This window comes from Carcharodon carcharias, chromosome 13 (assembly GCF_017639515.1).
Source record: "Carcharodon carcharias isolate sCarCar2 chromosome 13, sCarCar2.pri, whole genome shotgun sequence".
NCBI lineage: Eukaryota > Metazoa > Chordata > Chondrichthyes > Lamniformes > Lamnidae > Carcharodon > Carcharodon carcharias.
Genome location: NC_054479.1, coordinates 142,133,742 through 142,277,920, shown reverse-complemented (window position 1 = coordinate 142,277,920; position 144,179 = coordinate 142,133,742). Strand labels below are relative to the sequence as shown.

Below are 144,179 nucleotides of genomic sequence, written 5' to 3'. Positions count from 1 at the left end.
CTCTTTGGCCAGAATTTTCCAGCTGACGTGCGGCTGGCGTAGCTCCCACATCAGTGTGTAAAGCGACGCACGCTGACATCGCGCGAGCGTGCCGACGTTAGCGAGCACCATCGCAATATTTAGGTGGGCAGGCGCGCTCAGTTCGCCCGCGCCATTAATTGAAGGGCTTGTTAAGCCCCTGAACTTGCCGATTGTGTCCGATTTGGAGGGGCCCGTGTGAAATTCGGGTCAGCGCACGGACCCAACGGGCAGGCGGGTAGGAGATTATTTAAGAAAACTTTTGCAATGTCGGGATATGTGGACTCAGAGGGATTGTTCATGTTTTAGATGAAGTTATAATTGATGAAAGTGTTTAAAACATACCTGTGTGATTATTAGCAGTTCTCATCGATTTCCAAGAGCTTCTTGTGTACTTTGAAACCAGTCTGCAGACAGGAATCTTTATCAGGCCTGCAGCTTTCCGGAGGCCTCCTTTTAACCTGGGGTTATGGGTTCTGACATCTCCACTGGAGGCAGCTCCTCTGAGGATGAAGGGAGGGATAGAATAAGGAGGAGGCCAGGAGTGGACAATCAGCCTCCAGGGGAGCCACCTTTGGGAGGCCAGGCGCAGGCACAAGGGGTGCAGGGCCAAGAGGTTGTCCAAGGTGGAAGGGGCCACAGAAGACGCCACTATCCTGCTGCCAGGGTTTACAGGCGGCGAAGCAGCTACCTCAATATGTCTGAGGTGCAGTGCCGAAGGAGGGTCCGCCTCTCAAGGGCGACAGTCAACTCTATCTGTCAGATGATTGGGCCTGAGATCTCCACTAACTGTGTGGATGGACACCCCATGCCAGTGGCTGTACAGGTCACAGTTGCCCTCAACTTCTAGGCCGCTGGCTCAATCCAGGGCTCAGTGGGTGATCTTTGCGGTGTCTCCCAATCAGCTGTCCACACTTGTGTCAAGCAGGTTACAGACACTCTGTTCAGATGGACATTGACCTTCATCCACTTCCGCTGGGACCAGGCAAGTCAGACACAGCGAGCCAGAGGCTTCACGGCCATTGCTGAATTCCCCCGTGTCCAGGGGGTGCTATAGACTGTACACATGTGGCCATCAAGGCGCCAGCAGGTGAGCCCGGTGCCTTCGTCAACAGGAAGGGCTTCCACTCCATGAACGTGCAGATAGTGTGTGATCACAGGATGCTGATTCTACAAGTCTGTGCAAGGTACCCAGGCAGCTCCCACGACGCCTACATCCTCAGACACTCCCAGGTGCCGGGGTTATTCAGTGCTCCAGCCCGGCTGGATGGATGGCTGCTGGGTGACAAGGGCTATCCCCTCAGAAGGTGGCTCATGACGCCTCTCCCCCATCCAAGAACAGAAGCTGAGCAGCGGTACAATAGGAGCCAGGGCTCCACAAGGGCTGTGGTAGAGACAACCATCGGTCTTCTCTAGATGCACTTCTGATGCCTGGACTGCTCAGGGGGCGCACTCCAGTACCCCCCAGGTCGTGTCTCTGTGATAGTGGTAGCATGCTGCACTCTCCACAATCTTGCGCTGGAAAGGGGGGATGCAGTTGATGATGAAGACCTTGACGCACTGGATGAGGCTGCACATGATGAATCCAGCAGTGACTCAGAGGATGAGGAAGCACAGGGTGATGATGAGGAGCAGAACGATGACCCGCTACTACACCAAGGAGGCAGGGACACCCGTGACAATTTAATCCAAAGAACCTTCAGCTAGATCTACACACATGGATCAGCAGGAGCAGCATTACCTGGAACTTCCACACTTGGGACTTGGTGCTACATCTTCCACCTCATCAGCTGCAACTAAGGGCTTCGTACAGAAACATCAGTGTCCACTCAAACACTCTTGGTAATTATGTGACAAAGAAAAATGCATCACAAACAAAAGACCCTCAGCCATGGTTACAAAGGTGGACTTTATTTTGTCCAAAACAAAAACACATACCACATGTTAGCGATCACAAAGATATGGGTCCCTATTCTAAGGCCAACACAAAATCACCAGTGGAGTGCCTAAGGTGCCTTATGCTTACGTTTCCGAGTGTTATATCTTGGTGCTGCCCCATCGCTCGGAGTTGCTTGTGAGCCAGCCTGCTGACTCTGCTGTCCTGTTGGCCTTGGCGGGCGTCCTCTGGCCCGTGGAGCCTGTGCTGGGCCCGCCTGGGACCTCGCCAGTTGTCGCAGCCTCAACGGAAGAAACGTTGACTGGCAGAGGGGGGGGAGGAGCTGCTGCCCCCATCCGGAGCACCCTGAGAGGAGCTCACAGTGATGACAGGCAGCTGCTGCGCCAATGTGAGGTCACATTGGACCTCCCTGCTCACCGCAGATGCATGAGCATCGAGTGCTGGCACTTGGTGTCCGCAACATCTCCCAAAATGGAAAACACCACCTGTGGCCAGAACCGCTGTGAGGGTCAGCAGGTCAGAGCGTAACCCAATCATATTTTGATCCATTTGGTGGAAGCCCCTCTCTCTGAGAGTCACCAATCTCTCATTGAAGGAATCCTGATGCTCTGCCCTGAGGGTGGATTCTTCGTGTGCCCTCTGCCTAGACTCCTCCATTGCAGGGAGCAACTGAACCATTCCCTGATGCAACCCTGCCAGATGCAAACGCACTTCCTGCTGCCCTGCAGCTGCTGCAACGGGGACAACTCCAGAGGCATGTCATCACTGCCAGACTCAGCATGTGCCTGGTCCCCTGCAGCCCTCCAGCTGCTGGTGCCATCGGCACTCTCTGCCCCTACCATCTCCTCCAGTGATCGTGATGTGCCCTCTCCTCTGTGACCTGGGACACTAGCCGATAGTAAAGTCCCCACCGAGGTGTGCGTGTCTGCGCTGGTGCCTGGCTGGCTGAAATGATGTGCCACAAGTTGCACTTGTTGCTCCTCAGGTGTGGAGGGGGTGCTGTGGGGTTGAGGTGCGGGTCACTCTGGTGGTGATGCTGAAATTAACAACAAGGACAGTGCATCAGTTAGCGTTCATTCACTTCAACCTTTCACCCCTTTCACCCCCAGTCTCATAAGTCACTCACCCTTCACGACCCTAAGGAGAAGAACATTGGTGGGGTGAAAAAGAGTCAAGAGGAGCCCCAAACGTGAAACGCACATGCAGACAGGCTGGTCAGGTGGCCTCAGGAATGCCAAAGGGCATGTTATGAACCATTGGAGTGGGGAGAGCGCAGAGGTGCCTGACCTGGATGCACTGTGGCCTGGATAGTTGTGGGGCTGAGGAAACATCACCAACAGTCGCGACATTTGCCGTCAAACTCAGGAGATTGAGAGGTCACATTATTGGCCTTCATTCCGTAAGGAGGGGCATAGACCAGGTGGGCAGAAGGCAACATTTCCCCTTGGCGCAGGGATGAGTAACGTGGTGGCATTCATCTAAGTTGAGTGCCATGAGGTTCACAGGTGAGGTGTTGAGGACCTTTTGGACAGAGTAATGTGGGACACACTGGCTGAAAGGGTGCTGGAGGTCCCAAACCCCCTCAGATACAATAAGTCTTTGGCTGTGCAGCATCGATCCAATGGCATGTTAGACCATGGAGATCGTGGTCACAAATGGGCTAAGGTGACTTTGGAAGGTGGTGGAGAGGCGATTCCTCAAGGGTTCGAGGGTCCCTCCTGTATGACCCACACGTCAGGGTGTCTCAGTCTGTGAATGAGCCGTGTTTCAGCATTAACGATTGCAGCTACCATCAATGGTTTGGATGGTGGGCGGACAGAGTGGATGGGACTGTGGACCTCAAATACCTGCCCGCTGGACCCCAGCCTCCCCGCCCCCGGCCGCCCTGGCCTCCTGCCTCCTGCCCAGCTCCATGGCCTGCTCCTCGAATGGGGTGAGGTGCTGGAAGAGGGCACATGCACCTCCAGTCCTCTGGTGCTCCCGGGCATTGTGGTGAGTTTTTGCCTGCAACAGAGAAGAGGATTTACTGGGGCTGATCGCTCATGTACTCTGCACGCGCACACCGCACCCCAACCACAGTGGCCCATCTGAGGCCTCCAGCTGCTCCAGTCCACACTACTGCTGATCAGTCCCCAGAAGATAGCACGGCTGGTCCCAACCCCCTCCCCCAGTGGCCACCTTGGACACATTCGGCGTCTGTCACTTTGAATAGCGCGTGGGTCTTAGCGCCCAGAGCAAGGAGGCACAACTAGGTGGGGTGCCAATGCCAGCAGATGGCATTTGCCCAAAACATCTTGAGACTCCCCTTCCACCATCTGATCATCATCAATATGACATGTGTTGGAGTTCTGAGTATGTGTCTAGCGGACTCCCCTACAGGTTGCCCCCAGACTACTCAAATGCCACAAAGACCAACATATCCTGTGTGGAGAACCCTTCTTTTCCTCAACCACTAAGGCTGGTGTAAGCATGGTCAGTATCCATTTGCCCACCCAGCGTGTGACAGATGCCCTATGCAATAATGGCAGCCATACATGGTGGGGGGTGGGGGGGGGGTGGAATCGTAGGCTAAGGCTGCCTTCTGGGTCAAATGGCCAAGACAGACATGGTACCCACCCATCCAGAGAGCAGCAAATCATTGAATCTTTTTCTGCATTGGGTGCCAGTGCGCCACACATCATCATGGGCACTGACAGCATCACCCACCTCCTCCCACGCCTGGCTGGTGACATGGAGGGGCCCTCCTCCTCCCATCCTCTGGATACAGCAGGTGCCGACAGATGCCCACCTCTTGCAGGGGGACAGCAAGGCAGGCCTCTGAAAACCGGGGGCTCAGTGGTGCCCCCCCCCACCCCCCAACCCCCCCAGCCCCCCACCCCCCAACCCCGCTGGTCTCTCCTGCAGCCTGCCCCTCTCCTCCTGCTCAAGCTGCTGTCCAGTTGGACCTCCCTCCCTCTCTCCACGAGTGGCCATGGTGCACTGCCTCAAGCAGGCTGCCCGGCCACTCTTTATACAGGCCGCAGTTCCCCATTGGAACCGGCGGTCTCAGACCGCCCGCCCCTGCCACTATTTTCCCGTTCTCCACGGGAGTCGCTAACCCCGCGGGGTGGGCCTTAATTGGCCGTCCACGGAAAATGGCAGCGCGGCTCGTTTCTCCAGCGGCAATCGGCTGCCCACCCGCCACCAAGTCAGTTGGGCCCAAGACCTCCGGCAAACAGAAAATTCTGGCCTTTAGCTCTGAAGGAGAGTCATACGGACTCGAAACGTTTAAATGTTTCTCTCTCCAGCTGCCAGACCTGCTGAGTTTCCAGCATTTTCTGTTTTAATTTCAAAATGGTTAGCCTCAGAGACAGGTTTGTGGTCTGAGCATAATTAAGAGTTTTATGCTATTACACAGAAGGAATTGCACTATCGGGGCTCTGGCCTCTCTACATCAATGAAAGGAAAACAATCTCTGTCAGGGTTTCTCCTGAAGCTCCATTCTAACTTTGGAGGGAGAGCAGCAGAAACACTGGGAAATGGAGTTAGTGGTGTTTAGGCCATTGGGTTTTAACAAAGTTACTGCAGACAAGGGCCCCCTAGGAAAATTCACCCTTCAAAATCGACCCTAAAACAGCTTGCTATCATAAACTCAACAAAAGAGGAGGGAAGGAAATTCTTCACTGGAAAGGAAGTTACTATCGTTGTTATTTATGCGTTCTCGTGCAGATTAATAGGCGGTTTATTCCTGTGTTCAGTTATCAACAGTGGACTGAGGAATCTTATTTCGGAAATCCACAATTCTGTGGGTCTGAAATGGATAGCTCTCCCACCCAACCCATATTCCCCTGACATGAGGCAAGCTTCATTTGGCTTAGTTGCTACATCAGTATCTCCGATTGGGGTCACTGTTGTTAATTTAAGCAATGTTAAGCAGTTTATTGGATTGCTGTTAGCAACACAATGCCAATTGTAATGCATTTCCCACTCTGCAGAGCTGGCAAAATTGTGCAAATCTCAAATACAACCTATAAACAGCTACTGAATGTAGATAATGGTAAGACAACTGAGTTTTCAATAAGTAAGCATAGGCATACACTTCTAGAAATGCCACGTGTTGTGTTGAGAGTGCAATATATCTTCATGATGTAGTAACCCCTGCACTACACTAGGCTGCCAGTGACTGTAACCTGCGCCATTTAAACTGTCTTATCTATCCTAAGCTGCCAATGTTTAATTTCCTGCAACACCAGGATTGGGCTACCCTAGAGTGTGTACCATATACACTGTATTTCCCAAGGCTGTCAGGACCGTGGAGCTTGTCTCTGTTTCTATTGTATCTCCATAGACATCCTGTCCTCTATTCTGTACCCATTTACACTGCAGCACAGATACCACATCACCAAAGCAACAGCCACATGACCTACACACGAGCAGTTGTCTGAAAGTTGCAAGAATTTTCTGGCTGGGTAAACACTCACCTTCCCTGCAGATAGAAACGTGAACCTGTTTTTGAAAGAACCATCTGTTCCTTTCACTGCTATCTCTGGTGAAAGAGTCTTCTTCAGGTCAATCTCAGTATCTTCAGAGACAACACTGGTGACCTTGGGGTATTGCTGCCACTGGTAACATTAATATAATACTAACAACCCTCAAAGACTGAGGAACATAACGATTTTAGGTGACATGAGGAAAACTTTTTTTTAGGGTCTTAAATGCACTGACTGAAAGTGTGGTGGAGGCAGATTCAACCATGGCTTTCAAAAAGGTATTGCATAATTATCGGAAGAGAAAAAAATTGCAGGGCTACAGGGAAAGGGTGGGGCAGTGGGAATCCAAGAATTGGTCTTGCTGAGAGCTGACATGGGCATGATAGACCAAATAGCCTCCTTCTGTGCTGTAACCATCCCATGTTATAGTGTAGTCCAGGAGGAATGGGAAAAGCCTTTGGTTGATCCATTTACCCCCATGGTTTAGACTGCATAAGTCACTAAGTCCATTTAGAATGGCTTGATTTCTGTTTTTGAATATTTCATTTGAGTCAGTATAACCTGCACCATAACGTAATCTCCCCAAGGTTAATGGTCAATTCCTAACTCAGCTCTGTATTTTCCCAGCTTGAAATAACCTGATAGTTATTAAGAGTAGTTTCTATAATTGAGAATTATTTCAAATTTTAACAAAAGCCTATCATCAGTGTTCTATTCCCCTAGCAAACAACTAACAGTGTCAATGGGCCTGCCCCAGATATCTCTAGTGGCCAATGAGAAATGGCTGTGGGGATTGGGCATGGAGGTCAAATTTGAGAATTCAGGTCTGTCACCTTGAGGCTGGCTGAAAGAAATCTGACTGATACAGGGCTGTACCATTTTTCAAGCCTCTCGTACAGCTTCTAAAACAGATGCAGATGTTAATGAGATGCCGAATATCTTCGTTCAACCCCTCAAGAAAAATGGGCTGCCCTGAGCAGAGATTTGTGTTGGGGGCATGATTGGGGGGAACAGGGTCCTGCTCCTCTCACATTTTTCAGAGGCAGCTATGGTCATCAGGAGAAAGATGAGTCCCTGCTTTTGAGTGTGACCATCCCTGCTCTTCCATCTTCTACAGCATTCCTAGGAGCTGCAATCGGCCTGTGATCAGCCTGCTCTGAGCTGCCAAATGGAGGCCCACTAAGTATTGGCAGCTCCCCCAAATAATGAAGCCTAAGACACAATTTCAGGCCAGTCTCGTGTCTCCAGTTGAGCTAAGGAGTTTCCAACCCCCATGTGACAAGTTAGGATATAATGTCTTCGGAGAGGTTGCTGCATATGTTTACTAGACTGATACCTGGACTCCAAAGGTTAACTTACGAACAGAGACTACGCCAGCTAGATCTGTAATCCCTGCAGTTTAGAAGGTTAAGGGGGTATTTGGTTGAATTTTTCAAGATATTAAGGGAACAGGAATCACGTTTCTCTTGATTTACCCCATTTCCTTCAGTTAGGGATATGTCTAGGACTAGGGGGCACAGTCTAAAAATTTGAATCAGACCTTTCAGGTGTGAAATTAGGTAATATTTCTTCATGCAAAGGTAGGGAGTAGTTGGGAACTCTCTTCCACAAACAGTAATTGATGCTAGCTCAATCTGGGGAGGTGATGATATAGTGGCATTGTCACTGGACTAGTAATCCAGAGACCTGGGGTAATGCTCTGGGGACCTGGGTTTGAATCCCATCATGGCAGATGCTGAAATTTGAATTCAATAAATTGTGACCATGAAACCATTGTCGATTGTTGTAAAAACCCATCTGGTTTACCAAAGCCCTTGAGGGAAAAAAAATCTGCTCTCCTTACCTGATCTGGCCTACATGTGACTCCAGACCCCCAGCAATGTGGTTGACTCTGAAAGGCCTAGTAAGTCATTCTTTTCTCAAGGGCAATTAGGGATGGGCAATAAATGCTGGCCCCCATCCCATGAATGAATGTTAAAAAATTGTTAATTTTAAATCTGAGACTGATAGACTTTGTTAACCAAAGGTATTAAGGGATATGGGGCAAAGGCAGTTGTATGGAGTTAGGTCATAGATCAATTATAATCTCAGTGGAACAGACTTGAGGAGCTAAATGGCCTCCTCCTGTTCCTTTCTGTGCTATTTTAAATTTGCATGCATAATATAGAGCAAAACTCCTTGTAAATTAAACCAAGAGCTTATTTGCAAATCTATAATTGAACACTCTAGGTGAACGGTAAACCCTTTTGTTGTCACCAAATAAGGTTGAGGAATTTTATTATGTCTGACATGACTACAGAGGAAATATAACACCTGACATTCTAGACAGTTTCCATGACAAGGGTAAACTATTAAATAGGCCTTTTCACACGCGGTGTTATTTAATGTAATAAGTTGTAAAGACAAAATTTTTGGGAAGATTCAAGTTTAACCGCACTTCATAACTATCAGGGGATAGGTTAGAGGCTGGATCACCACAGCGGTAAGATATGGAGGAACAAACGCAAACAAGCAAAAAGCAACTTAAGCCAAAAAATTCATCCTCATGGAAAGAATTCCAGCTGGGAGCCGAAAACCTTGGAATCATTCAAGAAGCAGTTGGTTGCTATAATGGGCGGGTGTAGCTTTTATTCTGGATGTTTGAGTGAGAATGATTTGCATAGCCTTCTCCATCTATCCTGTGGTGTTGTGATATCGCAGAGTCAGAAAGGATTCTCATGAAACTCTTGGCAACTGGTTATATAAAGGATAGACAGGAAAGAAACTTCCCAGCCAAGTCTCTCATGCTGAGAGAGACAAGGCAGGGAGGCACAAGTGAAACTGGGGCCTAATTAAAAAAAAACATGTGGATCTAAACAGCAATGAAATCTTCATCGGACACATTACTTCCTCATTCAGAAAGTGCTGGAGGGGTCAGTCAGTATCTGGTGGGGAAAGACAAATTTCGATATAAACTATAAACCTGCTTGTTGGGCCATTAATCAGAACAGCCCTGGTGACTTTTTCTCATTGTAAACATTTAGCATGCTTTCCCCTTACAGATGGTGACTAACATCTGTGTATTTACAGCAGTTTTTAATAGTGTTGTTGAAACAAGTGACATGATGTTGAGGTTTTACATTTTCCACTTCTCAGGATAGATGCAAGAATGCAAAATATTAAAGGGAGCAATAATTTATAGTGCATGAGAAAAGAGTGCTGGTTGGCTGGCAAGTTGACTGTGATTAATCAAGGTGGCGCCATGGAGATTGCACCATGGAACGATTGTTCCCCACACTTCTGTTGAACTCAAAAACTAATAGATTTTCTGATAGGGACATAGGAACAGGGGGAGGCCATTCAGCCCCTCAAGCCTGTTCTGCCATTCAATGATCTGCGATTAAATTCCATGTACACACCTTTGCCCCATATTCCTTAATACTTTTGGATAACAACAATCTACTAATCTCAGATTTAACGTTTGATGTAGCATCATTTGCCATTTGCGGAAAAGAGTTCCAAATTTGTCTCATCCTTCACGTAAATACGTGATTCCAAATTTCACCCCTGAAAGCTCTGGCTCCAATTTTTAGACTAATCCCTATGCCTGGACTCCCCACCCAGAAGAAACAGTTTGTCTGCATCTACCCTGTCCATTGCCCTTAATATCTTGAAATCCTCAAACAAATCATCATTAAACTTCTAAATGTGGGGGCTACAACCCTAGTTTGCATAATCTCTTCTCTGTAATTTAACCCTCGGAGTCCAGGTATCATTCTGCTGAATCTATGCTGCACTCTCTCTGAGGCTAATATCTCCTTCCTAAGATGTGGGGCCTAGAACTGTTGACAATACTGTAGGTGTGGCCTAACCAGGGCTTCGTATAGCTGAAGCAGATTTCCACCAGATCTCTAATCTTCTTAGTATTTCTTCTCATCACATATTTAATTTTATCAAAAAATATGATAAGAATTCTGGAAAAAAAGATCAAAAGCAACAGTATCATAGACATAATATAAAAAAAGCTAAGATTAAAAGATACCCAATTAATCTTTCAAATGTATTCATGTTTAACATTTATCATCCCAAGTACATGTAGCATCATGGTTGCAGGAGGCAGTTTGCACCTCAAAGACTTGGTGCATTCATATGGTAGAGAGGAGGTGAGTGAAAGATCTTCAGAGTGATTCTTTCTCTAGTTTAACCTCCTTCCCTCACTGTCAGGAAGTATTGGCCCATTGCTCTGTGCTTCCCCATTGAAATGTGACAAAGGGCCAATGTGGAAACTCTCAGGCCTGTGTGTGTGCGTGTGTGTGTCTGTGTCTGTGTGTGTCTGTGTCTGTGTGTGTGTGTGTGTGTCTGTGTGTGTGTGTGTGTGTGTGTGTGTGTGTGTTTGTGTGTGTGTTTGTGTGTGTGTGTGCGTGTCTGTGTGTGCGCGCCTTCAATGTGATTGTTAGCAGACAATTCCTATCCTGTTATCATCTATGTTTCTTCCGGTTAAATATTTTCTTCAGTTTCTCCAGAAATTTCACATTCTCGCTGCCAGTTCCACCCTCTCCCTCAGTTATTTTACCAAGCCAACCCATGCTGTTTGCAAACTAAGCATCCTGTCTGACCTCAGACTAAGGTTGCAACCCATATTCTTTACATAGCAAAGATTGCCTACTTCCAGCTCTGTTCCTCTACACCTACAAAGCTAACTTCCCTGTGTCCTGGTAACCTCTGGGCTGGACCTGCAGGCCAGCAGGACACCCTTCATCCTATAGAAAACTTCAGTTTTTCTAAAACTCTGCTGCCCTTATCCTTCTCCAGACCAGGTTTTACACAGTCACCACCCTCTGCTCATTCACCAAAAACAGCTTCCAGTTTCCCAATGTCTGAAGCAAGAATGTAAATTGTATTGAAACCTGTTACTTATGTCGCCACAATGTAAATGATGTAACTTTATTCTATCTCCGTTAATTAAGTCTGTCACTTTTAAAGTGGGAAATCTGACACCCAAACTTCTTTGCCCCATCCAATTGTTTCTGCTTTTATCCACTGTCCCCTTGAAGTTCTTGGCTCATCTTGGCATTCCCTTGTCAGTAGCTTCGGGGGAGGGTATAGGAAAGTGGAGTTGAAGCAGAAGATCAGCCATGATCGTATTGAATAGCGAAGCAGCCTTGAGGGAGCCGGGTGGTCTACTCTGCTCCTATTTCTTACATTCTGCTGCCCTTCCCAGCTTCCTCCGCAGATGGAAATTCACAGTCAGATGGAAAGGAGCTCCTCTGGGTGTCTCAGCAATCTTATCCATTGGGTGGTTGAGGCATGCAGGACAATAATGTAGCAAATTTGACCCCCAGTCCTTGCTGATCTCTGTGAAGTTTGATGATCCTACAATTGGCTTCAGGAGCCCTGGGTTAGCGTCTTATGGGCTATCGAGTGACCCTGGCTGGAAATGTACATTTACTGAAGTCAAGCGCCTGCAGGACCTGCAATGGATGTAATGGCCCCCAATAACCTGTCAACAATCTGTCTCACCTCATGACCACTAGGGCAAGCTTCCGGACAATGCATGGCTCCAAGGGCCTAAACTCCAGGATGGATGTTTAAGATAGAGGGATATTGCTGAATACTGGGGAGAAAGAAAAGCAGATCCAGAATTACCCAAGCCCATTTCAGATTCCTGCTGTTACAGACAGGAGGTGAAGTTAATTAAATTAATTTTTTTATTATAGGTATCACTGGCTAGGCCAGCATTTACTGCCCATCCCTAATTCCCCTTGTTCAGAGGCCATTTTAGAGACAACTATCTTGTTGTGGGTCTGGAGTCACATGTAGGCCAGACCAGGTAAGGACAGCAGATTTCCTTCCCTCAAGGATATTAGTGAACCAGATGGGTTTTTACGACAATCAGTAATGGTTTTATGGTCATCATCAGACTTTTAATTCCAGATTTTTATTGAATTCAAATTTCACCATCTGCCATGGTGGGATTCAAACCCAGGTCCCCAGGGTTTCAGGAATACTGGTCCAGTGATAATACCATATGCTCTCACCACCCTTCTGTAAATAGAAGGATGTTTTGATTTGTTTCCCTCTTTATAAGTGGTGGCATATTCCCCACTCCTTGGTTTTTGTGTGGTCCAAGGTTCTATGAATAACCCCACTGTAAACTTGAAATAGGATTAACTCAAAGGGTTAGTTTATTTGCACACATACAAAACATGGGCAGGAGGGTTCACAACAGCACTTCCACATTCAAACAGTAAAGAGAGAGATAAAGAAAAGAAGACATTACAGCCAAGAGACCACAGAGAACAGAAATGTTGGCTCATATGGGTTCCAGAGTCCAGAATCATAATACAATGAGGTATTCCTTCATGGAGGTTGGCAGGCTGAAAATCAATGTTGTAGAATATACTTTTCCGGTGGTGTTGACTTCACAAGATGAGTTAGGCATGCAGAAATGAATCAGTCCTGTAGGTGATGGGACAGAACTTCCAACAGAAGCAGTGTAGATGGGGCAGATGTTCAACCTGGGAAGAGCTCCTTCCTGTGCGGCTGCTGGTCAGATGTTAAAGAGCAGACTGAGCTATACAGTTCAACAAGGCAATATTACTTGGTCCACAAGGCAGAGGCCTAGATCTCATGACCTCCACCTCTCCATCAGGTTCTCTACAAAGGATGTGTATCCATCGGTTGGAATTTGGCTGGGTTTCAAAGACTGCTAAATGTCCCAGCCATTATGAGTTGAAAGGAATGTTTGCGGGGCCTTTGCCTTAGCAGACCCTCTGTCTCCTGTGGGCCAGCTAGGTTATAAGATGCAAATGGTCTTTGTAAAGCTCTCTTTAAAGTTGAGCTGTGCCGTCAACAAATGATCGTTAGTGGCTCCTCAGAGAAAACGAGGTTTGAGTTTGCTGAAACTGCAAAGTGGCTTCTTTTAGTAGATAGTATAAGGTCATAGCCCATCACAGTGCCATCCTAGAGTGGCATTAGTGGAGGTCCAGGAGCATGCCATCTGCCAACATTCTCAGCTTGGAATAGTGCAGAGAGACCCAAAGGGAAAAACCATTTTAAAAAATAGTAACGCATTCAATAAAGTAATATTACCCCAGTGAGAATACATTCCAAGGTTTTTCTGTGACTAACTGTTGCCAGTAGTAACATGCAATTCTGCTTTTCTTACTTTTACATGCATTAACTGATATATCACCCTTTTCATCTATCGATGTCCTGACATGAATTAGAATGGAAATACTCTGATATGACTTTAAACCTGCCAGATCATAATTCATTAAATGGGCTTGTGCATGAGTAGTCTTGGCAGTGCATCACTTCACTACATGACATGTTGAGTCATTGAGTTTCAAAAGGGCACAGTCTCCTGCAGGATGAGCTCCTGATCTTATCCAGGGATTGTGAGGGGTGATGTTTGCCAGATGTAAAGACTTTCTCCACCAGCTCAGTCAGAACATGCTGCTGGGGTATGTCTCTGAGCAGCTGCTTTCAGTGGGGGGAGGGGATCTGTTCAGCCCTTGGTAAGGAAGGTCACTGATGTTTTGGTTTATCTGTTTGCCGGTGCCCCTGCAAAACATAAATTTAAAAAATGCAAACAATAATATTAAAAACAATAACAAACTAACATTTGTGTTCACCTTTCAACACAATTATTGCTACTTTGGTTAAAATATTTAAAGCAGATTATCAGGCTTGCTTCGTCAAAAGCTGCAGCTTACAGATTCCAGAAATACAAACCATAAATTAATCATAAGGGAAGGAGTTCAGAACGCAACATTTCAAACATTCATCATGAACGTATCCCCTTCATTATTAGGGACATCTCAAAGGAGATTGGTCAATTGAGAGCAATGGATGTTAAAAGGAATGAACTGTAATTTGTGAGGGGATTGTATAATAAGGCTACACAGAACAAAAGAATAAAGGATTATTAAAGGGAAATTAATAGAAACAAGATGGAATGATACCTAATTCTGTCTGAAATTGTAAAGTGGGGGTAGGCAAAGAGAAGAGAGAACACTCGATGTGGAACATTCTCTGCCCCCTATTCAGCTTTAACACAGAATGTATGCTGTGGAAGGGAAAATCACATTCCATTTCAATCAAAAGCAGCATCTCACCTTTAATTTCTCATTTTATAGTCCTGGTCACCATATTGTAAAAAGAATATAGAGACACTGGAGAGAAGGCAGAAAAGATTTGCAAGAATGATATCGAAACTGCGAGATTGTATGTATCAGGAAAGGATGGAGCTGGGGTTCCTTTCTCCTGAACAGAGAAGGATGAGGAGCGACACAATAGAGATCTTTAAAGTTATAAAACATTTTGATAGATTCAGAGAAGTGGATTTTTGTGAAGAAGAGAGCCACTCCGTCATTACACAAATGGCTGCAGAGGCCTGAATCCAGAAGTCCCCAACCCCGAACTTGGTACCTATCATTTTCACAGGGGTAGGAACGGGAACGGATTTTATGTTGCATATTCATGGTTCACAAAGACAACTGCACATGTTAAAGCACAGCTGCCCTAGGCTAATCCGATTTCACTAGTGAGAGTCTAAAACGCGATTTGTGCACTTTAGACCTGGTAGGAGAAGGTCTAAAGCTGCCGGAGTTCCTTGAAGAGGCAGGGTACCCTTTTGGAGAGTCAGAGAGGTCTACAGCACAGAGAAAGGCCCTTCGGCCCATCGAGTCTGTGCCGGTCAAACAAGTACCTAACCATTCTGCTCCCATTTTCCAGCACTAGGCACATGGCCTTGTATGCCATGGCATCACAAGTGCACATCCAAATACTTCTTCAATGTTATGAGGATTCCTGCCTTTACCACCTTTTCAGGCAGTGAGTTCCAGATTCCCACCACCCTTTGGCAGAAAAAATTCTTCCTCACATCCCCTCTAAACCTCCTGCCCCTTACCTTAAATCAATGCCCCCTGGTTATTGATCCCTTCACCAAGGGGAAAAGTTCCTTCCTATCTACCCTATCTATGCCCCCCATAATTTTATACACCTCAATCATGTCCCCCCTCAATCTCCTCTGCTCCAGGGAAAATAACCCCAGTCTATCCAATCTCTCCTCATAACTAAAGCTCTCCAGCCCAGGCAACATCCTGGTAAATCTCCTCTGCACTCTCTCTAGTACAATCACATCCTTCCTATAATGCGGATTCCAGAAATGCACGCAATACTCTAGCTGTGGCCTAACCAGTGTTTTATACAGTTCCAGCATAACCTCCCTGCTCATATATTCTATGCTTCAGCTAATAAAGGCAAATATCCCATATGCCTTCTTAACCACCTTATCTACCTGTCCCGCTACCTTAAGGGACCAGTGGACATGCACACCAAGGTCCCTCTGATCCTCGGTACTTCCCAGGATTCTACCATTCATTGTCTATTCCTGTGCCTTGTTTGTCCTGCCCGAGTGCATCACCTCACACTTATCTGGATTAAATTCCATTTGCCACTGATTAGGCCATCTAACCAGCCCATCTATATCCTCCTGTAATCGAAGACGATCCTCCTCACTATTTACCACCCCACCACCACAGAGGTACCATTTTGGATATGGTCCTGGCACACCTTTGAAGGAGGCCAGCTGCCCTTTAGGAGAGGGAAGGTGCCCTTTGGAATTGTTAAAAATAGATATGAATGTGCGTAAAAAGTGCATTAACTCATTGGAACTGTCAAGTTCATTGGAACTGTCAAAAGGAGCTGTCAAAGGGATCTGTCAAGGCATTTAAAACTCCTGCCTTTAAATATTTGAAAAACTCTCTGCAGTGTTAAAAAAATCAGCAAGTACTTGCTATTTCACTCTGTCTGCTGACATAAACCTGAGGGTTATCATTACAGCATTAAGGCTGCATGGCTGATTTCACAACCTTTCATTATCATAGTGGGGTGCCTGTCAGTTCACATTTTGATTGACAGCTCCAAGTGATTCTAATCCCTTTGAAATGGGACTATGAATTCCAATGCTTCTTTTTATGAGGGATTAAAGGAAATTAAAGGTAGTGAATTAGTGTTTTTATTTTGAAATAGTGAGTTCATCAATAGACATTTAAGAATTTAATTTAATCTCAGGTCTTCTTGTGGTGTATACTGGGTGAGTTAGCTTGATAGGTGTAAGGGCAGGGGGTAGTGGATGGAGAGCATGTGTTGCCATGAGTTGGCACTAATTTGGCATAGGTGCTATAAAGGGCAATGGAGATGTGTGTGTACAGGGCCATAAATTGGCATGGAGGGCATGAGGTGACATGGGTTAGCAAGGAAGGGGCATAGGGAGTATGTGAGGGGGTGAGGGGGTGTGAGGGGTGGGGCTGTTTTTTGTTTTATCTCTTCGACAAAATGTTGGTGCATTGAGGCAGATCTTCTGACCACCCACCAGCCTCCATGCTGTTTCCAGGGTTGCCCCAATTTTCACCTGCCCCACCTCCCCACCTCTCCCACCCCTGCACGCCGCACCACCCCCCCCCCAACCCCACCACAGAGTGAAAATCCGAAGCTCCAGAACACATTCCCTTGTTGTTGTGGCGGGAATTGTTCCTACTCTGTGCTCCCAACCCAGGAGTGAAAATTCAAGCCAGAGGAAGTGGGGAAGAGCAAAGCGTCAATATAAGCTAGTCACCAAGGAATGAAGTAGAGAATTCAGGGGAAACCTCTTTACTGGGAGTGGTGAGAATGTGGAGCACACCACCACATGGAATGGTTGAGGTGAATAGCGCAACTGCATTTAAAATAGACTAGCTACTCCAATGGGGGTTGGTTAGCTCCGTTTGCTAGATAGCTTGCACCAACAGTGCAAATTTGATTCCTGTTCTGGCTGAGGCAGACTTGGGACTTGCCTCCTTGCCCTTCCCCTGAGAGTGGAAAGGCAATGACAAACCACCACTGACAAAAATTGCCAAGGACAAGAAATGGCTCAGGGTGATGCAGCAACAGACAAAGAGCCAAGGACCGACCACACGGGAAAGAAGAGCAGCATACTGAGGAGAAGTGAATAGAGGGTTAAGCTGATAGAGTTAGATGAGGAAGGGTGAGGGGAACTTCAAGTGAAGCGTTTAAGCATTGGCATTGAATGGCCTGTGTCTGTGTATATTTGATGTAATTCTGTTTAAATTCTATGTATCATTTTGACACGTTGAGTAAATTCTCGTCAAGGTCAATTAGCTGTAAAATTTTGTTAGCTTGGGGGCATCAGTCCAGTTGTGTGGCTTTATTTATAGTTTACACAATAGTTCATTTCTACTCCAAAACAACAAGACTCCAGGATTGCAATAAAATATCAACAAGTTCATAGTTGAGCTTCAGTCTGTACCTGAGTTGGACGATTCCTGTTGAGTCTGCAGTAGGGAAACTACAAAATACATCTGAGCCAGAGATCCAGCCAGTGATCCCACTCCTTGAATTTAATCAGATCATGGCTGATAATCTACCTCAATGCCACTTTCCACTCAATCTCCTTAATTATCCAAAAATCTATTGACCTCTATCTTGAAAAACATTCAATGACAAAGCATCCATAGTTCTTTGGGGTAGGGAATTCCAGAGTTTCACAATGCTTTGATTGAGGGACGTTCTCCTCATCTCAGACCGAAATAGCTGACCCTTTATTCTGAAACTTATCCCTAGTTCTAGACTCTCCAGCCAGGGGGAAACATCTTCCCAGAATTGACCCAGTCAAGCCGTTTAAGAACGTTATGAGTTTCAATCAGGTCACCTCTCAATCTTCTAACGTCTATAGAATAGGCTCAGTCTACGCAATCTCTCCACGTAGGACAAGCCGCTCTTCCCAACTTTTAGTCAAGTGAACCTTTTTTGCACCATTGCTAAGACAAGCATATCCTTCCTTAGGTTTTGAGACCAGTCTGTACACTGTACTGCATGTAGAAGCAAAATACTGCAGATGCTGGAAATCTGAAACAAAAAGGCAAAATGCTGGAAAAACTCAACAGGTCTGGCAGCATCTGTGGAGAGAGAAAAAGAGTTAACGTTTCGAGTCTGTGTGGCTCTTCTTCAAAGTCTCTGAAGAAGGGTCATATGGACTCGAAATATTAACTCTGTTTCTTTGAACATTGTGTAATTCTTGCACCTAGCACGTGACCATCGTGGTTTAGGTGTCATAATTCAAAGTTTCAACGATATTCAAAGAAGAGAAGGGAGAACAGTTACTTGCTGCTGTTATTTTCTGATGAGTTTAGGAGGGTAAGGATTTACAATTAACTGTCAACCTGTAGAAATGACTCTGTGTAATGAGACTCTAATTGACTGTTGGACAGGTCTATTTACAGCACTTTCCCATAGGGAGTGTAGGAGCTGTGGACTTGATGGAACAGACCAAGATAAGCACAGCTTCATCTTAGCAGTTAAATATCAGCAACTGTGTTCCAGACTCCAGTCTGAACCATGAGCAATGCCACGTGAGAACAGCTAGTACTCAAATGAAATGTAAGAAAACCATGTAATATGTATACAATTGTTGCTGTAATTGGACAGAGCAAATCTATGTGCCTTCAGTCTGAAAGATTCAAATTAAATCGATAATAAGAGTGATTCTCTTTTTCTGTTCAGAAATATCAGTAAGGTGTACAAGTTGAGAGAGGTCTGAATTTTGTCCTATTTCTTTCACAATGTGAACTTTGTGCCTATTTGTGTAACCTAAGAAGTTGTTTTATTTGATACTGTGATGACAATTTGATACTACTGCTTGTTGATTGTTGCCATTGTAAAGTGCATAGCGTATTAAAGAACATGTGCCTGCTCTGTCTATTTGTCACCTTATAGTCTATTTTTTGACTTAAACTTTAGTAACCCCTTGTTTACTCACTTCTTGTTGAAAACAGATGATCCTGGTATTAACCACCATTGAGGACACATTCAGTGAATTAAAAAAGGAATGCAGATATTTTGCTGCTTAGAGACCCTTCTATTTATTGATTAAAGACAGTGGTGTAAATGAGCAATTAAAGAATGTAATCAGGATATTAACTGAAATCCAATATTTCCTCTGTGTGCTAGTTTTAATGAAATTAGGAATGCATTGTAATAAATTAATTTATGGATTTGTTAAAATTAATTTAAGGGATGTAAAAATATCAAGGAACATTTTTGGCTAATTGTAACTCCCACCCATCATCTCTCCTGATGTTCTCTGATTATTGGCTTCAATACATCTGTGTGCATCTGCTTCTGCTTCTGTCAGCATCACAGGCTAACATCCAAATTCCACCAACATGTTCCGCTTTAAATACAACAAAAAAAATGCAATCATTTATCAATCAAAGCTATTTGAATTTTCAGAATAAACGGGATTCTTGTGGGAAGACACTGGACTCAAAATAAAAAGCTAAACAACACCTTTAAAAAAAAAATCAGAATATTTTCTCAGCTGTTTTCATTCTTTTCTTTGTCCTTTGCTTTGCTACAGCTTCCCACCCAGCCACTTGTGTCTTTTTAGCAGTAGCCAGTTTGAGCAGCCAGTTTACTGGGCTGGTTAATTGTTGTAGTGGCTTTCCAAATAGACTAGCACCTTTTGAGTTTTCTTTATACAACTGTCTGAACATTTCAGATTCCGGAATCATGCTCAGAAGATCACTGTGTTCAGAGCTCTCATTGCTATCTGAGCTGAGATCTGTCATCCTGTCTCGTCCATTGGTTGAGTGCCTTTGGTGTATTGGCTTATACTGCTCAGTAATTTGTTGCTTAACTTTCTGTGTTGAGCAGCTTTGAGCTTTCCTCTCCTGTATTAAGTGACCATGTGATCCTTTATTCTTTGTTCTTCTTCCTTTAACATTTTTCACCTACAATATCTGAAGTGTTAATTTTCCTGTTCGTTTACACCATCTATAGTTCATTCAGCATGTCCTTTGCAGCTTATGTAAATTGTTTCGCTGTGATCTGCTGTCAGCGTGTTCACCTTCTTGCACCCTGGGGCTGGCATTCCTCAGAACAGACTGAAACAGGAGAAACGTTTGTTTCATGATCACTGTAAAGAAACACCAACACAACCAGGCGTCCACACGTCATTCCAACAGTCTGCACTTTCATTGGCAAAGAAAGCATCCTTTTTGGAACAACATTGAACATTTTAATTTTAAGCTTAATTTTTTTATTACTGTACCTTTTTGTTTCAATTATTTTTAAACCATCATATTCAATTTGAAAGTTGTACAATTGCTAAATGAAAATGTTACGAAACTCTACCATGCAACCAAAGGCACCCATAATATCCAATGTTTTTAATACATTCACATGATGTGTGCGAGGCTAGTATTCATTGTCCATCCCTAATTTTCCTTGAGGAGGTGGTGATGAGCCACTTTCTGGAACACAACTGAGCAGCTTGCTAGATCATTTCAGAGGACAACTAAAAATCAATCACAATGCTGTGGGTTTGGAGTCACATATCAGCCAAATGGGAAGGACAGTAGCTCTCCTTCCCTAAAGGCGATTAGTGAACAGGATGTTCTTATACAATAGTTTGGTGGCTTTGTGGCTATCATTACTGATACCAACTTTTTATTCCAGATTTATTAATTGAATTTCAATTCTCCAGCTGCCAGGGTGAAATATGAACTCATGCCACTGGGTTATGGAGCCAGGCCTCTGGATTATGAACCCAGTAATCCAGTACTTTGCTATCTGAAAAGAAAGAATGCGAAAGGTTACGGGGATAAGGCAGGGGAGTGGAATTAGGTGGAATGTTGTTTCAGCGAGCCAGTGTAGAGTCGATGGGCTGAATGGCCCCTCTTCCTGCACTGTAATGATTCTGTGATTCTGTGCCCTCAATATTGTGACTGCATAGTCATGGACCATTAAAAACATTTGATCTGTCCATCAGTAATGCTATTTATTGGTTTGGGTGTCATCAGACTGTTCAATGCCTCAAACACGAAAGATTTGCATTTACATAAGCGCCTTTCGTGATCTCAACCTGTTCCAAAATGCTTTGCAGCTAACAAACTCTGGCCACTGCTGCAACGTATGAGAATGCAGACACGGGCCAGAAGTTCACGCTGGTGGGATTTTCAGGTCCCGCTGAAGCCAATGGACTTTTGAACGCTCGCTGCACTTTAAGGCCCCACCCCCCCCCATCCCAACGGTTCTGTAAAATTCCACCCTGGATACCTAAAGCCCACTTGTTGCCACTGCAGATTTTCAAAGCTTTTTATGAGTATAAAGACTCTGAGCTTTTTAGTGTATGGTCACTTTAATTTTGCCTGGCTGTGAAAGATCGGGATGAAACAAGATGATACACGACATTATGACAGGTTTAGATAAGATAAAGACAGCTGATGGTACAAGGGCTGGGGGGACACAGGTCAAGGTTTTGGGCAAGAGATACAGGGGGAACGTGATGAAGAACTTTGGTGATGACCCAGAACTCGCTGCCTACAAGGGTGGTGGAAGTGGAGACAATCAATGATTTCAAAAGGAAATTGGATGAGCACTTGAAGGAAATAAACTTACAGGGGGCACGGGAATAGAGCAGGGGTAATGTACTGGATTGCTCTGTAGAGCTGGAAAGGACTTGATGGGCTGAATGGCTTCCTTCTGTGTCAGAAATAACTCAATCACTGTATAACATGGCCCCATGGGCATGCATCTGACCTGTTAAGGCTGAATATTTGGCAGCATCGGCGGAGAAGAAAAGAGTTGACGTTTCGAGTCCTCATGACCCATCTGTCGAAGGGTCATGAGGACTCAAAACGTCAACTCTTTTCTTCTCCACCGATGCTGCCAGACCTGCTGAGTTTTTCCAGATAATTCTGTTTTTGTTTTGGATTTCCAGCATCTGCAGTTTTTTTGTTTTTATTTTTTGTTTTTAAGGCTGAATATTGTTGGTTTCACAGTGTTGCCTCTCTCTCTCTCTCTCTCTAAAAATTCTTTATTTTATCTTGCTATTCTGCACAGAAGTTTCAGGATCTCAACTAACTGCTTTGTCTATTTAACGCTTTTGTGAGCTTTTCTGTACTGAAACAGATTATATGTCTGCTTCTGCAAATAACTCTATCTCCAAAAATAACCCTGTTTTGATGTGTTATGAAAAGTACCAGGTGTGGCTGATATTATCAGGCTTGTCAAACGTAATATATCACATCACATTCTGGGTCATCTCAAGTGAAGCCTTTTGAAGAGATTTTGCATTTCATGACAGACAAAGGTATCTGCTGTGACACCAGCCCATTGTAATGTACTACAGGAACACACTTTTATGGGTCTGGAACGGTCAACTAGCTACTTAACATTCCCATTAATTAGGAAAGATTGGAGATTGCAAATGTGTCGTTCTGACCTAATTCTAGTTACTGAGTATAAAGCAGCTTTGGTGAATATATCAGAGCAAATCAGGGGGTGTAGAACACATCCAGAGACCCCAGGAGCAGGTAGAAGCTTAAACATGAAAAAGAACGCATAGAAAGATAATGCTGGTTATTAAAGGAGCCATAACTTTACAAAGGGGGCCCAGTTAACTCAGCTGGCTAGATGGCTAGCGTGTGGTTCAGATTAATGCCAACAGCGTGGGTTTGATTCCCCTTCTGGCTGAGATGGACTGGGGCCCTGCCTCCTTGCTCGGCCCCTGAGAGTAAAAGACAATGGCAAATCATTACTGACAAAAAGCTGCCAAGGGAAAATGCTTCAGGGTGAAGCATCAGCAGACAATGAGCTAAGGATCTGCTTTTGGGTAGAGCGCAAATGGAATGGAATGAGCCTATGGATTACTTACATGCGCATCACACTATACAATGGAATAAAATTGTGGGTGAGAGTTTCATTTATTCTTTCACGGGATGTGGGTGTCGCTGGGACAGGCCAGCATTTGTTGCCTATCCCTAATTGCCCCTTGAACTGAGTGGCTTGCTTGGCCAGTTCAGAGGGCAGCTAAGAGTCAACCACGTGGCTGTGGGTCTGGAGTCACATGTAGGCCAGACCAGGTAAGGATGGCAGATTTCCTTCCCTAAAGGACATTAGTGAACCAGCTGGGTTTTTATGACAAAAACAAAAACAGAATTACCTGGAAAAACTCAGCAGGTCTGGCAGCATCGGCGGAGAAGAAAAGAGTTGACGTTTCGAGTCCTCATGACCCTTCTAGGACCCTTCAGACCTGCTGAGTTTTTCCAGGTAATTCTGTTTTTGTTTTTGTTTTGGATTTCCAGCATCCGCAGTTTTTTTGTTTTTATCTCTGGGTTTTTATGACAATCACTGATAGTTGCCATGGTCACTATTATTGAGGCTAGTGAATTTAAATTCCAGCTGCCATGGTGGGATTTGAACCCATGTCCCCAGAACATTAGCCTGGGATTCTGGATTACTAGTCCAGTGAAACCAGAAACATTCGCATCATTTACCGGTTATTGGCACTGCCACAGTCTTTAAAATGTCATTTATTCTACACGTTTTGTGTGAGAACCTGAAACTGCTAAAACTGATTCAGAATTTCCTATTGGAATCAATCCCACAGCAGCAATGTTTTCACAGGCCAGGCCTCTTGATTGAGTAAAGTTCACTGTCTGCTGGTGGTTGCATATGTTGCCAGGGAATAGAGATCATGTTGAAAAGTATCACTGGAGTGGTTGTTTGCACTCGGAAGGGCAGTTGGGTTCACTGAATAACAACCTCCTAATAAATGAGACTTTCATAATTTGCACTTTGGGGACACAAACTTGACTGAAACCAACATCTAAAGATGTAGAAATTCCCCTGTGTTTCCTATTATTTCATGTAAAAAAAAAACTTGCATTTGTATAGCGGCTTTCACAACCACTGGACGACCCAAAGCACTTTACAGTCAACAAAGTACTTCTGAAGTGTAGCCATGGTCGTAATGTTGGAGTCATGGCAGCCAATGAGCACAGCACTATCCCACAGACAGCGGGATGACAATGGCCACATAATCTATTTTGTGATGCTGATTGGTGGACAAATATTGGCCAGGACCATGGGAATATCTCCCCCCACTATTCTTCAAAATAGTGCTGCAGAACCTTTTACATCCACCTCAGAGGGCAGGCTGGGCCTTGGTTTAATGTCTCATCCGCAAGACAACACCTTCACCGGTGCAATACTCCCTCAGTACTGCATCAAGTCCTGAAGTGGGACTTGAGCCCACACATTCAGCGCCACTTGCTATCAAGTGAGCCTTAGCTGACATTATATAACTGTGGAGGTACTTCTGGTTTTTTCCAGTAAACAGAATGTTTCAAGAGAAAAGAGACCCAGTCCGTTCATCCTCTATTGATAGGTTTTATTATTTGAATGCCACAATCCTGCCTGCTTTTCTGTGAAAAGTCAGTGAACTTCATACCTCACTAAAATAGGTCTTACAGAGGTCAAATGAAAAAGGAATTGAAATTACTTTCAATAGATTTTAAACTCCAGTTTTGTCAATAATTATATTACATTGTACCAGAATACTAATGTTTATTTAATACAGAACAATGCAGGTAAAAACCAAATTGTCTTAAAATAGTTTTACTGTCACTGAGCAAGCGACAACTCTGGGGAAAGTTTATACAGTGCAAGATCCTGTGATAAATCTGCAGTCCATTTGATATCCGTTGGTCAGAGCATATATTTCACTTATCACTTGCGTATTCAAGCAGTACAAAGTCAATCCAAAATTCCTGAATTTCTTTCTTAATCATGCCTGTGCAGATAACTGACAATTAGAGACGAATGCACTTATAAATTCCGTAATATATTCTTTCTAAAATCTTTACATTGTACGTTAGCTGAGAAATGGACAATCATAAGATACAGATCCATGATAGTGTGGAGTTTCCTTTCACAGAACAGTCCATTTTCAAAAATTATGCTCTGGTTTTTAATGCTAACTTTGCAGTAATGTACTGGGTAATGAAGCAACGCGTGATGGTATCACAACAGAATGTTGCAGCTGTGCTTTAATCTAACATGTGGAAACTGAGCTAGTATCAGCTTTCGAAGTTCAAATTGTTGCCCATGTCAGGGTGGGGGGTCAGATTAAGTGCCCCCATTCTATCCTGATTAACATACGAAACGAGTTATTTGTGCACAATTATTTGTGTTATTTCATGCCCTGTCAGAAGCATGCAGATGTATAAGATTGGCTCTGTGTCAGCATGAATATTGTTTTTGTCTTTTTTTTTATATATTCATGGGATGTGGACATCACTGGCTAGGCCAGCATTTATTGCCCATCCCTAATTGCCCTTGTTCAGAGGGCATTTAAGAGTCAATCACACTGCTGTGGGTCTGGAGTCATGTGTAGGCCAGACCAGGTAAGGACAGCAGATTTCCTTCTCTCAGTAGTATCAGTGAACCAAATGGGTTTTTACAATAACAGCTTTGTGGTTCTCATCATATTTTTAATTGCACGTTTTACATTACATTCAAGTTTCACCATCAGCCTTGGTGGGATTCAAACCCAGACCCCCAGAGCATCACCCTGGGGTACTAGTCCAGTGACTACTACCGCCTCCTCACATAACTTAATATTGAATGATAAAGATTTGGGTATGAAATTAATTAGATGATTATTTTACTGATTTAGTTTAATTTTCTAATGTTTGTTTTCCCTGGAAGTGGTGGTGGTGGTGCAGGTATAAACAGTATCAGATTGACAGGTCACACTCCCTTTGTGCATGTGTTGTGTGTGAGGGGCTCCATTGTAGGCTTTCACAGAGTTACAGAAGCACAGAATTTCAATGGCACAGAAGGAGGCCATTCGGCCCATCGTGTCTGCACCGGCTCTCCAAATGAGCATTGTGACCTAGTGCCATTGCCCTGCCTTTTCCCCGTAACCCTGCACATTGTTTCTATTCAAATAATCATCTAATGCCCTCTCGAATGCCTCGATTGAACCTGCCTCCACCACACTTCCAGGCAGTGCATTCCAGACCCAAACACTCGTGCGAAAAAGTTTTTCCTCAGGTCACATTTGCTTCTTTTGTAAATCACTTTAAATTGTGCCTTCTCGTTCTTGATTCTTTTACAAGTGAGAAAATAGGATCTACTCTGTCCAGCCCCTCATGATTTTGAACATCTCTATCAAATCTCCTCTTAGCCTTCTTCTCTCCAAGGAGAACAGTCCCAACCTCTGCAATCTATCTTCATAGTTGAAGTTTCTCATCTATGGAACCAATGTGCCTTAATCTAACATGTGGAAACTGATGTAATAAACCTCTTCTGCACTCTGTCCAATGTGTTCATATCCTTCTTATAATGTGGCACCCAGAACTGTACACAATACTCCAGCTGAGGTCTAATGAGTGTCTTACATAAATTCAGCATAACTTCCTTGCAAGAAAAAAAACGACTTACATTTCTATAGTACCTTTCATCACCTCAGTAAGTCCCAAATTGCTGTATCTGTATCTAGCTGGAATGAAAGCTGCAAATACAGCCAATGAAGTACTTTTTGAAGTGGAGTCATTGTTGCAATGTAGGAAACAAGGTGGCCAATTGTGCACAGCAAGCTCCCACAAACAGCAATGTGACAATGACAGAATAATCTGCTTTTATGATGTTGATTGAGGGATAAATATTGGCCAGGGCACGGAGAGTGAGGGGATCGGTGGTGGGGGGCAGTAACTCTGATGCTCTTCTTCAAAATAGTGCCATGGGATCTTTTAAATCCACCTGGATGGGCAGATTGGGCCTCAGTTTAACATTTCATCTGACAGTGCAGCCCACCTTCCGTTCTGCCCTTTCAACAGGACAGCCAACTCGTACTGCCCCTTCGACAGTGTAGTTCTCCTTTGGTACTGCCCCTGTCTCAGTGCTGCGCTGCCTAAATACTACCACTGCATCAGTGCAGTGTTTCCTTAGCACTGCATCTCTGACAATGTGGCACTCTCTCAGCACTGCACAGAAATGTCAGCCTGGATTTTGTTCTATAACCCTTTGCCTTGGAGACGAGAATGCTACCAACTGAGCCGCAGCCATCAAGAGGCATTATTTTAAAGAGGAGGAAAAACAGGAACATATCCTTTTCATTATAAGCAATGCTACTTCATTTCTGAAGTAGATTATGGCAGTCTTATTGTTGAGGTAGCGCTATTATACAAACAAGATCAAGCACCTCCAAACCCAGGGAATACCTTCACAGGGTAAATTAGACAACAGAAAGTAAGAGATAACTGCTGGGATCTTATACTGAGAGGCCCAACCTTTTTATTCTGCCTGTGGATGTACTGACCATTCATACATACTAGCATTGAGGGTGTGCACACTGGCGCTTGCACAGACAACCTACCACAAGGTCAGGGAATGTTATATGGCTGGAATGGTAAAGTTGCAAATACAGCAACTTTGTCTGCCCCTGATCAAAGTTGGTTATTCTGGTCTTCAAATCTAACTTACAGGGGAAAAAAATGGGAGAATTTGGAACTAGCTCATATTGTAAGCAGTTTTACCACATAACTCATCCTAAGATGATACAGCACTGAAGGAGGCCACTCAGCCCATTATATCTGGACCAGCTCCTTATTGGAGTTATCCAATTAATACCACTCCCCTGTTGCTCTGTAACTCTATCCCATAGTATTAAACTCAGACACATTTTGATATGGGTAGCCATCCTAATGGAGTGGTTGGCACACACCTTACACATAACAGAGTAACTCTTGCCAATCATAGTGTTTGTAAATATCCTTTAAAGTGGAATATGTCTATAGCTTTTGCATTTAATTTTTAATGGGTTTTAATATATTTACCCTCTCAATGTCAAACCTCCCTTACCAATGGCCGAAATGGTGGAAAAAAAGGGGGAAAAATGGGAGATCAAAGGGTTAACATAGATGTATCGTTTTGTTGATGCCACTGCCTTCAGCCACTGGAATATTTGAATAGTGACTCCAATATTATGACGCCCTGGAGTTACGAGCTTTGAAACGATTACGTGTGCAGCTGATGTGTAAATGTTGGCCAGGAGCCCATCTGGCAGCAGAGAAATAAACATATTGTAGATGCTTTGTATTGTAAAGAGCTCCATAGAGGGGAGTTGCTAACTGTGCAAATTGTCTCTTAGCATCCACCCTAAGATGGCATTGCTCAATGTCAGCAAAGTCTTAATTTAATACTAATTAATACTATATTGTGATCTTTACTGATCAGAAATCATACTTTTACAAAACCACATGACTAGCCCCAACTAACTCCTCTATCTATATGCGAAATAATCTCTAGCACACTGCCTTTAATTTCGCCTCAGGGACACACACACACACACACACACACACACACACACACACACACACACAAATAATCTCCTTGATTTCCTCTTGCAATCTGAATTAAATTTGAGAGGGAGGAAAGCTATAGGGAGGAGTCAGTCTGGGGGCAGTCGAACTAGCTGAAATGCAGTTTGACACTGAAGGCTCACGTGACCCAGCCTGCTATGGTAATCAACATTATCAAAGCTCCGTGCTCTGGTCTTTTAACAGCACGAGAACAGTGAATTGTAGGCACGCCTCAATCGACACAAGGCATTGGCTTCATGACAAAGCAAGGAGGGGGATAGCTGCCTGCTAGACTTCCCTAAGGGAGGGAGAAAGAGAGACAGACAGACAGAACACTGTCTGCTACTGCATCCACTCCAGAGACTCATTTCTTCTTAAGGTACTGTACAGCAGTTAGTTTTTAAACAAAGACCTAAAGGCTGTGTGAATGAGTCATATGGTGTGTATAAGCATTCGTTTTCTCTTATTTAAAAAAAACTGTTAGAGATGAGGCTGACTGCAGTAGTTTTTGTGTAGCCTTCCACTTGTTAGTTCACGTATTTACTGTATTTATGTGCAGCCTGTTTCAACACACAGATAGGAATGTGAACGGAAACACAATGGACCACCTCTGTGCAGAACAGTTCAATGCCTGGCTGTGTGAGAGACTGCTTCACAACACAAGCATATGTTGCAGTGTGACAGCTTCAAACAGTTTAGGGTTTTGGGTGATTGTTACTGATTCCTTTTCACCCTTTTCAATGTTCTTCCCTCGGAGACATGTATTTAAAACAATGCAGTCGATACCGCTTCTGGCACAAAATGCAGGTTGTCTAATGCAGTGCAGGAAGAATTCAAAATTGATGGTCCATTAGCGAGATCCATTTGGTAATGTGATTTTCTAGTTTAACCCAAGGAATGATTCTTTCAATCAGATTTGAAAATGTGTATTTTTGGATTTCCTGTGACCCAGGATACATTTGTAGAAAACCACTGAAAACTTATTCTTTATATTGGGTGAATGCTGACAGCCAAAGCATAGCGGTGTCCCGCAGACTATGGTACTCTGCACTATAAAGCAGGGGAACTATAGAGGTCAACAGCATCAGAGATTCATGTGAACATAAAACTGCAACGTGGATTCCCTCCTTTTCTCTGCTGCGGGAATTGTGTCTCTTGAGGCTTTTCTTGGAGGTGGCACCAAGTGAAAAGGGAAAGACTGAGCACAGGATGCAGCTGTCTGTTCAGGCATTGCTTTTGTATAGCTTCTCTAAGAAATGTAAAGCTGAGAATAGTGCGAAACAATGGGATTTTCCAAAATTTTATTTGGATTGAAACGTTCTGAAGCAGACATATGTTCAGTTTGTTGTCAGATCAGCAAACAAACTTTTTTGTCTGTAACAATTCAGAGGAAAGATGACTGGAGCAGATACCACAGGAATTTGTGCGTGTACAAAAATGATGTGTTTCTATAGATTGGGGATTGATGTAGTGCAGTATTAGGCTATACAAACTAAGGCTCTGTCCTATTCAATTGATCTCAGTAGCTGTGGCCTTTTTGAAAGTTCATAGCTCACTGGTAAATGCACCATGTGCTAGTTACTGAGTCATACAAATCAGGAAGGTCCCACGTGTAATCTCCCTTCTGTGTTCAGTTATACCACTTCTAAATTTATAATAATGGAGCTTTCTATTTCTCTCTCTCTCGCTGTCTCAACCCTCCAACTGCACTGAAATCCTCACTCATGCCTTCAACTCCAGCCTCACTTTTTTTAACATCCTGTGTGCTGGTCACCTAAGCTCCATTGCATTCCAGCTTGCTGCCCCATCCTATTCCTCACAAACCCTGGTTCACTTGACTTCCATTGTTTTTCAGCAACCTCCGCTGGCTCCCCAGCACTGGCGTACCACCGTGTTCCTCCCTGGTGAAAACCAGCTGCTCCCACATCTGTAATTCTACCCCACCCTTTAGGCGAGGGGGCATTGACTGGGGTGGGAGAAGCAGGGATAGGAGGCTAACAATGAATAATATTAGTAATAGCTGAAAAGATTTTTTTACAACCTGTTTTACATACAATAGGACAGTTGGAGCAGCATTTATTTATTGAGTACCTCCTGATTGCTAGTCACAGTGTGTCTCATATCAAAATGCATCTTTAAAGGGCAATGTTCTTAAAAATGTTTTATGGTGAGGCAAGTGTAGGGATGGTAAAAATACCTCAATCGTTCCCAGCTCCTGTGTGTGTGCACGAGAGAGAGATTTATGCTGTAATTTGCCAAGCTGTCAAGCCTAGTCATTCTACTTAAAGGGATGAATATGAAGCAATAAATCACACCAACAGTGGATAGGATATGGGGAAGGTGGAAGCTGCAGATGATTAAGAGGTGGGGGGTGGGGAGCAGTAATTGATCTGACCAATTGATTTGTTTGGCCCTAGGTACCCTTCCAATTGTGTGTTGTTGGGAGAGCACACGGTTATTGTGCAAGCTGCTGAGCTTGAAAGCTAGAAATGATTAGGGATTGTGAAGGTCAGGGCTGACTAAGTGCTGTGGTGAGCAGAACATTGGCAGAGCAATTTGAAAGGTTTCTGTTGGCTGTAGATTCAATTGGGACCAGCAAGGTCTCCTGTCAGAGGCCATTTTGGCTAAATATCTGATCACATATCTTTGAATGAAATGTGTATCTCTTAGTTTTTGTCCATCAGTGGTCAAACTTCTTTGCTTTTACAATAACATTTGCTGTTGTTTTGAGAACAGTACTGCTGAAGATCACAGTTTCAATTTGAAACTGGGAGGAATTCCAAGTTAATTGTGCATTTGGTGTCTGCAAAGTATTTTAATCATTAGGTGGGTAGCTAGGTATAAAATCCAAGACAGTCTGAAACTTTGTGTTGCTATCTCCATCACTGGCATAAGTGGCATACTAGACCATGATGGCCACACCATCTATTAGGGAATGTTTACATCCATGATGTTTCTTCCTTAGCACTTTCATTAAATCCATTTTTTTCAGCCAAATATCATTTAGATTCAGAGACTTAGGGCAGAATTTTACAGCCCCGTTTCAGTGGGGATGGGGCTGTGAAATGCGGCGAGACATTATAATCTCCAAGTAAAATCCCACTGTCGTAAAATTCTGCCCTTAGAGTTAACATTCTCTTTATAGACTGGGTTAAAGCTCTTTTACAATATTATGTTAATCCATTAAGCTGTGAATTGTGAGGTACTCACAACTAAGTTTGCAGAAATATTGAAATAATGTTTTAAGCCAGATTTCCAGCCCGCATATTACAGATGCCATGCCTATTGTTGCAAATGGCTTTCTCAATCATGCACATTTAGAGTTGTGTTTCAGGCCATTTAATCATCCTGCAACCTTGCCCTATAAACATAACATGGAATGCTATGACGTTAGAGTTAGTTGATGAATGATCTCATGTAGCGCTGCTCACAAGTAGCCTGTTCTCTGAAGCATGGTTGTAATATTTAATTTCTAACTTGACCTGATCCTTTTAATGCTCAGGTATTAGTTGCGGAGGAGTGGTTTAATTAGTTCTGGAGGTCTATTGGAAACTAATTATTACTAGAAATTTCTAGCAGTTTGGCAGCTGCTTGACAGCTGTTAGCCATCTCAACAATCGCTCCAGATTAGCTCAACTTTGGAAAAACCATCAGGAAAATAAAACATTTTCTCTCTCTTTCTGTACTTCTTGAAATATTGTTCAGCATTGATTTTGTCGTTGTTTTATTTGGAATGTGATGTTTGGAGTTGTGGTCACCCTTAAGCTTACATAGAAACAGAAAGATGTTGATTTGTCAACAAAACACAGTTACATTTTCCTTTAATTGAGAAACTCAGGTGCAGGGTCAAGACACTACCAAGTGTAGAGGAAAGATAAGATAAACCAAGTAATGGTTAGCTTAGGTTTTGAATCACTTTAATTAGGCTAAATTAAATGATAGTATTTAATGTGAAGATTTATAAAAAAAAAATTAGGGAGAGTTTTTTTTAAAATGGTTTTTATTGTCATATTGAGGTGAGGTGAGAGTGACTGCCCTTGACATCAAGGCAGCATTTGACTGAGTGTGGCATCAAGGAGTCCTACCAAAACTGGAGTCAATGGGATTCAGGGGGAAAACCCTCCACTGGTTGGAGTCATACCAAGCACAAAGGAAGGTGGTTGTGGTTGTTGGAGGTCAGTCATTTCAGCTCCAGGACATCACTGCAGGAGTTCCTCAGGGTAGTGTCCTCGGCCCAACCATCTTCAGCTGCTTCATCAATGACCTTCCTTCCATCATAAGGTCAGAAGTGGGGAGGTTTGCTGATGATTGCACAATGTTCAGCACCATTCATGACCCCTCAGATACTGAAGCAGTCTGTGTTCAAATGCAGCAATATCCAGGCTTGGGCTGACAAGTGGCAAGTAACATTCGCACCACACAAATGTCAGGTGATGATCATCTCCAACAAGAGAGAATCTAACCATCACCTCCTGATGTTCAATGGCATTACCATTACTGAATCCCCCCGCCCCCCTATCAGCGTCATGGGCATTACCGTTCACCAGAAACTGAACTTGATCAGCCATATAAATACTGTGGCTACAAGAGCAGGTCAGAGGCTAGGAATCCTTTGGTGAGTAACTCACCTCCTGACTCCCCAAAACCTGTCCACCATCTACAAGGCACAAGTCAGGAGTGTGATGGAATACTCCCCACTTGCCTGGATGAGTGCAGCTCCCACAATGCTCAAGAAGCTTGACATCATCCAGGACAAAGCAGCCCGCTTGATTGGCACCACATCCACAAACATTCACTCCCTCCACCACAGCCACACAGCGGCAGCAGTGTGTACCATCTACAAGATGCACTGCAGGAATTAACCTCTGCATTCACCATGACCACTGCCATCTAGAAGGACAAGGGCAGCAGATGGGAACACCTCCACCTGAAAGTTCCCCCTCCAAGCCACTCACTATCCTGACGTGGAAATATATTGCTGTTCCTTCACTATCACCGGGTCAAAATCCTGGAACTCCCTAACAGCACTGTGGGTGTACCCGCACATGGACTGCAGCGGTTCAAGAAGGCAGCTCACCACCACCTTCTCAGGGGCAACTAGGGATGGGCAATAAATGCTGGCCTAACCAGTGAAGCCCACATCCCATGAATGAGTATGAAAAAGGAATTGTCTGAATAGAATGATTTAGTTGTACAATAAGTTTGAGTCTTTACCCTTACATTTGCAGTTAAATATGGTGGAAGTCTTGTAATAGAAAATCAATGAATACATTTTAGCAAGAACAACTAGCTCTTTTACAGTGCCTTTAACAAAAATTCCCAAGTACACTCGACAGTACAGTTAGATAGGGAACCATTGTTCAGCAATTTAGGGAGAAGAGAGGACTGCTAGGCTTAATGACTCCGATGCACTCCTCACTGGCATCCCACATTTCACCCTCTGAAAACTGAGGTCATCCAAAACACAGTCCTAAACCATGTCCTAACCCATAGCAAATCCTGGTCACCTATCAACCTTGTGCTCACCCACATTAACTCCTGGTTCTGCCTTCTGATATGATCCCTGTAAAGATTGATAAGTTGAAAAAGAAATTCAAACTTCCAGTTAATAGCTGAAAAGGATGATGCAACAGGATTTCATGCTTTAAAACCTTTACTTTGACAAATGACAAAACCATGATCAAACACCATTTTTCTAGACAACTTATACTTTAAGTTATGGAAAGGGATGTTCCCCTTTTATAGCTATCACATGTCACGCTCTCCACAGGTTTACAGTCCTTATAACTGTTGTGAACAATGTATAATGTTTAAGTTGAATTTATATGTATATATATATTTTGTGTGTTAAGAAAGGTAAAAATGATTTCCATTTCAGTTAGGTTTTGTTTATGAACCTTGGTGCCTGGGAGTCTGGATCGTGACTAAAAGGTGTCAGGTCTTTTGGATTTGTTTGTATATATACATTTTTAATGAGGTCCTACAACCCCTGAAGCTAGAGATGGGTTAAAAAGGGGCTGGAAGTTCACTGATTCTGGAAAAAGAAAACAAAAAATGGAATAAGTTTTACTTTTGCCTAGCGACAGTGATCCAGTGACATAGACCCAGAAAAAGACAGGAGAGGGGGAGAGTTCAGTGTGTGTTCTGTGTTGTGTGTTGTGTGTGTGTGTCAGAGAGAGAAGACAGGAATCTGAAGCCTCCTGAGAAGAAATATGCAAGACTGGTGTGGGACAGTAGTTAACTGAATAACCAGCAATGGGACTGAGTAAAGTGATCAGTTTAGCAGAGCTGCTACTGGAAAACTGAATTCAGGGAACTCATTTGCTTGCTCTGCAGTTGAAGAAATAGTGAGTTTATAGTCTCGTGTTTGGGTGTCTCAGGGAGAGATACGAGTTGTATGAGTCACAAGCTGTATGAGATACAGGAATTCACCAAAAGAAAATTGTTTGCAACGGTGCCAGTCCCAAGCGAGAAGCCTTTGTGTCAAGCTAGAGCTAACTCTTCACTGGTTTATGTATCTGTAAAGATGTTGCTGGAGTAAAGGAATAGTGGGAATTTGAAGTGTCTTTTTGTGCTGTGTTGAGAACTTTCCAATCTTTTTGTCTGGTGTAATATAGTTAATTTTTCTTTAATAAGTATTTTATTCTTTGTATTAAAAGTTCATCAGCAGGCTCCTGTGAATTTGTTCAGTAACTTTCCTCCATGGTTAGGATCTATCAAGCCAGGTTTCACTCTGGGATCTGACTTGTCAAGTATCAACAGCAGTTGGGATCGTAACATAGCAAACAGTCCACAGTTGCTCCCAGCTTCTAATGGGTCCGCATTTCCCCGTTTCACTTTGATAACTTTGAATGACCACCTCCAGACACTTCCCTTGGTTTCCAAAAAGTTTCCTAAATCCACTATTGATCGTAAAGCCTGTCCTGATGATTCTCCCCCTCTGACCACGCTAGGATGAATCTCTGTAAACCTTAGATGGCTGTGGGATGCGTTCCAAAACATATGATTAAGATGCTTGTAAGATTGTTAACAATCGCTTCAATTTTAAAATTCTCAACCTTGTTTTCAAATCCCTCTATGGCTTTGCCCCTCCCTGTGTCTTGTCATCCCCCATAGCCCTCCAAAATATCTTCACTCCTTTGTATCTCCCCTTCTTCCTTTAAGTTACTCTTAAAACCTTCCTGTGATCAAAGCTTTTGATCATCTGCCCTAATAGCTCCTTGTATGATATGTTTGATAACGCTCCTGTGAAATACCTTGGAGCATTTTACTACATTAAAGGCGCTGTATAACTGCAAATTGTTGATGTTGTTTCGGGAGGGAGTCTCTGACAGTAGGACTCAAGCAGCTGAAGGCCCTGCCATCCACTTTGAGTGACAAAGAGAGAACTGTAAAAGGTTAGAATTAGAGGAACAGTGAAAGTGTGGGAGGGGCTATAAGGCTAGAGCAAGATGTTGACATAGTTGGAATGGAACAGTAGAGGGATTTGAAGACTTCAAATAGAGACATTCTTTACTGAGGGACCAATTTGTTTCCCATGCTTTGCACTGCTTTTACATTAGAAACCACATTGGATTAAACAGTTTCTTCATTATGTTTTTCTCTTTTTTAACTCGTCTTTTATCTCTCTCAAGTTTGCACAGCAACACAGGGTGGGCCTATAGGAAGAAGCCCTTGTGCTTCTTTCATATTGGCCTAGAAATTATTTTTAGGGACAAATGAACATGAGGAATGATTCTTGCAGTGGTCAACAGAGACATGAGAATAGCATGAAATTGGCCATTTGGCCCTGGCCAAATATTCAGTTCAAGGTACCTGAGGCTGTTGCATTTGCACATGCTCACCCAATGGAAGCAAGTGATTTCGGGCATTCTGCCTCACCACCAGTGGCACTTCCTTTTTCAAATAACCTAACAATTTTGTTAAAAATTATCTTTTTGTCAGTGGCACTGGAGAGGCTACATGAGAATGGCAGAAGCCTGAGCAGATCAAGTCTTAGCACTGCACACTAAGCCCCCTTGTTAGCATATGAAAAAGGGCCAGACCAATTTTGGTGGGGCATTTTCAGGTGGCCTTGGGGCACAGTATGTTGCACACTAAAATTGATTTTTTTGGGGGCCTGATCATATCTGTTTAAAAAGAGACTCAAAGGCGACCAGTTTCAACCTTTATCTTTTGAGCTTTCCAATACACATTTAATTCACTTTTTGGTGTGCTGCTTTATTGCAATCTAAATGTTGATCACTAATGCATCTTTTTCAAGGGAGTTGATATAACACCCTTCAGTGGTTGAAAGGAGTTCGTGGCTCTTATCCTCTAGTCGAATATCAATTAATTTTCTCTGCATCCAAATGCAATTATTAATTGTCACAAAACTTCATTGCAGTATTAAAGTGAAGATAATGTTCTGATTTTTTAATACAGTTTTAGTAACAAAGCTTGCATTTATTTACTTCTTACTGTTGTTGCAATGTACTTCACATTTAACAAATTATTTTGAATTAGTTACTCATGCTATAGAGGTGCCATTTTACATACAAACAGCAACGAGAAGGATGACTGGAGACTCTGTCCCTGATGGTATTAGTTAAGGGAAGAATGCAAGACAGGCTCTCTGTTTTGTTGCTTCACTCAAAGAGCAGCACCTTTGTGCGGGAATACCGCACTTGAAGCATGAGCCTTAGAGAGGATCTTAAACTCACAACTTTATACTGAAAGCTCACATTGCCCCTAACAGGGCCAACCGATATAAAATAAATATCATGCTATGTTTAAGTCAGTGATGGATAACGAATAAAAATGGCATTTAAAACAATAAGGGGAAAGCAGATTTCTGATTATTAAATTGAGGACAGTTTCTGGGACAGTCACAGTTCATTCTCAAACTAGACTGCAGAGCAGCTGCGATCTGAACTCTTCAGTAAACTGATTACATTCCCTGGCACATGAGCTTTTTCAGTGCTGTGTATGTATTTTTTTATTATGCCAGGCAATTATATTACAGAGGGGATGTGAGGAAGAACTTTTTTCCCCTGAGTGTGGCAATGACCTAGAACTTTGTGCCTGCAAGATTGGTGAAAGCAGAGATAATCATTGATTTCAAAAAGAAATTGGATAGGCACCAGAGAGGAATAAACTTGCAAGGCTATGGGGACTGAGCAGGAGAGTGAGACTGATTGGATTTCTCCGCAAGGAGTCATCATGGACTCGATGGGCCGAATGGCCTTCTTCAGTGCCATTATTACTCTGACTATATAACATTCTTGGAGGGCTTGCCAGAGTAGATGCTGAGAGGTTGTTCCTACTGAACTGAAAGCCTAGAACTAACAGTCATAGTTTCCATGTAAAGGGATGGCAATTTACATAGAAGTGTCTTCATTCGATGGCTATGAATCTTAGTAATTCTCCACTCCAGAAGGCCATGGATGCTCAGTTGTTAAGCATGTTCAGGATCGAGACTGATAGATTTTTGGGTACCAGACGAATCGAGGGGCCTGGTTGGCTGAGGTGGTTAGAATTCCGAACTGTTCAGAATGGTGCCAACAGCTCAGGGTTTGATCTCAGCTCCAGCCTGAGGTAGACCAGGGGCCTGGCTCCTTGCCCTGCCCCCACAGTAAAACCATGGCACAAGCCGCGCTTTGGTGACCTTCGTAATGGAGGATGCTGCTTGGAGAGGAGAGAGAAAGAAATCAAAGGACATGGGGGTGGAGCAGGAGAATGAATTTGAAATGGTAGATCTTATTGAATGACACTGAGCAGGCTCAAGGGGCCGGATGGACTACTCCAGCTCCTATTTCTTATGTAGCTGGTCTTGTGTTGATGCAAAGTCTTTCTCCAATTGTACTGATGTAAGGTGATAAGTGTAAGTACAGTTTAACATTACAAAACTTGGGTGGGTTTCTCTCAGTACTTCAGCTTCCCACCTTGTTGAAGTGCAGTTCAAACCTTTTGTTTTTAATGAACTTAAATTCCCTATTTTTGTTTTCTTAAAAAAAAATACAGCTGCATTTGCTGCTGTAAAGCTGTGATCAGGAACATGGCCAGCATCCACAAACCACCGGTGCTTGTGAACAGACACAGGCCTGCAGATAGTGGCATTGTGCAGTGTTTTACAAGACACTGTATGAGAACAAGGCCACACCTATTTTCTTGAAAAAATAATTAACTGAAATATTGGGGGTCATTTTAAATTCATGCCCCAAAAGGGAAACTGGCAGGATCTGAACAGCCGTTGAAGTTGGTGGAAAAGTAAAATCAGGTGAAGTGTACAATGGGCAGCTCATGCAATCCAAAAACAGCAGCAGCTTTGGTGCATTTATACAGCGCCTTTAATATAATAAATTGCCACGCGGTGCGTCCCAGGAGCATTATTAAGCAAAATTTGACACCACACCACATAAGGAGATATTAGGGCAGATGTCAAAGGAGGAAGGAGAAGTAGAGAGTGGGAGACGTTTAGAGAGGAATACCAGAGTTTAGTCCCGAGAGTTCACCATCAGCCGTGCACTCAAAATTATATCCACGCATTCAACAGCTACAGTTATGAGTTTTTTTTTAAAACAGCATAAAATGGTGAAGTTTATTTTAAATGTGCACAGAACACATTAACATGTGATAGAAGCAAAATACCACAGATGCTGGAAACCTGAAACAAAAACAAAATGCTGGGGAAAGTCAGCAGGCCTGACTGCATCTGTGGAGAGAGGAAGAGAGTTAACGTTTCGAGTCCGTAGAACCTCTGAAGAAGGGTCATACGGGCTTGAAATGTCAACTGTTTCTCTCCCCACATTAACGTGTGAGTTTGTTAATTCTTTTGAAAAAGTTTAATTCTTATTGCTAATGAATTATGCTGAGATAAGTAATTCAGTTTCTTATTAGGAGGGTCCTGTTGCTCTGCTTGGCGGTCGATGAAATCCTATTATCATAGTTTTCCCTGAAGGTTCCATACACTTGTCTACATCAGGTTTTTGAGGAGTGTCCGTGTTACCAGCTCTCAGGCAGCCGGTGGCAACTTGCTGAATTTCCAAATTCCCAAAATTGGGGAGACCCAGTTTAAAAAAAAAGTGAGTCACTTGGCAACAGGGTTTTAGTGAATCCATTGATTTAAATTGGGGTTGTCACTGGTTCACTGGAAGCTGCCAATACGTGCGCCCCTCTAATTCTGCCGAAACCCAGTTGAAAGTTTCTCCTTCGAACATGCATTAATGATAATTCTGAGCCTCGGGGAATGCAAGCCCTGTGATCTGTTTTGAGTTTGAAGTGCTTACTTTTGAAAAGGCAGTTCAGTATTCTCCTTGTATACGCTTCAGAGCTTCGCGTAAATAACCAAATTTGACATCCCAGAGGGTTGTGGGGCTGAATGAGGTTACAACGGCTAAGGAGGGGGCAAGATTTGAATGGCCCTTTGGGTGACTGCACTGTCCAGTGTAGCTGTGGCCATCACACAATTAAGGGCAGTGCTTATGGGTCAATGACCGAGGAGAAAAATCACCATAGATTCTTATTCCTCATTGGGACCAAACAAGAACAACAACAACTTACATTTATATAGGGCCTTTAACGTAGTCAAACATCCTAAGGCATCACAGGAGCATAATCGGACAAAAATGACGCCAAGCCAAAGGGGTAGCCTTTAGAACAGTTTAATCATGGATGACCCCATTTCTTACTGAGCTTCTCCATGTTTGCTGTAGGGTGATGCAGTTAGATCTCACACGGTAACCTCCTTGGTAATCTTGAGAGCTGATAAGTCTTATCCCACATGTAGCTTAAACCCCCATAGGTGCAACTAATGGGAGGGAGGCAATGAGTGAAATCTGTCCCCCATATCATTTGGACATGGATTATATCCCACTCTCGTCCCAGCTGCAAATCAGTAAATAACCTCTAATGTCTCCAGGTCTCCCCAGAGAGAGAGAGAAAAACACAGTTTAAGAGCTGGATATTCATGGAACTGGGAAATGGTGAGAGGCACCCAGGTGTGGAAGTCCTGCTCCATTTCCGACCGATCCCAGTTTTGCTGGTCGGGGAAAGGGGCAGAGTGTGAATCATACAGGAGGGGAAACCGAATTCAGCGGGGCCATTTGAGCTCGGCACTGAGTTCAAGCAGACCCAATGTTATTTGTTGCAGGGCCTTAACCCGCAGTGTGGGAGTCACAAACTAATGGAGTGGACGTAAATGCTCCTGAAAGGCGGAGAAGATCTGTTTAACCGTTGTGATCTTAAGTTTCTTAAATCCCTCAACTCTTAAATTAAAAAAAAGTCAGCTTTTCTTTAATTCTTTCATGGGATGTGGGCTTCACAGGCAAGACCAGCATTTATTACCCTTGAACTGAAGGGCTTGCTAGGCCATTTCAGCGGAAAGTTAAGAAAAGAATCAGCCACTTGCTTTTGGTCTGGAATCAAATATTTTACAAACCTAGGCCAGACCAGAATGGCAAATTTCCTCCCCTCAGGATATTAGTGAGCCAGCTGGGTTTTTTGCAGCAATTGATAGTCACCATTACCGATGCTAATTTATATTCCACTAGCTGCCAAAGTGGGATTTGAACCCATGTCACCAGAACGTTAATGTGGGCCTCTGGATTATTAGCCCAGTGGCTTTACCACCACGCCACCATCTCCACCACCTGCTCCCCTGTAGCTTGTAGTGATTGTTTTACAAAAAAAAAACAGCTGTTGGGCTGCTTCATTTGGCAGGCTATGTACTGCAGGCTAGAAAAAAGCAGTAGCATCTAATCATGCAGTCTGAACAGAGTTCTTTTTTGATATTTCCCCAAGGGCTATCATAACATTATGAATGCATGGCTAAGTTTCAAAAGGTATAATTATCACAGGGCATTCTGAGTTCACAGTTTGATTGACAGTTTAAAGAGGCTATTAAAGGATTAAGGGTGTGAACATAGGTTTGTTTTCTTTAATAAGAGATTAACCATGTGAGGAAATTTGAAAATTTGCTTTCATTTATGGGAGGTATTTTCACTATCAAGTCTGTAGAGTGAGAACTGTTAGATTTTTAGAAGATTTTTTTTCACCTCCAGAATGTTCCTGAGGTCTGCAAATGGTGGATCCTAGGTGAGTTTGCATTGAGTTGATATGAGAAGCATGAGAGGTCTTGGGGGCTGGGTGAGGGATGAGGGCAAGTGGTTCTAAAATCTTCTAAAACAACTGGGAACAAAGTTGGGTCTTTGAGCCAGCCTGCTTAGGTACTTACCTGCTTCCACGGCCACCTAGCATCTGCTTCTGGGGTCAATGGGCTTGACTTCATCCCGTATCCCTCTGACCCCCCTGTTCGCAACCCCCAACCCCCCACCCCAGAGTGAAAATCTCACGAATCGGAGCACTTTTTAACTGAGGCGGGTCCAGAGTATCAGGAAATTTCCCCACTCCAGCCACCCACCTCAGTAACCAAAACCTAGCTCTAAGTTTCAGGTCTGTGACACAGGTCAGATGCTGCCTGAACTGCTGGGTATTTCTAACATTTTCTGTCTATATTTCAGATTTCCAGCATCTGCAGCATTTGTGCTTTTGTATTAGATTTTCTGAGACTTGCAACAGTTTAATGTATCATCACGTATTCCCATTCAATAGGTGATGTGATATTTAAACATGTCACTCGACTTATGCCAGGTTGTTGTATTCAAATGCTCAGTTTTTGCAAAACTTGAAGTGACTTTACACATATTTAGATGCCCCATATCTGGTCATGTGCATTGGCGATCAGTGCTTTAGGTGTAGCAGTAATGTTCCAGTTTATATTTTTTGCTTCTTTTGATGATGGGAGGAGGGAGGGTATATCTCGCATTGGTTATCAGGGTAATATCCATCATTTTCATTGTTGTTTAAACATTCTATTTAACCCAACCCAGCATGAAAGGCCATTCTGACCCTCAACTGGAAATGAAACCAGTCTCCCTGTGCCCCAGAAATGCTTACGCCCCATTGCTATACTAATAACCTGGCATGAGGTTATATCAAAGCCAGAGTGAATTTAGTACCACATTTCTAGTATCCATAACAGCTATTGACCAGGTTCCCTTTTCCTGGGCAGCTCCTCCCCTAAGCCTCTGGGCTCTGGTTGGGTGTGTGGTGAACTGTTTGAAGGGGAAGGACAAAAATTCAAAGAGCAAAGGCTGAGAATGAAGCCAGTTTACACTGGAATCTCCCACCAATTGGAAAATCTGGTGCACAAACCAGATGGAAAAGCTGCAGCCACAACTGTTCTGGCCGCAGGGTCACTAAACCGGCCTGGGAGGCGGTGGCTGCGATGGTCATCACCACCGGAGCACAAAGGAAGCCAACCATCCAGGGCAGGAAGAGGATGGATGCTCTCATCTGTTTCATCAGGGTAAGTCAACTACCTCATCACTCAACACACACTCACAAACCCATCAGACATCCACAGGGATCTCGCACCTCAAGGGACAACACCACTAACCCTCACACACACCCTCACATCTCCATCAGGCTCATACCCTCTTGTCCATGGCTCCGCTCACTCTCCTTCCACCCGTTTTCATGCAGGAGAAGCTGGCTCATAACAGCAGGGAGAGGTCCCAGACCAGGGATGGAGTGGGCCACATTAGGCCCCTCACTCAGTTCGAGGATTGTGCCATGTCGCTGACTGGAGAGGATGGGGACCGTGCCTGCAGCAAAGGTGGGTGTTTGCTGCCAACTTCACATAAGGATCTTGTACCACATCATCCCTCTCTCAACGTAAATGTGAGTGCTCTCTCTCCAACTTGTGACTCTGCTGCCATGCACTAATTATCTCTACTTTGGTTCACAGGGAGCTCTGCCAAGTGACCGACACCCTCAGACAGCCAGTCCCTCAGCTCCATCCAGGTCCTCACCTCCAGCCAAGAGGACACCTCCTCCATTGAAGAGCTGGAAATAAGCAGCCTGGAAGACCCATCACAGCGCTTACCCACACCCTCCACCAGCACAGAGACACACGCCTCGGTGGGACTTAGATCTAGAGCCAGCTCCAGTTCACAATCTGGTGATCACCGCATGGACATGTGTCCGCAGCAGGAGGAGGCAGGTTCAACTGAGGTCCCCGGCACTGGGAGGACATATGGGGAAGAGGCATCTGTGAGGTCCGAGACTCTGGATTGATGACAATGCCTCTGGATCCAGCCTTCCAACTCATCGTGGAGTCAGCAGAAGACTGGGGAGCATCATGCAGAGCTGTTGGAAGCAAGTCAGAGGAGTGCGTCTGCCTGCTCTCTGATGAAGTGGTGTCCACATCTGCATGTGTGGAGGTTTCCATGGGGTGGATGGTGGACGCCAATGGTCCAGCAGAACATGGAGATGCATGTAGACTTGCAGTCCATTGCACTAGCCATGATTGAGTTCCTGCAGTGGCAATGTGAGAGGGAAATGAGGCACCTCGATGTCCCCTCAAGGACTCAGGCTGGGGCCGTCAGGCACACAAAGGGAGGAAGAGCAGCAGCTGGACATCCCTGGGTCATCCACTTAGGAATCTCAGAGGCTGCCCTCTGCCTCTGACTGCCTTTTGCCTGTGAACCCCTCCACCTCATCCTCTCACCATAGAGGGAGCAGCTGGACACAGGACAGCCAAAGGATGTCGGGGCCCTCAATGCCTCACCTTCCCCAGAGGACACACACCAAAGTCAACAGTGCCAAATATTGCACCGTCTGTCTCCACCCCTGCTGCGGATGTCAGGGCAGCACCTAGGAGAACTGGTCGGCCTAGAAAAGTTAAGAAATTCTGATCACAATTGGTTGCATGAGTGAACACATTTTGTCACTTTATAATCTGAAAATATATTCACTTTCACTGAATAATGTGTAATGGTGTCTTTCAGCTTCATTGACAGGCTGTGCGAGTCCTCTCAATGCATCCCCCCCCCACCCCCTGCACCTGCACTTGTCCAACACGAGGCTCCCCTCACTTTAAATTTTGACCACACTGGTCATAGTCAAGTTTTTCATCAGCTCCCCCCCACCGTCCTTTCCCCTCCCTCAGTCATCCATGTCCTTTCCCCCCCATCACTGACCCCACTGTCCCCGTCCACCTCCCCACCATCACTACCGACCTGAACCCTTCTCTTTCCAGGATGTCCAGGTGAACGTGCACATTCCCTACCTTCCTGAGAATCCCACCCCCATCCACATTGACCTCCCCGACCTCCTCCCTCTCACCCCCAGGGTCGGTGTCTGCCTCCGAGTCCCTACCAACCACCCTTGTCATCCCTTCTGCTATCAAAGCACCCTCACCCTCCCACCCTTCCAACTCCCTCTCATACTCATGATTCCCTCCTACCACACCCACCCTCAGTTTGCTCCCCAGGTGACAGTCACTGACTCCACAGATTCCTTACTCATTCACCTGGACATTCCCCACCTCCTACTCCCTCCTCCCCCAGACACCTTCCCCCTCCCTCCGAACTCACTCCTCCTCCACCCAGACACCTCTGAGCTCCTTCCCCGCTCTGAGCTCCATCCCTTAAACTCCCCTCCACCCATCCTCTCACCCTCCCAACCTTGCCCCCAACACCCCCCCCCCCCCGCCCCCGGGTACACTGTCCACCCACAGCTGGACCTTTACTCCACTTCCAACACCCCCCACCCCCCTCACCGATCCTACATCGTAGCCCATGGCCAAGACTGTGATGTTTCAAATCTGCTTTGGTATATCAACGGACACCTCCTACCTTCCGAGAGCTGCTTTGTGGCGAAGCCATGTCCATGAGGATCCACCCAGCATGTGATGTACATGTTCCCCCAGGTTCCAGTAGGCGTAGGGCTCCAGCGTCTTCATCTCCACTGATCTCTGCGATCTGAGGCCCTACCGCTAAGTCCCAAGTCCCAACTTCTGCCCGTTGCACCTGCCCAGGAGTGTTCTGGGCCGGTGTGTTTTCCCACCGATGTGGCAGGAAATCCAGCATAGGGGAAGATGATTCCGGTTGGGCCTTACTTTGCTTCCCATTACTGGGATGCAAATCGGGTTCACTCCGGCCTCCAGCAGGATTCGCTTTCCCCCATGGCGGAGACTATTAGACGATCCTACTGTGCTTTTGTGCCGGGGTGAAACCAATTTTTGGCTTTCTCGCCATATTGTCTCCTCCCCCCCCCCCCCCCCCCCCCCCCCCACCCACCATGACATCCAACACCAACAGGGCCGGAAACTTCCAGCCAACGCTTTTGACTCTTCAGGCTCCGAGGAAGAGTCAAATTGGATTTAAAACGTTAACTCTTGTTTTTATCTCCACAGATGCTACCAGACCCACTGAGTTTTTCCAGCACTTTGTTTTTACCTATGTTTTTGGTTTCCAACTTCAGCTGATCTGTCAATAATTTATAATATCATATGTCAGGTTTTCTTGCCGGGGGGAAAACATGCAAAGTTCCTACACATTTGATTTGTTATGGATGTGGGCATCACTGGCTAGGCCAGCAGTTATGTCCCATCCCTAATTGCCCTTGTTCAGAGAGTCAACCATATTGCTGTGGGTCTGGAGTCATGTGTAGGCCAGACCAGGTAAGGGCAGATTTCCTTCCTTCAAAGACGTTAATGACCCAGATGAGTTTTTATGATCGTTGGCAATAGTTTCGTGGTTGTCATCAGACTTTCAACTCCAGGTTTTTTTTTTATTGTCTTCAAATTCACCATCAGCCCTGGTGGGATTTGAACCCTGGTCTCCAGAACATTACCCTGAGTGTCTGGAGTACTCATCCAGTGATAATACCACTACAGGTAAATGATAAAGTAAGGGCACTCAGGGCTGTTAATCCTGTTACTGTTTTCATCTGTGAATGTTATACACTGGATCCTAGAGTCTGAAGGAAATGCTGGAACTTCCTGAGTTATTCAAATCACAATATTCATAAATGATGGAGCACACACCAATAGCTCTGTAAGGCAGAATTCCCGATGTCACAATGTGACGAGATGAAGCTATTCTCTTTGCTCAAACTCAACAATGCAAGTCATATTTGTATTCTGTAAGGACATGGTCTTAACAGAGGAAATCCCCAGCTAATAATAACCTAACTGATATTTGGGTACTTTTGACAATAACACAATGAGCAGTCAGCCTTCTTCCCAGCTGTAACAAAGAGGAAATCAGGTGCACACAACCATTGCTCTTCAAATCACTTCAGTTTAACTTGCCCTAGTGAGGGTGGGGAAGGGATATTAGTCGGCATTTCTGGCGCCGCCCATCGCCTGGATTTTCCGGTATCACTGAAGTTCAATGGACTTCTGGCTGGCTTTCCAAATGTTCCGCTCCCACCCGCGAATGGTCCCACCACGGATGGGTCCAGAAAATCCCAGCCGTTCTTTCAAGGTACATTTGTCCTACAAGAGGATGCCATTTTGCCAAGTTTGAAAGTGGAATATTTGGTGCAAAATTTAGGTCCTGACATGTCAGCAGCGTAAGCACGGGGATCTGTCCTCCAGCTACTAAACTGGGAGACAATTAAGTACTACCAGCTTGCTGGCATCTTGCTGACTGGATTGTCTTCGCATGTGCGAATAGTTGAAGAATGTAAGTGAGATGCTTCATTGGCTGAGAATCACAGGTGAACGTTATCAAATCCTCACCTGAAGTTCATACACAAGAGCTTCCGAGCAGGTCTGCCGAATAGCCATCAGGAGCAGAGACCCTGGTACACCTTTCTCCTGCCTGGTCTGGGGACACGTGATATCTATCACCATCCCTGCTCCAATCAGCCCACTTACCTCCAAAGCTACAGGGGAGGACTGATATCAACAACTTCATCGAAATGGAGACAAGAATTATTTAGCAAATCTGAAACTTTACAACAATATTCTGTAAAATATTTTTGAGTTTACAGTTATTGGACAATGAAAGGACTGGAAGAGCACAGTGCATGCACTGAGATTGAAAGATATTAATATATCATTTACCAATCTACTACTAGTTAATACCACCTATAGTTTACTGTGTATTTGCATCATAAGATCATACAAAATGGAAGCGGATTTAGGATTTGACCCATCGATCCTGCCCTGTCATTCAATATGATCACATTTGATCTGATCATGGCCTTAATGCTTTCCTGCCTCTCCCCCATAACCCTCGGCTCCCTTGTCAAATGAAAAATCTGTATAACTCGGCCTTGGATATATTCAATGACCCAGCCTCCACTGCACCTTGGGAAGGGAATTCCAAAGACTAACGACCCTTTGAAAGAGAAACTGTCCCCTCATATCTGACTTAAGTGGGAAATTCCTTATTTTTAAACTGTGTCCCCTGGTTCTAGATTTCCCCGCCAGAGGAAATGTACTCTCAGCATCTACCATGTCAAGCCCCCTTGATCTTATGTTTCAATAAGATTCTTTTAAACTCAATGAGTATAGGCCCAACCTGCTCAACCTTTCCTCATCCCAGGAACAAGCCTAGTGAACTTTCTCTGATTTGCTTCCAATGCAAGTATATCCCTGCTTAAGTAAGGAGACCAGAACTGTCCACAGTAGAGCGTCTCACCAATACACTGTGTGGTTGTAGCAAGGCTTCCTTACTTTTATATTCCATTCCTCTTGCAATAAAGGCAGACGATCCATTTACCTTCCTAGTTACTTGCTGTACTCACATGCTAACTTTCTGTGCTTCATGTATTAGGACATCCAGGTTCCCCCTGTACTGCAGCATGTTTCAGTCTTTCTCCATTTAAATAATATTCTGCTTTTCTGATCTTTCCATCAAAGTGCAGAACCTTACATTTTCCCACATATAAACTCCATCTACTAAATTTTTGCCCACTCATTTAACCTATCAATATCCCTTCGCAGACTCTTGAATCCTCCTCACAACTTGCTTTCTTACCTATCTTCATATCATCAGAAAATTTGACCACGATACAGTTGGGTTCTTTATCCAAGTCATTCATGTAGATCTTAAGTAATTGAGGCCCTAGTACTGCTCCCTGAGGCACCCCAATAGTTACAGTTTGCCAACCTGAGAATGGCCCATTTATCCCAACTCTCTGTTTCATGTTAGCCAATCCCCTATACATGCTATTTTCACCCCCAACACCATGAGCTCTTGCCTTTTATGGGGCATTTATTGAATGTATTTTAGAAATCCAAATACATTACCCAAAACCATGCTGACTCAACCTGTTTGTATTATGACTTCCTGCTATTACCTCCTTTAATAATGGATTGTAGCATTTTCCCAATGATGTATGTTAAACGAATTAGCCTATTGTTTCCTGCTTCCTGTCTCCCTCCTTTCTTGAATAGTGATGTTTCCTTTGTGGTTTTCCAATCCACTGGTACCTTCCCAGGATGTCAGGAATTTTGAAAGATGACACCCAGTGTGTCCACTTTCTCCGCAGCCACTTCCTTTAAGACCATAGGATTCAGGCCATCAGGTCCGGGGACTTGTCAACCTTTACTCCCATCAGTTTTCCCAACACTTTTTCTCTAGTGATCGTGATATATTCTTCCCTCCCTTTTGCTTCTTGATTTTCTACTATTCTTGGGATGCTTTATGTGTCTTCGACTGTGAAAACAGATTCAAAGTCTCTGCCATTTCCTTGTTTCCCATTATTAAATCCTCAGTCTCATTCTCTGAGGGACCAACTTTTGCTGCTCTTTTTCCTTTTTATATACTTGTAGAAGGTTTTTATTACTTGTTAATTTCCTCTCAAACTCCAATTTCTCCCCCTCTATTTTTTTTGACTAGTGTCTAAAATATTCACAATCTTCTGGCCTACCACTAATCTTTGCAGTATTGTACATTTTTTTTCAATTTGATACCATCTGTAACTTCCTTGGTTATCCACATATGGTGCATCCTTCTCATAGATTCTTTCTTTCTCAAAGGAATATATCTTTGAGAGTTAAGAAATATCTCCTTTAATGTCTGCCACTGCTTATCGACTATTTTCCCAGTCCACTTTAGCCAACTCTGTCTTCATACCCATTTAACTGCCTTTATTTAGGTTCAATACACTATTTTCAGACCCACATTTCTCATCTTCAAACTGAATGTGAAGTCCTATCATGTTATGATCACTCCTACCTAGAGGATCCTTTACCATGAGGTAATCTATTAATCCTGTCACATTACACATTGTCAGATCTAAAATAACCTGTTCCCTTGTTGGTTCCAAAATGTACTGGTCTAAGAAATTGTCCTGAATACACTTTGGGGAGAATTTTCATGTCGGTGTACAGGTGCGTAAAATGACACGCGGTGACATCGGGCATGCATCATTCTGATCTTTCGTGTGGCGGGTGCGTGACGGAGCTGGCTGTGCGCTCGCCGAACTGTCAAAGGCCTGTTAAGGCCAATTAAAATCAATTAACATAGTTATGAACGTTGCCTGTCCAACCTTAAGGTTGGTGGGCAGGCGAAGAGCCCAAACGGTTTTCATGAAACCTCATCCACGGGCGGGATGAGATTTCATGAAGATTTTATTAAATTAATAGATTTTTGCTCACTTCATAAACCATGTCCCAGCTCATGAGGGGACGTGTCTGAATAATTTTTATCTCTCTTTATTTCAAACTATTAAATATGAACTTAATCTCCCCAGCTCCTTGCCTTGGAGATTTCTGCGCTCTTTCGTGTGCATGCCTTAATTGGCCCGCCCACACAAAATGGTGGCGCGCAGCCTATCCCAGGCGGCAATCGGCTCTGCGCCTGCTCCCATCCAGCCTGCCCGAAAGGGAGAAAATTCTCCCCCTTCTGATCTCATCCACCAGCTACCTTTGCCAATTTGATTTGTGCAATCTATATCAAGATCAAAATTGCCCACAATTATTGCAATACCTTCCTTACAAGCTGCCATTATTTCTTCATTTATAATTTATCACTCGTTCGAAATTAACTATCATTGCAAACCAATCATTGTGTAGTTTTAATTCTTAGGCAGTATCCCCGTTAGGGGAGGGTTGGTTGAAGAGAGCTGGGATTTTTAATTTCATCTGTTTGATTGCGATGTGCAGTCAGATAACACCACATTTTTCTCATACATTCAGTGTACATTGTACATTATCATGAGAATTGAGCTTTGCCTATTGTGGCCATGCAGACTATTTGCAGTGAGTTGCATTAGAATGTGGGAGTGCTGCTGTGACTGCCTGTGTTGCCTGGGGTTTTCAGCCTTGTTATCATAGCTTCTACAGTCTGTGTCCCCTTTGTGTAGTGTACAGACGCGATAGAGAATTGTTGGCCTTTTGGTTAGCTGTTAGCAGGCAAGGAATCAGGAACAAATTTTGGAGCATTTGTCCTGTTTTAGACTTGGTAAATGCAAAAGTGTATTAAAAACATGGCTGCTTGGCTTACTGGCTGAACCAGCACTGATTAATTTGGGAAGGAGAAGACTTATTTTCATCGTTCTCTAAAATTTATAAGCTTTTAAAATCCAGGCATGACATTCTCATATTCTTGTCTATTTTACTGTCTATGTACTATCAGACTTCACATCTCAGTTTTTTTATGTTTCACCCACAAACAAAATTCTGCACATTTCCTGTTTATAAGGGTTCCTGAGAATTGTAGTTCTCTTTCTGTATTCGTGACTAAGAATGTGAGAAATCTGTAAACATGTATCTGCCTACTGGTAATCTAACATAGGGGTTCCTGGCGTCTACTGTCACCTTCATATCAAGTCTGGTACGCTGTCAGTTTAGAACAACGGGAGCAGAGTTAATCTAAAGGAAACTATTGCTCAAAGGTTGAGAAGTTTTGCACTGTTGCTACTTTTACCAAGTTCAAAGTCTTGAGCATTCTGTCTTCCAAGGGCAGCGATTAGGAAGGATTGTTAGTGGAAGAGTTGGGGGCTGGCATGGACGGGTACTAGTGTTGATGGAAAAATATATTTTGTTATTTCCATAAAGGTTTTTACTAAGATAAGAGGGCACGATTTCAGCACAAATCGAGCTTGCATTAATTGGTGAGCAATTAAAATTATGCTTTGCAATCCAATTTTGAAATTCCATCATATGAAGCAGTCCTCATCGGCTCCTCTTCCTCCTTTGGATTTTGTGTGAATTGCCTTTGGATGTTTTTGTTTATTTTTGGGGATTTTGATGTTGTGTATTTCCTTGGGTTCTTGCCCATTGGGCTCTCCTGTAAGCAGGACTCCTTATCAATGAGAACCAGAGATTGGCTTTTGTTCCACAATATCTAGATAGACATAGCAAGGCCCAGGAGCCAGGGCGTCCTCATCACTGTATTCCAGTTTACTGAAGAATATTATGTGCCACTATGTGATACCCTTGTCTTTGAAAAAAGGAAAAAATAGACAGTAAAATCCCGATGGCAGGTCAGACTGTAAACCACGAAACAAAATCATTAAACCGGAGAAGTACAAGCAGAGAACGTAGACTTCATTCAACAACAAAAACACTTCTCCTGAAAATATGAACAAAAACAAAACAAATAACTTGAAATGCTGCCTGACCTGCCAAGTATTTCCAACATGTTCTGTTTTTATTTCGCTTGAAATGTAGTTCCTTCGTGACTATTGGAGTTTACTGACTGAACTTGCATCTCCTGATAACTTCAGTTTGATTAATGAGGTGAGCACAGATAGTGAAATATAAAATTACAATCTCTAACTCCTAGTTATAGAGCTAAACATAGAAATTCAAAGAATTTACAGCATAGAAGGAGGTCATATGACCCAACTCGTCTGCGTTGACCAAAGCAAAGCTATCCAGCCTAATCCCACCTTCCAGCTCTTGGTCAGTAGCCCTGTAAGTTACTGCACTTTAAGTACATATTTAAACTTGTTGTGGGTTGGTGTCTCCACCACCTGTTCAAGCAGTGAGTTTCAGACCTCCACCACCTTCTGGGTAGAAAAAAATTATCCTTGAATCTCCTCTAATTATTCCAGCAATTACAGTAAATCTATTCCCCTTGGTTATTGAATTCTCTGCTTCCTATCCACTCTACTTGGGACCCTCATCATTTTATACATCGCACTTAAATCTCCCCCCTACCTCCTCTGTTCCAAGAAAACCACCCAGCCTATCCAATCTTTCCTCAGTGTTAAAATTCTCCATCCTGGAAGCATCCTCATAAATCTCCTCTGCACCTTCCCTCATGAGACCGCATTCTTCCTGTAATGGAGTGACCAGGTCTGTATGCTGTACTCTAGCTGTGACCTAACTACTAGTATTTTACACAAACAGCTGTCCATTTAAAAGGTCTACAATGAATCATTGCCCTGCCCCTGTCTAGAAACATGACTTGGGTCTTCAACACCTGTTTGGCTACCAATTAAGTGTATTTTGTTAATGATAAAAAATACCCCTGGGTTGCCAATCCTGCAGGAATTTTTCAATTGAACAGCTTGATCTGTTTCCTGGGAAACCCAATGACCTGATTCCAAACACTTGGAACAATCTGTGATTGCAGGAAGCTTAGGCTGGGATTTTCCGGCCCCGCAATTGTGGGGTGGGCATTGTCACGGGCGGTACGTTAAAAGTCAGAAGCTCTCCAAATTTTGTCGTCCCGCCCACGACAATGCCTGCCGCTGGTGGGGCTGGAAAATCCCGGCCTTAAGATTTACCCAGGCAGCAATCGGGAATGCTGCAGGAGTAAAATTACCACCTGTGGCTCCCTAAATATCTCAGGCATTAGCATGCTTGCACCTTTTGTTCTGCCCAAACATCCCACAGACACTTATTAATGTATCCAGCATATTGAACTCTATAATCTCTGAAGGTTGATGTGTCAGCTCACACAGTGCTCCACGTAATGTTAACTGTGTGTGTGTAATACCCGGCGATGAGAACCCAATTAGTAATCTGCAAAGGAAAAAATTGATTTCTTTTGGCACCACATACAAAACAAATATCCCAAACTCTCCTTCCTTTTTATCTCAAATGAAGGTAAATTATGAACCGAAAAGCAGTAAAATTGTAATGCAAAAGCAAAATACCTGTGGATGTTGAAAAACGGAAATAAATACAGAAAATGCTGGAAATACTCAGCAGGTCTGGCAGCATCTGTGGAGAGAGAAACAGAGTTAATGTGTAAGGCCAAAGACCTTTCATCAAAACTAATATTTGAGCTCAGTGACCAGTTCTGATGTGGAGTTATTAACCTGAAACGTTAACTCTGTTTCTCTGTCCACAGATGCTGCCAGACCTGCTGAGTATTTCCAGCATTTTCTGTTTTCATTTGTGGTAAAATTGCGCTTTTTAATTAAAATTCTTCAAACATAAAACAGTTATCTCCTTCAATATCATTGTAATTAATTAGGGTGGGGTGTAATTAATTAGGGTGGGGTTGTAAACCTTTTTGATATATTGGGGCCCTTAAATCTATTTTTTCTTTTAAGTTGGTTAGAAGTTAATTTTGCGGAGGCGCATGTCAAAGTATACATTTTGACTTATGTCATATCATTGTTCCTTCACTGTCGCTAGGTCAAAATCCTGGAACTCCCACCCTAACAGCACTGTGGGTGGACCTACACCACATGGACTACAGCGGTTCAAGAAGGCAGCTCACCACCACCTTCTCAAGGGCAATTAGGGATGGGTGATAAAAATGCTGACCTAGTCTGAGACACCCTTGTCCCATGAAAGAATTTTTAAAAAATCACTAGTGTACGGGATATCAGACCAGGACATGGTCTTAAACATGGCGAGATAGCTTTAAATTCAGAAAAAAATGAACGACATTACTTGGCATGCAAGGCTAAATAACAATCAAAGATACAAGCTGACGCCAATCCAGGAGACGAGTGAATAAAGCACAAGTGCTCATAGCAGAAAGATGCAGGAACAGTACACAATAGAACTAAGTACCTAGCCTGAAAATAACCAAACACACAATACTCCTGTCACCTCAACACAAATGTCCACAACCCTAAATCAGGACCATGCTAACGTGGGATACAACCTGTGATAAGTTCATGAAACAATTCTTGCAAAGCTAAAAGGAATCATCAGCGAAAAGAGGGAGTTGGTTTCAATTTGGCAATTCATGTCGGTTTCTGGTGATAGATCAGGTAGAGTGCTCATTTTTAGAAATCTGAGAGGAGTAGCTTGATAAAATACAAATTTGAGGACAGAGGTCAAGATAAAAACCCATCTGGTCCATCAGGCGTGACCAATACTGTCATCAGCATATGACCATGAACCCAGGCTTCCTCTCCACCCCCCCACAAGTCATGCAATCTTCTGAGATCTGGGGGAAGAAACACTCTGGGGAGATACTTTTCTGACGTGAATGTGATCAGACTAGTTCCAGATGAACATGGTGAGTGGGAACACGTGTACTAATACCCCATCTACCTCTTAAACACAATGATGGAGGCAACAATCAGGAACTCGGTCAGCTTTCCATTGAATCCATGTTCACTGTACAACTCGTACCAGAGGTCTGATTTATGTTTCCTGTAAAACAAAACACCCATTGACATCTAACCTGGTTTTATGCTTATGTGGTTGTTGGCTGATCCAATCTAATCTATTCAACTCAAATAACCCATCCATGTGGGCCAAGTCTAATCCTTTCATTATTTTGGAAATCTCAATCAAACCTCCTCGAAGTTGGAGTGGAGGAAAACGCCTAGTTTTCTAAACTATTGTGCTACACCAACAAGGTAAAGGTATCAAGTTACTGGTCCTTCTCTAAATATACTCTGGTCACTTTAGGCAAGTGTACTTGTCAGCTGCTCAGGAGAACAGGTGAAAATTGGAACCAGGCAGGTGAGTTTGTGGTTTTATTGGCCCAGATGTGCAGGGTTAATTCGGACAGAATTCCTTACAAACGGATAACCCACATATGGGGCAGACTGCCACCAAACAGGCAGAACAGGAAACTTTTTAAGGAGTTTCAAACAACAAAATAGATGAGCTCTTGGGATTCTAAAGTTGTAGCATTTAATGGATGAGTTATTTCTCAGGATAGAAAGGTGATTGTTAAAGCTGGAGCATCCATTTGTTACCATGTATGTTCTTCATCTCTTTTTGGTTCATGAACTTACTATGGGCATTTAATGAACCCGTACTATTTAACAACAAAACAAATTCACAGGAAACTAATTAATCAACCTTCAGCTGTTCCAGGCTGTTGTCTCAGCCTTGAATTAATTTATAAGTGTGCCTCATATTTCTGCCCCACTGATTTGACAAGCTAACAAATTGCTCTCTGCTGATAATTGATTGGTGGAGGCCACACATCCTGTTATTGTGGTGAATCGTATCTCCGTTTGACTTTGAGCTCCTGCTGTATGAAAACATACTGGAATATAAACTCCCTGGCACTTTAAGGCCTCTGGCACTACAGCATACCGTGAGTGGCAATGTGGTGTGGCATTGGCTGAGGTGAGGGACCCACCCACTCCCGCTACCTTTTGCTGCTGGATAAGAAAGAAAGACTTGCTTTTATTTAATGCCTTTCATGACCTCTGGATGCTCCAAAGCAAAACTAATGAAGTATTTTCGAAATGTAGTCTCTGTTGTAATGTAGGAAATGCAGCAGTCAATTTGCACACAGCAAACTCCCACAAACAACAAAGCGGTAGTTTGTGATTTTGATTAAGGGTTAAGCATTGCCCAGGATGCTGGGGATAACTCCCCTGCTCTTTGAAGTTGTGCCATGGAATTGTTTTCATCTGCCTGAGAGGGCAGACCGGCCCTCAGCTTAAGGTCTCATTCTACAGATGGGGCCTCCAACAGTGCAGCACTCTCTCCGTAGATATCAGTGCTCAGTCCCTGGAGTGGGGCTCAAATTCACAATCTCGGACTCAGGCGAGAATGCTATCATTCACAGTTGATCTACGGCTGACGCATGCTGTGGACGCTGGAGACAAACCAATTGGCTCTAAGATCTGACGACACTTCAGTAATGATGAACACAGGAAGGACCCCGCTCTCTGCCTCTTCCTGCAAGTTGATTTGACTGGCTTTTCCTATGATGCTGTACACACCCATCTAGATTTCCTATTTGTTAATCCAGTACTGTTGATCCTTATGTTGCCAATAATAATACAAGTTCTAGCATACAGCTGTGCATTACTGCCTCTGCAGCTGTTCAATGCCTGACTGTATTCAGGGATGGTACGCTATCCTGATTTTATAATCGCACCTCAGCAAATAGCCTATTTGATAAAGACGATGTGCAACAAAGGCATGTGGTCTAGGAGGTCCGAGATTCAAATGTTTGAAATTAGTTGTCAGTGGTGTGGGTACAGTAATTGATATACATAAACAGAACAAAATAATCAACAAGGTTTACACTCCCAACTCGTGCTGGAAAATATGTTTGTGCCAACTATTGGATTGAGAGCCAATCTGATTACTGACCAGATTCACTTGGCCTGAGGTACTGGTGAACAACTGCACCCATGCAGCCCCACTCCAGGCAAGGGAAATAAATACTACAGAACTCAGAAAATCTGGCAACTCAAAGGAAAAAAAAACCTAACAACCGAGGAACAACCCTGAGTAAAGAGCTAGCCAAGGCCACTGCGCTAAAGAGGTTCACTGGAGAAATAAACTCCTTTTGGATTTGGGGCTTTGTATTTGTGTTTAGGGATCACGTTGCACAAGTCAGTTTGTTTTCTATGAGAACTGAAACCCAGTAGACTCGTGTGTGATTTGTGTAAAATGTAGATACAGTTGGAGGCAGTGTGCTCTGAATTCGGCTTGACTTAAGTTGCAGGTATATCCATCAGTTGTCTTATAGGAAAAGAGATCTGAAGCACCCAAGTGCAGAAGGCAAATTTTGGCGTGGTGGATTTGGAATATTTTGAAGTGGGTGTGTGAACTATGATGGTGCAAAGTTTAATTTTAGTGAGGAGGGGGTTTTGGGGACCACCTGCCCTTCCTGGGTAACTTGTGTGAATTCCCCATTAGCAGCACCAAATTTCTTGCATTCCGGTGCTTGGCCCACCTTCACCTGAGTACTAAGTGGTCCTTTACCTATGTGAGCGGTGCCACGTGATGTCAGAAGTGTCACTTATGCTCTGCCCACTCTGGCGCGCAGCACTGGAGCCGAAAAGTGACAAAATTTGGGCGCTGCAGCATTGTTTTGCACTTAATTTAGCTGTCAGCATATTGTCCTTTTTGAGGCACCATTACAGCCTTTATGTCCTGCAGCAGCACTGTCTGACCATTTGAACCATGAGGGATGAGCAATGTGTATCACAGTATATTGTGTGGAGATTTCAGTGCCCCTTCCTGTTGTTGTGTGAACAAAGGGAACCAAAGCTGGAAAGACTGCAATTCATTCAGAAATTAGACCTGCTGGCAATGATGTTTTTAATATCACCCAGGAAAGGTGCCTCCATATGTTGCAGCGTAAAGAACGTGAGCGTAGAATAGATCTGATTTACGATGTTGTGTGCTGGGTTGTCTCACTTCTCGATAGCTCCCTGCAGTTTGGCACGGGTTGATTCAGGGGAAGACTGCAGCCTGCACCTTTCACACTTAAAAAGCTTGAAACGTCAATAATGGACTGCTGGACACAGCTGCAAAGTAGGAAACAAAAGACATTCTGCAGTTAAAGGAATTAACGCAGCCGGACTGCCGCACCTCCCGTCAGCTGCAATCCCCTCAGCAAGACAACAGGAAATATCTTTGATTCAGATGCGCCATTATTTGATGTCATGATCTTTTCCTCTGTTCCTGATTTATGTTTCCTTCCTTGCCAGGACTAAGGTTTAACCTCAATAATTCAAAACCCTCTATGAATTAATATAAACCCATCCCAACCCCGGGAAGCTAAAATGATCCCTTGAGGCAAAGGAACAGCCTTTGTAGTTTTCTCACTAACACAGCTGCAAGTTTCAACCAGTTCAACTCCACAAACTCCGCAAATGCCTCAAAGTTCAGCGCTACCTGAGTATCTTCACTTGGTGATACTTTGATTTACTCTGGCTACCTATTACCCCTGGGTTAACAATTACAGTGTACACCCTAGTGCTCTAAGCCGATGTGGAGTTATTTACTCCGAAGATTTCATCTTCCTAAGTTAATTAACTGACCCGAAAGCTCGCTCTTCTTTGCTGGAAGATGCAGGCCTCTGCAGCAGGGTTATATTGTAACGTGTATGTTTTGCAGTGTAAGCACCAGTCGTTTTCATCTTGACCATGTTGATGAGCTGCCTCCCCCACTGACACCATAAACAGGGAAAGTTCATTGCTTTATGCTTAATGTCAACGTCTTAATGTAGCCCCATGTCCGAAGCAAAATCAGGTTAATGTAATATTAATCAAGTCCACCTGGACATCTAGACAGTACAGTCAGTTAAATGGCCAATAAAAAAGAATGTCAGCACAGACAGTGTAAGTGGTGGCCAGGCTTGATGTACTGGAGTTTCTGGCAATGGTTCCACGATAGAAAGTGTCATGGTTTGATTAATTTCATGGAGTGAAATATAATCAGGAACACATGTTTGAATGAAAAAGTATTTCCAATGACTGGTGAGGCTAAAGGCAAATTTAACACTTTCCTTAAATATTGAAAACACATTTCTGCATTTGAATATTTTTAACTTTGAAAATGAATTTTTATCAATGTGTCTGATTTGCCTTCCCCTGCTTTGAGATTCAAATTGATTCTGTTCAGTTCTGGAACTCTTCATACCTCATTCTCCCATCCAAATCTCCCCAACATTCTAACAGAGAAGCTAAAAATCTCCCCGGATTAGTCTGATAAAGTGTAATGTTGGAAACCTTTGTTAGGTTTCTTTTCAGCTAGAAACTAGGGAATAACATCAAGTTAGTCAAATCTCTCTCGATTGAAATTAGCTCAAAAAGAGTTTCATATGCCCAACATCAAGTTGTGCAAAGTGACTTTTATCGCACTCTAAGTCAATTAAGTACATGTGCAAATTCAAAGTGTTGTTGTTTGATAATCTAGAAGATACTGGCCACATTTCTGCATGAGCTTGTTTATGTTGGAATCCAGGAGATGGTTGCCAATGTGGTGTCTCTCTTTATATCACACATGAAGCAGTCTGAGCCCACATGCAGCAAGATCAGGACAATGTTCAGGTTTGGGCTGAGAAATGGCGAATAACATTGCCTGGCACTTGTATGGTACTAATGTCCATTTCAAATGAGAGAATCTAACCATTTCCCTTTGACATTCAAAAGCATTATCATTGCTGAATCCCCCACCATCAACATCCTGGGGATTACCATTGACTAGAAACTGAACTAAATTAACCATATAAATACTGTGGCTACAAGGGCGGGTCAGAGGCTAGGAATATTGCGATGAGTAACTCACCTCCTGACTCCCCAAAGCCTGTCCACCATCTACAAGGCACAAATCAGGAGTGTGATGGAATACTCTCCACTTGCCTTGATGAGTGCAGCTCCCACAACACTCAAGAAGCTTGACACCATCCAGGACAAAGCAACTCGCTTAATCCACACGCTATCCACCACCTTAAATGCTCCCTCCCTCCACCTCCGACACACAGTGGTTGCAATGTGGACCATCTACAAGATGTAGACAGCTAAATCAGTTCTGTTGAAGGGTCATGAGGACTCGAAACGTCAACTCTTTTCTTCTCCGCCGATGCTGCCAGACCTGCTGAGTTTTCCCAGGTAATTCTGTTTTTGTAATAGGAGCCTGGTCTGTTTCTTTGTCAGAAACCCACCTCTGGTGGGAAACTTGACTGAAGTTTGGATTTTTGCAGGGGTGAGCTCTTAATTGATATAGAGAAGAGTTTCCTGTCCAAAGCTAGTGGGGGTAGGAGTAGAGACAGGTTTCAGGCACCCAAGGCAGCTATCAGTGAGGTTGCTGTTGACCTGAGGGTGAGAGTTTGCACCAAAGACTTCCACTGTAGCACAGAGAAGCAGGAAGGCACAGGGGAGCTGGAGAAGAGGGAGAGCTTCTCCTGGAGGGTGGCAGGACGAGGTCACCTCATCGTGCAGCAGGGCCCCTCTACATTCAGTTTCATCCAGCTTTGCCTCCAATTCCTCCTCATACCCCCTGCTTCTCCCCCTGTGAGCTGTCCGCTTCCAGGGCCTCAACACCCTCCGGGTTCACACCTCTTGTGAGGGTCGTGCTGTGGAGAGAGCAGGAGACCACCACATTGACCTTGCCGGAGGGTATTACAGGGCACCACCTGACCTGCCCAGGCACCAGAGCCAGTGCCCTCAGCCTGCAATGCCCCACCTGTTGTGAATCTGATGTGCAGTTTAGCCTTGGTGATGAGGGTATCTGTCACCTGGGTGATGCATCTGTGTGCAGCCGGCTGTGAGATCCTGCAGAGGTCTGTACCAATGAGGGCACAGAAATCTGTGACTGTTTGCATAGGAAGTCTCCACACTGGTTCTTAGTAATCTCCAGGTCTCTTCACCTGTACCTGTGGATCCTGTAGTCAGGGTAGTGGCTCCTTTTCCCTCATACTCTTCATCCATCTCCTCTGGCCCCTAATGCCCAGCGTTCTGCCCTTCCTGTGCAGGCTGCTGCCCCTCATCTCCAATGGCCTTGGTTTCTGAGGCTGCAGCCTCCGCTTCCAGCTGTAACCTTCCTGGTGCCCAGGTAGAGTCCAAACAGCCTTGCCCACTCCTCCGATGCCTGTGTAATGCCAGGAAGATGACAGCAGCCTGTAGTGGATAAGTTACTAAAGCTGGCTCCTCCCTGACCTGCGATGGGCTGCCGCAATAATAATTTCAAAGAGGTATGGTCTGTAACCTCTGAAAAAACTTGAACACTTTGCCTTGTGACATTTTTCTGGCCTCTATGACTCTCCTGCCTGCCTGTAGCTGGCCTGATTCTGACAGCTGCTAAACACTGACAGCCCAGACAGAGTCTAAAGAGTTGCAGTGTCGGACTTTTAAAAAAAAAAGCCCTTAGCTGCTTCAATTAAGCCTGTTTAGGAGTGGGGGTGAGTTTGGAAAGCCGAGCTCCTCCCCACCACCCTCATGAAGATTGGAAACACCAGAAACAGAGTTGGGATGTCCATTCTCACCATGTTGCCGCTGATTTTTTTCACCTGCGTGCCTCCAGTCCAAATCAGGCCACAAAAATCCAGCCCCCAGAATCCCAGTGAAAGCAGCACCTGCTTGCACACAGCCTCCAACGTCATTAAATCCAAGTCCCATTCACTGAATGCTTCATCCTTTTTATTCATTGATGGGATGTGGGCATCACCGGCTAGGCTAGCATTTATTGCCCATCCCTAGTTGTCCTTGTTCAGAGGCATTTTAAGAGTTAACCACATTCCTGTGGGTCTGCAGTCGCATGTAGGCCAGACCAGGTAAGGATGGCAGATTTCCTTCCTAAAGGACATTAACAAACCAGATGGGTTTTTATGACAATTGTTTCATGATCAATGTTGGATTCAAATTCCACCATGGCGGGATTCGAACCCGGTTCCCAAAGCATTACCCCAGGTCTCTGGGTTGCCTGTCCAGTGGGAGACTTATAAAGAAGGCAAAGGCACATGGGATACAGGGTAATTTGATAAGGTGGATTCAAAATTGGCTTAGTTGTAGGAGGCAGAGGGTGATGACAGAAGGCTGCATTAGTGACTGGAAGCCAGTGTCCAGTGGTGTACCACAGGGATCTGTGCTGGATCCCCTATTGTTTGTCATTTATATAAATGACATAGATGACTACGTGGGGGGTAGGATTAGTAAGTTTGCAGATGACACAATGATTGGCCAGGTTGTTAATAGTGAGACTGAGTGTCTTGGGCTACAGGAAGATATAGATGGGATGGTAAAATGGGCAGATGGAATTTAACCCTGAAAAGTGTGAGGTGATACACTTTGGAAGGAGTGATTTGACAAGGAAGTATTCAATGAACAGCATGACGCTAGGAAGTTCTGAGGAACAAAGGGACATTGGCGTGTCCATAGATCTCTGAAGGCAGAGGGGCATGTTAGTGGGGTGGTGAAAAAGGCATATGGGACACTTGCCTTTATCAATCGAGGCATAGATTACAAAAGTAGGGAGGTCATGTCGGAGTTGTATAGAACATTGGTGAGGCCACAGCTGGAGTACTGTGTGCAGTTCTGGTCACCACATTGTATGAAGGATGTGATTGCACTGGAGGGGGTGCAGAGGAGATTCACCAGGATGTTACCTGGGATGAAACATTTAAGTTATGAAGAGAGGTTGGATAGACTTGGGTCATTTTCATTGGAGCAGAGAAGACTGAGGGGCGACCTGATCGAGGTGTACAAGATTATGAGGGGCATGGACAGGGTGGATAGGGAACAGCTGTTCCCCTTAGTTGAAGGGTCAGTCACAAGGGGACAAAAGTTCAAGGTGAGGGGCAGGAGGTTTTGGGGGGATGTGAAGAAAAACCTTTTTACCCAGAGGGTGGTGAGGGTCTGGAATGCGCTGCCTGGGAGGGTGGTGGAGGCGGGTTGCCTCACATCCTTTAAAAAGTACCTGGATGAGCACTTGGCACATCATAACATTCAAGGCTATGGGCCAAGTGCTGGTAAATGGGGTTAGGTAGGTAGGTCAGGTGTTTCTCACGTGTCGGTGCAGACTCGATGGGCCAAAGGGCCTCTTGTGCACTGTGATTTTCTGTAATAATACCACTATGCCACCTCCCTTCATGGGGGAATGTGTGTATGTGAGCTATACAGATAAGGAAGGCTGTTATGCTGTGCTGAATTAGCTTAGTGTCCCATAGTTGGAAATTAAAATTACATAAATATATGGCACAGAAACAGGCCATTCGGCCCAACTTGCCAATGACAACATTTATGTTTCACTCAAGCCTCCTCCTATTTTAACTCAACTAACTGGCAGCATAACCTTCTATTCACATCTCCTTCATCTGCTTGTCTAGCTCGCCTTACTGTCGGCCACAGCCAGGTTTCCCAGTACTGGCTGTTTAAGAATAACTTGGAACAAAATATTTATATAAACATGAGATGAGGACTGAATTGTGCTCAACTGTGATAATCTTCATGGTCAGTGTCTCTGGCTCACATATGAAGAATGACAATGCTGGCGAGGAATGCCTAATCCCATTGTATATGGTCCCAAATTCCCAAATGCTCTAAATCTGCCTGGGATAACATGAGCTCATCTGGATTTCCAGTTTCAGATTATTAGCACAGATTCAGTGTTCCCCTGGCACAGGAGTCTTCACCCAGAATTAAAGAGGCAGGGATCCTGGTTGTGATTGCTGTAAGTTCTTAGATTCTAACCTAAACAAACTCCAATATAAAACAATAGCTGGAAGCTCTCTGGTCCTGATCCGCAATTTCCTAGCCCTGTAGAACAAAGCTACCTACTTTCTGTTGGTGCCCAGCCCTGGCTCAGAGTCTGCATTGAGTGGGGCTGTGTGCAAGGCGTAATGTCCTCTTCATAATGGGTGCCCAACTGAGATAACTGAATCTATCTGGGCCATCCACTTCATTTGCAAAGTTGCTTCATATTGACGCTGCTTCTAAGTACAGTCCCTCAGCCTCTCTTTCCACCTATTCCCTCCGCTTCTGTGAGTATTGTAAAGGGAATAGGAACCCAGCTCCCCAGTTCTCTACCCTTTCTCTCCTCTCTTTTTTGTACCTGAGAAGTGAGTGTACCCCAGGATAAGCCATCCATTCTCACTGTGCACAGCATGAAATCTAACATCCAATTGACCCAACATCCCTTGATAGATGAATTGAGTCCTGAATTTCCTGGCTTGTGTGCGTGTGGATTTTGGGTAACAGCAGAATCAGACTGGTCTGTGACACACCCATCACCAAACAGCTCGCTGAAGTTGTCATGCATTTCGCATCAATAATGGTCACTTGGCCAGATTCCAGGGGTCATCCTGCATCTGTTGAATCGCATTGCAACAAGGCATCAATGCCTTCAGGAGATGAGGGTTGAAGGTATTGTAAACTTATTCCCATGAAGGAACAGGAACTCTGTCTGACTTTACCCTTCCTAACCCAGAGGCCCTGAATCCAATCAACAGTCTTGCTGAGTTTAGTTAAGTCAGCAGTAAGTGCGGTCAAACTTGGCACTTTCTTGGTCTCCAGGAGCTGCTACTCGCAACAAGCAACTCATTCATGCATTGTACCAGCAGAAAAACGCCCAAACTAGTTTAAATTACCCTAAATTTGGTAAATGGGAGCTCTCTAATTTCTCATTGAAATTCCTTTGCATTAGGAAACTGCAAAGTGTAAAATTAACACTCATCTGATTGTCATTTTACTTGATGAGCTGTCAAGCCAATTATTCTTTATAACTGCAATTTAGTTACTGTTCATGAAATCCTTGCTGCAGAATTGGTAAACGAATGTTGGAATATGACTGAAAAGAGAGACGTATTGCCAAAGTTTCTCGACTTGCACTCGTCAGGGAAGATGCAAAAATGGCAAATTTCAAATGGCCACAACAATTTATACTATAGGAGAAAAGGATGCTGATTGGTTGGCAAGTCAACTCTGGTTGGTCAAGGCATTGGCATGGAGAAAGCAGCAGGGAACTATTGGCTCGCCAAACTCCCAGGTAATTCAAAAAGGGAGCGAGGCTCGAACAAGTTCCTTTTGTTTGCAGGGAATACAGAAACTGTCTTAGCAAGAGAGAGAACAGTTCCAAAGAAGAGTCATATTGGACTCGAAATGTTAACTCTGTTTCTCTCTCCACACATGCTGCCAGACCTGCTGAGTTTTCCAACACTTTCTGAGATCGAGAGAGAATGTGTTGGTGAGAGGATAATAAAACAAATGTAAATTATGAAACAAAAACAAAAAATGCTGGAAAATCTCAGCAGGTCTGACAGTATCTGTGGAGAGAAAGACAGAGTTAAAATTTCAAGTCCGTTTGACCTCTTCAGAGCTAAAAGGAAGTGTATTGCGGTGAAATATATACTGTTATATATTTCAGTATACAGTATATATTTCACCACATTTCTTCAGAGCTAAAGGGAAGTAGAAGAGTCATATGGACTCGAAACGTTAACTCTGTCTTTCTTTCCACAGATGCTGTCAGACCTGCTGAGTTTTTCCAGCATTTTCTGTTCTTGTTTCAAATTATCTATTAAATTATCTATTGACAGTCGCCACATTTGTAGCGGGGTAGAGAGGAGCTCTTACTCCCTGTGTCATTCGGCTCCATCCTCGGTCTGAACTGCACCAAATGGAGGATTCAGGGCCTGTGCAGGAGGGAAGGATGAACCAGAATGCAAAAATCAACATTTGGTAGCCCTTAGTGCCTCTTGAGGACCAGCCTGAAGAGACATAAATATTGGCCTGAGAACACACTGCGCACCTACTTTCAGTAGTTGAGATAGTATGTTCAGCAGGAACAAAAACTTGTATTTATATGGTGCAATTAACATAGTAAAACATCCCAAGGCATTTACTATTACCAACAGGCATTAAGACGCAACATCATTTACAAAGAAGAATACTTATTCAAGAATTACTGCCCCATCAGGCGACTCTTGATCGTCAGTAAAGTAATGGAAGCGGTAATCAACAGTGCTATCAAGCAGCACTTGCTTAGCAATAACCTGCTCACTGATGCCCAGTTTGGGTTCCGCCAGGGCCATTCAGTTCCTGACCTCATTACAGCCTTGGTTCAAACATGGACAAAAGAGCTGAACTCCCGAGGTGAGGTGAGAGTGACTGCCCTTGACATCAAGGCCGCATTTGACCGAGTGTGGCATAGAAGGGGGCCTAACAAAACTGGAGTCAATGGGAATCAGGAGGAAAACTCTCTGCTAGTTGGAGTCATACCTAGCACCAAGGATAATGGTTGTGGATGTTGGAGGTCAGTCATCTCAGCTCCAGGACATCACTGCAGGAGTTCCTCAGGGTCGTGTCCTCGGCCCAACCATCTTCAGCTGCTTCATCAATGATCTTCCTTCCATCATAAGGTCAGAAGTGGGGATGTTTGCTGATGATTGCACAATGTCCAGCACCATTCGCAACTCCTCAGATACTGAAGCAGAACATGTCCAAATGCAGCAAGACCTGGACAATATCCAGGCTTGGGCTGACAATCGGCAAGTAACATTCATACCACACAAGTCCAGCAATGACAATCTCCAATAAGAGAGAATCCAAGCATCGCCCCTTGATGTTCGATGGCCTTACCATCACTAAATCCCCCACTATCGACATCCTGGGGGCCACCACTGACCAGAAACTGAACTGGACTAGCCATATAAATACTGTGGCTACAAAAGCAGGTCAGAGGCTAAGAATAGTGCAATGAGTAACTCACCTCCTGACTCCCCAAAGCCTATCCACAATCTACAAGGCACAAGTCAGGAGTGTGATGGAATACTCCCCACTTGCCTGGATGAGCGCAGCTCCCAAAACACTGAGGAAGCTGGGCACTGCCCAGGTCAAAGCAACCCACTTGATTGGCACCACATCCACAAACATTCACTCCCTCCACCACTGATGCACAGTAGCAGCAGTGTGTACCATCTACAATGTGCACCACAGAAATTCACCAAGGCTCCTTAGACAGCACCTTCCAAACACAAGACCACTACCACCTAGAAGGTCAAGGCCAGCAGATAGATGGGAACATCATACCTGAAAGTTCCACCCCAAGCCACTCACCACCCTGACCTGGAAATATATCACCGTTCCTTCACTGTTGCTGGGTCAAAATCCTGGAACTCCCTCCCTAACAGCTCTGTGGGTGTACCTATACCACATGGACTGCAGCGGTTCAAGAAGGCAGCTCACCACCACCTTCTCAAGGGCCATTAGGGATAGGCAATAAATGTTGGCCCAGCCAGCGAAGCCCACATCCCATGAATGAATAGAGCAAAAAAAAGCAATCCTCCACTTTACAGTCACCATAATTCACAAACTGACAACATTCAGAAATATGCTCTTGGGGATCAGGAAGTTTGGTGGCTATGTAGTACAGAGCGAAGTGTGTTTTAAAATCGTAGCTATGTTCCAAATTTAGTACCAGAAGGTGAGGCAAACTGTAACCAGATTCAACCAAAGACCAAGATTCTAATGTCATTATGATGTAATGGCTTTGACTGAGAGATGGAGGAGGCTGCAGAAACAATACAAAGCAAAAATAGATAAAATTCTACTACAAAATGAGAAGAAATAGAAAAATAACCACCTTTTAGAGTGTGATTAAATTAAGAATGGATAAGGAATTCCACAGTTGAGTTACTGAGGGGAGTCACATTGATTGAAGTGCTCGAGGTCTGATCCTTTCAATGAATTTGCTGATCCAGAATGACAACTGGCTTTACTTCTGCTTGTATATTATTGATCGAAGTTGTTGCTGGAGAGTTTTCAGGAATTACACAATCAATATTTTAATTCGAAACTACATGTTTATTGGTCATTAAATCCCAATTTTAGAATTGGTTCAGTTGCCGCCAATGCTGGTGTCTATCAGTAACCTACTGCTGGGTGGGATTGTCTGTAGCAATGTATCAGTGTGCTGTCCCCTTCACCACCTCTTCTTCTTGCATTTGACATCTTTCAGCTTTACAAGTCTAAGTCCAAGTTGGACAGCCAAGTCCCGGCACTGTGTGTTCAATGGGTAGCCATGAATTCTGTGACAGATTTTTGTAGGCTGCATTCATTCACAAAGTGGAAATCAGTCTGATCTGTGGGCTGTCCTTGGAATTCCATTTATGGAGGAGGTGTGATGATGCCCTTCTGTGAATTTGATTTCAGCTCAGGCTGGAATGGAAACCTTTTCCCTGCTTATAAGGATCCTGGGTGAATGAGTTTGACAGTGGGCCCAAAACTGCCCCTAACTTTACAGTAATTTCAGAATTCCACACACAGAGACTACAAAGGTGGCTATTACATCGGATGCTCTGAGGTTAAGGTGTATTTTTGACTCAGTACTAGGAGATATTTTCAGTTTCTAACTCATACTGCACCTGACCGGTGAGTGCGTAACACTAGTAGAAAAAACTGATCCTCAGTAACATGGGAGGGAGGGTGAGTTTGATGTATTCCTTTCACTTCCCACTTACGTGTTGTATCCCAACCTCCTTTTGTTCCAAATCCTGAAATTGCACTTGATGCCTCTCCCATATTGTTCTATATTGTTGTTCTATATAGTAACACTGACATTTGACCAGCACATACTTTAGCAAAATATTTGCTGCCACCTCGATTTGATTTTTAACAACTTGTGCCCTTTGACCTGTATTCCCAATTTCTGTAATATAACAACTTGTATTTATGTAGCAACTTTAATGCAGTAAATCATCACCAGATCCTTCACTGGAGTGTTATCAAACAAGATCTAATATCGAGCCACATAAGGTGAAATTAAGGCAGGTAACCAAAAGTTTGGTCAAGGATGTAAGTTTTAAGGCTTGTTTTAAAGGATGAAAGAGAGGTAAGGAGGTGGAATTTCAGCGCTAAGAGCCCAGGCAGCTGAAGGTATGGCCACCAGTGGTGGAGTGGTTAAAATTGGGGATGCACAAGAGGCTAGAATTGGAGGAGCGCAGAGACCTCGGATGACTGTGGAGGTGGAGGAAGTTACGGATAAAAGGAGGGGTGAGGTCATGGAAGGATTTGAAACAAGAGTGAGAATTTTAAAATCAATGCATTGTCAGGGAGCACGGGGATTATGGGTGAATGGGAATTGTACAAGATAGGATTCAGGCAGCAGATAGAATAGATGGTTCAAATCAATGTTGTACAAAATTACTATCTGTTTCTTAGAAGAATGTTGTTTACATTCCTCTATCCATTTGCATGCTGCACAGCTTGTTGGCAGCTGGGGTTTCATTTGCACGTTGTCTAGCTATTAAAGATCAGCACTGTTTATAGTGGGAGGTTTCGCTTCAGAGATCGCCAGGCACAGGCTGTTCGCAAACTGCGGTCCATGAATCAACATGGGGATACTGCCCATGGATCCAGTCACAGTATGGCAGATGCTGCACCTGTCACAGCATGAACTTTGTCATGTGTTTTGCCATGTTGTTATTCATGTCATTCAACTCAGTCTGTTCAGTGCTAGGGCCAGCCAGCTGCAAGGTAGGTAAAGCAGCTCTAATGTCTTTGGAGGCAAATGGTCTCCCAGAACAGCAGAGGTACATCAGCCTCCAGCCACTGATACGCTGTGGATTTGACCTGCATCAATCTTTGGGGCTGGTCAGAGACTAATTACAGTCACAACACAACAACTTGTATTTATACAGCATCCTTAAATTAGTGAAACATCCCAATGTGCTTCACAGGAGTGATTATCAAATAAAAGATAACACTGGGTCACATAAGGAGATATTGGGTCAGATGACTGAAAACTTGGTCAAAGATGTAGGTTTTAAGGAGCGCCTTAAAGAAAAGAGCGTTAGAGAGGCGAGGAGGTTTATGGAGGGAGTTCCAGAGCTTAGGATGTTGGCAACTGAAGGTACAGCCGCCAATGGTAAGCAATTAAAATCAACTGTACAAGATGCCAAAATTGGAGGGGTGCAGATACCTCAGAGGGCTGACGGAGGTTACAGAAATGGGGAGGCATGTTTGCTTATAACATCATGGCTCTGGGAGCCCAGACGTTGTTTCTCAAGAGTCAAATGATATGGGCCACTCGCATTTTTATTGTCAAGGTTCACAAAATCATCCGAGCACCTCAATTGTGCTATTTTGAGTAACTCACCTCCTAACTCCCCAAAGCCTGTCCACCAGCTACAAGGCACAAGCCAGGAGTGTGATGGAATACTCCCCACTTGTCTGGATGAGTGCAGCTCCAACAACACTCAAAAGGCCCAACACTTTCCAGGACAAAGCCATCCACTTGATTGGCACCCCATCCGCCAACTTCAACATTCACTCCCCCTGCCACCAGTGCACAGTGGCAGCAGTGTGTACCATCTATAAAATGCACTTCAGGAACACACCAAGGCTCCTTAGACAGCATCTTCCAAACCTGCGACTTCTACCACCTAGAAGGACAAGGGCAGCAGATAGATGGGAACACCACCACCTGGAGGTTCCCCTCCAAGTCACTCACCATCCTAACTTGGAAATATATCGCTGGGTCAAAATCCTGGAGCTCCCTCCCTAGCAGCACTGTGGGTGTACCTACACCACATGGACTGTAGTTGTTCAGTAAGGCTGCTCACCACCACCTTCTCAAGGGCCATTAGGGATGGGCAATAAATGCTGGCCTTACCAGCAACACCCACATTCCAGGAAAGAATAGAAAAATTCCTGTAATCTCTGCCACCCAACCCATTATCCCTTGAGTGACTTCAGATAAATCGGGTGATGTGATGAGAATGTTGCTTTACCAGCTGTGCTCTACCACAATCCTGATGCTGCGCTTCATGATGATTTGGAAGGTAACATAGCCCTTTAAAGTCAGCGTGGGATCTACAGCCGTCCTTCTGGTGCAATGTTAGTTACACTGGCACTTGTGAAAATCACATTGATTAACTCTGACCTTTGCTTGGCTTTACTCTCGTTCTAAACAAACATAAGCAAAATGCTCATGGTCAAAGGGAGTAAAGAAAATCCCAGAAATCTGAAATTAAAAATGGAAAAAGCTGGAAAATTCACTACAGATTCATCAGCCAGGGAGGGAAAGAAAAGACAGGACTGACCTTTCATTCAGTCACCCTTCATCACAGCTGGGATGATGAGACATCATCCTAAATGCTGATTGGTTTCTTTTTCTCCTTTCAGACATTAATGCATTTCAACGGCTTCAGTTTTAAGTTACAAAACATTTAGAGGTTTTTTTTTACCTTTTTTATAATTTTTTGCTGGAGAAAGTGAACGTGAGATGACTCCAGGCAGGATAATAAGAATCAGCATTTTTACCATTTTTGAGCGTCGTTGCTTTGAAGATTGTTATGGCTTTGTGTGTTTGTGCTGTCTGATAGTGCTGGAGTTTTAAAGCATTTAAGCAGCTTAAAGTATCAAATTACTTCCTGTTGGTGTTGCACCATATTTTTGGCAATGGGCCACATTCCAACACTGTGACAGCACATGAATCACCAGCTAGCCCTCGATTGTTAAGGCAAAGGCAAGAGCTGAGCACTTGGGGTACAGAGTAGACGGTCCCAGACTGCAACCCACACGAGCAACCCTGAGAGTTAATAACTGAAATCTTCTTCGTTCTCGTCAAATGGACCTTTAAAACACTCAAAGTGTGAGCAATTTCTGTGACACTCTGATAAAAACACACCCTTCCTGTTTAGGGCAGTCCTGTGGGGTATTGGCTGCCAAAAGATGGAAATAGAAAATTCATAATAATGAGAGGAAAAGATTTGTTTTAAAAACAATCTCCTTGTCACTAAATAAATTATACATAATAATGCACTACTAAGACCAGTATTGTTCCTGTGTTTCACAGAACTATTTTGACATGAGGTGTCACCAGCAAAATTAAAGATAGTTTCATTCTTTTGTGGCTATTGGTGGTCAGTAGTGGCTCAGTGACCAGTGCACTTATCTTGAATCAGAAGATTGTGGGTTTGAGTCCCACTCCAGAGACTTGAGCAAAAAAGATTAAGCTGACCTACCGGTACAGCACTGAGGTGGTGGTGCACTGTTGCAGGGGGTGTCTTTCAAGTGAGATATTAAACACAGGTCCTGTCTGTGCTCTCAGGCAGATGCAAAAGATCCCGTTGCATTATTCTGAAGAAGAGCAGGCAAGTTCTTCCTGGTGCCCTGATCACTATCCCACAATCAACATCAGAAAAACAGATTATCTGGTCATTATCCCATTGCTAATTGTGGGAGGTTGCTGTGTGCAAATTGGTTGTTCTGTTTTCTACATTACAACAGTGGCTACACTTCAAAAGTACCTCATTGGCTGTAAAGTATTCTGGAATGACATGTGGATGTGAGAGGTGCTATTGAGATGAAAGTCTGTCTGCCTTTCCCATGTGAAATACATTTGGGCCTTTTGAAGCCAGTTCCTAGTGATGACAGTGTCCTGGCACAAAAACACCTGACCCTGATTGGGTGCAAGTTTGCAATAAATTACCAATTTCACTGGAAGTAATTGTATAACTCCAGTATACCTGGTGTAATTGTCCTGATGCTGTAGGAAGTGATTGTTTGGTGTAAGGGATGCAGAAAGCTTGACTTTATCATACTGTACAATAACCTGGCCTGGGACTACTCGACGTCGAACACCTGTTGGCGTAATCATCAGTGTTCATCTTTTTAGTTCTGTGATAAACAATTAAAAAAAACTGAAATACTTCTTAGCCCTGCAAGAATGGTTCATCTATTACTTTCAGTGTAAGGCAATGAGTATTTATTGAACTAAAGAGCATGTTTGTGCAGGATCAACAATAACTTCTTGAATCATCAGTGTTTTATTAAAAAAATCTCATCAGTGCCATATGGACTCAATATATAGCCTTTAATACTTGGATTACTGGAGGGTGCTTGAGTTTTTTAAATTCTTTTACATGACGTGAGTGTCACTGGCTAGGCCAGCATTTTTATTGCCCATCCCTAGTTGCCTTTGAGAAGGTGGGGGGTGAGCTGCCTTCTTGAACCGCTGCAGTCCATGTGGTGTAGGTACATCCACAGTGCTGTTAGGGAGGGAGTTCCAGGATTTTGATCCAGCGACAGTGAAGGAATGGCAATATATTTCCAAGTCAGGATCATGTGTGACTTGGAGGGGAACGTGTCTGTCACGTGGTGTTCCCATGCATCTGCTGCCCTTGTCCTTCTAGATGGTAGAGGTTGCGGGTTTAAAAAATGCTGTCGAAGCAGCCTTGCTGAGTTGCTGCGGTGCATATTGTAGATGATACATCCTGCTGCTACTATGCATTGGTAGTGGTGGGAGTGAGTGTTGAAGGTGGTAGATGGGGCACCAATCAAGTGGGCTGCTTTGTCTTGGATGGTGTCGAGATTCTTGACTGTTGTTGGAGTTGCACTCATCCAGGCAAGATCATTTTACAGAGAGTATTTCAGCATTTAAAGTTTTCTGCTGCTTTGACCTCCCTTCCTCTAAACCCCTCCCCCCACCCCCAGTTCCTTTTCATTTGACTCCATGTGTCTGTATTTAAAACCAAGAGCAGGATAAATGAGGCCAGAGGTTGCTTCACAGACGTGGACTCTCCAGCAGGAAATGAGCAGTCGAACTGGATGAGGGAGGAGGTTCCTCATTTTCTCCATGAATAAAAATGCAAGTCAGGTCTGATGCAACTCTTGGCACATAAGGTGACCAGATTGTAGCAACGACTGCCCAGAGATTTGCCTCAGATCCACTTCCACAGCAATTGTAGAACCATCATGTTTTCAAATATTCAGCAAGCTAATTCTTAAATTATATGTAAATAAAAATCCCTGGCTTTATTAATTTGAAATAAATATGAAATGGAAATAAGTCACCTCATGTGGAACATAAACAGTGAGCTAGACCAGTTTGGTTGAATGTTCTGTAACTTCGATGTAACTCAGAATTCAGTAGCCCCTGACCCTTTCATATCGAGCACAGCTCATAAGAGCATCTATGCTGTTTCGCCATTAGCTTATGGCTGTTTGCACTTTATGTTCTGGTGCTGAGCATAAATACACACCAGAAAGGACCCATTTAACCTGTGAATCACAGAACACTGCTTCTTCATTTACAGATTTGAACTGCACTTTGAGCATACTTGGATCCATGTTAAAAACCACAACTTAAAAAAGTCAACCAGTTTTACCACATTTAGTTCTAGCTGACTGAAGTAACTGGTTTAAATTAGTCACAGAAGAAACCCCTGCTCTCTGAGGGCAGCCATAATGAACTTTCTTCTCTCTGACATAGTTCTTGTGTGCACGACACAACATTAAAAAGCACCTCCTCCTTGCTACAGATGCAACAGCTCCCTGATAATCATTCACCAAGATCATGACAAAGCAAAAGCCTAAACTGCATGCTTCCCTTTGTGGCTCTGTGTCAAACTTTGTCTTATAATACTCCTGTGAAGCATTTTGGGACATTTCATTACATTAAAGAACAACAACAACAATTTAAACAATATATTTATATAGCGCCTTTACCGTAATGAAATGTCCAAGGCATTTCACAGGAGCATGACACCAAGCCACCTCAGGTTAGATAACCAAAAGCTTGGTCAAAGAAGCAAGTTTTAAGGATGGTCTTAAATGGGCAAAGTGAGGAAGAAAGGCAGAGAGTGGTGGGGGGGAAGGTGCTATATGAATGCAAGTTTTTGTTATACTTTCATCTGTGAATAAGGCAGTGAAGTATCTTACAGGACCCCTCTATCCCTTTACCCCTTAAATGTTTCACGTTATTAGTCTCTTGGGCTCTGTTGCTTTGGCCTGTGGGGATTAAATGCTGTGTTTACATTAGGCTGAGTGCCAGTTTGATTAGTTTTAGCTCTGGTTTTGTGGGGGAAGGGAAGTAAAGCCTCATGTGCATCTATTTTGAGGAAAGTACATCATTTAATTGATTACATTTGCAGTAAACAGCCATGGAACTATGAATGAATGAATGCTCCTTTTCAGCAGTTCTTATTCTGTCTGGATATTTTAGGAAGAGATCCATGGAAATATTAAAAGTTTGAGGAAAGACTTGTACATCTGGAATTCTGACACAGGGCCCCAGTTTTGAACCACTCTGCTTGATGTCATCGTGGCAAAGTTGCACATCACAACTGATCTGTGCAGCCTGTGTGAAACAGAGGGGACAAATAAGCCAGTTTTCCCACTCTCCAGACAACTTCAATTATTCTGTTTTTTTCTCAACAATATGCTTGTTGCATGAAATTCCTGGCATTATATTAGTGGACACGTTAACCGTGGCTAATTCCTTCATTCCTCTGGCTGGAACTTCGATAGGATTCTCCCATTATAAGGTTACCTGACCCACTGCCCTGCTTTCAACTCTGCATTTCTACCGCTAGAAAAAGTTTGCTAACACTTTTCCCAAACACTTTTCTTCCTCCTGCCCCCCTGCCCCCATAACCCCGGACTTGTTGGCCATGGAAGGAGCATTCATGATGTGGTTCAACAAGTTGATAATCATCCCGCAAATCCTTCCATCACCTCCTCACTGTTGAGATGAGAGAATTGTGTGTGAAGATACACTGAGAAGGATCTATAGATATGAGAAATCTGGAGCTTATCCAACTTTTTCTAGTGACTCAGAGGTAGGGATGCTACCACTATGCCACAAGACTTCCCATATCTATACTAATCCAGTCTGTGGGGACATGTAATATGAGCAGAAAATGCTGGAAAAACTCAGGTCTGGCAGCATCTGTGGAGAGAGACACAGAGTTAATGTTTCGAGTCCGTGTTACTCTTCTTCAGCTCTGAAGTCATATGAACTGGAAACGTTAATGCTGTTTCTCCCTCCACAGATGCTGCCAGACCTGCTGAGTTTTCTCAGCATTTTCTGTTTTTATTTCAGAATTCCAGCATTCGCCGCATTTTGCTTTTATCTGAAGGGAAATGTACTTTGTCCTGACTGTCCCCTCAGCAATATCACAGAAAACTCACTAGCTAAAACCGGCAATGGAAAAAGTGCTTACAAACACATCAACATGTTGGATACAATTATTGTTTGGTGTAGGAATAGGGTAGACAGGTAAATGTGATCTGTGATCAGGTGTGGCACTTGTATGGGCCCAAAGGCTTTTTTTGCATTTTAAATTTCTTATGTTCTTGTTGAGTAAATTGCATATGTGGTCTTAGGTTAGGGGCAGGGCAGACCATGACTGGGAGACTGCCCCCCCCCCACCCACCCACCCCCACCCCCCCACTCTCCATAGACAAATAACCAATGGAATCACAAAGCAGCCATGTAAATCCAGTGAAAGGGTTCAGAAAGGGGTTTGCAAAGTCATTCTCAGCCCTAATTACCATAGTTACACAGGTCCCTTATGCAATTATGGTCTGGAGACACTTGAGAAGCAATGTGATCAACTCTGCCATTCTTTCGTGGGACCACTGCCAGACTCCACACTTCATTAATTGTTACCCACAGAGCATAGTTCAATCTTATATTTCATCCACACAATGAACAAACTCCAGTGACTGTTAAACTTTGAATCTTGATAATGTAAAGACTCTAATCTGATGATCAGTGTGTTATTCTGTTCTGGTTTTTTTTGTATTTTCATTTCTTACTTGGAATGATTGATTATAAAACTTACCTAAATTTGGCCCTTGACTGCAATTGGTTGATTTTTTAAATAAATAAACATACCCCAAAAAAAACCTTACATTTCTATAGCGCCTTTCATGACCACTGGACATCCCAAAGCGTTTTACAGCCAGTGAAACACTTTGGAAGTGTAGTCACTGTTATAATGTAGGAAAAGGAGCAGCCAATTTGTACACAGCAAGCTCCCACAGACAGAAATGTGACAATGACCAGGTCATCCGCTTTTGTGATGTTGATTGAGTGATGAATATTGGCTGGGACACCGTGAAGATCTCTCCTCCTCCTCTTCAAAATAATGCCGTGGTATCTTTCATGTCCATCTGACAGTTTAACTTTTCATCTGAAAAACTCCCAATTTAGGCTCACACATGAAAAGTGGTCACTTGCATAGAATATTGGAGGGCTGCATGTGACTGTAGAACAATACCTCAGCAAGAAACCAGTGCCTTCAGGTGATGTAGTAGCCTAATGGTTATGATATTCAACTAGTAACCCACCTATTGCGAGCTCAATTCAAATTTAATAAATAATCTATAGACTGGCACCAAAATAATTACCTTGAAAGCTACTGGACTATTGTAAAAATCTAATCGGTTTCAGGGAATGTCTGCATTCCATGAATGAGAAAGAGACGTTTGGCAAAGTTGAGTTTAATGGAGAAGGGAAAGAGTTGCAACCCCATTCAATAAGACATTCTGATTTCATCATCAAACTATGAAAAAGTTTTCAGTCTGTAATGTAAGTGAATGTTAAGTTGTGCACTTGAAGAGTGCTAAAGCCTTGAAGCACAATGCTGGATGCTTTGCAAAACAGTAGGCCTTCCTCTAACAGCTGATGCTTTTGCAACTTAGACTTAATGTTGCAATTTGAGCGTACGACAAGTATTAACCCTGTTTGACTCACACAGCACATCGCACAATGGCACAATCCACGGTGAAAGAGGCAGATTCTGTTTGTTTTCTAGGCATGCTGTAAACTTTCAAAAACTACAATAGTTCATAAGCAATGAAACATAGTTTGAGAATAGTTGCAGGCATTGAGATAATTGAACCATTCTCTTGATCCATTAACACCCAAACTTTGAGTGTGTGCTCAGCATCATAGCACATCTGTAACCCTTTATCCAGTTCCTACGGATTATTGGAGGAGGTGATATTTAACAGAAATGGCTGGTCCATTCCTGCATCAGAATAAGTGATGCTCTGCCAGAATTCTTTACACAACGTGTAACTGCAGCATTTCAGAATGGATTTATTTCTTCATGAAACAGCAAGATAACTAACATCACTAGCAGGCAGCCTGTGGTCAAGGCTTTTGCAGGAGCATCTTACTGTTGCTCACAGTCCTGCCATGTGGTAGGGATTAAGCTGTTGCAGTCGGGAGCATTTGATTGTGGCAAGTCTGGATGAAGAAAAATGTCAGTGTTCACACTCCGTACTCCCACAGGGATGGCCCGTGTGTACATGTCAAATGAGAGCAGGAGCAGACTTGGCTTTGTTGTATCCTTGCTGAAAAGAAGAGACGGCATTATAGGGAGGACGGGGTTATTTTTTAAATTGACATGTTTATTCCAACTGTTGTCTACCCCCAGCATCTAACACAATGCCTTTTTAACTAAGGATTATGCAATGAAGCCAGGGTAGAGTTCAGAATCTGAAATGCTTTAAATGGTTGCGTTAAAAGCATTTCCCATTTAGTTGCCTCCTCTTTAAAATATTTTTAATCAATGCATTCCCAATTTCGATAACAGCTGGTACAAATGTCTACTTTGAATTCTCTGATCAGGAACTGACAGTACATGTGACAGTTCAGAATAAAAGAATGGCGCAGCTGTAAGCAAGGGGAACGTCCTTGAGTTTACAGCTGGATAAAAATTGTTACATCCTCATTTCATTTCCTTTTAGACTGCTGCACTCATGAGAATTAACTCTTTCACACTCTGCCATCTAAAGGAGTTTGTTATTGGATTAAATGGAAGACCTAGCCGGTTATTAATTTATAATTTTAAAAAATGGATCTGGCGTCAGGCAGATTGGTTTAACTGAATTTATTCTAAATCCATGCAAATGATTCAGTTTAGATTACTTCAGGACCCAGAAGGGCTAACTTTAAACTGTCCTATTTGAACTACTGCTTCAAACAAAACAGTTCCAATAAACCCATTCTTCCCCCATCTCTTTCCACCACCACCCCTCACCCGTTTTACACTCCAGTTTGGTTTGCTGTTGCTTGGCATGGTGCAAAGATAGAAAGGGAGTGCTTATATTATTTTCAGATAGCTGACACGTTATTCTCCTATATAGTGAGATCAATACTCCCCTCCGCGCATTAACTTTAATGGCCTCTGTTTATGAACCACAAGTTTATGAAGTTTTAAATGCAAAGAGCAGGACAAAATGAAAGCCAAAAGCTACTTGGGGTTTTAATGTGAACTGGGTCAGCCAATCGCAGCAACAGTTCTATGCAGTGACTAGATATTGTGGAGGGAAAGTGTTTCTGTGAGATCTTTTTAATCCTGTTTTTAAGTAGAAAACATTTAATGCAATGACATCACCAACTGGGCAGCTGACATTTGCCTTCTACGTGCTGACAATTTTTGCTGAATATTTGCTGTGAGCAAAAGGAAGTCATTTATGTGAGTCTGCTTTCCTTGGGGTTCTCAATGTTAGCCAAAATATCATCAGAATTTTGGCCACGTAAAGGAATGGTAAAGGGAGAGAGCGCAACGAAAACAGCCAGAGACCCGAGAGCATGGGGCGAGAGAGGGAGCACGGTGAGTGGGATGCCCAATAGCACGAGGGGAGAGAGAGAGCACGGGGGGAGAGAGAGAGAGCACAGGGGGAGAGAGAGAGAGCACAGGGGGAGAGAGAGAGAGCACAGGGGGAGAGAGAGAGAGCACAGGGGGAGAGAGAGAGAGCACAGGGGGAGAGAGAGAGAGCACGGGGGGAGAGAGAGAGAGAACGGGGGGAGAGAGAGAGAGCACGGGGGGAGAGAGAGAGAGCACGGGGGGAGAGAGAGAGAGCACGGGGGGAGAGAGAGAGAGCACGGGGGGAGAGAGAGAGAGCACGGGGGGAGAGAGAGAGAGCACGGGGGGAGAGAGAGCACAGGGGGAGAGAGAGAGCACGGGGGTGGAGAGAGAGAGAGCACGGGGGGAGAGAGAGAGCACGGGGAGAGAGAGAGCACGGGGGGAGAGAGAGAGAGCACGGCGGGGGAGAGAGAGAGAGCACGGGGGGGAGAGAGAGAGAGCACGGGGGGGGAGAGAGAGAGAGAGCACGGGGGGAGAGAGAGAGAGCACGGGGGGAGAGAGAGAGAGCACGGGGGGAGAGAGAGAGAGCACGGGGGAGAGAGAGAGAGCACGGGGGGAGAGAGAGAGAGCACGGGGGGAGAGAGAGAGAGAGCACGGGGGGGGAGAGAGAGAGAGCACGGCGGGGGAGAGAGAGAGAGCACGGGGGGAGAGAGAGCACGGGGGGAGAGAGAGCACAGGGGGAGAGAGAGAGCACGGGGGGAGAGAGAGAGCACGGGGAGAGAGAGAGCACGGGGGGAGAGAGAGAGAGCACGGGGGGAGAGAGAGAGAGCACGGCGGGGGAGAGAGAGAGAGCACGGGGGGGAGAGAGAGAGAGCACGGGGGGGGAGAGAGAGAGAGAGCACGGGGGGAGAGAGAGAGAGCACGGGGGGAGAGAGAGAGAGCACGGGGGGAGAGAGAGAGAGCACGGGGGAGAGAGAGAGAGCACGGGGGGAGAGAGAGAGAGCACGGGGGGAGAGAGAGAGAGAGCACGGGGGGGGAGAGAGAGAGAGCACGGCGGGGGAGAGAGAGAGAGCACGGCGGGGGAGAGAGAGAGAGCACGGGGGAGAGAGAGAGAGCACGGGGGAGAGAGAGAGAGCACGGGGGGGGAGAGAGAGAGCACGGGGGGGAGAGAGAGAGAGCACGGGGGGAGAGAGAGAGCACGGGGGGAGAGAGAGAGCACGGGGGGAGAGAGAGAGCACGGGGGGAGAGAGAGAGCACGGGGGGAGAGAGAGAGAGCACGGGGGGAGAGAGAGAGAGCACGGGGGGAGAGAGAGAGAGCACGGGGGTAGAGAGAGAGAGAGCACGGGGGTAGAGAGAGAGAGAGCACGGGGGTAGAGAGAGAGAGAGAGCATGGGGGTAGAGAGAGAGAGAGAGAGCACGGGGGTAGAGAGAGAGAGAGAGCACGGGGGTAGAGAGAGAGAGAGAGCACGGGGGTAGAGAGAGAGAGAGAGCACGGGGGTAGAGAGAGAGAGAGAGCACGGGGGTAGAGAGAGAGAGAGAGCACGGGGGTAGAGAGAGAGAGAGAGCACGGGGGTAGAGAGAGAGAGAGAGCACGGGGGTAGAGAGAGAGAGAGAGCACGGGGGTAGAGAGAGAGAGAGAGCACGGGGGTAGAGAGAGAGAGAGAGCACGGGGGTAGAGAGAGAGAGAGAGCACGGGGGTAGAGAGAGAGAGAGAGCACGGGGGTAGAGAGAGAGAGAGAGCACGGGGGTAGAGAGAGAGAGAGAGCACGGGGGGAGAGAGAGCACGGGGGGGGAGAAAGAGCACGGGGCAGAGGGAGCATGGCAATAACAGTGGGAGGCCTGAAAGCACAGGGGGCATTGGGGGTTTTGGGGGGTCGGGAATGGAGAGAGAGTACATACAGCAGGAAAGGGATCATGGGCATTATAAATAGATGCATCGAGTGCAAAAGCAGGGAGTTTATGATCAATGTTATAAAGCTCTGGTTGAGCCTGCACTGAAGTATTGAGTCCACTTATAGGTACTGCACTTTAGGAAGCTTGTGAAGGTTATAGATAGGATGCAGAAAGATTTACAAGAATGGTTTCAGGAATAAGGAAGTTCAGTTATGAGAAAGATTGAAGTAGCTGAAGCTGTTCTCCTTTGAAAAGTTTAACTGAGACTTGATTGAGGAGTTCAAAATCCTGAGAGGTCTAGACAGAGTAGTTAGAGAGAAACTGTTGCCGTTGGCCTTAGGGTTGAGAGCCAGAGGGCACAGGTTTAAAGTGATTGGCTAAAGAACCAAAAGCAGCCTGAAGAAAAACCTGAGGGTGGTTCAGATCTGGAATGCAATGTCCAAGAGTGTGGTGGAGACTGGGTCAATCGAGTGTTTGGGATCTGGGAGGCACTGTCTGAGGCTGTGTTGGAGACAGGGTCAATCGCATGGTTAGGATCTGGAATGTGCTGCCTGACAGTGTGGTGGTGGAGGCAGAGTCACTCGTGGTTTTCAGAAAGGAATTGGATAGGCTCCTGAATGAGAAATAAATTGTAGGGCTATGGGAAAAGGGCAGGCGAGTGGGGCTAGCTGAATTGCTCTTTCACGGAGCTGGCATAGACATTGTGGACTGAATGGCCTCTTTCCATGCTATAACCATTCTCTGATTACAGGTCACTCCCCTATTGCCACAACCAGATCAGCCTCCAATGTCCTGGTTTTTGGTTGGCACAGAAGATCCTTCATCAATAACACACCAATTTTTCAAAGATGTAGCTCCCAGCTCCAGATTGCATAGCATTTTCTTTTAGGGGGAACCACTTTATAGGAAGCATGGAACCTCTGGACCTAAGTGGATTGGATGATCAGGAAGTGAGTCTTGTCCCTTGCCTAGTCAGATGTGAAAATTTTCTACCATCCATGCTAAGCAGAGGAAACCTAACCCTGTTTTATGTTCATTACTTAAAATAGAAATTGCTTTGACAGACACTCGACATTCCACGTCGGATTTATTAACTCTGATCTTTGCTATAAAATGGCTTCAGCAGCAATTGTGCCAAAGCATCTTGAGCTGCTGGCAATTTAGTAGAAACTCAATGGAGAATAAGAATAGACCTTCAATAACTGTTCGACAATTTCAGATGCGCTGGAAAACAAAAAGAGCAAGATGCATATCGGTGCCTCGCAAGTAGGTTAGTTAGATTGGAAACATGTAAATCCTACCTCCAGCCAATCATTCAGCCCTTTTTAAAACAATTAATTGAGGCCAATTGTAACAACCCCCAATAATTCCACCTGAAATACAATCCCTGTCTTGTTATCAGCAAAAGCCACTGGAGATCTGTTAGTCTTTACATAAAATGTTGCATCCAGTGTCGCTTTTCTTCATTTGTAATTCAGGTAGCCCCAATCTGACATTATACAATTATACTTCTATGTGAGTCTTCGGCAAGCTTGGCTGGGATGATGATTCCGATTGTAGCTTGGGCCTCCTTCAGGATGGGTAAGGGTGCAGGCAGCAGGAAAGCAGCCATCAGGCTATTGACTTTCCAATGTAAAGGAGGCCCTCACCTGCCGCTCGAGGTTCCTGTGGTTGTCCCAGGAACAGGAGGAGGCCATTTAACCCCTCGGACCAGTTCCACCAATTCGGTGAGACTGTAGCTGACCTGCAACCTGACACCATATACCCACTTTGGTCCCATATCCCTAAATGCCTTTGGATAACAAATATCGAGCATCTCAGGTTTAAAATTAACAATTGGCCGAGCATCAGTTGTTGCCTGTGAAACACAACCACCCTTTACACCATGCCCCCTGGCTCTATAGTCCCCAACCAGGAGAAATAGTTTCTCCCAATCTGCCCTATCTGTTCCCCTTAATATCTTGAAAACTTTGATCAAATGACCCTTAACTTTCTAAATTTCAGGGAATATAACCTATGTTTATGTAATTTCGGTTTGTAATTTAACCCTTGGAGTCCAAGCATCATTCTAGTAAACTTACCGTTGCACAAGTAAGTTATAATGGCGGGATAGAAGAAGGCATTTTAATACCCCCACACCTCTCCCCACACAGCTTTCTCTGGGAAAGGAGTGATGGAGCAGCTCGCAACGGCTCCATTTCCCAGTCATTCATGTACCACTTGTCACTCAGTCTCATTAAGGATTGCGTTTCCCACGTTATTAAATGGTGACAGCCATAATTAAACTTGGAGAGAGGAAAAGCTACCCTATTCAGCTTGTATGCATCCATTCACTGCCGGCTGTATGCACTCGCCACATTGCTGGCACTCGAGCTTCGAGTGGCAGGGGAGGGGGTTGGGAGTGGGCAGGGGTTGGGGGTGGACAGAGGTTGGGGGTGGGCAGGGGTTATCATCCAGGTGCTGGGGCAGTAGAATTAATAATGGAAGTCGAACAAGGGGAACGTTTCCCAAATTGTCATAGGTTACAGAATATTGTGCATTATTTTATGAAAATACATAATTGTGTCTTTTCTTTCAAGCTTTAACACTAAAAAAATACACGCTGAGTTAAATCTCGCATGTCTTTGGGTCATTAGTTATATTTCTGCAGTCGCAGTGCAGGTACCTGCCAGAGGTTAGTTTTTTTTTCCTTTTTAAATTATTAAGCTTTGTAAAATTGAAGGAGAGTTTTGCAGCTGCATGTCTGGGAGATGAGAAGGAGACAACCTTGTCCCATGAGATGAAGTCAACACTGTGCGACACTGCCCTACAGAAACCGTCATCAAACCAGCAAAAGTCAGCAGATCAAAGCAACATGATACAGGGGAAGATGCTTTACCCATTTGTTCCTAACCTCTGAGGGGGTTTGATGGAATATTTTCTGAATTTGATTCTTAATTAATTTAGATTTTTGCCTCAGTTTATAAGAGTATGTTACAAACCTGAGCCAAACAAAACAATGTTGACAGATGTAGGTCTTGCCGATAATTTATATTCTGAGTACTTGCCTTGCGGTTTCTCTCTGGGTCCCCTGCTTTTTGAACTTCCTCCAAACAACTGAACATAGCAACATAACATTTTGACTTCATGACAACACAAGTAAATCAATTTGTGAATTGCCTGGAACTATTTAAATGATGCGGCAAGTGCGTTAAATCATGGCATTATTTATCTAACTTGTGTATTTTTTATTCATTCATGGGATGTGGGCATCACCGGCTGGGCCAGCGTTTATTGCCAGTCGTCCTTGAGAAGTTGGTGGTGAGTGAGCCACCATGTGATATAGGTCCCAGGCATTTGAGAGTCACATGTAGGCCAGACCAGGTAAGGATGGCAGATTTCCTTCCGAAAGGACATTAGTGAACCAGTTGGGTTTTTACGACAATCAACAATGATCGTCAATAGACTTTTAATTTCGGATTTTTACTGGATGCAAATGCCACCATCTGCCTTAATGGGCAGTGCAGTTTTCTGATTATGTTACGAGCCTTCCCTAGTAATCAGATAGAAAACTGGTGACCAGAAATAAAGTTATAAACTGTACTTTTCAAACTTATGTATGAACACTTGTGTGGTACTCCGGTGCTGTGGAACCCACTTTGCATCACTAAGGGAACAGATTTCACAATACCTTGAGCCCCTGTGCAACAAAATTAATCCCGCTAGAAATAGTTTTATAATAAGAAAAGGTTCTTGTTAAGACAAGGCCAGATATTAATTAATATGCTTTATTTCGCAGCACACAAACTTACAAAGCAACAGTTACAATCAGGCTCATGAAATCAATCAGCACAACTGTGTATTAGAAAAAAATATTGAAGGTGTTACACTTCACCACGTATAGACCTCCTTGAGCTAAATACCTCCTAACTCTCTTCCAGCAAACTTTTTCTAGTTTTGCCTTCCTACCATTTGCTGGATTTGACTGACTAGCTATCTCTGTGTTTCTATCATCAATTCCTTACAACCTGAGGGAGCCTGAACCATGCCAACACCATGGATGTCAAGTATTTTTGATTGATGGGGCAGGCTAACAAATTGCCTATAATTTATACTGTATGGGGAACCAACAAGATCAAACTTCAAAACATTAACATTTGAACCAACTATAGAATAGTGCCTTTGTAGCTGGTCTGAAAAGATTTCTGAACCCAACTTTTAAAAGTAACTTCTTGCCTGTCAAACCCTTTCTTTGGAAAAATGGACAAAAGATTCCAAAATGTAACAAGTCACCAATTATTGAGATATGTTGCCTAAGTGGCAGTGTACCAGCATGGAGTGTAACCTCCAGTAGAGAAGAGTTGAACATGGTGTACCCCAGGGTGAGGGGTCAGTGCTGTGTCTGCTCTTGTTCTCAGTATATATAAACAATGTGGACAGGAGTAAGAGAACATGATCTCAGCATTTAGTGATGATGCAAAAATAGGACATTTAGCAAAAAACATCAGGAAGATGTGGACAGTTAAGTGGAATGGGCAAACACATGGCAGATACAATTTAATGTGAATATGTGTAAGGTAATGCATTTTAGGAGGAAACAGTACAAGAAAAGGCAGCACGCTGGTATGACTTGGGAGTGCAAGAAAAGGCAGGCAAAGGCGTACAAAAATGGCCAATAGAGTTTTTGTTCCTTTTAAGACTACAGTACACGGTTAATCAAGGAATAATGTAAACAAAGCATGGGTTTAGGTCAGGGTCAAGCTTCTGGCTGCAATTTTGGACATATGACAGAAAAGGATATTAAAATGAAGGAGAGCATGCAACGTAGATTCACCAGGATAATCCCAGGGATGGGAAACTAGTCATGAGCAGTAGTTTGGGCAACTATTTCTAATGGATACTGAGACAGCAGAGAAGAGGTTTAGTAGACGGTTGTGAATTTATTTGAGTTCAGACAGAGTGAATAGAGAAATATTGGCCAGGATTTTCCGGCCCCACGAGCGGCAGGCATCATCATGGGCGGGAGGGGAAAGTTTGGAGAGTCGCCAATCCCGTGTTGCCCTCGACAATGCCGGCTGCTGACAGGGCCAGAAAATCCTGGCCATTATATCCACTGTTTTAGTAAATTGGTGGCAAGGTGACACCAGTTTAAAACAGTGATTAGAAATGTTCAGAGAAATTTGTTTAGGCAAAGGATTGTCGAGGACAAGGCTATTTCATCTTTCAGGGAAAATTGGATAAAGATTTGAAGGACGCACGTAACTCATTCCACAACACACTGTCGGCGGAGACACTTTTGGAAAAACTTGTCCTGTGGGTCGCCTTTTCATTTCCATGAATGGCAAAAATCATTTGCCACAAACAAGTTGCAAAAGTGGGTGAAAAGTTACAACTATATCTTCACTCAATGAGAAAATGTCATCTGAAATGAGAATTGCAAGAGACTTTGAAATGAGGACCTACAATTTCCCTTGCGTTTATTCAAAAGAGGTTCCTAATCCAATTCCTTTTGTTTAATTCACACATCATTAACTTTCTCATCCCGCTCTGCGACAAGACGAACTTTTATTTATAAAGCACTCTTAACACAAGAAAACTTAAAGGCTCTTCACAGGAGCATTATGAAGCAAAATTTAACACCAAGCCACATGAGAGATGATGGTCTAGTAGTAATGTCGCTAGATTAATTATTCAGAGACCCAGGTTAATACTTTTGGGACATGGGTTCAAATCACATCATGACAGCTGTGGAAATTTAAGTTTAATTAATAAAATCTGGAATGTAAAACTCATTAGTAATGGCGGCTTTAAGACTATCATTGCTTGACCAGCTGGTTCGCTAATGTCCTTCAAGGAAGGAAATCTGCCATTCTTACTCAGTCTGGCTTGCACGTGACTCCAGACCCACAGCAATGTGGTTGACTTTTAACTTTCCTTTGAGATAGCTCGGTGAGCCACGCTGTTCAAGGGCACTTAGGGATGGGCAACACACGCTGGCCTTGCCAGCAACGCCCACGTCCAAAAAGGAGATATTAGGACAGATGACCAAAAGCTTGGTCAAAGAGGTAGGTTTTAAGGAGAGTCTTAAAAGAGGAGAGAGAGAGGTGTAGGGATGGAGTTTCAGAACTTTGGATGATAAGGCCACAGCTGCTAATGTTGGAGTGATTAAAATCAGGGATGCTCAAGAGGCCAGAATTGGAGGAGTACAGTTTTCTCAGGGGGTTGTGGGGCTGGAAGAGGTTATAGATTTGTGGGGAGGTGATGGCCTAGTGCTACCGTTGCTGGGCTGGTAATCCAGAGACCCAGGGTAATGCTCTGGTGACCGGGGTTTGAATCCTCCCATGGCAGATGGAGGACTTTGAATAAAAGAAAAATCTGCAATTAGCAGCCTAATGATGACCATGTAACCATTGTTGATTGTTGTAAAAGCCCATCTGGTTCACCAATATCCTTTTAGGGAAGGAAATCTGCTGGCCCTACATGCGACTCCAGACCCAACGTGGTTGACTCTTACGATGCATCTGAGAAAGGGTAATTAGGGATGGGCAATAAATGCTGGCCTAGACAGCGATGCCCCACATCCCATGAGTGAATTTTTTAAGATGACGTATGAAGGGGTGAGCCCATAGAGGGATTTGAAAACAAGGATGAAAATTTTTAAAATGAGGTTCCTTTGACTTTGGTTGTTGTGGAGAAGTTGGAGGCTTGCAGCTGCCTTTTGATCTCACATTACCTCTGCCCTGCACGCTTGGAGCAGAATTTTGCCCTTGATGGGCGGGCGGGCCCCACCGGCTCGGTGGTGGGCGGGCAGCCGATCGCCGCTGGCGAAACGTGTCCCGCCGCCATTTTAAGTGGGTGGGCCACCTGACGGGAAGTGCTATGGGCTTCCTGTGCGGTCGAGGAGGGTGGTGGGGGGATTCCCCAACTGTCAGGGTGCGCTCTTTCTGCAGGCACGCAGAAGAGAGCACATCTCCCTGAGGCTAAGCGCTGTCTCAGGGAGAGCGCTGAAAGTTTAAAAATCGAAAAATAAAAAAAAATTAACATGTCCCCCTCATGTGACAATGTCACACGAGATGGGACCTGTTAATAAATATCACAGAAGCTTTATTAAAGTTTTTTAAAACTGACATGAAACCTCATCCCGCCAGTGGGTTAATTATCCTGTCAATGGCCTCAATTGGCCATTGACAGGTCGGCGGGCAGACAGCTGATTTCCCTGTCCCCCCCCCGCCTTCCTGAATATTTAAATGGGGCGGGGTGATGTTGGGGGTTCCCCCTGACATCATCCTGTGTCAGTTTCACGTCGGAGAGCAGGCCCCGCCCCCAGCTCACCGACGGCAAAATTCTTCCCACGAAAACTGCTGAAGTTATACCTACCACCACTGATTGAATTCAAATTCTCATTATCTCATCAGTCTCTTTGAACTTCACCTTTTAACAATGAAACACCTTTCATTGTACCAATTTTATTAGTAATATAACCATATTGCTTGGTAGCTGCTAGAAAGGTGTCAGTTTATACCCTACTACTTGAATGCTCTATTCAAAAAATGCAAATGCTCTCTACTTCTCTTACATCTCAAAACTAGTACACATCAAAGCACCCAGACTAGCTGGCTTTAATCCAATTAAGGCACACCCACAGACTAAACCTCTACTTTAAAAGAAGAAATTTTCCAAAAATATTATACACAATAATAGCTTCATGAAATAATTCAGTCCTGGTAAGCAGCTTGCATTATATAGTACCTTTATCTTAGCTAAAAACCCTGAGGCACTTCACATGACCATTATCAAATAAAATTTGACAGAAGCCACATAAGGATATAATTGGACAGGTGAACAAATGCTTGGTCAAAGAGATAAGAAGCAAGTTAAAGGAGGAGAGAGAGCTGACCACTGTGTATAATCGTACTGTATAGGTTTGGGATATGATAGCATGGGTAGAATTATATACGCAGAATTGTGAAGGGCAAAGCATTTCATATTTAGTTAAGGCCTTAAAAGCATCAAAAATTATTTGTGTAAAACATTTTTTGTCAGCTTTTGGAAGGTATTATTTCAGTATTTGTGTTTGTGGGTAACCCCTTTCCAATATATTGTTTCCTGATATGGTTCATATTATTTCTGGCTCTTTTACTCATCTTTATAATGTCCCTGAATAAGAAGGTTTTTAAGGGCTTTCAGAATGTGAATCATACAAAAAAATTGAAAAGGTGAGTGTAGGTAATGAGGGTATTGTTGAAGGCAGCTTATAGTTGCATGCTTGTAAAATTGTGGAAGATACAAATTTCAATTTTTTAAAAAGGTAAATTTCCTCCCTCACCAGTTTCAGGGGGTAATTTTGCTCTTGCTGGAGTTTTACAGCCCACCTTGTTGCTAGATAATGGCAAAGCCAGTCACTGAGTGTTGACGTACTGTTCAATGGTGGAAAATGTCAGAGCCAAGTTCAGTATTGCCTGGGCCCAATGTCCATGGAGTGGTCTGGATTTTCTGACTACTTGGCTATAGAACGCATGATTCACGTTAAAAAATGTTACCTTTTTAAGCTAGATCCAGTTCTCAAGCGATTTAAAGTGACCATAGCACCCAAAAGATGTTCATTGGCAGTAGATGGGCCAAGTTGTGGGATTCTGCTACTCACACACCACTTTGTACCGAGAAAGGATAAGAGTCAATTGGCCTCGCTTAGGCTCATTGCAGCCAAATTATTTCAATAAGAGCTGCAGTAATGGGATAAATATTATTGGTTCAGTTGACTTTCTGCCACAGGTCTGCTCACTACACTTTATTGTTGATCTTGATCTAGATGTCTAGTAAGCCTGTCTGAAACAGGCTGAAAGCTCATTAATGATTGGAAAAAGAAGTCAAATATCATAGTTAAGATCATGGCACTGTTTCTTTTTGCTCTATATTACCAGCTGCTAAACCCAAAAATAAACAAAGGACAAGTTAGGAGCTGGCGATTTCCACAGGTTTTGCGAAGGATCCTTAAGCTGCTTAAGGGAAATCTAGAAGGAGTTCTGATGCTCATTTTGCTTCTCGAGTCCTGTGTGTTTTTAGCCACGAAGGTTCAACAATTTCACCTCCTTGCTGCCGCTTGAGTTATGAGAATTTCCCTGATGTTCAAAACTGCTGCTCTGTTTCTCTCCTGGTACAACCAACCCTCCCCTTTAAGATGCTATTGTAAGCCCTTGAGGCTGCCCTGTCAGAGTTTCTGCCCCTGCAACAGCGAGCTGCCTACAAGCAATGGAGATTGCCTGATCAATGGAAATAATGTCGAAGAACTGAAGTTATTGGATTGTTTATTGTCTGCCATACACCTTAAATATGAAAATTGCCCCTATGTGTTGAGATAGCACCATTCAATTGGAGCGTAGCAGGAGTGAGTTTCTGTGTATTTTCACATTCTGGCAGACATTTTAATTGTCAGCCCTACTGACCAATCACCAAAGGGTCAAAGGTCAACTGCTAATTTGGTGACCAGGAGGAATAGTGAGAACATAAAGGGACACGTTAGTCAGACATGTCCAACAAAAGCTGCAGGAGACAAACCCTTTGATTGGCCATATGACATAGTCAGTTGTTTCTTTACAGCTAGTGGTTGACCAGAATAAAAGGGAAATTCTAAGTTGAGCCCTGCTCAGGATTTGGAATGGAGTTTTGTTCTGCTACATGTCACTGGATGCATTATGGAATTTTTCTTCTTGGCTTTAAATGTCTAGAAATACCATCCTGTGTAGATACATGTTACCTGCAAAGCAAATCAGCATCTTCATGATTTTACCATTGTCCCTGGCACATTGTCTTGCCTGTTTTGTGCCCAGATTGGAGAAATTCTTGTGAAGGCACATATGAAAGACATTTGCCTGATAAGCGGTGTGGGGTGGGGATGGTATGGAGTGGGGTGGGGATGGTATGGAGTGGGATGGGGTGGGGATGGTATGGGGTGGGAGTGGAGTGGGGTGGGAGTGGAGTTGGGGGGTGGGGGTGGAGTGGGGTGGGGATGGTATGGGGTAGGAGTGGAGTAGGGGGGTGGGAGTGGAGTAGGGGGGTGGGAGTGGAGTAGGGGGGTGGGAGTGGAGTAGGGGGGTGGGAGTGGAGTAGGGGGGTGGGAGTGGAGTAGGGGGGTGGGAGTGGAGTAGGGGGTTGGGGGTGGAGTAGGGGGTTGGGGGTGGAGTAGGAGGGTGGGGGTGGAGTAAGGGGGTGGGGGTGGAATAGGGGAGTGGGGATGGTATGGGGTAGAAGTGGAGTGGAGTCGGGTGGGAGTGGAGTAGGGGGGTGGGGGTGGAGTGGAGTGGGGGTGGAGTAGAGGGGTGGGGGTGGAGTAGGGGAGTGGGGATGGAGTGGGGTGGGATGGTGTGGGGAAGGTATGGGGTAGGACTGGAGTGGAGTCGGGTGGGAGTGGAGTAGAGGGTGGGGGTGGAGTGGGATGAGGTGGGGTGGAAGGCATATTGATACTCTCTCCCAGGTTATGATATCATATAAAAAGGTATTGATACATATGAGTTAACCCCAGGTTTTCAGCTTGTGTGAGTCATCAGTGCCAGCAAGAGTATGGCACAGTTCAACCTTGTAATAACATTTGTTTGAGCAGGGATCACTGGCCAGTGACAGGAATACACTGTTCCTTCAGTTGGCAAGGATGCTGAAGCTAATTGTAGCATCCAGATATCACCATCCGGAACTGCAAGCAGCTGGCTTAGCACATACAGTGAATCAAAGCTGGGATCCTCTGATCTTTCCATCGTCCTCTAACCAACTGAGGAATTGGAGGAGTTTGAGAATACCTCTTTACAATCTCCCTATCAATTATCTTCTCAAATTGAAAAAATACTTAAGTCTGCTTTTAACTTCCTTTTCTCTGGTAACAGATTAAATTATTAATTATAGTTAACGGATTAACTCCCATGGATACACAATTTTGGCAATTGCAACTGTGTGGGGAAGACAAGGAGAAGGATGTTTTTTCCCGGTAACGTCAAGTGAACCAAAAGGTGTGATAGCAATGGAAGGAATAGGTTGTTTATGATGATTTTTCTGAGAAAGATTGAACTGCAACGTGTGTACAGAGATTTAAACAGGGAATACAAAAGAGCAGATTTTCAAATTGTTTCTCGAGAACAAAGATGCCAATGCAGTTCTGCTTTTATCTGACGGAAGACACAGTATAAATGATGCACACCATCCCATTCTTGACTCAACCCTTATTGAGATGCTCTAGTCTACCAGACAAATGCATTGTTTGTAAAAGCAGATGATAGAATCAAAAGCATTTCTTTGACTATGACCAAATAATTTACACGTCTAATGATCAGGCCAGGTAGCTGCTGAGTGTGTTAGCACCTCAATGTGCTGAACAGTTGGTAGCTTCAGGTTAATATTTACATTTTTCAGTCTGGCAAGTTCAAACTGATTGAAGTCAAATCTGGTGTGACCATATCTTGCACCAGTCTGCGGCATGGTAAATCAGAGTGATGTCATACCGTCCTTTCCTGAATTCTGATCAATTGGATAGCGTGTGTACTCAGCTTGTGGTGGTTGCCATTATCAGTTGCTCTGAAACAGCAGCCAGCACAGGGCTCAAGAAGGTGATTAGTGAGAGATGTAAATCTAAACTCAGGGAAGGTGGTTAGATGCCTGAAGGGAAATGAGGTCATTGCCAGGTGGAGCTAGAGTGCTTTTCAAAGTTAACCTTTTGCCATCAAAGCCTTCAAAGCACTGCACCTTCATTGTAATCTCAGGAAGCCTCGCCAAATGCTTCTTATGGTGTGTTTATTCATAGTTCTCAGACTATGTTATGGAGCACTGCACCTTTCCGATAGGAACTTCACATTGTCAAAGTTCATTTCTCATTGACACCACCGCCGCATGCACACACATGCCAACAACAACCTGCTGTTATATAGCACTTTTATCTAAGAAATGCCTCATAGTATTTCACAAAAAGGGATAAGCAAGAGGCTGCTGAACCAGAAAAAAAGAAAAAAAGGTTTGTATTTATATAGCACCTTTCATGACCTTCCAAAACACTTTACAGCCAATGAAGTACTCTTGAAGTGCAGTCACTGTTGTAATGTAGGAAACAGCAGTCAATTAGTGCAAAGCAGAATCCCACAAACAGCAATGCAATAATGGCCAGAGAATCTGTTTTTTGTGATGTTGATTGGGAGTCAAGTATTGGTCAGAACACTGGAGGCAAATCCTTTATTCGTCCTCAAAATAGCACCATGGGGTCCTTTAAATTCACCCAAAAGGGCACACAGGCCTTCAGCTTAATATCTCATCAAAAATACAGCACCTTCCCATTCTCACTCACTAGAGGACCAACACTCACTTAACTTACTCTTTTCCTTTTTAAATGCTTGTAGAAATTCTTACTATCTGTTTTTATATTTCTAGCTGGCTTTCTCTCATAATCTAATTTCTCCCTCCTTATGAATTTTTTAGCCATTCATTGCTGGTTTTTAAATTCTGTCCAATCTTCTAACCTGCCACTAATCTTCACAGAATTGTATGCTTTTGGCTTTCAATTTGATACTATCTTTAACTTGCTTAGTTAGCTATAGATGGCAATAATGAGTACCCAAAATCCATTGGACTATTGAAACACCACAGCCTCATGGAAAATGCTGCTTGATTGGCAGCTCTGGACCTCTGATCTATGCTGTCAATTACCGAATTTTCTTTACACAAGTTTTTGCTATTGATACTTAAAGGATCTGGATGATTGACACTTTTATAGGGCTGTAGCAGAAAGAAGCTTTTATGAATGTGGAAAGTTATCAATGAATGTTTCATTAGAAACTTTTTACACATCCTACTGTCACGATAGAGTTCATTGGTTCTATACAGTGAATGGGCATAGAAGTGCCATAGCTTGGCATGGGGAGGGTGGTCAGCATGAGGTGGACCTTTTGAACTTATCTTTCAAAAGGTTCTCTCATGCAGACTATAATTCATGACCTCACCCAGCCCATACCCTTAAAAGGCACTCCTGAAAATTGCACAACCCGGGAATGGGGTCAGGAATCCGTGAATCTTGGCCCTCCTACCATTTTTAAAGGGCTCCTGAGTCATCCCAATTTGGTGAAAAGCCAGCCCTTAATCTGAAAGGTTGATTTAGCCTGTGTTTGGTGCAAGACACCGTCTTGGTAAAGGAAGAGAAGCGTGCGCTAGAAAGGGCTGCCCTGGAGCATTGTTAAGGGATTGGGTACCACTTATGTTGCCTGTTGGTGCTCATTAAGGAAGCTGTACAGCATTTTGGTGGACAACTAATACCTTAACTAATACCTTCTCCTAACAGCAATCCTCTGCTTGGGGTTAAAGGAACCGTTGCTGAGGATTTAGAGCTTTATTTAACTCACTGTTTACTTGCTGGAAGTTTGGAGAGAACGTTTGAAAGATAGCGGAATGCTTTCCAGGGCAGTTTGTCAAGCCTTCACCCTTATTGGACATTTGTTCTGCAAATTCTCTGAAGACTTGACAAAACAAAACATCAAGTTCTGGTGCTACTCTCCCTCATTGGATATCTTATAGGAGGCACCAGGAGGAAGGGAGTGCTTGGTCCCTGGCATCTTGTCACTGGGTCCCCCCCACACCCGCCCTGGTCTACAGGAGAATTGGGAGAAGGACATTGGCAGAGCAGCATTGTGCAGGGGAGAGAGAAAAGCAGGTGACGTGGACTCTTTCATCCCTGCAGGTACAGGACATCCATCTTCTAACAGGATCTCCAGTGCCACACCCAAGAACCTAATAGCCCTTTGCCTTGGCTCCTGAGGCACCCGGTAAGGTGTCAGCCAGAGTCACTCTCCTCATTTAGTGGAATTAGGTACATGGAGTCTCATTAGCACTCAGGTATTAAACCTGCAGATACCTGCCAAATTCAGCAATGAGGACCAAAATTACGAGCTAAAAATAGACTTTCAAAAAGGCGTGTCTTATTGGCAGAACTTGTTTTCCATTTAGCACTTGTTTCACCCTTTCACTGCAATAACCCTCTTACTATTTGCTCTGTTGTTATATTACAGTGACATCTGACAATGCATCAAATGTTTGCTAGACATTTTGGTTACATACTTCCCTATTCAACCTTTTCAAACAGTGCTTTAATATCACATCATTCCTGTTGTGGAAATTATTCCAAGGTTATACCGTAGGGCAGTTAAGACACACCTCAATGACAGCAAGAATTGTACATACGCTGTTGCTCCAAAGTTGTGTTTGGTGCGTTTACATTTCTGACCGGGTGTCTTCTTCAAATGGCAGGGGGAGGTCACAAGGACCAGGCAGGGCAGGGGTGGGGTGGGGTGGGGGTGGGGGTGGGGTGCGCCGAGGGTAACAAACCATCTGCCACAGTTGTATCTCAGGCTGGAAGAGGAGATTCCGTAGTGACGATGAGATTGAGAGAGAAAGCCAAATACTGCAGATGTTAGAAATCTGAAATAAAAACAGAAAATGCTGGAAATACTCCAGCAGGTCAGGTAGCATCTGTGGAGAGAGAAACAGAATTAATCAGGTCAATGACCTTCCTTCAGGGTTTTCCATTTTTATTTGAGATTGGGAGACATGTTTACTTTTTATTGATTTTTATGTGTGAGTGTGTGTGTGTGTGCGTGTAAGCGATAAACTCTGAAATCTGCAGCACTCTGGGGAAGCTGATCTCTCTCAGCTAAATATTCATTAAGCTTCAGTGTTTTGTGTAGCCCCCACCCTCTTGTTGCAGGAGCGATGAAATCATGTTCTGATTATTGAGTAAGAACAGGGTGGAGGAAGATGTTAGTCTGCCCAGAGACAATAGGCATTGGGATGGGATGCAATTGAGGAAATCAGTTTTCAGCACCGCGATTGTGATTTATAACAATTGGGTGCAAAATCTTGTTTTTTTTTCGGGGAAGTTAAGAGGAGCTATGCTAAATTTGAAAAGAGGAACAGCTTTTAAAAAAGATTTCTAGAAGCACAAACAGATTAAAGAAAATGCAAAAACAGAATTACTGGAAAAACAGTTCTGTTGAAGGGTCATGAGGACTCAAAATGTCAACTCTTTTCTTCTCCGCCGATGCTGCCAGACATGCTGAGTTTTTCCATGTAATTCTGTTTTTGTTTTGGATTTCCAGCATCCGCAGTTTTTTGTTTTTATAAATAAAATGCATTTATTTCTTAAACATCTCAAAGAGCTTCACAAACAATGAATTACTTTGGAATGCAAAAAACTGTAAAGCAGCTGTTTGTACACAGCAAGATCCCATAATCCCAGAAATTAGGTGAATGGCCGGTAATTGGTTTTTAGTCTAGCTGGTTGAGGGAAGGACACAATGACTAACCATGGTCCATTTGGCCACATTCTGGCCTCAGAGCCAGAAGGTTGTGGGTTCAAGTTCCATTTCAGCACTTGAACACAAAAGTCTAGGGTAATACTCGTCAGTAGCGCTGGGAGAGTGCTGCACTGTCAGACATCCTATCTTTCACATAAGATGTTTCAAAGAAGAGCTGGTGAATTGTCCCCGGTGTCACGGGGCCAAAATTTATCTCTCAATCAACACCACAAGAACGGGTTATCTGGTTATTGGCACATTACTATTTGTGGGAGCTAGCTGTGTGCAAATTAGCTGCAACATTTTTTTTATTTACACAGTGATAACACATCAAAAGGTACTTCATTGGTTGTTAAACACTGTTAAGGCTACTGATCTTCAGATTGTGACGGTGCCATGTAAACACAAGTCTTTCTTTCTTGCACTTTTTGTTGTTGCGCAATACAATGTGATTTTTCATATTCCATGAATGCACTTTGTACCTTTTCATCTCCCTAACTTGCCAATCCAGGTCTGGTCAATAGATTAGGGTGAGAGCATTTTTCTGTGGAAATTGTTAGGAACTAGAGATAGTTTTAAGTAAACTATATGTATCTTTGTGTATGTTGGGAATAAGATATATCTTTAAGTTTAAGCTTAATTTGTATTTTTGTATTTGTCTGTTAAGAAAGGGGGGAACTTGAGTTTTGGCTTCACTTTAAAAGATGCCTGCATTCTAATGAGGTTTTATGACTCTTGAACAGAAGTTAAGACCTTGAAAGAAAGACTTGTATTTCTACCGTGTCTTTTGGAACCTCAGGACATCCCAAAGTATTTTACGGCCAAAGAAGTACTTTTGAATGATAGTCACTTTTGAAACTGGCAACTACCACCTGAGGCAGCATAACACACTACGCACTGCTTCACTTGCCCTAGTCTATACAACAGCACAGTACTGCTGCTCATCCTGGCTCAGGGGTCTCCACAAATGTGGTAGGTATCCATCTCTGGGAAGTCATGAGGATTATTTCAGAGACATTGAGACCAACACAGCTCCTGTGCTAGCACATGTGGAACCTCCTGATATCCACAGAGAAAACATCCTCCTCAAACAGCACTACCGCCTGACAGCCAACAGGGCACTCTCATTGACACAAGACTTCAAAAAAAGAAACCCCGCACACTTGTCTGAAGTCCTGTAATCCCTCCTGGAACACACTTCACACCCTTCAAACTGACAACAGCCCCACTGTTCAATGGCACACCTCCTGGTTGAACGAAAACACCACCAACCGCAACCTGGTAACGGACCCTAGTGATGAAGTCCCTGGTTTCAACCTCCCATGGAAAATCTGGACAACCCTCATCCACTTGAGGACAGGCCAGGGAAGATGTGGCCACTGACTCTACAAGTCAAACCTGAGGAACAGCTCAAATTGTGACTGTGACCATCCAAGTCAGACCATCGCCTACACACTGAACTCCTGCCCTAAGAGATCCAATTCCTGGTGACATCACAACCATTCACACTGCACTAGCTGAAGCCATTCAATGGATTATTAAACTCGACACCCAGACTATAACTGTTCCCTCAGCCATACGAATAAAAGAGCTGTTGTATTGTAGGTTTGGCTTTTATGTTTTAGTGGTCTGTTAATGTTGTTATACCTCAAGGAGAATTTTCCCTCGTTCTATTAAGAATGACTCCACTTTAACATTTTTCTGATACGATTATAGAGATGAGGAAGCATCTTGCATGAAAGATAAGAAACCTCTTGAGCGCTCCAGTTCTAGCTTAGCCCGTGCAGAATTGTATGACTCCCAAGAGCTGATAGGTAATTGTGAATGTGTTGCACCTGATTGATAGCAGCATTTGGGACTTTTATTCAAGCCTTTATTTGAATAGGTCTGTTTGCATGCACAATGTCTGACAAGGGTCAGGGCCAGACAGAAGGAGACCAACTCACACAAGACTGCAAAAAAAAAACCCCACACTCTTGTCTGAAGTCCCGTAAGACACATGCAAAATGATCTCTGATAAAAGCAGCTCAAAAAGAGACGATTTGGAACCAGACCAGCGAGTAAAATGGTGGACGGCAAATAAATAAATGAATGGAAGAAAAAAGGGTAATTATTTCTCGGGCTTTTTCACTTAAATTACACTGCTGTATTCTATCCTGAATGTTTGTTTCGTAAATGAAATGAACTGACTGTGATGGGGAACAGAAGCGTTGCTGACTGTTAACCTGGGGAGTTGTTAATTCTGGTATAAGGACAAATAGGTTAATATTCAAGCTAGCTGGCAAGGCAATTCAAGCTTTTAAAACATTGCAATAAATTTGCAACCAGATTATAACCCATGGATGGATTTCATATTCTGACGTTTTCAGTCTTTTCCATGAAATTACCAGAACCAAATTTCAAAGTGTCATTTAATTGTCTGAAATAATTAGCTTAAGGATGTTTCTTATATAAAAATAATGATGCATTTTAATGTCCAGTTTCATAAATGAAGAGTATAATAGAACGAAGGACAACAGAGTTAAAAAGATAAAAGTATCTTGCTTTCAGGAAAGCAGTTTGCTGATTTTCCACAGGGAGTCCACCATCTACAAGGCACAGGTCAAGAATGTGACGGAATACTCTCCACTTGCCTGGATGAGTGCAGCTGCAACAACACTCAGGAAGCTCGACACCACCCAGGACAAAGCAGCTTGCTTGATTGGCACCCCTTCCACAAACATTCACCCCCTCCACTGCCGATGCACAGTGGCAGCAGTGTATGTACCATTTACAAGATGCACTGCAGCAACTCACCAAGGCTCCTCAGCAACACCTTATAAACCCACAGCCTCTCCATCTAGAAGGACAAGGGCAGCAGATAGATGGGAACACTACCACCTGCAAGTCGCCCTCCAAGCCACTCATCATCCTGACTTGGGAAACATATTGCTGTTCCTTCACTGTTGCTGGGTCAAAGTTCTGGAACTCCCTTCCTAACAGCAATGTGGGTGTGCCTACACCGCAAGAACTGCAGTGGTTCAAAAACGCAGCTCACCAGCACCTTCTCAAGGGCAATTAGGGATAGGCAATAAATACCCGCTTTTCCAGTGATGTCCACATTCTATAGATGAATTTTTTAAAATTGGCAAGTTAATTTCAGTATAGCCAAGTGTGAGCTTGTGAATTTTGGTGGGAGGAATAAGGAAGCCCCCTAATCTTTGGATAATAAGGATCTAAATGGATGAAGAAACAAAAGGATCAAGGAATATAGATACATGGATGATTAAAAGTAGCAGCGCAAGTTAATAAAGCCATTTTTTATAGTAATAGCAAACTAACCATAGGGATTTATTTCTGGAGGGATAGAATTGAAAAGCAGGGCAGACATGTTGAAGTGCCTTTTCCACTTCAAATTCCACTAACTTTCAGTAATCTTTCTTTACTGTTCACCTGTCAAATTGTTGCATCTTCCTTTCTTGCATCTTTACATTCCATTATCGTTCCCTGAATACTGTAGAAAATGTCATCTCTGGTATTCCCTCATCCTTTGTAACAATATTTTGAAATCTTTAATTAATGGATGGCCTTTCTTTGTCTTTTTAAAGTGTTTATAAATTTCTTTACTGTTTGTCTTTTAGCTCCCTGACTTCTGTCTTCACACCCCCTTATCCTCCCGAAGTTGGTTGCTTCCCTCTACTACTTTGCATACTCCGCTCAAATTTATTTTGTGATTTTAACCCTAAGTTTATCATGTGTCTCTTTTTATGTCCATTTTAATTATAATTTCCCTGTTCATCAAAGGAACTTCAGCTTTTTGCTGCTCCTTTCACTTATGGGGAAATGTCTAGTCTGTATCCTGTTCATCTGTTTGAAAGTTTCCCATTGTTTGTCCAAGAATTATCTTCCAGTTTTTTGGGCTACTTCCCTTTTTTTTATCTCAATAACATTTATTTTATTCACAGTGAGGTAGCTTTTTATCGTTGCCTGTTTCCTCTCATTTTCAGTTTTTACATTGAACCTAATCCTGTCGTGGTTGTGGTTTCCTAGGTTTACCCCAGCCTTACAATAGCAACTTGCCTCCCTTCATCTGCAAACATCATTGTTGTATGTGTAAATGATTTTCTAACCTTAAGTGTGTACCATCTGGCTATGCAGATAGTGGAAACTGTAATCGGGGATATCATGGTGATAAATGGCAGACGGAACATAATGAGAGTAAGTGTGAAGTTATCCAGTTTGGTAGCAAAAACAGAAAGGCAGAGTCTTTCTTAAATTGTGAAAGGTTGGAAAGTGCTATGTCCAAAACAGACCTGGGCGTCCTTGTTCACGAGTCACTGAAAGCTAGCAGGCAGATGCAGCAAGCAATTTGGCTGAAACAAAAACAAAAAATGCTGGAAAATCTCAGCAGGTCTGGCAGCATCTGTGGAGAGAGAGAGACAGAGTTAACGGTTCGAGTCCATATGACTCTTCTTCAGAACTAAAGAGAAATAAAAATGTGGCGAAATATGTACTGGTTAAGGGGGATGGGGCAGGTGAAGCTGGATAGAAGGCCAGCGATAGGTGGGGGCAAAGGAGAGATTGCAAATTATGTCATAAACAAGAGGTCAAAGGGGTGTTGATGGTGGTGATCCTGGCTAAAGGAGATGCTAATGGTGACATTAAGAGTAGAAAGCAGAATGAGCTAGTGACAGATGGCCTTAGTGGGTGTGAGGTGGGGGGAGGGGATGGTGTGGGAGAAAAGATCGAAATAGTCTAAAAGGTGGAGATAAAACAATGAATGGAAATACATTTTTTTAAAGAATGATAATAGAAATAGGTGTGTAAAAAATATATATATATAAAAATTTTAAAAATCAATAATTGGGTGCCTTATTGAAAGGTTATGATACCAAATATTTGGTATTAAGATAGGATTCTTTCCAAAAGCATGATATAACAACAGAGTTTGTGTGCTTTTTTACTCATGCATGAAGAAACTCTTGTTATGGTAACATTTTTGCTCACAAGTATTTGTAGTGTCATTGGCATGTGCAAATGGATACAGCATCAGGTTTCTGGCAGCTGGTCATAACTGGTCGTAATGTGATTTCGATCAAAACATAGTTTGTACTTCACAGTTCACTGAAGCCCTGTATAAAAGGAGAATCCGAAGAGCAAAGTGAAATTTTAATCTTCCGCACAGCTGTTAACAAACATGGCTTCCCTTGATCGACAGCTGTTTGTAACAGTTGGAAAAATAAAGTCAGCAACACTTTGGAAGCGTTTTCCACAGGTTTCTGCATATTCAGCTCATGGAAACAGCGGCAGTGGTGAAATGAGAGCTGTGCATCTGAGCACTTTGAAATAGTTTGACCCAAACATTTAGAACATCATGTAACATCGATGTTTATATGTGTGTGAGGATATCATGGATGGATGTACCTACTAGAGTTACCAAATATTTAGAACCTTGAACTATTTATTCCAAAATTTCTGCTGCCTTTTTCGTCTTACTGCTCTTGCCCTGCAATACGTGCCTTCTGCTGGGCTTGGGTTTCACAGAAATTTGCGGCCTGGGAGTATATCGCTCGAGAGACACTGCTTCATGGCTGAGCAGGAACGGTGAAGCCTGAATTTTCATGCAAACAGAGAGGTTCTCTGTCTTTGTGAAAATGGCGACGGGGGCCCAGATCCAGAAGTCCTGCCCCTGAGCCCAGCCCCTACCATTTTCACAGCAGGGGGAATGCCGTTAGGTTCTAATTCACACATCTGTGGTTCACAAAGGTAACTGTACATGTTAAAGTGCAGATTCCCCAGTCAGATCTGATTTTGGCTAGTTGGGTGTCTAAAACATGATGCGTGCACTTTAGACGAGGTGGGAGAAGATCTATAGCTGCCCGAGTTCTTTGGAGAGATAGGGTATCCTATTTGATGACCTGGGGTCACCTTTGGGAGAGGTAAGGTGCCTTTTGGGATTGTTAAATGAGATATGAATGTGTGTAGAAAGTGCATCAACTCATTGGAACTGTCAAGAGAACTGTTAAAATATCTGTCTGTCAGAGCTGTCAAGCTGTCAAGAAATTAAATCTCCTGTCCTTTAAACATATAAAAAAACCTGCAGTGTGAAAAGAAATCAGTGCTTGCTATTTCACATAACTGACATAAGCCTGAGGGTTATCATTACAGGATTAGCGCCACACAACTGATTTCACAACTTTTCATTATCACAGTGGGATACCTGTTGGTTCACATGTTGATTGCCAGTTCCAGGTGGTTATAAGCTCTTTGGTCTGACTATGAATACAAATGCTTGTTTTCATAAGGGATTAAAGGAATTTAAATGTAGTGAATGAGTTTTTATCAATGAGTGTTTCTTTTTTAAATAGTGAATTCATCAATAGACACTTACAACTTTTATTTAATCTTATCGTGGGTCCTAAGGTTTGCCCATGGTGGATACTGAGTGAGTTGGCTGGTAGGATAAAGGCAAATGGTGGTGCATGGGGTGGCATAGGTTGGCATGAATTGGCACTAACTTGACATAGGGGCTACAAAGGGCTGTGGGTGGTGGGTGGAGGGGCATAGATTGGCATTGGGACTATAAAGGGCCATGGGATGTGAGTGGAGGGGCATAGTTTGGCATGAAGGATATGAGGGGTTATTGTGGATGGGTAGAGGGACATAGGTTAGCATGGAGGATACGAAGGGCCATAGGAGTGGGTGGGGTCATATGCTGGCATGGGTTCACATGGATAGGGGATGGGGAATGTGCGGGGGAGCGGTGAGGGCTGATTTTTGTTTTACTGTCTATTTTCATAGCCCTGACAAAGTGCCAGTACGCTGAGGCCAACCTCTTTCCCAACCCACCTCCACGCCTGGCAATCTACAACTTCTTTCTGGGGTCGCTCGCCATGACTCCCATTTTCACACCAGACTCCATCCCACCCTGTCAACTTCAAAAATCTCACCTTCCAGGGCACTTTTCCCCAGGTACAGCTTGCAGATCCAGGGCTTGTCCCGATTCTGAGTTCCCAGCCCAGGAGCAAAAATTCAGGCCTGAGTCTTTGCAGCCTGTTTAACCAAAGGGGTCCCATAACTAAAAATAATTCTGATTTTCACCCAAGAATGAACACATATGTAGCTGGAGGTACCAGGTAGCAATCAGGAGTTGTACTGCTGCCTGGCCTTTCCTCTTATAGCTACATGGCCAACTATAAGCACAGACAAAATAATGGGGACTATTTAATGCAGTCAGACTGCCAGTGAGCACATAGTCAGACTGGTAAAATGACTGGTTTATCTAGAAATGAAAAGACTGGTGGGTGAACTGATAGAGAGCTTTATGATTATGAAAGGGTTTGATAGGTTAGCCAAAGAGAAGATGTTTTCACTTGTGGGTGAGACCAGAACCAGGGGCCATAAATAGTCAGTAATAAGTGCAATATAGAATTCGGAAGTAACGTTTTTTAAAATACGGAACTCGCTACCACAAGGAACGGTTGAGGTGCAGAGCTCACGTGCATTCAAGAGGAAACTAGATAAGTAATTGAAGCAGAAAGGTATAGACGGTTATGCTGGTGTGGTGAGCTGAAAGGCAGAATGAGATTCGTGTGGAGTACAAACATCGGCATAGATCTGTTGGGCCAAATGTTTCTCTGCTTTAGATATTTTGTAAATACTTGGTGATACACATAGCCTGTCAACATCCAAGTGGATAAACAATCAAGGGAGATCAATATAAATCATCATAACAATTATATTGAAAAAATGCATGATAATCTTTAGTGTCTCTGTCATTTTCCCACCAAGATTGATGGTGTTTAACTTCTGTTTTGGTCCATTAATAATTTAGATGTCACATTCCCATCTGTACCAGTTAATTTGGTGGATATAAGCTAAGTCCCTGAGGTTTACCTTAGAATCATCACTTCCTTCCTTATTAGCATGCTAATTGGAATAGTTCAGATCACCATTTTCCTATCTCTACAGCTGGCAGTGAAGAGGAATATTGTAAGTTATTCTTATATTGTTTATTCTTACAAAAGGGTATCTAGCTTTTCCCTTGAAACCAACATTTGATAATTCAAAATCTAGATTGTGAGAGCAGGGAGACAGAAGCAGGGTGTGTGCCAGCAGAAAGGAATTGAATGTCTAACTTAGCACTGAAGAACTACACTGCCCTTAAGTTGGGGAGATAGCCTTTATGGGATTCAAGGTTACTGGGGTTCAGGAGAAGGCCTTTGATATTGGGGGGAGGCGGTGGTATAGGGTATTGTAACTGTGATGGTAATCTAGAAATTCAGGGTAATGCTCTGGGGACCTGGGTTTGAATCCCACCACAGCAGATGGTGGAATTTGAATTCAATAAATATCTGGAGTTAGAAAGGGATGGGTAATAAATTCTAGCCTAGTCACATCCTATGAAAGAATTTTTTTTTAAAATTGAGGACATGAACAGGATGGAGCAACAAGATGACACTGAGCTTCTCCCACCAATGAGGCATAATCCAAACCATGGACACTATCCAGTCTATTTAATCTCCTACATAAATACTTTCCAGCCAATAATGATTATAATGCAAAACTCCTGATTGTTAATCCACCATCACATTTGAAATATTCATCCATGGCGCGTTTCTTTCCAAACAGAATTGTTAGCAATAGCCAAAAATGGGGTGCAGGTGAATAAGGGAATTCCTCTTACATTTCACAAGATAATATAAATAGGAACGAGAAAGGTCAGTCAGCCAATCTTAGCTATCTCAGGAAAAGAGTTTCCCCACTAACAAGGCATTCAACTGTTTCTTAAATGGTTCCAATGGTTTTGTCTACCACATCCTAAGTTGGAATTCCATACCATGACCTTCCATACCTTAACATTTTGTGTGTGAGCAATTTCCTGGTATCAATCCTAAATTTGTGTTTGTGATGTTGCCCCAATTTTCCATTTTCCTCCAAAATCTCACTTCTTTACAATAGATCCGTGTGCACATATTATCTAATAATATAATTTCTTAATTTTATCTTCCCACTGCCATTCATTTCAGTTCCTTGTAGCATGATTTCTATTAAGTTTTTGTTGCCTTGTTTTGACTGATAAAGTGAATGTGATGGGGCTCAGTAACAGGGCTGTAAGTAGGAATCAGCTGAGACAGATTGCAGCATGGGAGGGACACTCTACACTGCCATATAACCTGCTGACAATTACTACTTGGAATTGCACTTGAAGGCTAATTTGAGGTACCCAAGGGCAGTGGGTAACCTACTCCAACCTACTCCTCCACAGGAGTCACCATTTTCAGAAAGGAGAGCAACATTTGCGAAGGGTGTGCAAAGAGGTGAAAGTTGAGTAAACGTGTGAAAGAACCAGCAAAAGTTAGAAGATCCAGTCAATTATGCTGCTGTGAAAGCATTACCATATACGTTGGGTTTCAACTTGGACTGTTTATTCATTCAAATGTGATTTAAAGCAGCCATGATGCTGCCAGTGTTCCAAGAGAATAGCCTGGACTCAGTATTTATAAAAACTTTTTTATGGGATGTGGGCATCGTTGGCCAGGCCAACACTTATTGCCCATCCCTAATTACCCTTGAGAAGGTGGTGGTGAGCTGCCTCTTGAACCGCTGCAGTCCGTGTGGTGTAGGTACACCCACAGTGCTGTTAGGGAGGGAGTTCCAGGATATTGACCCAGCGACAGTGAAGGAATGGCGATATATTTCCAAGTCAGGATGGTGAGTGACTTGGAGGGAAACTTGCAGGTGATGGTGTTCCCATCTATCTGCTGCCCTTGTCCTTCTAGGTGGTGGACATTGTGGGTTTGGAAGGTGCTGTCTAAGGAGCCTTGGTGAGTTGTTGCAGTGCATCTTGTAGATGGCACTCACTGCTGCTACTGTGCGTCAGTGGTGGAGGGAGTGAATGTTTTAAGTGGTAGATAAGGTGCTGATCAAATGGGATGTTTTATCCCTGGATGGTATCAAGCTTGCTGAGTGTTGTCTGATCTTGTTGCTTGGTGCTAGTTAAAAGTCCCAAAATAATGAGACTGTGGTCTTGATACAGTGTCTCACTCAATAGGAGTGCAGATCAGGGAATTGGACATGGTGGTAAGTGTGATCCAAATATGCTGCTTCCTCCTATGCTCAAGTTAAGATCGATGCTGGTATTGCTGCACTGCTTCCACAGCCAGCTTCCAATCTCTACTGGGTGGGACTCTTCTCACCACCCAGCCTCTGGCTCTTACTTACCTATTGCTTCAGCAGATTTTAAAAATTATATTGAGTACTATGTCTTGTATAATCATATATAAGGCAGTGTATCATAGCACAGGTGGAATAGTGAAGGCCAAAACTTGGAATTGTACATAGAATTACACAGAATTTCCAACACAAAAACAGGTAATTCAGTCCAAATGTTGTTTATGCTCCACCCACCCCCTTCATTTCAACCTATCAGCATGCCCTTCTATTTGTGGAGTCGAACAGGCTTAATGGATCTGTTGCTCTTTCCTGTCACTGTCACTTTCGTCTGTCTGTACGTTCCTTTCTCCCTCGTGTTTATCTAGCTCTTGAATGCTATTCACCTCGGCTACTCCCTGTGGTAGTGAGATCCACAGTCTAACCACTCCCTGGGTAAAGAAGTTGCTCCTGTATGCGCTATTGGATTTATTAGTGACTTTCTTATAATTATGGTCCCTGGTTTCTGGTCTGCATCACCTGTAGAAACACTGCCTTTTGTTTAAAATATTTCTTTTAGATAGGAACAGGCATGTAGCTGTCGTCTCTTTGGATTGGTGATTTGGCAGGGTGTACGCTGCTCTTCATTCATGTGTACCTTGCAGTCTTGTAAATATGACAGAAACAGCTCCCAGCCCCTGTTTACAAAGCAGTACAGGTGTTTGAGTTCTGCTATGACGTAGGAGAAAAATGGGCAGGTTCCCATGGTATTGACTTTTTCCCAAATGAGGACTGGAACTCAAAGGCAGTGCTTAAATAATTAGCCAGAAGATTTTGAGTCAGTTCTTGGCTAATAAAACACAGGCTGAACAGAGAGCTCTCCAGTTTGGCAAAAGCCGAACAGCCTTACAAGTAACCTGAGAAGACAGTCAGCAATGGAATCAGAACATTCTTTTGGAGCATGAGGTATAATGGAGAAGGTGTGGAGAAGCATTTGACTGAAAGAGACTTGTAGCCTGGCAGATATGCAAAGTGGCAGCATGTTAACTACAACCCGCTCTCCAAGGTAAGCCATGGCCATCCTGTTTGAGGGGAAATCCCCTGCTGTGTTACAATCAGATTTTCTGTCAGATAGGTAACACGAGGAACATATACAACACAGGATTACCAGCATGACCAGATGGGATCTCCATTTTGCATCTAATTAATTCTCCTAGCAAGTTACATTTTGCAACAATCTGAGAGTTCAAAGCAGCAAAAGCAAAGCAGTTAATGATTGTTCGCACGCATCAGGCTCATTACAGTTTGGTCTGTAATGCGGCCTTGCTCACTGAGGCCTTGCCCATAACAGTACATTTTCAGCTTGAGCGAAGTTGTAGACTTAGCAACTATATAGATGTTTATTAAATGACAGAATTTGGCTGCTGCTTTGCATTGTAATGAGTAGAAACTATTCTAATGTGATGTCAGCCATTGCATTAATGTGAAACAAAAACAGAATTACCTGGAAAGACTCAGCAGGTCTGGCAACATCGGCGGAGAAGAACAAAGTTGACGTTTCGAGTCCTCATGACCCTTCAACAGAACTTCTAGGGTCACAAAGACTCGAAACGTCAACTTTGTTCTTCTCCGTCGATGCTGCCAGACCTGCTGAGTTTTTCCAGGTAATTCTGTTTTTGTTTTGGATTTCCAGCATCTGCAGTTTTTTGTTTTTATCATTGCATTAATGTGTACTTTTTTTTCCCACCATAGGCACTTTTAAGTTCAGTTTCCCTTCCCCTGTAACAAAGCCCTGGAAATCAAAGATATTCTTTTGTAAATTCTGCACTTGCGTGAAATGGTTGAAGAAATATGAAATAAGTGCCGAAGTCCTTTGATGTACTAACAACAGTAGTGAGAAGAATTATAATCAAACCTCCAAATTTAGCCATATCAATGGGAGGGTTCACCTATTAAGAGAGGGAGGAGGAGAGAATAAAACCAGCAAGTGAGTCAATGAGAAATGCTCTGCAGCCAACTAGTTATCAAGTGACATTGAGAGATTTCTGGAACAGCTCTGCACTTGCACACTGGAGTACTACAGCACACTCCATTTTAAAACTGAGCATTTTTATTAGGGTATTAAAGCTTATGGAACCAAGGTGAGTAAATGGAGTTAAGGTACAAATCAGCCATGATCTAATTCAATGGTAGAACAGGTCTAAGGAACTGGATGAGCTCTTCTTGTTCCTTCGGCCCCCACTTCGCAGTCCTTTCACTGTTGATTGCATTCCTACATATAAGTAGCTGGGTCTGGTGAGGGAGGGTAGTCATGAAAATATAGGTGTATGTATTGGATTAAGGCATCCTTTTCCAACTAGTGAAACATATGGACCTTATTCACTGTATTTATGCCCTGGGTTTCTATACTGAACAGTGGAGTGTAGCTAGGCCATAAAGACTGATGCTAAGTATAAAAGTGAGTGCATTACTTGAGGTTGCTGCCCCAGGATACGCATTATAATCCTCTTTGAGTGTCTTCAAAAAGAAATTATGTGCTGCTGTTCAGGGATGTGCAAGATGGAGTGGTGAGAGAGAGATGCATAAAAATAGGAAACAGTTTTTCTTAAAACAAAAATCAGGCTTCAAATAACATGTCTGGGTCAGAACAAAGTATTCTTGATTTTGTCTTGATTCCTACAATAGTATGTACAACTATTAACTCAATAATCCTTGTGAGATTTGCAATGGCCTCTAATTTTTCTAATGGATGCCTCTTACCTTTGTCATGACAAGAACAGAAAAATAATTCTGCTAATATCTGGGTGGGGCCTAATACCAGGCCTCCAACATCCTCAGGGCTTTATCTGTGGATGTCTTTATGATTTATATCCTTGAGCTCGTTGGGTTTCAGTCGGCAATGACAAAACAGTTCTGAAAATGTGCCCTATTCAGAAAGACAGGGACATGCTGTTTCTTCATAATTGCAGTCACTGAACTCTCCCCGAACTGTCAGTTTTCTGCTGCCTTAGATAACAAATGGGATTTTAATATTTATAGGGGATGCAGCATGGGAAAGTGTGACCTGACAGGTCTGTGTGATATGACAGATTTCAGCAAGAGGCTGTTCCGACAGCTCACAGGAGATAGTCCCTGGTGAATAGAGAACGTACCACATGCCGGAGTATTTTACACCTCAATGCACTGGCATCAAATAATATATTTTCCCCTTTTTGTAAATATTTTCTGCTTCCCCCAACCTGCCTCCTGCCCCTGAATGAATTGATATTTTGTGACAATTCTGCTGTTGCCCAAGCCAAGATGGATACTCGACATGTTCAAAGCCATAGGCCTGGATCTTTCCCATGGTGGTCAGGCTGGATGGTAGTGGGCAGGGGGTGGGGGTGGGGGTTGGGGGGAGGGGGGGGGGGTGGGGTGGGGGTGGGGGGGGGGGGGGGTGGGGGGGGCGCGAAGCCAATCACTTGTCATTTTACGCATAGGCGTGTCGGACCAGCCCCCGCACGCCGACCGGAAGATTCTGCCTATGGTACTGTTCATAACACAGGCGTTTTCACATTAATTGTCTATCATTTTTTGCCTTTGATGCTAAATGAATTCTAACATCAACTGCGTATTGAATGAATTTGAACATTAACTCCCTGATCTTGGTGCCTCCTTTAATTCTCTTGAACATCCATAATTTTATTTGTTCCACCATTGTTGGCCATCCCAGAACGAAAAAAAAAACCTAGTAAAAACTGGGGAATAAGGATAGCGGTCCGAACTGGTCTTGTATACTTTAAAATGGAACGCCAGTAAAAACCGGGAAATAAGAGTACTGCTCTGGACTATTTCTTCCTGATGGGGTTCTCTCAGCTCCCTGGGCCCTAAGCTCCGGAATTCCTTCCCTAAACTTCTCTGCTTACCTACCCCTCTCTTCCTCCTTTAGAATCTGAGTCTTTGACCACCTTTCAGTCATCTTCCTTTTTATCTCCCTAAGTGGCCCTGGTGTCAAATTTTGTTTGATAATTCTCCTGTGGAGTACCTTGGGACATTTTACTATGTTAAATGTGCTATATGGATGCAAGTCGTGGGTGTATAATGAGTGTAGAAGGCCTTATGTTTCCCAATATCTTTGTAAGCTGCCTCCCTTGCTTGTTGGATCGTCATTGTGGAACAATAATTGACGAGTGTTGAATTGGTATTTCATACTAGGGGTTTTAGAAATATTTTATTCTTTGGCTTCATGGGGGTGAATTTTTCCTATAGCCGACGGGCTGTTTGGGAGCGGGCGCAGAGCCGATTGCTGCCTGCGATTGGCTGCGCGCTGCCATTTTACACGGGTGGGCCAATTAAGGCCCGCCCAGCGTAATGCGTTGCCGGTAGTGCTCAGCGCTACCTGTGCGGGCGGGGGTAGGAGGGAGAGTCAAGCCCGCGCGCGAGAGTGCACAGAAATCTCCCTGAGGCACGGAGCTGCCTCAAGGAGCTGAAGATTGTTAAGAACACAAATAAAGAATTAAAATGTTAAAAACATGTCCCCTCATGTGACTCTGTCACATGAGTAGGGACATGTTATAAATGAGATTCAAACATTTTTATGGTATTTATAATTCCTGTTGGTAACCTCATCCTGCCCGTGGATGAGGTTTCATGAAACACCCAAAGGCCGGCTGGCTGATTTGCCTGCCCACCACCCATAAAGTTGGATAGGCGGTGAAAATTTCCATTTCATTAGTTATTATTTTAACGGTCTGTTAATTGTCGGTGGGCAGGCTTCTACTCCTGAGCATGCCCGCCGATCGGAATACCGCACGAGTGCGCGATGATGCCAGGACGCTCGCCCGATGTCATTGTGTGTCATTTTATGCTCAAGTGGGTCAGGTGCCTACCCACCCACTCATTCTGCCCATGGGGTGTTTATAATGCTGCTAGTGGCTCTGACTATGGTGCCACTGCTGTAAGGTAAACGAGATAGCTTGCTGCCTCTAGAACCACCAACACCCATCTAATAGGTTGTTTTTTTCCCAGGCGACAACTAACTTACTTTCATTTTGACCTTTTATATTCATTTTACATGAATTATAATGTGGACTCTGAGACCTCTGCACTCTTTCCAATCCTGGCCTCTTGCACATCCCTGATCTTAATCGCACCACCATTGGCGTCCACACCATCAGCTGCTTGGGCCTTATGCTTTTGATTTCCCTCCCTGAACCTCAGCCTCCAAAACAGCCATGTGAATGGTGTCAGTGGTGGTGCTGGCCGCCATGTTTTCTGGCCGCAGCTGGAGTGATGGCTCAGCTAACCTGAACAGACCAGCAAGTCGGAGTACGGTAGCAAAATGGTTCTGTGACTAGACTCGTAGCCCAGAGGCCTGAACTAATAATCTGGATACAGCTTAGCAATTTAAATTCATTTAATGAAATGAAATCTGAAATAAATAGCTAGTAGCAACAGTTGGGAGTATGAAGCCATAAAAACCATCTGTTTCACTGATGCCCTTCAGGGAGGGATATCTGCCATCCTTACCCGGTCTGGCCTGTATGTGCTCCAAATTCACAGCAATGTGGTTGACTCTTAACCACCTTCTGAAGTGGCCTAGGAAGCCACTCAGTTGTACTCAAGAAGGCAGCTCAGCACCACCGTCTCAAGGGCAGTTAGGGATTGGCTATAATGCTGACCTAGCCAGCCACGCCCACATCCCATGGATGTTGTTTTTAATTCATGATTTCTGCCCTATGTGAACTTACTGGGACTGCCATGTATTCACAAAATAAAGTCATGAATCACAGCTTTTAAACAACTACGTAAGATTGGCAATGCACAGTTATTGGCCAGTGCTCTGGAATCCAGTGCACTGTGAAGTAGTAAAAGGCTATCGTTGAGCCAGTTTTTTTTTTAACTTGGAACAGTTCTGTAATGTAACCATCAATTAAAATGCTGATCCACTCAAAAGACTTTAGAGCAGATGCCAGGTCAACTGAAGTTTGATGGCTTTACAGTAACATAAAGGTGTGCAGAATTGCAAGAGGCCTAAGGAGCCCATCCCCCACCCCCCACCCCTACAGATAAATCCAAACTGATTAGCTACTCGCCCACTTCTCTCTCTCTCTCTCAATCTCTCACTGTCCCTCCAGAAACACGGTTGATTACTGCTCAAACTCAGTTATACTGCCTGCTTGAATTTCCTGGTAACTTATTCCAACAACAAGCCAACCTTTGGGTGAAAAAGACCCACATCTTTCCTTTCTCACTGCTAACATCTTGATTCTTAAATGGTGCCTTAAAATATCGCCGCCTTCTAACAGGGGAGTAAGAAAGGAAGAAAGTCCTGCGTTTATATAGCCTCAGCAACCTCGGGATGTTCCAACGTGCTTTACGGCCAATGAAGCACATCTTCGAAGTGTAGTCACTATTGTAATGTAGGGAATGGGGGAGCCAATTTGTGCACAGCAGGTTCCTACAAACAGCAATGTGATAACCAGATAATCTGTTTTTATGATGTTGATTGAGGAAGAAACATTGGCCAGGTCACTGGAGTGATCTCCCCAATCTTCTTCGAAATAGTGTCATGGGATCTTTTACCTCCAACTAAGAGGTTAGATGGGGCCTCCGTTTAACGTCCCATTTGAAAGGTGGCACCTCTGACTGAGCAGCCAGATCTATGATAGAAAAATTTCTGCAAAGGGGAAAAATTATAAGACTATGGAGAGGAAAAAAGTAAATGATTTTAGAAATGCTAATAGTTTCAAAAGTACAGTCTGCAAAGTGGCAACAGAAAAGATCTAATAGCTTGCTGGCTTTCTAGGTAGTAGCTAAATTTGTTAAATATGTGTGTGTGGTTTTGGTTAAGCAGGGTAGCGGGAAATGAGAGTTGCTATGTGGCATCCAGAGTCCTGGATTTCTTTTAAGTTTATATGTTGCCAACTCCAACCAGTCTGGATTTATAAACCTCCCTAAATACTCTTTTGGTAAGTACTTCCCCGCACACAAACACCTTGGCCAAACTGTTCCAAATAAGTAGCTGCCAGATTTTCAATTTCAGTTTGAACATTGTGCCACCCCTCTTGAAATGTTTAACAGACAGCATGGGGTAATAAGTAAAAATCTATGTGCTGTACAGGAAACCCACTTGGGTCATGTTATTGGCGAGGATAGTGGGCTGGACGATTATAACCATAGTGAGAGAACTGAGGCAGTGAGGGGCAGTGATGTAACCAACACATTTCTCTCCCTTGAAAAGGGAAAAGTAAAGGGGAGTTGAGGGCGCTGGAAGGGGAGACGATGAATGATTTTGAAAGAAAATTGGATGTCCACTTGAGGGAAATAAACTTCCAGGGGCACGGGGATAAAATGGGGGAAAGGGACTGACTGGATTGTTCTATAGAGAGCTGGCATGAATTGATGGGCTGAATGCCACCACCCCCCCACCCCCCCACCCTTCTGTGCCACTATGACTCTCTGACTCAGGTTTATAAAAAAAGGAGACTGTTGTTGGTGGAATTCATTGTTTGATTGAACAATAACCAAGAAATGCCTCAAATGTTCCCAGTTGTCTATGGAAAATTCTATTCCCACCTTTACTTGCTGTGAGGCAAAAAAATGCTAAAAGCCTTGAAAAAAAAAATGTCAAGAATCAAACAGGTTATCCAACTTTCCTGTCAGATGTTACAAAACACATTCTTGCACAAAGTTGACCCAGTAATTTTCAGTGAGTTTATTATATGTCCAGACCATTTCATACCCTTCCTTTGTGCTCCCGCTGTGATGGGACGGTAAAACTCCACCCTCTGGTTCATAACTGAGTAGCGCTGGGGCATTTTAACCTCCAATCTGTCCATTCTTACCCTGCACAAAGGAAATCATTTATAGCCTTTTGGGGGATTAGTTTCCTCCAGTGGCATATTTGTTCGAATAAGCTGGTTAACAATTGTGTTAAAATAAAATACAAAGGAATTTTATATGAATTCATCGACTAGAGGAAACAAAATTCCCATATGCTGCAAGCCATTCAAATATTGTAAAATTACGTTTGAACTATTCACATTTGAATCAATTTTTATTTGTATTTTTTCTTTTATTTTTACAGAGAGTGAAAAGCCGGAGTTGGAACTTGACGTGCAGAATTTTAGGAAGAGCACAATGGCTGAACCAGATTATATCGAGGATGAAGACAGCGCAGAACTCATCAAACCCAAAAAACTGATCAATCCTGTGAAAACATCAAAAAATCACCAGGATCTCCACAGAGAGCTGATAATAAACCAGAAAAGGTAGGTAAATAATTTGTCTGGATGGTACCATAATTCGAATTCCCTACCTAAATTTTGCCTCCTTGGCTTCCTTTGCAATGCTCCTTAAAACATATCAACATATTACTCTGTTAGTTATGCCCCTGTGAAGCACCTTGAGGCATTTGACTATGTTAAAGGAGCTATACCAATGCAAGTTGTTGTAGTGTCTATCTCTCGGTTTATCCCATTGGTAAGTGCGAGTGGCCAGAGAATGAACACGCTTCTCCTTACTTCTGTCACACGAGGGGCAATCTGCCCTGGTTTGAGTGAGGTTCCAGGAACAGAGCAAACCCACCTGCTCTGAAGCCTGATCTGGATGGCGATTGAAAGCTTCGGGGAATCAATCCTGGTGGCTCATTGGGTAAATAGATTGCCCCGTGTGGCACTGAACCAGAAAGGTCAAGTGACTCCCAGAATGATTTATGGAACGTGCTGAGCCAGCCGGTCTCAGCCAGAACGAGACTGTCGAATTGGAAAAAAAATTGAATCGAGCCTCCTCTGTTGGTGAATTCTAATTTTGTGGCTGCATCGGAATTTTCCATTTTAATATCACAAACTTGCTCCAGTTGAATGATTTAACTACTATGGGATATCAGGATAAATGTTCTGTCATTTTCTAATCTCAGTCCAAAACAAAGTAAAGACCAGGAAATTCTGTTAAAAGCAAAATACTGCAGAAAATGCTGGAAAAAACTCAGCAAGTCTGGCAACATCTGTGGAGCGAGAAACAAGGTTAACCGTTCAAATCGATGTGACTCGAAATGAGCTCTGAAGAAGAGTCATAGGGACTCGAAATGTTCACTCTGGGCAGCATCTTTAGGTCGGCGAGTCGGGGGGGAGGGCCTTGGGGGGGGTTGGGGGGTGTTGGGTGGGGGGCCCTTAGGGGTGGGGCCCTTGGGGAGGTGGGGCCCTGGGGCAGGGGCCCTGGGAGTGGGGCCCTGGGGGGGTGGGGCCCTTGGGGAGGCGGGGCCCTGGGGGATGGGGCCCTTGGGGAGGTGGGGCCCTGGGGGGGGGGGGGCCCTTTGGGAGGTGGGGCCCTTTGGGAGGTGGGGCCCTTGGGGAGATGGGGCCCTTGGGGAGATGGGGCCCTGGGGAGATGGGGCCCTGGGGGGGGCAGTGTGGGGCCCTTGGGGAGGCGGGGCCCTTGGGGAGGTGGGGCCCTTGGGGAGGTGGGGCCCTTGGGGAGATGGGGCCCTGGGGAGATGGGGCCCTGGGGGGGGCAGTGTGGGGCCCTTGGGGAGGTGGGGCTCTGGGGGGTGGGGCCCTTGGGGAGGCGGGGCCCTTGGGGAGGTGGGGCCCTGGGGGTGGAGGGGGAGCAGTGTGGGGCCCTTGGGGAGGTGGGGCTCTGGGGGCGGGGCCCTTGGGGGAGGCAGGGCCCTTGGGGGGGTGGGGCCCTTGGGGAGGCGGGACCCTCTCGCTGACGCGTTAAATGACGCGGGATGATGTCGGGCGGAACTCCCAACATTTCCATTTTCAGGTAGGCGGGGGTGCAGCCAAATCAGCTGTGCATCCGCCAACCTGTCAACAGCCAACTGAGGCCATTGAAAAAGTACTTAACGTAATTAATGGACCTGCCCGTCCAACCTTAAGGTTGGCAGGTAGGCCGGGAGCCCTGGCGGGCTTCAGAAAAAGCATCAAACCCCATCCACGGGCGGGATGAGGTTTCATGAGGGTTTTAAAATATTTAATAAAGGTTTCACTGAAAGTGACAGACATGTCCCAACTCACGTGACAGTGTCACATGAGGGGACATGTCAGGGAAATTTTGTTTTTGTCTCTTTAACATTTTTAAATTTGGCGCTGATCTCCCTGAGCCAGCACTTAGCCTCAGGCAGATGAGTGCGCTCTGTCCCGTGCATGCGTGAAAGAGCACTGCCTTGGCTGAGGGGATCCCCACCCCCCTGCCCGCACAGTGAGTGCACAGCGCTTCCTGGTGGACATCACGCTAGGCGGGTCTTAATTGGCCCACCCACGTAAAATTGCGGTGCGTCCCCAATAGGGGGTGCTGATCTGAGATGTGTCTGCCCACGCCCGCTCCAACACTTCCCCCCCTAATGGGGGGAAAATTCTTCTCTCTGTTTCTGTCTCCACAGATGCTGCCAGACCTGCTGAGTTTTTCCAGCATTTTCTGTTTTTTATTGCAGCAAATTCTGTACTGCATGAACTATTACACTGTCCTGCCTCAGCTCTGCTAGGCCAACGCGTTGTATTACTGGATTTGGAAGAGTAAGTGTGGTGACTGCTGATGATTCAGCTGGTGCTTACCTCATCCTGGGGCACAGCCAGATGGTTCTGCTCAAGTGCCAGGAATAGGCTGTCTGTCTGATTCCAGCTGCAAGTACCGACATGTCCCACTGGCTTCTCCTGTCTCCCTCTTTTCCAGAGGGAGCCAAAAGCAGGGATGTATCAGCAACGCGTCAGTTCCCGTGCTTTCAGCTGGTTATCACTGTTGGAGTCTGAGTCCTCTCATGGGTCATTGCTTTGTTGAAAAGCATGGCACCTTCCCAGGAGATAGCCAAGTCCCACATGCATGTTCCTCTGAATCCTGACTCCAAGTTACCTGATAGGCTGGACTGGTTTCAGTCCCCAAAAGGGGTCAGTGGCTGAGTGTGTGGGTGGGGGGGGGGGGGGGGGGGAATTTTCCTGTGTATTTTTCCCATTTTGGGCTTTTCCTTGGTTTTGTTTGCTTCTCCCAGGCGATCGAACGGCTACTGCGGCATCACAAGCATCTTGGGCATGGCTGGGATGGCATGTGGGTGGGGCAGGTTTGATGGACCAGCTGGTCATTTCCTATCCCGTCAATGTTGTATGACCTTCATCATGATTGTGTCAAAGTATGGATGCCAACACCATCTGTGAAAAGTTTCCTGACTCTGGTCCAACTGTGCTTATTGTCTGAATGACTGGTGGATCCACAGCTGCCATTATTGATATTTCACCTGCTCAGTGGCTGTCTGCAGCCTGTAAACTCGTATTTCACAACTGAGCAGAGTCCACAAGTGTAACACACCTAGCTAGCAATTTGTGCTGTGAGGTTGGTACACAAGTCCTTTGCAATGTGTGGCAATGAAATACCCTTTATTTTATAAAAGCAAAATACTGCGGAAGCTGGATATCTGAAATAAAAACAGTAAATGCTGGAAAAACTCAGCAGGTCTGGCAGCCTCCATGGAAAGAGAAACAGGGATAATGTTTCGAGTCCATATGACTCTTCTTCAGAACTTCCTTCATTTTATCCTTCGTGCTGTGAGATTCAAAGAACAAAAGGACTCAGAAAGAACCTGAGTAAAACTGGAGTCAGTGAGAATCAGGGGGGAAACTCTCCGCTGTTTGTACAAAGGAAGATGGTTGTGGTTGTTGGAGGTCAATCATCTCAGTTCCAGGACATCACAGCAGGAGCTCCTCAGGCCCGGCCATATTCAGCTGCTTCATTAATGACCTTCCCTCCATCATACAGTCAGAAGTGGGGATGTTCACAGGTGATTGTACAATGTTCAGCACCATTTGTGACTCTTCAGATACTGAACAATCCATGTCCACATGCAACAAGACCTGGATGACATTCAGACTTCAGCTGATAAGTAGCAAGTAACATTTGCGCCACAGGCAATTACATCTCCAACAAGAGAGACTTGCCATCTTCTGTTACAATTCAATGTTATTATCTACATGCCCCCTCCCTCCTACCCTTGTAAAGGGCAGCAGTCAAGATAATTTTGTTTTAATTAACCTTTCTTTGGCTGCCCTGCATTCTCCCCTTCCCACGGAGAGGCTGACTTGGACTAATTTGCAGGACAGCATGCCTCATCATTGTGCATGTTAGCCTCTAGTACTAGGTCAGACCCTGAATGAGGTGTGGGGTGGTGTGTGTTGCTGATCCCCGGGCTCCAGGCTGAGGAGGTTGGAGACCTAGGGGTTGGGGTGGGGGTGTGGGGGCAGGTGAAGGTCCAAGGCCTTTTGACGAAGGCTGTGAGGAGAGCAGTGGTGTTTGGTTACAGGGGTCCCTCAGGCAGATGCGCTGGATCCACCAGTAAAGACACTCACCACCTGAATCCTGGATGGAGCTGCTGGAATTCCTGTGGCTCTGGAAAAACAGGTCGCCCAAGCTTAATGTTGAAAGCCGAATAACAATGAAGCTCAAAGCCTCATTATCATATTTAAAGAGCAAACCTGCCTCCTAAAAGCAGGTTGGTCGGTCAGCCACTTTTCAGCCTCAGTGATGAAGGTTTGGTTCGACATTCTGACTTTTAACCATGTGTCTGACCAAAACCCACCATTTCTTTAGAATAAATGTCCCCCCACATGGACAAAGGGACTGAGCTTTTCAGCAGACATTGAAAATAGCAGCAAGAGGTGGGGCTGTCTCACCATGGCGCCTTCTGCTGCCTTATTGCCAAGCCTCCCACCTCACAGACCTTTGTCAATGAGCCAGGAACATTCAGCCCAAAGAACGCTAGTTGCATTTCACTTTTATGGAAAGATGTTTAATCTAAAGGCGATTCTGGTTTTCAAATGGATGGGTGTTAAGCATCATTGGGCCAAAACACAGAAAGGAATCTCTCTGTCGCAGAGGATCACACCCTGTCCCTGAAATCCCACCTGCTTTATCCTCATTCATTTTAGAGGGAGGGTTTGATCAGGGGCATGCTACCCTGCCCACAGGATTTCCCTCTCTGTGCTCAGTCCAGGCTGCAGTGACGAAATGCTATCCTGTAAATTTTATGGCTGTATTGCGTGCATCTTGGAATTTTTAATCTTTTATTGAAGCATTTGGGATTAAGCTAAATTGCGTTTTTAAAACTGAAGTGAATTCATACAATTTTTTTTTTTCAAAAGCTGCACGGTATCAAAGATGGGTATTAGATCCAGATGAGCCCATTTATAAACTGTCGCCGCTCATAGTTGAACTGATTCAATGAGGGCCATTTGTCTCTTTCCAGAACCATTATTCAGAGTTACCTCCCCCGCCCCACACACACGCACACACAACCCCCACCCACCCCACCCCCCACCCAATCCCATCACTCTTGGGATTAGAAGCAGATGTTTTCTTCAAATTTCCTCCCCAGAGGATGACAGGGAGTTGATTTGATTGGCAGGTTCACTGGTGAATCACTCAGTGGCAGAGAGAGCCCGAGACTCTGCATTCCAACTGGCCGGGAACACGGAGACAGGATAAAGGGATAGGTTTTTTAAAAAAAACCTTGCAAACAGCCCTCAAGAGATTGCAAGCTGCGGGCCTGGGAGCTCACTGCTGGAAGTTAAAATGCACCAAGTCAGTTTTTATGGTTAGAAGCTAGCTAAGTCAGAAATTAAAGCAAGTAAATCAGCTCATACAAGGGACAGGACATGGGGCTTATTGCTGACACCAGAAATGAGATTGAGGAAGTTAAGTGGAATTAGCTATTCTGCCTGTTCACTTGCTGCCTGTAAATAAAACAGAATAATAGTTTACATCTGGTTGCTAAGTGTTTCCCATTGCACTTATGGAAGGACTGGAGAGGTGAAGATTTCTGAGCTGGAAGTTTTTATATCCAGTTCAAATCTCTAGTAGTTCCCATTGTTATATTTTTGGGCTATGCTATTGTATCATGAGATATTGGATAGTACGGGCCACACTGCAAGACAGAAGGGTTCTGCACCACTGAACCTAAGGGAAAATCTAAGGCAGAGGTGAAACTTGTAAACTCACAGGAGTAAATTTCCTAGGATCCTCATTTGCTCCATTGCTGTAACTACACAGGAGAGGGGTTTCTGCATAAGTGGCAGAGAGGTGAAGCCCTGAGGAGTTTGAGTCAGATATCCTATGTGTTTTATGGCAGAGGGGCGATTTAGGCTGCTTTAATATTGGCCTTATTTTAGCTGAGGTACAGGGAGTTCAGTGCCTGTAAGCTGACAACTGGCATTTACGTTGTTAAGTATAGATCCCTTATACCAGCGATTCATGAATTGGCTGCCTGAATAAAGAACCAGATTTAGTACTTGCTGTAAACCCTGGGAATTGGCTTTCAGAAACCAGTCTTATCTTAAAAATCATGCCACAGAAAGAGACCATTCAGCCCATCATTGCTGTGCTGATAATTCTGAAATTTTAATTAAAGTAGCAACTGTATAAAAGTAGTTCCAGTTTAAGTTCCTTCTAGCTGGAAGGCTGAGCTGAGTTTAATGGTGTAAACATCAAGAGCCAGCTCATGGATGCCAGACTCTGAATTAAAGCAACACCAATGGAAAACAGCTTCATCAATTAATTACTGGTGGCTTTGAGATATTTAGGGGCACCACTTGAGAGGGGCAATACATTCACTGAATGTTCATATATTCATATGAAAAATATACTTTTAAAAAAATGATTCAGTAAGGACAAGGCAATGTAGCATTTTATAATTTGAGACAAATAGATTGACTTTTGTAATTAAAATCCTGCTGATGGATAAAACTTACGGTGTAGTTTTTTTCTGATTAGTATGTACTTTAAAAAAATGTTTAAGTACATTATTTGAAATAATAACCTTCTTAAAAGTAATATAAAATGTTTCGCCCCCCTCCTTACATGAAAGAAAACTTGAACATACCCAGTTGCATTTTGCACTGTTAAGTCTGATCCCATTGGCCTGCAATGATTGAAAGTAGGAGCTTGTGATTAAAAATTAAACACTTTTGACTCTTAGTTCCTTGACTGACTTCTTGAGCACCCACAGAGTGAGTTTTGGGTTTTGTTATCTGCTCCTGTAAGGTACAGGAGTGAACATTCTGCTCAGAGAGTTGGAGTTCTGATTCCAGTCAGATAATAGGTTAATGTGTTACTAGTTTAAACTGCCAAGCTTTTCATTTCAAGGTATCTGAACCACAAAAATTCAAGGTTAATTCCATAAGCATTGTCTTTACTATGTTTGAAGGCTGTGAAATGGCAAGCAATCCATGTAATTAAAAGTGTTCTGTTTGTTCAAATCATTTGTTCCAACACTTCATTGCAAAACCTTGAAAAGGATCAATGACATAAAGCCACATTTGGAGAGAGAGTGAGAGATGGGACTACAACATAGAACCTTAATTCTCTGACATGCATTCCTTTCAATTTGGAATTCCATTTGGAATTTAATGTGGAAAAGTGTGAGGTGTTGCATTTTGGAAGGACAAACCAAGGTAGGACATACACAGTAAATGGTGGGGCACTGAGGAGAGCGGAGGAACAAAGGGATCTGGGAGTTCAGATACATAATTCCCTGAAAGTGGCGTCACAGGTAGACAGGGTTGTAAAGAAAGCTTTTGGCATACTGGCCTTCATAAATCAAAGTATTGAGTATAGGAGTTGGGATGTTATGGTGAGGTTGTATAAGACATTGGTGAGGCCAACTTTGGAGTATCGTGTGCAGTTCAGGTCACCTAACTACAGGAAAGATATCAGTAAGATTGAGAGAGTGCAGAGATTTACTACAATGTTGCCGGGTCTTAAGAAGTTGAGTTACAGGGAAAGATTAAGCAGGTTAGGACTTTATTCCTTGGAGCATAGAAGAATGAGGGGAGATTTGATAGAAGTTTACAAAATTATGAGGGGTATAGACAGAGTAAATGCGAGTAGGCTCTTTCCACTTAGATTAGGAGAGATAAACACGAGAGGACATGGCTTTAGGGTGAAAGGGGAAAGGTTTTAGGTGGTACTTCTTCACTCAGAGAGTGGTGAGAGTGTGGAATGAGCTACCATCTGACGTGGTAAATGTGGGCTCACTCTTAAGTTTTAACAATAAATTGGATAGATACATGGATGGGAGAGGTCTGGAGGTTTATGGACTAGGTGCAGGTCAATGGGATTGGCGGAATAATATTTTGGCACAGACTAGAAGGGCCGAATGGCCTGTTTTCTGTGCTGTAGTGTTCTATGGTTCTATGTTTCAAGTGCAGTTTAAAGTTGCGAATACAGGTTTGCTGAATTTACCCTTCTAATGCCACATTTTTGCACTAGCCTGTTACATTTACTATAACCTGTACCCTCCCAATAGTTCCCTTCCTAACAGCACTTCAGGTGTACCTACACCACAAGGACTGCAGCAGTTCAAGGAGGCAGCTCACCACCACCTTCTCAAGGGCAGTTAGGGATGGGCAATAAATGCTGGCCTAGCCAACAATTCCTACATCCCAATAACAAGAATAAATAGTCTTCCGATTCTATTAGGGACCATTAATGCCCAAAGAAGAAATCCGAACACCAAGCAATTACCTGACAGAACAACCACAAGATTTCATATTCTTACAACAAGAACAACCTTTATTGTATATATAGAGAGAAATTAAACAAAGCAGGCACCACTAACTTAACACCAAGGCTTATAAAGGCTTATGCTATAAACTCAATTCTACTTTTTTACTTCTCCGCCAAGCATTCCCTTATCATACAGAATCTTGACCACTCATTCGCTTTTCCTGGGACCAACCCAAAGGTATGCCACAGCCCTCTGGAATTTACTTTAATTCTCCTCAGTATTCCAGCTATTCCTCAAGGTTTCAACTACAAGGGGATCCTCCCATTAGCTTTTAGCTAAGCGATCCTCCAATTTTCTTTAAATACATCACAAGTGTGGACTCTTCAGCTCCTTGTCCTGGCTTTAGACATACATAGACTCTATTTTCCCAGTCTGCTCAAACAGCTTCTATGCCACTCTTTCTAAGGTAACTTACTAAGGTAAGGTAAATGCTTTCTGCAACAAGGTTCTGTGAGGACCACTAGATTTCTTCCTCTAGCTTCGAACTAGAACAAATCTTCCAGCTGCTTTTCCCTCACAAATCCCAAACCAAACTGAACTGCCTGCTTCTGTCAAAAAACACACATGGATAAATTAATAAATTAATTAACAAAGGAACATTTTACCCCCATATCCCATTTCCATGGCATCCTGGAATGATCTCAGATGCTCTCAAACAGAAATGTAAACAAATCATTTTATCTTCCATGCTCCACTTTGATTCTGTAACCAATATGAACAATTTCTCTTGCTAATGGAGCTTTACGACTCTTTCTCCAGACTCCCTGGCTCCATTACAAGATTAGAGATGGATCATTCATTGTTCAATGTTTTTCATTATCACTCTGACCTTGCAAGACAAACTTAGGATAACCTTTAAGTGTTATAAACTCAGCCTTGCTTGAGATGAATTTACATCAGAGTTGCTTAACAATTTCTCAATCAGATGCCCCAATTTTTAAAAAAAATTATTCTTTCACGGGTTAGAGCATCACTGGCTAGGCCAAAATTTATTGCCCATCCCTAATTGCCCTTGCTATACAGTTAAAACTTTAATTCCAATAATAGAAAAAAATTAGCTCTGAAATAATGTATTAGCAGCAGATTATTCCAGAAAATAAATTTACCCCAAACATCCCAAACCATGATGAGTTTGCATTTATATTTTTAGTACTAGTGTGATTATAATTACATTTCTACCTATATGGGGTGCAATCAAATTATGAAGCTTCATCTGTTCCAGAGAGGTGATATTATGGCCCAGCCCAAAGCTTAAATTCACTTCAGCCCACTATAGCTTGTTGTTTTGTCATAATGATATAAAGGCACCAGTCACTCATAAAGGATTGGGTAAAACACATTGTAGGTTCATTTATTTTGATTAGGCACATGAGGACAGATATACATCGATAGAAAGCGTGAAGACATCTGCAGCAGAGCTGCATCTGTCTGCTCTGCCCAAAGGCAAAATGAAATTATAAACAGACTGCATGACACATTTCCCTTCTAATGATGTCATGCTGCTATTCCTTAAAGGCATATCAGAATAGACCCCTTTCTTTTTAAAGATACTTCCCCCTTCCAAAGAAGTATAACTATTTGCAATACATGTTCATGTTTAGTTACGATTACGTAATGGTATAGGACTGATGAATCTATGAGTCTCTAAAGCATAGAGGTAATCTGCTGGTACGCCCAGATCTTGCAATGATAACCTTGTCTGGAGGTTTCCATTATTGCCACTCTTTGGTGTTGTTTCTGGTTGCATTTGGGATCCTGTCCGAGATGCAATAGGACTGCACGGTGGTTGAGGCGCTGGAATGGATCTGATTTGGACATGGCTGCAGGAGAACATGGATTGGGACCTGAATATTAAAGGGTATAGGACACTCTATAGGAAGAACAGGAAGTGAGGAAAAGGTGGAGGGGTAGCTCTGTTAGTTAGTGAAGGTACTGGCACAATAGAGAGCGATGTTCAGGAAACCAGGATGTGGAAATGGTTTGGGTAGAGATGAGAAATGGTAAAGGCAAAAAGTCATTTGTGGGAGTCATGTACAGACCTCCTAATAGTAACCACATGGTAGGATGGAGCATAAAGGAAGAAATAATGGGAGCTTGTCAGAAAGGTACAGCAATAATTATAGGAGACTTTAATCTACATATAGACTGGAAAAGTCAGAAGGGCAAAGACAGCCTAGATGAGGAGTTCATAGAATGTTTCCAGTATAGTTTCTTAGAACAGAATGTCCCAGAGCCAACCAGAGAGCTGGCTATACTAGACTTGATATTGTGCAACGAGATGTGATTAATTAATGACCTCATAGCGAAAGCGTCCCTTGATAGCAGCGACCATAATATTATTGAATTTTACATTCGGTTTGAGGGAGAGAGGAGTGGGTCCACTGTGAGATAGCTCCCTGAAGGCAGGCAGCTGCCTCAGGACACTGCAGACCTGTAAATCATCAAATAAGGTTTAAAAAGCTGCACAAAAATTGCCCATGCACCACAATCAGGCACCTGAGAAAATAGCTGATAAAAATGCTGTCCACACTGTTTTTAAACTTAAATAATGGTAATTATGAGGGCATGAAAGCAGAGCTGGCTAAAGTGAATTGGCAAATTAAATTAAGGGATAGGTCAATGGAGATGCAGTGGCAAACGTTTAAGGGAATATTTCAGAATACACAGAATAGATACATTCCAATGAGTAAGAAAATGTCCAAGGGATGGACACACTATCCGTGGTTAACTAGAAAGGTTAAAGATAGTATCAGACTTAAAGAAGAAGTATATAATTGTGCAAAGATAGGTGGAAGGCCAGAAGATTGGATAGAATATAAGGAAAAGCAAAGGATGACTGAGAAATCAATAAGAAGGGAAAAATTAGAGTACGACAGAAAGCTAGCCAGAAATATAGGCCTGAACTTTACCTTTGGCAGGCCCGAGAGTGGTCGGGAAATGAGTCCCTGACCACCAGCTACTGTGAAACACGCACTGAACAGTTGAGTGCTGCCGGGGTGGAGGGCGGGACGAGGGCAGGCGATGACATATCCACTGGCGGGGGTGAGCGCCGTGAGAGAGCTCCCTGAAAATCATCAAATAAAGGTTTAAAAGCTGCAGGACACGTCCAGGCATCACAATCAAGCACAGCTGATAATACAGCTGATAAAAACGCTGTCCACAGATAATTTGCTTTTATTTTATTTCGTAACAGAAATTTCATCCCGCCCTTGGATGAGGTTTGATGAAAAATGTACAGCCTGCCTGGTCAATTCGCTCGTCCACCAACAGTAAGGTTGGACAGGCCACAAAAAATTGGAGCCGATTGAGCCCTTAGTAACAACAGGGATTCTATAAATATTTTAAAAAGAAACGAGTTAACAAAGTAAGCATTGGTCCTATAGAAAGTGAGCCTGGAGAACTGATGATGGAAAACAAGGAAATGGCAGATGAATTCAACAGGAATTTTGCATCAATCTTCACTTCGGAGGATATAAGTAACATCCCAGGCGCGGCTATAAATCAGGAAATGGACGGAAGGGAGGAACTCAGGAAAGTTACAATTACTAGACAGTGGTACTGAGTAAATTGTTGGAACTGTGGGCTGACAAGTTCCCAGAGGCAAAATTTTTCCCCTGAGGGTCATGAGTTTTTGGAACTCACTTCCTGAAAAGGCAATGGGAGTAGAGTCTTTGAATATTTTTAAGGAAGAAGTGGTTAGATTCTTGGTCAGCAAGGGGCTGATAGGTTATCGGGGGTAGGAGGGATGCAGATTTGAGGTTACTATCAGATCAGCCATGACCTTATTAAATGGCAGAGCAAGCTTGAGGGACCGAATGGCCTGCTCCTCCTTGTTCATATGCAACACTGTAACCTGTAGCTCTTGCTTGGTCTGTCTACATTTGAACATTAGGGATTTCACTGTGGAACCATTCATTCAGCTAGGCTTTTAAATCTAGGCTAATGAGGAGAAGTAATGTGATTGATATTGATATTCCACTTCTCACAGCATGTAGGTAGACCTACAATCGCTGGGGTTTTAGCCTCCACAGTTTAGAACATGTGTGACCCCCAGGAGGATTGATTGTACTTGCATTCTAGGACTATGGATCCTGCAGGTGGAATAAGTGAACCATTGTACGCTGTAAGTTTCACAGTAGTAGGTTTCGCCATGACTTTCCATGTCTGTGGATACATGGAAGTCTTTTAGGATTTGCAGAGGTAGCATGTTGGCACTTGCTCCTGTGTCAATCCTGGCCAAGAAAGAGTAGTTATCAATTTTCTTAGGGGAGATAGTTTGAATTGTGGCAAACACTTTGGATGGTGTGATGGCACCTGTTTTCCATGAGGTTGATGGTGTGTAACATGTGTTCATCGCTCTTGGCCTCATAGTGCACATCATCGACATATTCTGCTTTGTCAGTCACCTCATGCACAGGTTTCTGACAGGATACCGGATGGTCATTCCTATTGCTTGAAGGTACCCATTTTGTACAGTCTGTTTGGTTCAGTACATGGCTCTTTGTAGCTGCATCAGCCTTTGATCTTGTGCACTGCCGCTGTCAATGGCCCTTTCTGCTACATGCCTCGCAGAATTGATGGAAAGCTGGGCATTTCCTTGGTGTATGCAGAGGGTCACACCTTCCACATGTCTTGCTAGGTCTGGATATTCTAGTGAGTACATCGATAATTAGGGTCATACTTAGAACCTGTAAGCTTTGTTGACCTGCGAGGATTGCTTCACATTTACGTCAACCCTTGAGTAGGTCTTTGTTACTATACATCTTGGGCCTGTCTTACAGACCTTGCTGGAATGTTTCCATGGGAGTGGATGTAATCACCAACTCAACACTTATGGCTGCTAGCTCTGTGTTTGAAAAACCACAGTTCGTACCCTTTTCTCTACATCTGCTAACAAAGTGGCCTACAGATTCTGCAGGCTGTTCTCAAAGTGACATGAACTCTAGTTGATGAATACAGAAGCTGAAACTGATTCTGAAGCAGTCTTCCAATGCAGTCCACATCTTTTGGGGATCCTTTAGCTCTTCTGCTGTTAATTGTGACGTGTTCAGCCCGTGTAGATCTCAGTTCCCCATTGCTAGATGAATTTTTATGGCTTGGTTGCCTGGTTCAGACACACCTAAATCAAGAAGCCATAGCTCTGTACGCTGTTCAATCATTTTGAATTCAGATTGTAGATCAGCTGCATCCAAATTCAAACTGGGGAATTTTGTGGACACTATCTGAGTCTATCCCTTTGCTTCTCCTATAGTTCCTGGGATGAGTGTTGTAGCTGCACTTTTCCGAAGATTTGTTGGTTATGATTACCACCTCCTCTGGCCTGATTTTTACAACGGCTTTTTGATTTTATTTTGTTTAACTCTTCACATTCACTGTCGACCCGGCCCACACCCTAGTCCTTTCCTGATTGAGCTAACTTGGTGCTGATCTTCTCGACACACTGTCCCGCTCATGGAACTGACAGGCTATCTCACCATGAGGGATCCGTCTCTCACCAACTCTTTCCTTGAGCACTGTCTTGGCACTATGCCTTCAAAGCTTTTCTGCACAGTCAGCATACTATGGTCTCAACACTCTCCATTGCAGTGACTCTGTTGCGCTGTGACCAGAATGTCAAGGGTCATCTCATACCATGTAGCACAATCTAAGGCTGTTCACCATATCGTAACTGTACTTGATGTTAAGAGTACCATGTTGAATTGTTATAGTGATATAAAGGCACTAATTGCTCATATGGGATTGGGTAAACATGTTCTGTCGAAGGGTCATGAGGACTCGAAACATCAACTGTGCTCTTCTCCGCCGATGCTGCCAGACCTGCTGAGTTTTTCCAGGTATTTCTGTTTCTGTTTTTGTTTTGGGTAAACATGTTGTGGGTTCATTTATTTAGACTAAGCACCTGAAAACAGATATACATGGATAGAAAGCTTGAAGACATCATCAACAGAGTTATGTATATGAGCTCTGCTCAAAAGCAAAAGTGAAACTAAAACTGGATTGCATGACACACTTCCCTTCTAGTGATGTCACGCTGCTATCCTTTAAAGGCATATTACAACGTAGCCAACGCATTGTAGCGTAAACCAAGTGTGGCCCTAACTGCAGGCCTTTAAGTCACACAGCACATAACTGGTAATTACTGTTTATTTTCTTGCACCACATCCATAACTTGTGGATTTTTTATTTTCAGGGGCATTGCTCCTCAAAACAAACCAGAGTTGCAACGAGTGATGGAGCAGAGAAAGAGAGATCAAGTCGTTAAACAGAAGAAAGAAGAAGAAGCTCTTAAAAAGTCAGACTTGGAGCAAGAGCTAATGAAACGTCAACAGAGGCTAGACCAGGTGCGAAAGCCAGCAAAATGATAAGTAAAACAGTTTAATGTATAGCTCCACCTTAACGATATGAAGCCCACATTAAGATTAAGTCTATGTCCTGTGTAATGGAAAACATCCCTATCACAATATCCCGCTTCCAACTTCATTTCTTAATTAATGTTGTATCAATGCCAAAGTGTACAAACCAAACCCAGGATGGCCCTTTATGTATCTCTCTATATATTTAGAGTTTCAAACACAATGCTGGAGTGGAAGGAGACAGATTTTCCATGCTAGAAGTATTTTGAGAGTGGGAAGACAGAATTAATGACTTGCGAACTTTTTTTTTAGTTCAAATCCATCCTGTGTATGCCAAAATGGAAAGTATTACTTAATTATTTGCTTTCCTTGTTGCTACCAGAGGCGTCGTTTATCTTTTTACGATGGCAAAATGACGTCCATTGTAGGAATAATCCATTTCTTGCCAAGAATGCCTCCTAAACAGCTGTTATGTTTCTTCAATTAAAAGCAAACGCAGATTATTTTCAAATCACAAGTATAGCTACAGGATTCTTGATTCAGCACCAAAACCATCATTAAAAAGATGAGCAGGTCTTGTACAGCTCAAAGCGTGCTGAGCGTAATGTTGGTGTTGATGCCAGTGAAAATCTATCACACATGTATCACATTTGCATCAAGAGAATCCTTTTTTGGCGTTGGAGAGGTGGAAGAATGCTGTTTTGTGAGTTAAACTGTCAGTTTAAAAGAAAAATTGGGAATGTGGTAAATATAGAATAAAATCAGCAAAAGCTGGCAATGAACAGCAGGTCAGTCAATTGCTGGAAGAGAAAGATGGTTCTTTTGGGATCCTTTTATGAGAACTGGGAAGGGAAAAAATCCACCTGAATTATTAACCTATCGCTTCTGCCAGATAGTGGCTCACTGCAATGTTAGGATTTGGTAATTTTTCTGGTCCATTGAATTATGACCTCTCTGATGTGCAACCTTATTGAAGCCTTATCAAGGACATTGCCAAGAATGACCCACAAACCTTCAAGATCTCTGCACTCCTCTAATCTTGGCCTCTTCCATGTCCTCAATTTTAATCACCGCACCACCGGTGACCTTGCCTTCAGCTGCTTGGGCCCTAAGCTCTGGAACCCCGTCCCTGAACCTCGCCACCTCTCTACTGCTTTCTCCTCTTTAAGATGTTCCTTAAATACTGCCTCTTTGAACAAGCTTTTGCTCACTTCCTTAATATCTCCTTGTGTGAATCAGTGTCAAAATCTTGGTTGAAAATGCACCTGCGTTGGGATGTTTTACAACATTTAAGATGCTACATAAGTGATTGCTGTTGTTGGGAAAGTTCTCAGAAGAAGCACTAAACTTGCAGGAGTTCTGAGAAGAGTTACATTTGAAAACTGTTGGTGTAACCAGGGCTGTGTTACTAACCGTTTAATGTGATTTCAGATTGAGCAGGAAAAACTGGATGCTGAAGAGAAACGGGAGAACGCACCTGAGTTTGTCAAGATGAAAGGTAACCTGAGGAGAACCAAACACGAGAGCGGAGACGTGCAAGTCTCTTAGAGAAGGCCACTGCGTGCAAAACTCTGGAGTTTGTAGAGTGGTTTCTGTTTCTTCAGGCACAAGAAATCAGCACTGTGATTACAGCTTAGCAACAAACTCAAGCAGCACAAGAGCTTTTTAGCAAGCGGCTCCCTTCGTCACAGCATACTGTCCACTTTGTACTGAAAGGGCTCATTTTGTGCAGGACAACTTCAGAGTGACGACCGACAGTGACCGGTGCAGGCTCTCCAACCGGATTTGATTTGAGTGGGATTCTAGAGCAACAGCAGACTGTTTTCTTCATTCTGGGAATATGATCTGTTTTAAAAACAACTGTCACTAGAAGTAAAGGATGAAACGTTCATACCGAGTTCACTGTGGGCAAATTATCTGACCCGCTCATTAGTATCTAGAATCAACCAAATTTATTGCAAGCACCGGACGACTGTTGAGATTAATGAGGTGACAGCGGTGAAATTGGACTTTGTCAATAACACAAAATGGGCAATAATGAACCAGCTGAGTGAACCCACCCCCCACCCTACCTAAAGCCAGTGTGTTAAACCTACTGCCCATTTGCTTTTGGCAGATCTGTGATGGCGCCAAAGTGAAATTTCCCCCCTTTTATTTGCGCTCTGCAGCACATGGACACTCCTTTGTCCACTAAAATAAATGGGTTGTTGGCTCCATTCAGGTAGTGGCCAGATGAATATCATGTGAATGCATGAAGATCTGGTCTGTTAATATCAGCACTAGCAATTTCTAAGCTATGTTTACACAGCAATGGGGGAGGGGTCGGCGGCGGGTGGGGGGGGTAGTTTTCCAGACACAGTAGTGATTAACGATGCCCATCTTCCCTCGCGCGCACACTGCCTAGGGTCTTCCCTCTGTTAACCAGAACCGGTGCATCCTTTCAAAATTGGGGCCCAGTGAATAAGTTTTTGACACTGTTTATGAACCGAACAATATACAGCAAGAATAAGTTCAGTGCGATTTCTTTCCTCATTGAATATCCTTGTATAGTTCATCAGAAACTGCTTTCCAGTTTTCAAAATTTTGATAAGATTTAAATTTTTTTTATATTAAGTTTGCAATGTTGTGTCACAAATTCTATGAAATTTGTAACGATTGTATACTGGTAATTCAGTGCTTTATATTTTGTCAGGCTGCTGTGCAGGGTAAGCCAAGTTTTATAATTCTGATCCCACCTTGTTTATTCGCATACCCCTGCATTAGAACCGTGTACTCTGATGCAGTATGAAACTGCACTGGTGTTCTTAAAGTGAAAATTAAAAGAGTGATGTCATTTTGATGCGTTTTTTTTTAGTTTGGTAAAAGTTTGGTGACAGAAATCTGTGCAAGGGTGTTTTTTTTAATTAAACCAGCAAAAATAATAGCCTTCTGGATGAAATTGATCAATGTCCATTTTTAAATTGGATTCAGTCAACATGGAAGATCATTTATTGCAATCCAAATGCAATTGTCATTTTGTCGATGAATTTTGTGTGTTCGTAAGTCTTATCTCAGAACTTTTTAACATGTTAATGTCTTGCATAAATCGTGAATCACACTTTAAAGTGCCCAGAACAGATGTGTCATGTTTTCCTGATTGGCTCAAGCGACTCAGCATCTGATCATAAAACATTTTAAACACCTTGGGCTGAATTTTCAGTCCGAGTTGGGAGCCCACTGCCCAAAGCATTTCCAGGTCCTGAGCCCACACCATGTCAGCAGCAGCAGTGCAATGCAATTCTCAAAGCGGCAGCCGTTAATTGGCCCGAGGCAAGTTCGGCGCCCGATTAGGGGCGCGGGTATGGGCAGGAGGCGGGAGCTAGGACATGCAGGGGTAATTTAAAATGCCAGCAGCAGTTATGACTGGGCTTGATGTTGCCTTAACAAATGGATGAGCACAGGGCCAGTGATGGTTTGGACAGCTGTCTCCAAGCAGCACCATGTTTTCTGATGCCTCCTCTGAGCTCCTGATTGAGACCGGTGAACAGGAGAGCTGTGCCCTTCCTTCCATCTGGAAGAAGAGCTCCAGCGAGCCAGACCAAGTGGTCACATCTAGAGGCGACCGGGAAGTCCAGCAGCCTCATTTTCATCTCAAGAGTCCCAACAAACTCTCCTCGCAAAATCTAGCCTCTCAGCTCGAGTGATGCAATTCTGTATCACCACATGACGAACCAAGTTTCAGTCTCCCCCTTTATACTTTTTCATACGCAGCCATGAGTGCTAATGGTTGTCTACTGTGTTCCCAACAGCTTTGCTGAAGTGTGTCCCACACCCTCCTTGTCTCCCATGCTGGCCATTTGTAAATTACTAACTGTTGTTCCCCACACTCCTAACGAGCTCCACAACAAGCTCATGAAGCAATTAATCGGAGGCGTGTAGGTTGCCGACTCCCTCGCCCTCCCTTTGGAAATCTAATCGCACCGATGACACCTCAGGAACCGTCGAGACTTTCCAAGTACGCAATTATCCAGCCCCAGTCGCTCCTGAATTCACCCCCAGGGGGGGCGATTGAAAATTCAGCCCCTTTTTCATTTTTCAAACCCCTCTTCACATCTCACCTCGCTGGGAGAAAAAGGCAATCCAAGATTTTGCGCTTTGTGAAACTCGTGGACATTTGTGCAGGAGATGTATTAACTCAAGCGTAAAGCAAAATCTAATTGGCAACAGCGAAATCTATTCTCTTTAGGGATATTAAAACAAGCAGCTTTTTTTTCTCTATTGACCAGAATGGTCCCTCTGAAGTTTTGTGACAATAGCACTCGTGCTGTACCACTATAACACACAAAAACATCACTAAAGCTCGAAACAGCACATTTTGCATTGTTCGATTTCATGTGAACAAGGCTAACGGGTAAAATATAATATTAAAACTGGCTAGTGTTACAACATGATTATCAACGTGCTTTAGGCCTTGGATGGATTTCCAGTTCATAGCGGATGCCAGGAGTTAGCGTTTATCTAGAACATTCAATAATGAGAGAAGTTGTACTTTTGATATATTCATGAAATGCATTGTTCAACTGATTATGTAAAGGAGTAACGATGGCACTGAGTTCAAGAAACCTTTCTCAACCTTGGGGTGGAATTTAATGGTCATGGTGGTGAGCCCATTCACCGGCTAAAGCCGCTCACAGCCCCTCCACACACAACCATTTGACAGATCCCCGAAGAGATTTAATCCCAATCAGGCATTCTCCTGGCTTCCCTCAGAATTCCTGGGTCCTGCAGGGTGGATATCCCACTGCCAAGAGCTGCCAGCCAATCAGAGGCTGCCAGTTCTCCAGCACCGCTGGGAACAGTGGTCACTGCCAGTACTGCAGTATGTCTCACAAGGGAGATCGTCACTGGATCCTCGGAACACAGGTAAGTGGAGCGACTAGCCAGGCAAGCTTGATAAGGCGGTGGGGGTGGGGGTGGGGTTGGGTCTGTGCGGGTGCAGGGACGTCGGTGTAAAAGGGCAGGGGTATGCCTTCCTGAGGGGGCATTCCTTGCCACTGCAGTCCCTCCGCTGGGCACAGAGTGCCTAAGCAGGAGGGACCACCTCTGCCAGGCCACCAGCGCATACCAGGGGTCTGCCCATGGTGTGTAGTCACCCCTCTGCTCCCCAACATGCCCACCCCACCAGTGGATGAATACCAGCAGCAGCAGGATAGCACCCTTAGACTCGTTCAGCCTCTGGGCAGGAAAGCTGTCCTTACCCCTTCCCAGCCCATACTTATTCAGGGGGTGGGGAGAGGTGGAGGAGTGTCAAAGGCACTGAGCTCTTCACCCCAAGCCTTCCCACCCCATTATATGGGCCCTGCCTCCCTGCCTGCTTCCTGGGGGGAGTGGGTGGGGGGGGCAGGGGAGGGTGGTGGAGGAGGGGGGCTGACGGCTGGGGCATTAGATTCCACCCCTAGTAGTTATATTTGTGCAGTAGTCCAATTTAAAATCAAACAACATTATTGAGGCTTCTCTAACTTTAGCTGTTCCCTTGCTTTCTTTCTCTCTCTCCCGCTCTCTCTCCGTGACCCACCTTCTTGTCTCTGTTTCTTTGTTATCGAGATGGTGCCTCTGAAGTTTTCCTTTTCCCCTAGTGTTGAATCCACCCTGCTGTGAGCTCTTTCTCTCTGAGTTTTCACCATTTTCAGGGCAGTTTACACCAGCTTCTAAACTGACATTTCGTTTCTTAGGGCACAAAATCTGGTGAAGTTGTTTTGCTTTCAATCAGTCTTCCTGCTCCTAAAATTGATGCATTTTTAAAAACAGAGCTTGATGACATCTGAACACAACTTTTTATTTCTGCTATCTTTTCTGGGCACCGGGACCGTGTTCCGTTCCATAGGCTTTGGGGTCTTCCCCATATATATCTACACATTTTAAGATAAGTTGCCAAATATAAAGTTGCACAGAGAGGAGAAATGTAATCTATGTTTCATTCCACAAGTCAGGAAAACCATCTTACCAATAGTCTCGGATGAATTATGGAAGTATATTTGCTGGGGAGGTAAAATGCGTTGTTGCATTTTTCAAAATTGTTCATCCACTGTAGTAAATTGAAGCTCTCAATGATCTCATGTGGCTTGGAGGATATATCATTCTAACACAAATTATTAAATGTCTCTTGGTATTGGTGTCCATAAACTCCACCAGTGACAGGCAAAATATGGTGTGAACATTGGGTAAAACTATGGTATGCAGCCCCTGTCGTACACTCTACATCTCTCCAAGTTCAGTATCTCTGCACAGCACTTGATTGTCCAAGCTGAGAAGAGCACTAATTACAGAACATGTCTTGACTTCTGATCACCATATGAATGTGGCTGATTTTCATTTTCCAAAAGCAGTACACTTCATAAATTTCATGCTTTGAAACATAATAACATCCCCGTTTAATTTCATGTTCAATAATTGTGGGGCGACTCATGCCTTATGTATTTAACTTACGAAAGAGCTTACAGAATTTACCCATTCCTTCTCCAGCCATGAATCATGGGCCTTTAGTCCTCATGAAACAAGTTCAACAATATTATTCCACTGCACATGAATAGCAAACTATTGAGTAATGTTTCATATTAAGTAAGATTGAGAGAGTGCAGAGAGGATTTACTAGGATGTTGCTGGGTCTTAAGGAGTTGAGTTACAGGGAAAGATTAAACAGGTTAGGACTTTATTCCTTGGAGCGTAGAAGAATGAGGGGAGATTTGATAGAAGTTTACAAAATTATGAGGGGTATAGACAGAGTAAATGCAAGTAGGCTCTTTCCACTTAGATTAGGAGAGATAAACACGAGAGGACATGGCTTTAGGGTGAAAGGGGAAAGGTTTAGGGGGAACATTAGGGGGAACTTCTGCACTCAGAGAGTGGTGAGAGTGTGGAACTAGCTGCCATCTGACGTGGTAAATGCGGGCTCACTCTTAAGTTTTAAGAATAAATTGGATAGATACATAGATGGGAGAGATCTGGAGGGTTATGGACTGGGTGCAGGTCAATGGGACTAGCAGAATAATATTTCGGCACAGACTAGAAGGGCCGAATGGCCTGTTTTCTGTGCTGTAGTGTTCTATGGTTCTATGGTCCTATTATCACAGTAATACTATGCTGGAAATACTCTGCCGGTCTGGCAGCATCTGTGGGGAGAGAAACAGGTAACATTTTAGATCGATGGCCTTTCATTAAAACTCACCTGCAGTATTTTGCATCTGTACTTACAGCAGCATTCATCACATAATCCATCAACAGAGAATAGTCATTTTCAGAAAGCCTTTAGAAATGAATAATTTTGGAAACCAGGATTGAAAGGCCTTGGATGCGGTGCCTGGGATTATGTGAAAGCACTAGGTAACATAGCACGCACAATGTGCCTTAATTTCAACTTTAATAGTGTTGGTTCAATAAAGCTGTATAAATCCATAATGAACTCAAGATGGCTTTGAGTTGAGATGCAGCAAGTCAATTGTCTGCAGCTCAAAGGGACTTTGGAATTTAATCTGTCAATGAAATTCTGATTTAATTTGGTTTAAATCAGAATGCTTTGTTCAAAATTTAACAGTACCTTCAATTCAGGCAATGACCTAGTTTCGCGAAGTGCAGGATAATGACTGAGCCATTACTGATGTACATATACAACGCACACACTGAATAGGATTCTGTCACATGGTCACTGTTTGAGAGGGATCTTGACTGATCGGTAAACATTGGAAAAATAGGTGTCTCCTCATCCTATGCTTTCCGAGTTCCTTTGTGATTGTTTTCATAAAACTGTTTAAACATAGGGTCTTGATAAGTTTACTTTAACATTTGTTGCGTGTTGGATGCTTCTACGCTGATGGTTTTTGGTATTTCGTGCAAATGAAGAGTTGAAAGCAGTGAACGATACTGAAATAAAAAAAATTGCTTCTTTTGCATGGAACAAATTAGTGTTTGTGTGTCTATTTCAGGCTACATTGATTTCAGCAGTAATGGAAACCACTACAACCTGTAACTTGAGAATCTATTGTGCAATTTTAGAGAGATGTTCAAAACCAAAACAATTTGATAGATGTCCTTAGTAGGTTAAAATATCTCGTGTGATACTGATCCTGCAGCTCAGGATAAACCCACATTGAACTGGCTGATTGGAATGGGGGTGGCATTAAGTGATGCACACATCAGGCCATGGTTTCCATGGGCTAAGGAGAGGGAAAATAAGGCAGTTTTCCCATTCCTACTCAGTGGCTTGGAAATAGGATTGCCAACTCTGGTACTCCTGGAATGTTGATCATGTGACACCTCATCATATGACATCCCATCACGCAACATCTACAGGTGTCGTTCCATTGATGGTATCAAGGCAGGGTCCCTGTTATCCATCAATATCTTTGCTGGAGGCTTTGTGCTGGCAGTAGTTGGACAAGAAGTTCAGAGAAACTGGTGGCCTCTTGTGAGCAATAAAGTACAAGTCTCGCTACCACCTGCAAAAATTACTGTATCAGGTTTTAAGCCATATTACTAGACAGAGAAACTGCATGATGTTATCCGTGCCATTGCGTAAGGAGAGCATTGAGATCATGATCCAAGCTGCCCCTTCCCTGCCCCATCATCAAGTTATCTGGTTTTCAAATTTTACTATTCTTTAGTGTTCAGCTCAACTTAAACATTTGACCACATGGATTGAAAACATTTGGCTGTGTACATCCAGAGATTAGTGATCCAAGTAACCTAATTAAACTTTGTTAGATGAATGAACACTATGAATATGGAAGTAATTCTTTATGCTGCGTACATCTTGATGAATGAATTATTAGGTAAAAGACTAAGAATTGTCCTTTCTCGAGTTACATGCTGGAGATGTTTATGGGATGTCCCACTCTACTCCCCTGATTACTACAATCAACAAACCGTATCATGCTTACTCTTTCAGTCTTAATTAAAATGCTAATTTGGTTGTCATCAAGGCTAATCACCTTTATATAGAGGAAGAGAATACAAGTGAGTAGATGTCATATTTCAACTATACGAAGTCCTGGTTGGATCACATCTGGACCATTTCTGGGCACCTTGGAGGGAGTGCAGTCTAGATTTACCAGAATGATACTTGAACCCAAAGAGTTAAATTACAAGGAGAGATCACAGAAATTAGGGTTGTATTTGCTGGAATTTAGAAGGTTACGGGGTGAGTTCATCAAAGGTTTCAAGATAATAAGAGGAACAGATAGGGTAAATGGAGAGAAACCATTTCTGCTGGTCGGTGTTATGGCACGGCTGATGGTAAATGCTGAGCTGCCCAAGTCCCAAAGGGAAACTTGAAGCAGCTGCCAAAGTGGTTTTTGCAATTTGTATAGTATGAAATCAGGAAATGATGTCCTCGACTACTCGTGATGATTTTATAGTAAACATTTATTTTTAAAAAAAGCAAAAAAAGAAACAGAATTACATTTGAACACAAGAATAGCTTCACACAGTAAACAGTACTTTAAAACAGTACCAAAAGATCTTGACTTAACTATCTTCAGAGCTAACCTTCCCCCCTTCTGTTCAGCAACTGTCCTTTTGGATTTTAAAATCTTTAGAATTCCGGTAATTTTTACCACGCAGGAGGTGTCCTCTGAAGCTGACAGCAACTCAGTCTTCAGGGCTGGTCTTGTTCATACTGTCTTCTTAGATAAAAACAAAAAACTGCGGATGCTGGAAATCCAAAACAGAAATAGAATTACCTGGAAAAGCTCAGCAGGTCGAGCAACATTGGCGTAGATGAAAACAGTTGACCTTTCGAGTCCTCATGACCCTTCAACAGAACAGAGCTCTTAGAGTTGTGCCCAGCTATCCTACTGTATTCTGGGAGATTTTACCAACTACCCCCACATAGGCTTCAGTATTTCCTTAAATGCGTTCCTTCCCTTTGATCTCTCTACTGTCTCAACCAGTCTCTTCAAAATGCTTTCTTCCCAGAATTAATTAAACTCATTTCTTTACTTTAGCTCTTAGGCTTGAAAAAATAAACTTACCCTATCTTTTCCTTACTAACTTATACTTTTTACAATCTGCATATATCCCCCTTTGAACTAAAACAACTCAATTCAAAGCTACTCCTTTTATTGCTTTATCTAAGACTCTGATTGAAGTTCCTCTTGGTTCATTAACATGTCAAAACCATTTTTTACTGTTGGCTTTAGACTCTTGCAGTTACTCTGTCTTTTACTCCAATTATTCTGCTTACAGCCCCCCACAACTTGTCTTGGAGTACATAAGAAATATGACAGTGATATTACCAAAAGGAAAATATTACAATTTCTTGTTTACTTGGAGTCTAGGACTAGGAGCAACGTCTAAAAATCAGAGCCAGACCTTTTCTAGATACTAGACACATAGTAACTAGGGGGCAGGAGTAGGCCATTTGGCCCTTCCAGCCTGCTATGCCATTCGATATGATCATGGATGATCCCCCATCTCAACACCATATTCCCACTTTTCCTCTATACCCCTTCTTGCCCCAATATCCAAAAAAACTATCAATTTCTTTCTTAAATATACTCAGTGACCAGGCCTCCACAGCTTTCTGTTATAGAGAATTCCACACAGGTTGACCACCCTCTGAGTGAAGACATTTTTCCCCATCTCAGGCCTAAACGGCCTGCCCCATATCCTGAGACTGTGGCCCGTGGTTCTAGACTCCCCAACCAGGGGAAACATCCTCCCTGCATCTAGTCTGTGTATCCCTGTTAGAATTTTATACGTTTCAATCAGATCCCTTCTTCTAAACTCTAGTGAAGACAGGCCTGGTCAAGCCAATCTCTCCTCATACGACAGTCCTGCTGTCTCCGGTATCAGCCTAGTGAACCTTCGCTGCACTCCGTCTGCAGCAAGTATATCCTTTCTTAGGTAGGGAGATCAAAACTGCATGCAATACTCCAGGTGTGGAATCACCAAGGCCCTGTATAACTGCAGTAAGACATCCCTACTTCTGAACTCAAATCCTCTTGCAATGAAGGCCAACATACCAATTACCTTAATTACCTAGAAAAACTCAGCAGGTCTATCTGCTCCTATCACTGCTTGCTTGTCCCTACAACCACACCACCCACACACCCCCCCACTTCTCTACCCCCCACCCAACCACCTCCCCCCCAACCTTAAACCGGCTTATATTTCACCCCTCTCCTTGGATTCAACCAGTTCTGCTGAAGGGTCACGAGGACTCGAAACGTCAACTCTTTTCTTCTCCGCCGATGCTACCAGACCTGCTGAGTTTTTCCAGGTAATTCTGTTTTTGTTTTGGATTTCCAGCATCCGCAGTTTTTTGTTTTTATACCATTTACCTACCTAATTGCTTGCTACACCTGCCTGTTTACTTTCATTGACCGATGTCCAAGGACACTCAGATCCCTCTGTACATCCACATTTCCCAATATATCACCATTTAGATAATACTCTGCCTTTCTGTTTCTCACAATGAAATGTGTAACTTCATATTTATCCACGTTATACTGCATCTGCCATGTGTTTGCCCACACACACAACTTGTCTAAATCGCCCTGAAGCCTCCTTGCATCCTTCTCACAACTCACAACCCCACCCAGTTTTGTGTCATCAGCAAACTTGGAAATATTGCATTTGGTTCCCTCATCCAAGTCATTTATATATATCGTGAATAGCTGGGACCCAAGCACTGATCCCTGCGGTACATCACTAGTCACTGCCTGCCACTCGGAAAAAGACCCATTTATTCCCACTCTCTGTTTCCGGTCTGTCAACCAATTCTTAATCAATGCCAGTATATTACCCCCAATCTCATGTGCTTTAATTTTGACTACTAGCCTCTTATGTGGGAACTTATCAGAAGCCTTCTTGAAATCCAAATACACCACATCCACAGGTTCTCCCTTATTTATTCTACTAGTTACACCCTCAAAAAACTCCAGTGGATTAGTTAAGCGTGATTTCTCACAATTGAGTTTGATAGATTTTTGTCAACCATAAGTAATAAGGGATATGGATTTAGGTCACAGGTCATCAATGATCTCATTAAACAAGAGAAAAGCTCGAGGGATTAGATGCTCCTCCTGCTCCTATGTATGTAAAAATGCAAATTTATAAAGAGGCAAAATAACTCACCAGATCAAACAGCAATACAGTCCTTGCCAATATTTAAGAGTTTTTTCTGAAATCAAAATAACAAAGAATTGTCAGGTCTATTTTGACCTGATCTTGGGTTAATGTAACATGAGCAACTCAACTCCATGAAGATCTGCTTTGCCATCATTACATAACTAAGAACAAAATTAGACCTATCACAATAAGGAAGCATCCTTGAAGAAAACCCAGGCTCCTTCACAACAGCCTGGTAGTTAATATCAATTATCTCTATTACCCCAGTTGCTTGGGAAATGAGAAACAAAACCCCTCATACACGCACACAGACAGAGACACAGAATCACAAAGACACAAAGACAGACAGACACAAACTGAGGGAGGAATTTTCCTTGTCCACCGGTGTCAGGTGTGTTCGGCGGTGTAGGCAGACAATATGGCGTGATCGGTTTTACAACGGCGTGAAACTTGATCACGTTCGTCCGCTCAGCCTGCCGATGGTGGGCTGTGTTTCCAGCCATCAGACATCAGGAACCTCATTATAATACATCAGCCCATCAGTATTAGGCCTACCTGCTGGACTCATTTCCCCGCATCACCATCAGTCCCCCGGGCCACACCGGATCATCTGTCCAAATCGGCGGGAAAGCACGCCGATGTGTTTCAGAACAGCACATAAGCGAAGTGAATTTAGCGGGCTGCTCTTTGAAGGGAACTTGGAGGTGAGTACGCAGTAATGTGCAGCGCTCACCAGGGCTGCCTGTTGGACTTCAAGCTTCAGGGGTGTTGGGTGGTTGGGGGTTAAGGGCAGCCCTGGCACTGAGGCGATTTGTGAAGGTTGGGGGGGGGGGGGTGGGGGGGGTTGCGGGCAAGCACAGCCCTGCCGTTGAGGTGACTCTTGGGGTGGTGCGGAGTGTGCGGCAAGGGCCTGTCATTAAATATAACGTACAACCATTCAGGGTGGGGGGTAGTATGGGCGAGGGAAGTGGCCACACATTAGGGACACCTGTATAAAGTGACCATTCCTCTGCAACTGAGACAGTTCAGGCGCAGCCACGTTGATGTGATTGGAGTCAGGCCTCTAGCTTCTCTGCCCAATCAAGCAACGCAGAGGCATCTAAATGCCACCAAGTACTCCAAAGGTCTTCACCTGATCCCCCTGGCACAGGCTGCAAAGTCACGAGCATTTTAGTGGACTGCAGAGTAGCTGAACTGCACATGTTGTACAATCTCCTCACTAAAGCTGCCCGTGGAGCAGTCACCACTGGGGTCGCTCACAGCCTCTTGCAATGTCAGCATCCCGGTTTGGACCAGTCTCCTCCATGGTTCAAGCTAACAGCACAGGTTTTTTTTTGATTCATTCATGGGATGTGGGTGTCACTGGCTAGGCCAGCATTTATTGCCCATCCCTAATTGCCCTTGTTTAGAGGACATTTAAGAGTCAGCCACATTGCTGTGGGTCTGGAGTCACATATAGGCCAGACCAGGAAAGGACAGCAGGTTTCCTTCATTAGTGAACCAGATGGGTTTTTACAACAATCAACAAAGGTTTCGTGGTCATCATTAGAATTTAATTCCAGGTTTATTTATTGGATTCAAATTTCACCATCTGCCGTGATGGGATTTGAACCCTGGTCCCCAGAACATTACCCAGGGTCTCCAGAACAGGAGTCCAGTGACAATACAAGTATGTCACTGCCTCCCCAAAGGAGAATGCCTGTGCCTGAGCTGAGAGCACAGCCTGCAGTCCAATGGGCAAAGATGCCGCCAATCGGTCAGGTGGACTAGGGTGGAGGTGGTGGGGTTTTGGGCAGCCAAGCCGTGCACTGATCTCTGGCCATCCAAGTGGTGGCCAGCGCTCTCCAGGATGCATTAAGGAGCCTTCACACTTAACCAGGACAGGTTCTAATTATCCATCCCCTATCAGGATGGTCTGAGGGCCCTTAGCTTCTTCCTCGAACAGAGGCCCAAACTATCCCCATCCACCACTACTCTCCTCCGTCTGGCTGAACTTGTTCTCACGCTAAACAATTTCTCCTTCAACTCCTCTCACTTCCTCCAAATAAAAGGTGAGGCTATGGGTACCCGCATGGGCCCCAGCTATGCCTGTCTCTTTATGGGGTATGTGGAACATTCCTTGTTCCAGTCCTACTCCGGCTCCCTACCACAACTCTTTCTCTGGAACATCGATGATTACTTCGGTGCTGTTTCATACTCTCGTTGGGACTTGGAAAAATTAATCAATTTTGCTTCCAATCTCCACCCCTCCATCATTTTCACATAGTCCATCTCTGACACGTCCCTTCCCTTCCTTGACCTCTCTGTCTCAATTTCTGGTGATAGACTGTCCACCAATATCCATTACAAGCCTACCGACTCTCACAGCTACCTCGACTACAGCTCCTCACACCCCGCTTCCTGTAAGGACTCCATCCCATTCTCTCAGTTCCTTCGCCTCCGTCGCATCTGTTCCGATGATACTACTTTCAAAAACAGTTCCTCTGACATGTCCTCCTTCTTCCTTAACCGAGGTTTTCCACCCACGGTCGTTGACAGGGCCCTCAACCGTGTCTGGC

The 144,179-nt window shown here is 43.8% G+C and overlaps 1 protein-coding gene and 1 long non-coding RNA gene across 3 annotated transcripts; one reads left to right on the top strand and one right to left on the bottom strand.

Moving 5' to 3' along the window:
* Positions 1 to 28,750: 28,750 nt before the first annotated feature.
* On the top strand, positions 28,751 to 132,349 carry fam107b (family with sequence similarity 107 member B). Of its 2 annotated transcripts, none has more exons than XM_041203558.1 (4): positions 28,751 to 28,959; positions 114,701 to 114,884; positions 129,354 to 129,504; positions 130,948 to 132,349. In XM_041203558.1, the coding sequence occupies exons 2-4, from the start codon at positions 114,754 to 114,756 to the stop codon at positions 131,062 to 131,064; spliced, it is 399 nt and encodes a 132-aa protein (XP_041059492.1). In that variant the 5' UTR covers positions 28,751 to 28,959; positions 114,701 to 114,753; the 3' UTR covers positions 131,065 to 132,349. The 2 variants fall into 2 exon arrangements, with proteins under 2 accessions (XP_041059492.1, XP_041059493.1); XM_041203559.1 differs by lacking the exon at positions 28,751 to 28,959 and adding an exon at positions 107,596 to 107,698.
* LOC121286441 lies at positions 57,789 to 71,311 on the bottom strand. Its single transcript, XR_005944936.1, has 2 exons — positions 71,174 to 71,311; positions 57,789 to 58,016 (listed from the first exon to the last, which is right to left on the bottom strand). It is a non-coding gene; the product is annotated as an uncharacterized LOC121286441 (long non-coding RNA).
* Positions 132,350 to 144,179: the final 11,830 nt, after the last annotated feature.

What these genes read in the sequence shown, in the direction of transcription:
- fam107b (XM_041203558.1), top strand. Translation starts at nt 114,754, where the DNA reads ATGGCTGAACCAGATTATATCGAGGATGAAGACAGCGCAGAACTCATC. An exon ending in CTGATAATAAACCAGAAAAG is followed by an intron (nt 114,885 to 129,353) that starts GTAGGTAAATAA and finishes TTTTATTTTCAG; the next exon opens with GGGCATTGCTCCTCAAAACA. An exon ending in GTCAACAGAGGCTAGACCAG is followed by an intron (nt 129,505 to 130,947) that starts GTGCGAAAGCCA and finishes ATGTGATTTCAG; the next exon opens with ATTGAGCAGGAAAAACTGGA.